This window comes from Microcebus murinus, chromosome 12, assembly GCF_040939455.1.
Source record: "Microcebus murinus isolate Inina chromosome 12, M.murinus_Inina_mat1.0, whole genome shotgun sequence".
In the NCBI taxonomy this organism is placed as follows: Eukaryota; Metazoa; Chordata; class Mammalia; order Primates; family Cheirogaleidae; genus Microcebus; species Microcebus murinus.
Window position 1 is genome coordinate 19,750,554 of NC_134115.1, and position 144,179 is coordinate 19,894,732.

The following is a 144,179-nucleotide window of genomic DNA, read 5'->3' on the forward strand; positions in this document are numbered from 1 at the left end:
AGGGACTTTAAAGAGATGATTAAGTGAAAAAAAAAAATAGATGATTAAGTTATGGTGGACTCTAATTCAATATTACTGGTGTCTTATTAAGGAGAGGAAATTTGTACATACAAAGAGACACCAGGAATGCCTGAGCACAGGAGAAAGTCCATGCAAAGACATGACAAGAAAGTGGCCATCTGCAAGCCAAGAAGAGAGTCCTCAGGAGAAACCAAACCCAGTACCACCTTGGTCTTGGACTTCCAGCTTCCAGAACTGTGAGAATATAAATTTCTGTCATTTAAGCCACCCAGGCTGTAACATTTTGTTTCAGCAGCCTTTGGGAAGCTAACCTATGACTTTTCTTGCTTCATTGACTCCTTTCCTTCAACCCATACCTCTAGTCTTGTGGGAATTCCCCACCATTGATTGCCTGTGAAATATCAACCACAGCAATAACAACAGCAAGAGATTCTGGTACTTCCTAAAAGGGGATGGTTGCAGCATGGCATCTCCCTTTAGGAATTGCATTAGTTTTCAATTGCCATTTAACAAATCATCACAAACTTAGCTGCTTAAATACCACCTATTTATTTTCTCACAGTTCTGTATGTCAGAAGTGCACGTAGGCTCGACTGGGGTCTCTGCTTAGGATCTCACAAGACAAAGGCCAATTTGCCAGCTGGGCTGGGTTGTTGTCTGGCAGCCGTTAGGAAGAGTCCCCTTGTAAGCTCCGCCCATTTGTAGGCAGAATCCAGTTCCTGGCAGTAGGTCTGAAGCTCACCTTCTTCTCTGGCCGTCAGCAAGGGGGCCTTTTTCTGTTAGCAGCCAATGACATTCCTTCTCACATGGTCCCTTATATCTTCAAAGCCAGCAATGACACAGATCACTCTCAGCCCTGGGATCTCTCTGACTTCCTCTTCTGACCACCAAATGGAGAAAAGTCTCTGCATTTAAAGGGCTCATGTGATTAAATCAGGCCACCTGGATATCATTCCCTTTTGTCATGGAAGGTACCATCATCATGAGAGTGATAGCTCATCACGTCACAAGTGCCACCCACACTCAAAAGAGAGGGGACTACAAGTGGGTAGGAGTCATGACAGCTCATTCTCAGCATTCTGTCTCCCACAGGAGTGGCCCTGCAGCACGCTGGGAAGGGAAATCCTTTTAATGAGCAGCACATCTTATGGTCGTTCACTCTGTCTGGAAAAGATATGGCACAAGTATGGGTCTCTCTACCAGTTAATGGAGAGTCTAATGGTTTGGCTTGGTGATTGGGTATTTGAAAGGAATAAGAAAGTCTGGGGAAGAGGTTTGTGGCCTGAACTCTGAAATGAGCACACAGTTTGAGGTTTTATGTGTCCCGTGTAAATGCTGGACAAAGGAAAACCATCCAGACCAGACTCAATAATCAGGTGGTCAAGATGACCTCTTCTATGGATATCAGGTGACCTCTTTGCCCCACCACCCAATCCTCGCTCAGTGGGATGACGAAGGAATTGGCCACAGCAGTAGGAAATAGAGTTAATGCTACAAATGTTCAAAATTACAGGTTTCCTCTCACCAAGACTAATCCAGCTATATTTTCTTCTGGGTATCTCACCAGGAAACAAACTACAAGTCCCATTTATGGCATCTTTCCCTGAGGAAGCTAGTCAGCCGCCTGGTGTCAGGTAGATCACTTTGAACTTTTTCCATCATGGAAAGTGCTTTGATTTTTCTGGAATGTACTTTGTATTTGCCTTGCTTACCTGCAGTGCTCTTCTAGAACCACTACATGGAGTTTATTTATTGTCATAGTATTTTACACTACGTTGTTTCTGACCGGGTACTCATTTTAAGGGAAGTACTGTAGCAATCACCTCAGCCCATGGAATTCACTGGTTTTGCCATATATTTTGTCATCCAAAGCAGTTGGCCTTGTGAAATATTGGAATGGACAATGGGAGACTTGGGTGTAGCACTGGCTGAGTCAAAACTTGTTGTGGTTAGTGGACGGTGTCCTCTAAAATACAATATATGCTATAAACCCGTGACCAGTCTGTGGTGTCATTTGTCTCATAGCTGGAACACAGATCAGAGAACAAAAGTGTGGAGATGGGAGTGGCTCCTGTCTATGCTTTGTAGGCAACATTTTTGCTTCTGTTTACAGCAACTCTGAGCTTTGCTGGTTTGGAAGTCTTATTCCCAAAGGATGCATTCTTGCACCAGGGGACAGAAGTCTCATTGAGTTGAAAGCTGGAACTGCCGCCTAGGCATTTGCAGCTTCTCACGCCATTGAACCAATACAGAGGGGTTATTATACTGGCTAGGGTGATTTTCCCTGATTATCAATGAGAATTTTAGATTGCTTATATACAACAGAAGGATGACTATGTCTGAATCCAAGATATTTTTCTAGGAAGTTTCTGGTTAATTTCACGTCTAGTAGAAATGTTAGTGGAAAACTGTAGAACTCAGCAGCAGCAGGACTATCCACAGTTCACCCTTTTGGAATGAAGGTTTGGGTCACCAGCCAGGTCAAGAGTAGAAGCTTGAATGAGAGGATATTTCAATGTCAATCCTTTGTTTTATAGAAATGTCATTTCTTCCCTGCACAAGATATTGAGACATCAAGGCCCATGGATGATGCTAATGTCAATCTACATGTTAAATATTAGGAAAACGTCATTTCTTTCTTACTTTTTAAAATAAATATAAATAAAGGATCCAATGTTTCCTTCCTGCTTCCTAGCAGGATGTCTTGTACAATCCTGGGAGTGAACACACCCCACTTTGAAGATCACTGACCTGGGCTGTGGACTATTTTACACATCACCTGGGTAGAGAAATGATTTCAGGGATACCAGAAAGGTCTCCCTGTCCAAAATAATGTCTGATCTTCTGAATATCTGACCCAAGATTACATAATTTCAGACCCAGATCTTTGTGAAAATTAAAATCATTAAGCATCACTGACAGCTGACTAAATTCAGCATTCGTTTAGTTTATCACACTATTTCCTCTTATAGATTTTGTTGAGGATAGGAGAAAAAGAAGAGTATATATCCAGTGAAGCAGTGGAAAGGGCTCCAGGGAGAAAAAACCAGATGAATGGATCTACTCAGCACCTTCTTTGTTTTGCTAGCAAATTTCGCATATTTATCTCATTAAGTCTTCTGAATAATCCTGTGAATTAGCATTCTCTACACTTTACAGATTAGAACTCTAAGTTTCAAAAATTAAGTTGCTTGCCCAAATTCATACAGCTTGTCAGTGGAAAAGCTGTTTCAAACCCAGATCTGTCTGATCTCAAAACAGATGTTCTTTGTACTACGCTATTTGAAAACAAAGATAAACTTTATCCACTTCATTGACTTTGTTTCTGATTATTATTTTTTCTTTATTAGGGTCTCCAGATTCACGTAAATAAGTTTGCAAATAGAAACATGTCTTTTGTTGTTTTGTTTTATTTTTGTAAATAGCTTGCTTTTCAATCTCAGAATAAGCTGTAATTAAATTGTTACAGAAGCACAGAAGAGGAAGAGAGAGGGATATTTTTGTCTCAAAGCTGAATGATTCATTGACTCAAGATTTTGGGAGAACCAGACCTGGCCTTCTGCCTTACTTAGCTGGGATTCTTCTGCTCTGGTAAAAAAGTAAACTTCTACCTTTTCATCCATCGCAGGCCTGGTCCTGCTTATCCTGTCCTCCTTCCTTTCCCCTGGAAGGTGTGGTGGGGACAGAGATTGTCCTGTGAGGATTCCTTCCAGCAGGAGGTTGTCCAGGCTCACCTTGCAGGCCAGAGGGCAGCTCTCCCTTCCTAATCTGTAAATTTAGTGGTTCTAATATCTGGTGGTAGCCAGAAGTCTGGGGGATTAGCTGTCACCTCTGTCATGGCCCAATTTGTTCCCACCTCAGTTCCCCTCAACTATAACATCAAGTTTGGATGGACACTGAAGCTGTTTGACCCTGCTCATCTTGGTTTTCCCATCCCAACAAATGCTTGTCTTCTTGATCATAAATATAACATTCCAACTATCAGAAAAGTTTGAAACCATCATAATATGCATTTATCACAATGTGTTCCCAGGTTATTTACAATTATTTACAATGCTATGATTTAGGCACAGGCCAAGCAGGTATGCAAAAGAACTGCTTGGTATTTAATTAAGTAGGTTGCATATCCATATGGTAGCATGCTCGCTTAAGCCAGTGCACACAAGCCTGAATGAAAAAAATAAAAAAGGGGCGGCGGGGGGGGGAGGGAACAGTGCAAATTTTCTATCTTCCCAACCAATAGCATATTTAATAGATATTTGAATATGTGCCAAAGACATCCAGGGTAACTTTATTCTAAAGTCTATATACAATAAAATGCATTCAGATACCCTCAAATGACAAGTTCATGGTGTTCCTTACTATGTTAAATGTTAGAATGTAGCATATTTTGGAGTATGGACTTTTACTACAGTCTTTTAAATAGATAAATATAAGACAACTATTTTAATCAAATACTTGTAGATCTTCTGATACCCTTATACAGAAGCTTCTCATTTGGGCAATATAGTTAAAATAAAATCATGGCGTGATGTGCAGATCAAACTGTAGCTCCACTACTTGCTGACTGTAAGATCTGGGGCAACTTACTTAAGCTTTGGGGACTTTAGTGTCGTCATCTATAAATTGGTGCTAACCAAACCTCCTCACGGTGTGAGATATTATCAAAAGTAGCAAAGAGATAGCGTAGTGCCAGGCCAATAGCAGCACCCAGTAAACGTTAGTTCTCTCCCTACTGCTTGCATCGTGTACACAAAAACATTTACGTGTACACGTATTCCAGCATGAGAACCTACTGCTTCCCAAGACATTCTGTTGCCTCTGGAGCCTCTCAGCTTTTCCAGCCCTAAAGATAAGAAACTGTGCCACTCTATGTTAATAAAGCTATTTTACATTCAGGACTGACAGCTTTTTCCACTATAGGAGAATTAACATCCAAGGAATGGGATACTGGGTGTTATCGCCTGTCTACCCAACAGGCTTGTGCTTCCCCCGTAACAGAAATGGATCCGCTAGGCTGGAGATCCTGAGGAAGAGAAACCTTGTGTACACTGCAGAAGCCCCGGGGAACTCCTAGCTGCAGCGTGCTTGGAGGCCACTGGAGCTGCTAAGGAGGCAGGTGCGATTCAGAGGAAGAAATATATATCAGGTAATTGAGGCTGGAGGCAGGATGGAACATTCAGAAGCTCCCCCCAGCCCCACCTCATCACCTTTTTTTTAAAAAAAAAATTATTTCTGTCCCTTTTAAGGTGATTTTTGTCATTCTCAAAAATATCAGGTGCATGAGGGACTTTTGCTATGTAACCAACCACCCCTAAATTTATTGGCTTAAAATAGTAAACATTAGGTTTATGATTCTAGGGGCTGGCAGTTTGGGCTGGGGTTACTTCTTATCTCAGCTGGGCTCATTCAAATTGTCTGAAGTTAGCTGTTGGTTAGCTGGGAGCTGTCTGGTCTAGGGCAGGCTCAGCTGTGATGGCATGGCTTTGTTCCACATGGTCTTTTATCTTCCAACAGGCCAGCTTGTTCACATGGCAATTGGGGGAGAGAGAGAAAGAGAGAGAGAGAGAGAGAGAGAGAGACAGAGAGAGAGACAGAGAGAGAGACAGAGAGAGAGACAGAGAGAGAGACAGAGAGAGAGAGACAGAGAGAGGGAGAGAAAGAGAGAGAATCTTTTGAGGCCAAAAGTCCGGAAATGGAGCACTGACACGTCCATGGCATTCTACGTACTGGCCAAAACAAGCACAAGGCAAGTTCAGATTCAAGGGGAGGGGAAAGAGATGCTTCCTCTTCATAGGACAAACTATCAAGTCACAGTGCACAGTGATTTGACAGAGTGGAAAAGTGAAGGATTATAGCCATTTCTGCAATCTACCACACCCTGGGAGTTCCAAATTGCAACCTGCTTGGGGGTGGCTGGAATGACTAATATGAGAGGCGAGATTCAGCATAAGAAGTAAATGTGCCAGGCAATTGAGACTGATGGAAGACTGAGCATTCAGAAGTCATTCTTAAATATTCCTCTCTTCGCTCTAAGGTGATTGTGTCATTTTGGCAAACAGCAGAAAGATGTCTGCACAAGAGGCGCTTTGGGGAAGGAACACTTCCTGGGCTGGCATGATTGCATGGACAGTGGCCAGACCACCTCATTCCTTCCAGCCACCTTAGCCATCTTTGCTGACCACTATAGGATTCCTGCAGCCACAGCAATCAGAATCGATCCCGGAGAAGGGCGGCTTGCGTGGCTTGGCTGGGGTGCAGCACAGCTGGCCTCAATCATGCTTCTTGAACGTTTCCTCTCAAGCTTTTAAGGGTCTAAGAGAGCTGAGTGCACAGGAATCCAAACACGCCTTAGGACTGGCTTGTTCAAAATTGGCGCGGGACCAGGAAAAGAAGAAATAAAAGACAGGGTGAGGATCATGACCCGCTTGGAACAGCATGTAGGAGACTTTTCTTCTTGTCCTGCCCAGATGGCTCAAACTCCAAAGTGCTTCCCCCCTTGGTGGGGACCTTGTGGCCAAGTCGGCTCTTTGGCTGCCTGAGCTGCAAGGCACGGACTGTGACTGGACTGGGGACAATTGCTATCCTTAGAGGATATTTTATCCATCATTTTTTATCTGTGGTCAGTCAAGGAGAGAAGAGGCTTTGAATTTTATTCACAGGGCCCGAGGAAAGGAAAAGAACAACAGCTTCTTTCTAAGCGCCTTTTCTTTCTTAAAGGTTTTCTATTTTTCCTTCGTGACCCAGACCAAGACTGCAGTGAGGCTAAAACAAATGTGGCATTTCCTCTCCCTCAACACCTTGCTTTTTCCTCTCCCCCCTCTCCCGGGAACACAGAGTTAGATGTATTCAGTCTGGGAATATGTGAATTAGTGCCAACAGCTGGATCCTGGGCATTGGCGCTAAATGAGATAACCTGGCTGCTTTGAACATTTATTTTGTCCCACTTGACAGCAGCCAGAAAGGCGCAGGGACAAACTGCAGGGCGGCCGAGATGGCATCGCCCTCTGCCTTCTGGGTCCAAGGTGAAGGACTATTATAGCGGGGCCTGGATGATGCTAGACGGTTTAAAGAAACGCCGTTGAACTCCTCTCAGGCGATCGATCGGGATATTAGGGTTTTCGGTTTTCCAATACTTGGCTCTTTACAATCCAATTCTATAAAGATTTATGTAGCATTGGGGGATGGTGCAGGATGCAGCACATACGTTTTTGAAGCTGTCAGTCAAGAAATGAGGCTGACTGATTCCTTTCAAGTGCTGGTACCTCTCTGCTAGAGTACTTCCAGGAAGATAAAGGTCCGCCAAATGTCATTGCTCTAAGACTGGCAGAGAAGATTGGACTCCAGCTCACAAGTGCTTATCCGGCACTTACTGCGGGGCCGGGCACCAAGCACGTTCCAGACGCCGGCTCAGTTCATCTCCATAATGCAGGTCTTATTCCCCCTGTTTTACAGATGGGAGGCTGAGCTCGGGGTCAGTTCAGTGGTTTGTCTAAGAGGACATACAGCTCGCAGTGGTCAGAGTCGGGCTGGGAGTCCTGGCACTCTGGCTCCAGAGTCCGTGCTCTTAACCATTGTGCAGCACTGCCTACTATGAGCTCTTTTTTGGCCTAATCAGACCCTCCATTTCCCCTCAGGGTTATTACTTTTTGAGAAGCTAGGGCCAAGAAGAGAAAGGAAGATAGGGGATAACATCTACTGTGCTCTGCCGTTTATACTTAGCTCATTTTATTCCCAGAACAATGTTACAAGGAATCCTTTTCCACAAGTCAGATACAACACCGCAGAGGCTCAGAGAGGTTAAGTGGCTTCGCTGATGACACACAGCGAGGAGGAAGGTGCTGTGCTGGAATGTGTGCTCAGCTTTTGTGGATCCCACATCCCTTAACTCCCCCTATACCTGCTGGTTATCTGCTTTAGTTAGCTAACCTCGCAGCAGCTTCCAAGAGCTAAGAATCTGCTTCCTGTCTTCTGATCGCTCAGTCACTCCCAGTCCTGGATTGTCTTTCTGATTCATCCTACGTTGTAGTCAGGAAATTAGAAGGTTTGACGTTTTGAAGCTATATATGAAACCCAGCCAAAAAACCAAAAACCTTTCAAATCCTCTCAGTTTTCTATCAAAATGTGGCCTCATCAGTGTCTAAGTATGTATAATGTGCTTTTCCTTTGGCCGTTGGAAGGCCAACATGAGCTATTCATGGATTCACCTGTTAGGTGGCAATAAAGTCATCTTTAAATTCTTTCCTTTTCATGATGATGGGAAGACCAGAAAATAGAGATTTCAGTATGCATCTCAGGTCTAAGATATTCATGCATGTGTCGGAGTAACAAACCAATCAACCTCACTCTGTCCCTGTAATCTCACTTTGCAGCTACACCTGAATGGACATCTTGCATATTCCTTAACTGGAGACCCTGGGGTGCTTGTAAGAGCCTCCGTCACCACTACCAGAAAGCACATTGGAGACACCCGTGGCAGCATTGTCACATGCAAAGGAGAGCCTAGAATGCTTTGGAGGTCCTCTGGCAACCAGCAGGTCCTGCAGTGCACATTCCTTAACAGAGCAGGCCTCTGGAAGGGCTGAAATGAATGTCTTACATCAACATTTTAAATCCCTCCCAAAGTAAAATAAAGCGTATAACACAGAGAAAATGGCAAACATTTTTATCTACGTTGCACTTTGCAGTTTATGAGTGTGTTCAGAGACCTTATTTTAATTTTGACCCCATCTGTAAAGTGAAGGCACCAAGCATTATCATCCTGTTTTACAGATAAGGGAGCTCTGAGGCTCAGAGAGGTTAAGTGACTTGCTTGAGATCAAACAGCCAGTGAGAGATGAAGCTGAGGCCTGGGTCCAGTTCTTCTTACTCCAAATTCAGTAATCTTTCCAAGATAGCTTAACTTTCTTTTTATATGATCTACAAAATAATGCTAGCAATAAGGAATTATGGTGCGATTATAGTTTGTTGAATAGCTATGGGTTATTATAAAATACAAAAGCAATAATCATTGCCGACTGTTTTTTTGCGCTCTTAGTATATACTAAATGCCTTATGCATATACTTGTTTCATTCACTGGAGCTCCATGGTTGCCTACTATGATCCAGATATTGTTCAAGGAGGCAGAAATTATTTGCTTCATTTTGTAGTTGTATAATCTGAGACTTAACAGGGGGTGAAGTGACATCCCCAAAGTTATACAGCCAGTAAACAACAGAACCAGGACCCAAACCCATGTCTCATGACTCCAAAATACCTAACCTAAGCCATTTCACATATACACAAAGCATCTAGCATCACCAACTATTTTAAAATGAGGAGGCAATATCCAGCTTTGCACCATCATTTCTTATGCATATAGCGTAGTCCTAGTGGAAAACAATAGAGAGATATACATTTTGCCCACACACAGCCTGTTGCTGGTTGGCCACTGCATGTTCCTCCTGTTATTGGCAATAATTTCTACTACATTTGGACCTGTTTCAAGAAATAAATTCTAGTAATTGCATTTTTACAACGTTAATTATTTTACACAACATTTTCTATGTGAACCCTGTCAGTGCTCAATAAATAATCATAATAGTAATTATCATGACATATTTGACACCTATGGAAATGAAGTGCTCTTGTCTCAGCAGGCAGGGCGTTTTCATGGAGACACAGCGAGGGAGGTTTCCTCCCCAGGGACTCTGTCACTTTCCTTGGGTCTAACTCACAGATCCTGCTGACACCTCGGGCATGTGTAAATTTCCATAGAGAAATGCTGGAAGATCTGGAAATGCTGGAAGAGAGATGCTGGAAGATCTGATGTGGTGCATTGAAGGGACTTGTCCTAGTCCTTTAGGGCTGCTATGCCAAAGTACTGTAGACTGGGTAGCTTATAGACAACAGAAATTTATTTATTTTCCACGGTACCAGAGGCTGGAAAGTTCAGGATCAAGGTGCCAGCAGATGCAGTGTCTGGTGAGGGCCCCCTATGTCCTGGTTTACAGATGGCGCCTTCTCGCCGTGTCCTCACATGGCGGCAGGGGTAAGCTAGCTCTCTGGGATTTCTTTTATAAGGGCACTAATCCTATTCATGAGAGTTCCGTTCGCATCATCTAACACCTCCCAAAGCCCTCCCTCCTAATACCATGATATTGTAGGTTAGGATCCCAATGAATTTTTTTGGGGGGGATACAAACATTCAGACCATAGCAGGACTTCATACCATTGGCTAAATATAGAGAGTGAAGACAAGGATGAGAACAGGCATCACAATTTGCGGCAGGGGCATAGCCTTGAGTGCTGTGATCCCCTTCTCAATCAATAGCACCAGAAGCTGCACAGTTTCCTAGGGCAGGTGTTTGCCTTGTCTACTTCCTTTTCATCACTCGCTGACCAACTGCCACCTTTTCCAACTCCAAACCAGATGCGGTCATTTATAGCCACTTGACCTGCCCTGAAAATTCCTCTGCAGCTTCCATGGACCAGTCCTCTAGAGACTTCCTACCTCATCTTGCTGGCAGAGATTTCCTTCTGGCAGGAGAATAACCAGGGAGTGAACCAATTGGTTGGTGAATACACAGTCTGGTTTTCTATGTGTGTTCTACACAGCCAATTGGCCATAGCAGGGACTTGATTATTAATATTCCATTCCTTGTTTCTCTTCCATACTTCCTCATTGTACTTCAAGAATCACCTCCTAAATAAACCACTTGCATGCAAATCTTTTTCTCAGGTTATGCAGGAGGCATGGGAGAGAAAATCCAAACTAGGATGACCTCCTTTCTCACAGGTGGTTTTCTTTTATTCTCATTACTCCTGTTTGGGCCACCCATGGTTTTTCTCCACTCTGCAGTGACAGTGAACTTTCTCAAATGCAAATATGTTCTTGACATTCTCAGCCTTAAAACCATTCATTGACTGTTAACTGTTTCCAGGAGAAAGTCCCAGTGCTTTGGACTTAGTAGGGTGTCAGAGGGCCTCCATGATCTGTCTACTGTGTCTCCCCCCAGCCTCCCTTCTCCCTGTCTTGGTTCCAGCCTTCTTGAACCACCAGCTCTACTATTTTTCTTCAGGGCCTTTACATAGAATGTTCCCTGTGTTCCAGGTGATGTTTTTGCTTTCTCTTTCTCTGATACCTCCTCTCCACCTTCACTATCTAACCCTCCCTTATTCCATTGGCAAATGAAGTTCTCCATTCCCCCCAAATCTGGATGAGGTGTCCTATGACATCTCATAGCACCTGTGCCAACCTGTCTCACATATGTATGACTCTGTGCAATTATAGTCTGTTAGCTTGTCTTTTTCACCAGAGTATAAGCCTCTTGGGGGCTAGACCTGCCTTTTTATCTTAGAATTCCTAGGATTTAATATCTGCTATGTAGTAGGTGCTTATGAAATGTTTGTCAAAAAAACTGCTGTTGGAATTTATGTTTTCTCAATGACTGGTATGGTTGTATGGTTGAATCCTTTTCCCTGATTATTTCTTAGGTGTGCATATATATATTTTCTGAGACTGGCTTACCATGCCATTTTATTATTTGTTTTCTATTTTGTTGTGGTGATGAGACATCACATAGTAGAAATGCTTCCCATTGGATCAGATGTGGTTCAGTCCTTAGTAGTAGACACCTGTGTGCAGCCCTAAGGTAAATAACTACTCACTCAACTCTTCCTATGTGAACCAGGAAGAGTGGATCACCATGCTGCCCACCATCAACTGGCCAGGGCAGTCCCACCTCAGCCAGCAACTGAGGCAAACTAAGACAGTCTTTCCTACACGATGCCTCTGGCAGTAACATCCCTGGAAGGAGAGGTTCACAGAATTATTAAATCTCTGACCCACTCTGCCAGTTGCCTGTACATGTGGTCCAACTCCTTGGCTTTGGGTTCTTGCTCTAAAATTCATTACCGGCTCTTGAATGGAGCACCAATCTAATGTGCAAGTTTGGCCAAAATGGCAGGCTTTGAAGGAGGAGTGAATAGCCATTCTCATCAGGCAAGATTTCCCAGTTCTCACAGCTTTAAAGTGGGCCTGCCTCACAGGCTCAGGACACAAACGCTCCTGGAGAAGGTGTCACTGCACGTCTTCTGCGCTTTGTCCCTCCTCCCTGTCATCGCAAGTGGGCTCTGAAGAGCTCTTATAGGTCTTGGCTGCAGAAAGAGGAAAGCTTTCCCAGGCAGCCTCTACAGAGCAGTAACTTCCCAGTTCTCAAGATTTCAGTGTTAAGGTTTCCAGCGCATTCTTTGAGTTTTCCACTTGTCTGGGAATCTGCTGAGGGAAGGCCCCAGGGCGTGTCCTTGGCCCTAGCTCTTTTGAATATTAAATGGCAAAAACATACGTAAAGTCCTCAGAATTATGCCTGACACTTAGTATGTTCTCCATGAATGTTACCTTCCTCCACTGCTCTTGCCGCTGACTGAGTCAGGGAAGAAATCCCTATGTCAAGGGACAGTCACTGCCATGGCTGCCAGGTACATGCTCACAGAATTCAGCTAAAGAGGGGGTCTTCTAGAAACTTCTACTTACCCAGAGTTTCAGTATCATTCAGGAAAGGATGACTGGGTGAAGGGAACCAAAGTGAGGTGCTGCACCATTAGCATACAATTTCAAAAATAACATTGAATAACAACAATATGCCATTAATAACAATAGCGGTTATACTAGACATAGGAAACATGCTGGAAACTACTTGTATTATCACTATCCTTCATACCTTTGTAAAACTCGTATGTATCAACCTCATTTTACACATATGAACTGAACATACATTTGAACTGAAGGGGGTACAGTCAGTAAATAGTGGTATTTCCCTCCTGCCCTACAACTGCTAGTCAAACCCCCTCTGTCAAAGCTCGCTTTCTCACCTCAAGAAACATCTTGGCCCATGCCATGGTTTTCCAAGTTCTTTTCAGATAGATATTCAAGAAGCCTCATTGTCAAGTCTTAAGAAGTCCAGTTAAATCTAAATCAAACTCCATCTCTCATCTGAGTAGCCGTTTCTTGTCTTGATTGAAACCCAGGCAAAGCCCAGGCTCTGAAGAGTACAGTGGGGAGGGAACGCTGGGTGCCTTGTTCTTATAGCACTTGTCACTTCCATCCCTCTTTTCTGGGGCCAAAACAGTGAGAAGGAATGAGAAGTAGAATGTGAGTGCCATTGCCCAGGGCTGGTGTTTGTGAGTCTCTCTTGGCTGTTGAGTGTCTTCTGTTCAGGCACATGGGCAAATGTGAACTACATATAGAAGGCCATGTATATGGCCTCCTCCCTGGCACCCCCAATTCTTCTCCTTCCTTCCACTTCACCTCCCAGCCTCAGCCAGCTCTGTCCTAACCTTCCCCTGTTCCTCTCCTTTGCCCTGGGCACTTCTGCCCTGTGCTCTCTGACTTAGGAGATGGAGCCTGCAGCTGTCCACTTATGACTCTCCTCTGAGCCTATCTCTGTTGGGGTTGAAAGCCACTCCTAACGTTTGTGTGGCCCTAGGAAAGAGTATAAACAAATGCCCACGACTTTCAAATATCTTATTTTATATGCCTAAATATTTAAAAGTTGTAAGTCAAGCTAAAAATGGTTTAATAAAATGTGTTCTATGCTCATTCCCTAACAACCACACCTTTTTAATAACATGGAAGGCCAGGCAGGAGTGTATTTAGAATTCTCTTACTCTTTGCAATTCCAGGCTAGATGTGGGCTCCAAGCCTTAACATCCAGCCCACTGTCACTCTCCCTTCTCTCCCTTCTCTCTCAGTCTCCTGGGCTATCCCAAGGGGTCTTGTTCATATGCATGTGGGCACCTTTGTCCTCACATCTGCCAGCAAAAAACAGGCCCTTGAACATCCCCTGGGCAACTGTCTTGACTTGATTGAGGCCATTTAGGAATGGAATTCTGAAGTTCTGGTTATCAAAGTCACAATCTAGAAGAGGGCATGGTGTCCAGGTGGGCATGTTCCTGAGATGGCCATGTCCCCTTGGACTCATGAACCATTTCTTTAAAACAGAAGAGGGTTGTGGCTGAAGGAAGGCCAGAAAAGTGCCCCCAGAGTGCAGGGTCCAGGGCAGGAATCCTTCTTGCCCTGGTTTAAGGGAGCCACGACTCTTGAGTATGGGCCTTTCCAGGCAATTCACGCCCCTCTACATTCCAAACACTCACTTAGCCTGTAGAGAAACCTCAAACACTATTTCCCTGCTAAACTCCAGAGGGGTCGGCTGTTCCCAAGAAGATTGTTGGTCCTGTACTCCTGTAGCTGCACGGGCAGGCCTACCACCGCAATGGCATCTCAGTCTCTCTTCTCACTAACAACCTGGGTTTTCCTAAGTACATTTTATGGGGAGCCCTTCTCACTTGTTGTGAAAATAAGCAATTTACCTTCACTGCTGTATCCTGTACCCTTGGTGCCTTGAACTGTGCTTAAAACATGATCGGAGCTCGGTCTAAATTTGTTAAATAATTGAAGACGTGGAAAGCATCCTGCTCTCCTTCTTGTAGGGAATTTCCTCTAGGACAATTATGTTCTTCAAAGACTCCACCCACCCTCACTGCACTCTCATCAGTCTCCTCAATGCATCCTTCGGCTTCTCTTATTTCGAAGATGGCCATTTACGCCATCTCTTAGTTCTGCATAGGTGGGCAGTGCGAGGGACTGGTCCCCTCTTTGGGCTTTCGCTGAAATTCCAAAACAACGGGAAAAGTTCCATTTAACGAGCTCCACGTAACTTGCCTGGTTCGTGCAGCTATCGCGGCGGCAAAGAGCAGACTGGAACCCACGCTAAGTGGGTCCACGAGACATCCATTCTCGGTTATGCCGGGTGCACCGCCCGGACCCCGTTTTAACAGCCTGAGCCTGACTGCCCGGAGCCGCATCCCGGCCGCTCATGACACGCAACCAACCGCCCCTGCGTCGCATCTGGCGGCTGCTTCCCGCCCGCGGTCAGCCGCCAGCCTCGGAGAGCGCGGGCCGCGCCCCAGCCGGTTCCCGGGTTCAGCCGCGCGGCCGCGCAGACGACTGGGGACTGTTCCTGCGATCCAGCTGCGCAGCCATTCGCACAATTAGAACAGCTTTCTCGCCTGCGGCCTTCGAAGAACAACTGCAGCAGTAGCAGCAGTCATCACAGCAGAGGGGGAAAAGGGCGCCAAACAAGACAAAGGCCTCCCCCCTCTCCCCCTGCCCCGTGCGCCCTGTGGCTGCGCACGTCTTTCAGCGGAAGGCGACGACGCTTGCTTTTCATCCGAGACCTCAAAGAGTCAGCTTCATCAAGAAAAATAGCAGTTAGCTTCCCATGTAATTAGCACAACAGATACCAACCCATTATTTCATCATTCTTTAGAAACGGGATGCGCCAATAAGAATTCTCTCCCTGGAAATTTCAGGCGTTGCCGCCGGTTGGCTGGCCAGCCCGGCTGGTTGGGACGTGGTGGCATCTGGGCTGCTCCTCTGTGTTCTGCCTCACTGGGGTGGCTGCCACCTTCAGGCACTGACATTTCCCCCTGCTCTAAGCATGCCTGACGGTATCTGCTCAGACGTCGACACCTTCCCTTCCTTTTGGTTTTCAGAGCATGTTGCTTTATTGTCCTACTATGCCCCAGTGAAGCCCATTCCCAGAGAATTTGATAAAAACACTCAAGACTGGTGCGGTGCCCTGTCATTTACCCAGCCCCCGTGAGATCTCCTCTCTCCCATTTCGAAGATGCAAGAGATGGGGTCTGGGTGGTCAGGGGCCAAGACACAAAACTGACAAGTGGCCGAACCAAGTCGGGGATTCAAGTTCCCTTAATACCAACATCCTCTTTACTATTGTTTTATCAGTGGTGGGGTGGGGAGGAGATTCCCTGATTTCTCATGCTGCAGTATATTTTACGTCTTGTTGGAGGGAAACACAAATACACACACATACACACACACACACACACACACGGAATGCATGTTTATGGGAGAAAAATTAAAACACACAAAGAGAAAATAGAGCAAAAATCACCCAGAATCTAAGCAGGCAGTGATAACCTCTGCTAATATTTTGTTTTATATGCCTGGCACTCTTTTTGTCTATGTACACATAATTTCAAAATTGGTGTCATACCAGAAATACTGTTTTTAACTTGCTTTCCACTTAGTGGTGTTTTATACACATTTTACTCATGCCCATAAATACAGAAGTTTCCCTGCAATAAACTTGTGATTTACAAAGTTCAAAGAACAAACAAAGCTCAGTATTGGAGCTAAAGCCTATCATCTCCACCCACCACCACGAGAAGGTATTAGGAGTCACTTTGACAGTGTTTATCTGAGTTTGTAAACAAGTCTGTTTCCGAGCAGGCTTTTGGACATGTAGAGAAGGGTCTCTACAGTGACCCCCATCCTCTGTGGGCTGCATTTTACCCCATCGTTTGGGTGTGTTGTAGTTTAAGTGATCCCCTGTAGTCACACATTTTGTGATCACAAATAGCTGTAGGATGGATGTCTGGCTTCATACACTTTTGCTCACTTTCTGATTATTCAAGGTCAGGATTGTTGAACTGCAGTCAACAGTAGAGATTAGAAGCTTCTCATGCCAAAGGTGAGTGGCGCAAGGAGTGTTGCTCTCCTCAGAGTCACTGCGCACCTCTGGGGTGCCCACTGAGGTCCTTCTGGCCCCCCAATGCCCCATCGCTGCCACCAGTTCTGGGGGCTCCATTATTAGGCACACGGCCCTTTGGATTAAGTCTTTGTCCTCTACTGAAATGCAATTACTTCATGAAGACAGTATTTCCTGAGAGTACATTCTGATGCAAGAATGATGCCAGTCCTTTCATGTTGTCTCATATTGTTCTTTGTAATGGTTCATGAGTTATAGAAGCAGTGGAGAAAAGTTGTTACAAATGTGGGTGCTAGAGCCAGCCTATCTGGATTGGACACCAGCTTCACCACTAACTAGCTGGGATGGCCTTGGTGTAGTTGTCAGATGCTTCTGTGCCTTCTGTTTCCTTATCTATATAACAGATATAACAATGTTACCTAATGGCCTAGACTTGTGAAGATAAAAATGGAAACTGCCTCACATGGTTCCTTGAGTATAGATATTCGCATGATAAATGTTACTTACTATTATCTTCCTAACTGGACAACAATCTCCCAAAGTCAGTGACCATTCATTGGCTCGGAGGCCACGGTTGCTCTCCCAGATTCCCTCAGCACTCACGCTCCCCTGCGTGTTGCCAGCTTCTTAGGGCAAGCATCACCAGCTTTCTCTGGCTTCGAGAATATGCCCAGACCACATGCGCAAGGCAGGTCGGGGAGTCCATGCCCTGGGAGCAAACCTTTACGAAAGGACAGTGGGGAGTGGCAGACACGTGGCTTATCTTCCTTGCCACCCAGGGAGGACAAATCTGTGGCATGTTCTATACCACACCCCAGAGGTCTCCAGCAAGACCGAGCCCTGGCTGTCCTGGCAGCCTGCTCATGACACTGGCTGCATTGGCATCCTTCATTCACTGTCTCCTTTCAACTCTTCCTCACCCAATGGGAGAAGCAGTGACACCTCTCAAGAAAGCTTGGGAAACCCAAGCTAAGCCATGCATTAGAATTCTTCAAATATAATGCAATAAAAGAAAACCAAACCAAAACAAAACACAGTACTGATCACCCAGTGGCCTACCAATAAGAATTTGTTTAATAAATTGCCTCCAAGAAAGTGCCACCTGAACATGCACCTCTCTTCTTTTTTTTTTTTATTTCGGCATATTATGGGGGTACAAATTTTAAGGTTTCAATAAATACCCTCTCCCCCCCATCCCCCCACAAGTCCGAGTTTCCAGCATGACCATCCTCCAGATGCACCTCTCTTCTTGTTCATAGGACTTCATTAGTGAGCACTAAGCTCTTTCATCTCTATTACTTGGAAAGCACAAGTTTCATCTTGGGGAGAATAAGAATTCCTTTGGTAACTATCCTTTCTCTTTTTGTGAGCCAAGGGTGAATTAGAATTAGAGATTCTAATTCAAGGGTTGCAAACTCACCTGCCTGTGGGGTGACAGGCAGACAAGCCAGATGAGTGGAGTGGGCAGTATTGAAACTGTGATGAAGGGAGTGGCCGCTCAGCTCCGCCCACTGGCAGAGATGCAGGATGAAGGCCCCTTTGCTCCCAGATCTTCAGTCTCTTTTTATTTCTTAATGAATACTTTTGCGTTAATCAGCCTTATTTGAAATCATTGATAACTAATTCAGTGCTTTTATAAACACATCATGCATAGGCACAAAGTCCACTCATCAGTGGCCTTCCAACAAGTTATCTCTGCTTTAAACAATGACCCAAGCTCACCTTTGTAGCCATAAGAACTCATTAAAATGATACAGCCAGCCACAGCACCCGGCCCTGCTTTCCACAGGGCTCAGAGAAGCTGCATTGCCTGGGGATGAGCCCTGGTTTTGAGCCTCTACCCCCTTCACGGTAAGTGTGGCTGAGTTCATTTGCCTCCCCACACAGACACTGATCTAGAATTAGATTTCATTTCCAGATCTTATGTAAAATTAATTTTCATAATTCTCTCAGTTCCTGCCTGTCTATACATATCTTTCTTCATTAACCACTGTATTTCCACATCTGAACTGCTCCTGTCCCACACCTGGGAGGCAAAGATTGCAGATTGCAAGGCAACTCTTAACTATGAGCTGGCAAAATGAGTTCTGGAGGCCTGAGTTACTGGTCTTGATGTCTGCCTTGGTCCTGCACCCTTTAAAGACATTGGTGTAGCACCAGAAACAACACAACAAAAAAAAGCACGAACTTCCATTATGAATAATTAAATCAAATAAAATCATACAGCATATTGCTCTAGTGCGAGATATTTAGGTGTCTTTGAACCCACAGCGGTTCTTTGCTCACATTTAATAAGTTTTTTTTTTATTGTGTAGAGGATGCTTTAAATTTTCTTGAAAGGCTTTGCATAGGCACCCTGCTCTGAAGTGACCCTTCTCTGGGAACAGTTCTATTCTGCTTGGATTTTGAAACATTCCCTAATTAAGTTGGGCCCCATCCACCTACAGCTCACATCTTGCCAGTTGTTCCCTCGTGAAATTAGCCCTAGGTGCCAGCCTATTGAACATCTGTTCTGTTCCTGTTTACGGAGGTCAAGTGGAAGGTTCTATAAATGAAAGTCATCATTTAGTTGGGGTCTACCAGGCTATCCTCTGTGGGGACTCCTCTTTTGTTGTTCTGTGTGTCGCAGAGAGGTTTATTTTCTCCTTTCTTTTTAAATTTAACTACAGGGTCGGCGTTGCAGCCACAGGGTTCATGCCATGTCACGTCAAAAAGCAGGTGCTGAGACACTGGGAGTCTCAGGCTAGGACAATGTCCTGCGCCAGCCTGAAGGGAGCACCTGTGTGTGGCGGGAGAGTTTGCGAGAAGCTATGTGTCATGCTTCAACAGAACTATTTGTTTATATATGGGTGCATGATTTTTAATGCCGTGGCTTGCTTTCTTTTCTTTTCTTTTTTTAAAGCACTAGAATGCATTTGTAAATAAGCTTTATTTGGTACTTCCATATAAATAAAGAAAGATGCTCCTGTTGAAAAAGGGTGGAGGAATAAAAGGTACAGCTATCCTTTTGTCCTCCCCTGAGCCTCACACAAAGCACCTCTGAGAATCCCTGAGCCTCACTACACAGAGTGTGGTCTGTACACCACCTGGATCACTCTGGAGCTTGTTAGAGATTCAGAATCTTAGGCCACACCCCTACCCTCTTGCATCATAGTCTGTATTTCTACAGTATTGCCCCTCCCCCTGTGATTCCATTTGGAAACAACAGTCTCAGGCTCTGCAAAGCACTGTCCGAAAAAAACCCCACCGATCTTGGGTTTATCTCACTGGTCTAAAGAAAGAGAGTCCCGATGACTCGTTTCAAATGCTGTTTATTTGGTTTCTCCAATACACGTTCCAGAATGTGATATTGCATATGCTCCTTATGAAAGTTGAAGTTAATTAAATTTTATTGTCTTTGGTATACCTTGAGACAGCTGGAAATAATATTGCATCCAAACTTGGGAGTTGGTGGCCATGGCTGGCAATATGAGAGAGATCATTCGTGGTTCTTTCAGAGTAGCACCAGCCTTCGACAAGCCTAGGTCCTCTCAGTGGACAGCGCTGTGCTTCCTGGAGGCACTCTCAAGTGATGGAATTACATGCCTTTTTGGCTGGTCTTTGGTTCTAGAATGACATTTGGCAAACTGGGCCATTACATCTTACAGTGCCACAACTTGCTCAAGTGAATACGCATTAAATATCTGTGTGGAAACTTCCACCAGTAAGTGAAGGGCCTGGGATATCATTCAGCCTCACATTGTCTTAAGTTGCATGTCTGTAATAAAGTGATCAATTTGTCCCAGTCTTTCCTGGAATTCCTTGGTTTTGGCACTGGAATTCCCTCATCCCAGCAAGTCCCTCAGTCTTTGAAAAACTGGGACAACTGGTCAGCCCAGCCCGAAAGCAGGAACAGAAATGCTTAATTATCCAAAGTCCTAGGTACTATGTTGGTGAAAATGAGGCTGCAAGCTCCAAGTTTGGCTATTTTCTTCAATGCCTAAATACATGAATTTTAAAAAGTGGCTTAATGATATTGTTTCAACACTTATTTCTTAGATAGCAGTTGCAAATGATTCCAAGATATGAAACAGGTGTTTCTGCATGGTCCACTGGATAGAATGAAGAAAAATGTCCTCCCAGATTACCCTACAGATGACGTACCCAATGGTTTCTACTTTCAAATGAAAAATACGCTCAATCACATAGTCGACAGGATTCCATCTGGCCTGTCTGTAATATCCAGAGCCGAAACGGAAGCCTCTGTGTTGTTTCTAGGTTCAGGCAAAAACCTCACAATGTTTCATGAAGCAATTAAAACAGGTGTGTGTCATCCACACCTGCTGCCTCCGCAAACAGTCAGCACCCCATACTCACGGTCCGGAAAATTACTTTTAGTGTGGGTCTGTGCAAGAGCAAACATGCTTTGGCAAGGCATGCTTTTGTGGCCACCAGCATCTTAATATGGAATCCAGGGTTCCCTTTATAGAAGGGAACTTTTTGCATTGTCAAGGAGGAATTTTCCACCCGAAGTTCCTCTAATTCTGTGTCTTTGAGTCTGGTTCTCATCTTCTTACAGCTTTGATATAGTCTTGGGTTCTAGGAACATGGTAACGTTCGAACATTCTTGCCTCATATAGACAAGGGTGATTGCTAGAATGTGTGAGGCCAGCCTTTGGGAAACTCAAAAAGATCAAGAAAAGAAAGTGTCATTCACAATTCTAACTATAAAAAATACTATTAATGAAAGCTTAAGATCTTTTAGGCCAGTGGATATGAAACTTATTTAGGACCCAAGAAATACCTGGGAAGCTTGAACAAATACCGATGCCTAGATCTTACACCGCAGATTCTGATTTAATTAATTTAGAGTGAGGCCTCAGCATGAAATTTTTAAAAGCTTCATGGTTGTTTCTAATGTGCTCTAGGCTCTTACATAATAAACTTTAGTCTTTTCTGTTCTCTAATTTAGTTTTATTTATTATGTTTGCTCCTTTTTTTCCTTTGTGCATTCATTTCTGCTTATTAACTCTCTATAAATTAATTGGTTCATTGATCCATTTATTTATTTCCTCTTGCTTATTTTAGGCATTGTGTAATAAAACTTACAATAAAAGGGGGAAAACCTGGGGCAAGATTTACAAAAGAGAGAGAGAGAGAGAAAACCCTGGGTTTTTAAAAAAAATTATCAGATTCAATGATATGATCTCAGGGTAAATCATAATCAGAAATATTCCTTGAGCTTAAACATAACTGATAAAATATTTTACTTCTTCCTTTTCTACCTCAAATATACCTAAGAGATATATAATTTAAAAAAACATAAGTAGTTTCTAAAAAATTTGAAAACCAACAGGTTGGGGTCAACTTGACTTCTGAATATAGGATGGTGCTAATTCTTTACTCGTATTCACTACATGTGTAGTTCAATTACTAACACTTAAAGGCATCATCAAACACAGGGTAATTCATGCTATTTGTAATCATAAAGATGATCCTAGACGTGTGGGGGACAATTTATTCTACATTAACAACTCTGTCATTTTGAAATCTCAGAATATTCTTGGATCTAAAATATTGTAATTTGAAATCTGTGCACAGTTTTTCAGGGTTGTAATGGGAAGGGCTCTGGACAGTGGGTGGGGCCAGTGATGTCTACCTGAGTCATCTCCCTGTAAAGGGAATCTGGTCATGTTATTTTTGTAGTTTGGTGGTGCTCAAATTTTAGTGTGTGTCAACATCACCCAGAGGAGTTGGGCAGACAGGGCCCCACCCAGAGTTTCTCATTCCCTAGATTGGTGCAGGAGGCTAAAAAATATGAGGACCACACTTTGAGAACCACTGCTCTACATCTGCAGTTCTGTGGGTGTCCTGCTTTCTTACCCCTTTTTCCTTAAGGTAGGGTCTTGTTAGAGAGTCAGAATCTCAGTGCCACCCCCGCCCCCCGCCCCCCGCCAGACCTGCTGAGTCAGAATCTGCATTTTAAGAGGAACCCTGTACAATTGCTCTGCTCATTAAAATTTGCAGAACACTGGTCTAAGTTCAAACCCTTAACACGATGGACAGAGCTTTTCAATATCTGACCCTAAACCTTCTCTCATCGAGCCATCTTCTGCCAGTTTCCTTATGTTGCTCACATGAAAGTCCATTGTTCCTTGATCTTTCTATGCTCAGTGTAGCTCAAAAATTTTATAAATTTCCCTCTCCCTCTGCCTGGACCAACTTTCCCATTTCTTTGATTGACAAAGTCGATTAATTCTTTACGATCTGGCTAGATTTCCTCTTCCGTAGTACTGCTCATCAGGCACAGAGTATGTGCTCAATAAATGCTTTGAACAAATTGGTCAACTAATTGTGACACTTTGTTTAGGTCACTTAACTTCTTTGACTCTCTGTTTAGTCATATGTAAAAAGAGCTACCCCCCTCCATCAAATTGACTGCTCTCTATGTAATTCCAAATCATTTAAACTTTTCTACAAATATTTATTGAGCAAATATAGAGTGCTGGGCACCTGGCTGCAGATAGCACGGTAGTCATGGACTATGCCGTGTGGCCTTTACAGATTGCTCAGGGAGACGGATCACAGACAACACTTTAAACAAAAACAACTTATTTTCAATTGATTAAGTGTTTATTAAAGGATATGAAAGGTATTATGGCTCACATAAGAAGAGAAGTTAACCTAGTTGAAAAATCAAGTTCTCTTTGCATTATTTGCTCTAAAGCTTTATTAGCCCAAAACAAAGAAGACAGTTCCTTAACTTTCGGATTATAGTTCTTAGAATATGTCATGGTAGTTCTGGGAAAACTACAAGCTTAGGAAAACAGCTAAATTGATAGGTTTTAGACATGGGCTAGACTGGAATCTTTTCTGTGATTCTTTTCCCCAAAATGCCTTTCTAAGTGAAAGGGCCTTGAATGCAGCAAGCAATCCAGAAACTATGCTGAGTAAATGTGACAATGACAGAGCTGTTGTACATGATTCCAGGGGATGGGGATGGGGCCTGCCTCTGAGATGTACAGTGGCTTTGTGAAGGGGACCCTGAATCAGGCAGGAGGAGTGCAGGGTTCTAGTCCTGAGTCTGCCATGAAAAACTGTTGGCCCTGGGCCTCTGTTTTCTCAATTGTGGAATAATGAAGATGAATCGGTACCCTGTAAATGCAAATATCTTCCCAGGGACTTAGAGAGCTGCCAGCCCCTATGTCAGACGGCGATGATTTCCAGAGAACACAACTGGGTGTTTCCTTGGCAGTACAACTATTCACTCCTGAATCACTTGAGTAAATTAAATTGTCTTTTCCCATTCCCCCACAACTGTCCCTTTCGGCTGATGGGATTGGAAGGGTCTGAACACATAAATTGGGGGTTGAGCCTTGGTGGCAGCTCCACTGGCACGGACTGTGGCAGTCCAGAGCAGGAAGAGTCCCTCCTTCCCCCACTATGTTCTTCATTTTCAGTACAAGCTCGGCTAAGCTGCCATTCAGCAGTTGCAGGAAGAGATATATCATCCGAAGAAGCTGAGCCAAATATTTGATTTGGATGATTATGCTGCAGGTGTCTCATCAGAACTGCAGTGCCTAGATTACTAATTATTTTTTCTCAGCCTAGTGCCTCTTGCAGGGAACACGGAGCATGGCAGGAAACATGAGGGATGGCTCTAATAAATGAGGCCCCGGACAGCTGATGCCAGGGGCTGGCTGGAGAAGCAGAAACTGCCGAGACAATGTAATAGGTGGGCAGAGGGGAAGACGGGCCCCATCCAACAGTTAGACTGGGACAGGCGGTCATAGGGACTGTCCATGGCCACCTTGCTTGGCTCAAAGGAAAACAACTATCATTTACAGAGTTCAGCCAGAAATGGCCGCTTGTGACCACAGACTGCTTCGGGCAGGTGCTCCCATGGCACTCAGAATACTTCTGTTTTCCTGCCTTTTAGTGTCTGGTGGCATGAAAGAGTTAATGCATACTGCCAAACTGCCCAGCTCTCCTGCAATAATAATATAGTTCCACATCTGTAGTAATTTTACAGCCTATAAAGGGCATTTATGTTCACTATTTTGTTTCAGCCTCCCAGCAAAGTGGGAGGTATGTAATTTGCTTGATTTTGACAAAGGAAAATTACAAAGGCTTAGTGAAGGTGAGTGATGTGTTCAAGGTCACATGGCTAGGGAATATTAGGACCTCGGCCAACCAAGACCTTCTGATTTCAAGACCAGAACCCTCCCCACTCTGCTATCTTGCTTCACTTAAGCTGTAAGAGAGTCTCCTTAATTCACAGGCTCAGCATGTGGTGTAAACGAGATTACAGTGAGGAAGTTCATTCCCGTGACAGCCTGTTTGGCTTCCAGCTTCTAGGTCCATAGATCACATTGGTCTTTCTAGAGCTCTGTCTTTATAAAATAGCTGTGGATGAGCACAAATCTGTTGCTACTTCTAGAACAAATGGTTAAAATATAATCTATACACTGATGATGTCCAGTTTTATATCTTTAGCCCAAATTCCTTTTTTGAGCTTCAAATGTGTGTATCCAGCCACCTACCGGGCTTGTCTCCTGTACAGTTAATGGACGCAAAGCTGCAGGCATCCTCTTCCCCCAGAGTCCCAAACCTGTCCCTCTCCTTTTCTCTCTGTGACTGGTACTGCATTCTCCAGTTTTCCCAGGACAGAAACCTCATATGATCCTTATTCTTCCCCTTCCCTCAGTTTACCCTTAATATCGTACCAAATGGGACAGCTTCACAGGTGTGTGTCCAACGTAGTGTGCTCAGAAGGGCCTTGTTTTTAATTTAACGCTCTTGTGGTTGCTGTCCTAAAATTCTTAATAATTTTTTCTTTCAATTTGTGTTTCGCAAGTGAAGTCCCATAAGGCAATGGAGTAGCACCTGCTGGGGTTTGGGGCCTCGGCGCAGGCATGGTCCCACATCCCCTGCCTTCCTGCCTCCCCAGATGGATTCTCTGCTGCCCACTCTCTGCATCTGCCCAGGGACAGCAGCCCCCTCCACTCCAGGTGGGGTCGTGGGTGGGCACCCTCCCTGCTGAGTAGTGGGGCCGAGTCCTGGGTGCTCCATGACTGTGCTTATGCTGGACTGAGCACGACATTAAACAGTCAGTAAAATATGTTGTGATAGGTTGTGAGAGACTACGGAAAAAACAAAAATGCTTTTGAACAAGAGTGCTTCATTTTTTGTTTGTGCTGGGCCCTGAAAATTATGAAGCTTACCTTGCTAACCTTTTATAACCTTAAGTTTTAATATCTTAACAATTCTACCTCCCCCCGCCTCTGCCAATTAAAAAAACACAACCCAATCTTGAATCTTCCTATTTCCCTCCATTTTTGTTGACACTTCTCCAGTTCAGAAATTTTTTCCTTTCACCAGGGTGATTACAACAGAGGCCTCCTTCCTGGTCTTCTGATGTTAAGTCTATGCCTTCTCCTCTAGCGTTCTCTTTTGTATGATGTGGCTACAGTCATCTTCTTAATTCCTCTTATTTTATTACCACCATGAAATGATGGTGGTACCCCAATACCAATTGGTGGTACCCCAATACCAATTGATTGGTACCCCAATACCAATCCCAAATAGCTATCTATTGCTCTTGGGATAAATGTCATACTCTTTAACGATCTTAACAAGGCCCTTTACAAGTTGTTTACTACCTGTTGATGGTTAATTTTATCTATCCACTTGACCAGGCCATGGTACTCAGATATTTGGTCAAACATGAGTCTAGATGTTGCTGTGAAGGTATATTTTTAAGATGAGATTAACCTTCAAATCAGTAGACTGGAGTAAAACAGATTACCCTCCATAATGTGGGTAGGCCATAAAATGAGGTTCTTAAAAGACTGAGATCCTCCAAGGAAGACAGAACTGTGCCTTTGAATTCAAGTTGCAACATCAACTCTTTCCTGGGTCTCTAGCCTGCTGGCCAGCCCTATGGAAATTGGACTTGCCAACCCCCATGACCACAACATGAACAAATTCCTTAAATTAAATCTCTCTTTCTCTTTTCCTATGTTTCTGCTATGTCTCAGTGCTCCCATGTTCATCCTTTAGCTATTTTGAACTGTCTTAAATTCTTTGAAAGTACCCTGTCTCTCTCATCTGGGACATTTGCCATTCGTTTTTTTGTGAACAGAATACTCTTCTCCATTATTCTCCATCTTATACATATTTGCTTCCAAATCTGGGCTACAGGCCCCTCTTAGTTTCTCATAATCACTACATATTACCCCCTTCTTAAACATTGTTTGACATTTTTCTTGACTACTGCCTGCACTAGACTCTAAGCTCTATAAAGAGGGGTCCATGTCTATTTCATTCAGACTTTTATCCCCAACACAACATAGTGAGTATTTGGCTCATAGAAACAACACTTGGATGAGTGAACAAACTAAGGAATCAGTTAAAAGGGGCATAGTTTTATATTGTTAGAGAGAATGACAAGTTCCCATAACCCATGACATTAATATGGCCCTGGTTCTATGATTTCTTATACATTTCTTAGAAGGTTTTGTTTTGAGGAAATATTGGCAGGCTGATGAGGCTAGTTTAAATTTCACCCTGATAAAGAAAAAAAAATAAATAAATGGATCCTACACTAATTGCCTCATCTCTTTTAAGGCCTGAAGGTAGATGTGAGTCAACATTAAATAATTAGGTTGTGTGATGGTGTGTGAATGATATCATTAATGAGTAAAAATCGAATCTCCAATATTTTCTTTATACCTGAAGTACTCCTTTATGGATCAAAGAAAATTCACGAAACACAAACACAAATGTCCATATCTTCTGGGGCAATAAACATAGTAGGAATAGCAAAATCTGAAGTTCTAGGTTTAGTTCCTGTGGTACAACCTCGACAAGCCTGAGACTCAATCACTTATTCCTTTACAATAAAAGAAACATCAATACAGATAGGGGACAATGTCAATCACCAACATGCCAATGAGGGCTACTTCAAGTTATTTCACAACCATTCCCAGAAGGTGAAGTGTGGGATGGTGCCACAAATTGTTCTTGATCTAAAGAAGGGGCTGTTTCCCAAGAATTATTCTGGAGCCATTTTCCTAAGAATTTTTGACACATGGGAATAGGTTATTGCTGAACTTCATCAGTCTTTTTAGAAATAAAGCTTCCTTCTAAAAGATAATGCTCAGCCTGAGGAAGTGGGTCCTGAGCCTCCCTGAGTTTGTCCCTGAACTTGCCTTGTGGTTGTGGGGTAGTGGGAGAGACGTGGTCAGTGGCTCATGGGAAGTGAGGTGACCTTGCATTCAGTGGCAATACCTTTCCTCCTCCTCGCACGCTGCTGTTCTGCGACTGCCCAGCTCTCTTCTGCTGATGGAGCTGCAAAGGCAATCACCCCCTCTCTGAGACCCGAGCCTCCCTCCCTACCCATACGTCACCCCACAGGCCGCCTGGCAGAGGCAGGGGGCAGGATGCGCCGTGTAATAAATTCTATCCACCGCTGAGCCGAGGGATAACAGATGGATAGGTTTCCTCGTGCAATTTCCACTTCACTTGGTTTGGGTATAAAATAACAGAAGAGTGGTTTCTTCTTGTGCAATTTTCAAACAGATGAAACCAGAGGGAGGGTTTGTTAGGCTGGGAGGAAAGTGAGGGACTCGACTGTCCTTCAGAGAGTCGAGCCAAATGAACAGGACGCCCTGAAAACCCTGTGAAAGATTCGGGCTTGTTTTTCCTGCTAGCTGGCAGTCAGTTCCTGCATCCGAAGCCGCCTGCTCATCCCCACCAGGCAAAGCAAAGGAAACGATCACAGGGAGGCCAGACAGTCTGTTGTTCATGTTGTTATAGTGTTATGGTGATTGCAGTACAAATTCTCAGGGTGGAAAAAAAGGTATAATGACAGATTGTGTGATTATACCCATACTTATAATTAAGCTGTTACAATACAGACAAGCGCCTGCTCTCTAATGTCACCAACAGAAACCTCTTTGCTTGGAAAGGAAAGTGACTCACTGGCAATTAGAAGGAGTTCCCTACAGGACTTCGTTTTCAAACCTTATGAACGCTCCAGTAGGAAGATGTGTGGCTCGCCTGAATTACAGGGAAAAGTACAGGCATCCAGGAGCAGCCACCTGATCTCCAGGTATGGGATGTGGTACTGGTTAGAGCAGAAATTATTACTGTCACAAACAACCTCTTTGCAATGCACAAAAGGCTTGGCTCCCACAAAGCGCTTTATCATAGTGTTTGCATGTGACTCTTTGGTGCCAGTTGGATTTCTGGTTTCCATTTTAGGGCTGAGAGAGGAGGGGGGGGGCGGGGAGGGAACATACCCAGCAGGCAACAGAACAAGTTGGTGTCCAGCTGGGACTCCTGGCCACCCGCCAACATGGTCATTTCCACTGGCTGTCACTTGCCTGGTGGCACAGTGGGTGGTGTGTGCTTGGCTAGTCCTCAAAACCCCAGAAGGGGCTGTGTTGGGTCTTCCCACTAACATTGAACCTTTTTCACATTAAAGGAAATCAAAGGAGCTCACTTTTCTTTTCTTCCTTTTTTCTTTCCCACTTTTTACTCACTTCTGTTTGACTACTAGGTCTCATTCCCTTTTCTCTGGCACCATCTTTGCCATCAGACATTGCCACAAAGGAATCTACCATACCTACCTGCAAATATGTGTTGTGGACTTCCATTTATGTAACACACAATGCCATTGGTGTAAACTGCAGTGTAATTCTGCAGTGATGAACACATTCCTCTGTATAGCAGGCAGCTCTTAGGGAATTTGCACACAGAGCTCCTCCTTTCCTGGTACGGTGTGCACTTGGGGTTTCTCTTGGAGAGGACTTTTATATGAGGGACGAATCTTTATGATGAAAATATTTGGGGTCCAAATAGTGGCTTGGGAGTTGTGATAATCTCTGTATGTACCATTTCCTTATCTGCAACTCCAGGCAATACATATCTACCTCCAGAGAGCATCTTGAAGACTAATTAGTTAATGATGCTTGCAAAGTGTCTTGAAGATGCAAAGTGCAACACAAGTGGTAAGGATTAATGCTGTCATATTCACATAAAATTCATTCTTGGGTGCCAATGCTTGAGGTGCTCACCTTGAATTATTTCCATAAACACATAGAACATATGATTACTATTGAGTATTTCTGAATTTTTTAAAGTGACCATTTGCTTAATGATTGAAAGAAATGATGTACATCAAGCCAGGTATTAGCTCGTGTCACATCTCTGTCATTGTGTGTCTGGCCGGTAGCTTTGCACTCGTGGGCATGCTGTATGGCTTCCGTGCATCCTGGCCTAAGTGATGGGACATATCATTTTGTCATCCTCCTCGTGAAATGTTGGGGGAAAATGATGGAAGAATTATCCCAAGGGGGAGAGAGCTGGTGGGGAAAATATCGAAGTGAGAAGGAGCAAACAGGGGTCCCTAGGATAGCAGTTTCCCTAAGTTCCTGGAGAGGACATTTTAAGTTTTCCTCCCTGGCATTCTCTCCCTCTTCTATGGTGCTTTGCACCTTGGATGGGGAGCCACCTCTCCCACCCTCAGTCTCGTTTGTGACACCTAACCCACTCAATAATTCTGCCTCTTTGGACAGAGTGATTCATTCAGGAACTGCTGTGTGATACAAGTAGTCCCGATCAGAGGCTCCCAGCACTGTGCTGGCAGCAGAAAGTCACTTAAGGTAGAAGGCACAGGTGAGAACTGTGCTGTCAGAAAGGGAAGAGTTCCATAAGAGTGAGACCGACCCATAACAAAGGATGTCATAAAGCACTGAGCCCCGGCATAAGCCCATCTGCATTTAGTCACATATGGACATTTAATCACACAAGTCAATGTTTTCCCTTCTTAAAAACAAAATTTAAGCTAGCATTGAGTTTAGGAGTTGGTTGCTGGCAACTGAAAATGGGTCTTAACTAATATAATTCTCACCCACCTTTTATTTGGAAGCTTACTTCCCAATTAAGAGTAGCGGAAGCAGTTTGATCCACTGAGCTGCCTTTCCGCACTGGCTCGTTGCCCTGGGAAATTCTGATCCCACGGATCGTCCATCCAGGGAGCAAGTCCTTGCTGCTTGTCCCCCGAGTGAGCTGTGCTGGGAGAAGTGCAAAGGTAAAGAAGACGTGGTTCCCATTCTCAAAACGCTCTCATCTAATTTGGATTTTGTGAAACCCATGTCTGAATATATGTATTTCAGACACAATAATATGTATTAAAAGGGATCTCAATAATTTTTAGGGTTTTCAGAGGTGAGAATGATTGCAAATATTTGTGAGGAAGGAGATGGAAAGCAATAGAATCTGAGCAGAGACTGGTACGCTTTGGGAAGATAGTAGAGCCCAAGACCGGGGGAGAGACTTTCAGCTGGGAGGTACAGTGTGAAAACAGATGGCCGAGGGCTCATGGACAGGGAGTGGTGGGAGAGTGGGCAGAACATAAGCTTCCTAAAAGCCACCTGGGGGAAATATGGTTGGAAAAATTAATTTAGCCCTGACTGTGGAGGACCTTTGTTGCCAGGCTTGGGAGTTGGATTTTATCTCTGAACAGGGGGGATCTATAGAATCTTATTGGAATAATGAAAAGACAATCATAGCTGTGCATGGATTGAAGAGGGGAAGAGATAATAGGGACAGTGCTTTTTCTGGAGACTACTGCAATGGTCCAGGCAAGAGGTGGTGAGAGCCTCAGTTACTTGCCAAGGATGATAGATAGAGACTAAAGAAGATGCTGGGACTAATGGAAAAGATACTGTGAGAGTAGAGTGCACTGGTTTTAGCAGCTGATTGGATGTTAGAACAAGGGAAGTTTATGGTTTTTAACCTGGATAATGGGAAGCTGTCATGCCATGAGCAGAATTAGGAAATACAGGAGGAGGAACAGTCTATGGGTGAGGTAGCTTTGTCTTCTTAACTCTCCCAGAATTCCATTCCCTGTATGATTTCTCATTAGTGTTGGCCACAGGAAACATGTCGCACAAACTCTGGAGGCAGAAGTGAGGCAGAACCATATACGTGATGCTCTGAAGCTTGATACAGGCGGCCAGGAGCTGTGGCAGCTCATGCACATTGTCACTGATCTGCCAGCTCACTTTGCCCCTGGGGCCCCTGTGTGAACACACGCCTTCCCCTGCTCTGGTCAAATCTCTTCCTATGGCTTCTTCAAGTCCTGGGCCAAGTGCAAAGGCAGTTCTGCAGAGAAGGGCACTGACTTCTGCTGCAAATGACACATGGTGGAGGCTGCGAGGGACTGATGTGGGCTCTAGTCCATCCTCATGGTTGGCCTTTTCCTTGCCTGCACCTAGCATTCCCTTCCAACGGCGCACCTGGCTGACTGCTAGTGACTTCAGGCCAACGCCAGAAACAACAGCACGGCAGAGACTGTTCCATCAGCTCCTGTGACTGCGGAAGGTCTTACCCCTGTGTAACATCCTTTCTTCCACATACACTCATGGTGGTTCTGCTTCTCTGATTAAACTCCTGCTGATTCCACGGGGTCAGGAAAAGTGAGTCCATTCTCTTCTATACCTGTGGGACTTGAGGTGTTGGTGGCACATTCAGGTGGAAGTGTATATCGCTGGCGGTTGGACTGATGGGTAGCGATTTGAGAAGGCCGTCAGCACTAGAGAGAGACCAGAGGGTCTTCCACGCAGGGATGATAACGGGAACTGGAGTCACAGATGAAGCCACAGAGGCAGAGAGTATAGACAGAGAAGAAGAGAAGGCCACGGACAGGACTGGCGACAGTGCCTGCACTACCAGATAGGAGGAGGGAAAAGAGACAAGGGAGGCAGCTTGACATTAACAAAGGGGCCAAAGGGGACCGAGGAGAGCACGTTTATGTAACCCAGATGAAAAGAGTCTCTGGAGAAGGCGGTTGTGCAAAATTATACCATGAGGGACAGGCACTTCCCTTTTTTCTATTGTTGAACTCATCATTACAGAAGAAACCTTGGACATCACTTAGTTCAACTCTCTCATTTTACAGGTGAAAGAACAGAGGTCCTTGAGAGCTTTTTTGAGTTTAGTTCAGAGCGGGTTTGGGGCAGAACTAGAAAGAAAACCCAGTTCTCCTGCCTTGTGTTTGAGTAATCTTGCTGCTATACTGTTCTTCCTCTTCATGTTTATGATGCCGCTAGAATCAATGAGACAATATTGAAAAATATTGAGTTCCCAGGAGGAAAGATTTAATGATAATGCGGACATAAATTTCAATATTTCCTTGTCTCTGAGGTGCACAAAGCACTTTACATAGATTATTCTTTCTCCTCAGAGTCATCTGTCACAGGAAAGTAACAGATACTTTTATTATTCTTCTGTTACAAAGAGAGAAACTGAGTCATTTGTGCAATAACAAACAAATAAGCCTTTTGAAGACAGGTGTGCCTTAAAAGCTTTTGACTATGAAGTTATATGGGTGTCGTCTAAGTGTCTACATTTGACAGTTATTTTTTTTTGAAAGAACAAACTCCCCAGCTCGCCCTTCTACAATGACAGCAATAACTGCGTGGCTTGTGAAAACCGTTTCCTCGCCTTATACTTACAATTCATGGGCAGTCCTCATAATTTTATACACCGGGAGCCTAGTAGGTAAGCCCCAAATGTTCTTGACCTAAGTATTCTCAGGGGTGTTCTTTCAGTTATGTCACCTTCAGAAATGAGGAACATGAATGAACCCCGCATGCTTTTTACCAGAAGCTTCGACACGCTTCCACGTAAATGCACTGGAATGTTGGCAGAGCAGCAACTGATCCAACCGAGTTGCATCTCGACAGGGATTTGGACGTTCGGCTACCATTTGCGCACTCATCCGTGGCGGCGTGTCAGGGCGGAGTGAACAGAGGATGAGGGCCGAAGCCGCCAAGGGGGAACAGAGCGCCTCCTGCATACCGGCCTGGGAAGAAGAGTGGACTGTGAGGGTTACTGTGTGCCCAAGGGTCACATCCACTTCCCTCCGGTGGCTTTTATGTTTATGTCTGGATCAGGCTGCTATGACAAAATGCCCCAAGCTGGGTGTCTCATAAAACAAGAGGCATTTATTTCCCGCAGTTCTGCAGGCTGGAACTCTGAGATTAGGGCGTCAGTACAGTTGGGTTCTGGTGAGGACCCTCTTCCGGATCCCGGACTGCCAACAGCCGGTATCTTTTGCTGGAAAGGGGGCTGGGAGCTCCCGGGGGTGGGGGTGGGGGCCCTGATAAAGGCACTAATCCCATTAATGAGTGCTCTGCCCTGGTGACCTAGTCACCTCCCAGAGGCCCCACATCCTAATACCATCACATTAGGGGGAAGAATTTCAACCTGTGAATTTTGGGGGAGACTTAAACATTCAGTTCATGACAAAGGAGTTTAAAAGAAATAACATGTTTGAAATTCCTACCAGGTGCCAGGTAAGTCGGTTATACTTGGCAGGTCCTGTGTGTACAACACTTAGTATTTCCTTCCCTACTTTCTCTCTGCGGGTCTGTTATCTAACTGTCTATCTATGCAGCGAACTTGGAAAAGACAGAAGGCAGTTCACAGAATGCAAACATTTAGCAAGAAACCTATGCCGAAGGTCGGTCCAAAGGTGGAGGTGTGGACACAGGAGGCGTTTCTGTCCCAAGAAGGTCTCCCCCTCAGCCAGCACGAACTGGAAGCCCATGGACAGAGGCGGGCCACCCCTTCGCGGCTGTATCGATTTCCTTTCTGGCTCGCAGGCGGTTTACTGCTGTTACATATCCTCGCAGCACAGCCCCGGGCGAGCCTTGCCTCTGTCCCCCCCGCGGTGTGTGTTGCTGGCAGGGGGAGGACGGAAATCACCCCTGACCGGTCCCATCCTTTCCTCTCTCTTCCCCTCCTTTGTGTCTGCAGTGCAGACTGCCTTTTGTTACTCTCGCCGGTGGAGTTTTCAAAAGGGAGAATCCTGCTTCCTTTGGCCACTCGGAGAGTATACAGTATATTTGATGTCTGGGACATCAAACAAATGCTTGTGCTCACAGTGCAGAAATAATCCCAGACAAAAGAAGACCATGGCCATGTGGAGAATACGAAACAGACGGGGTCGGGAAATTACCAGTCAAGTCAAAGAAGAGGCTGTTTCAAAAAAAAAAAAACTCAATTCACCTTTGAGAAGAAGTAGGAAGCATGAGCTGCCAAGAATCTGCTAGGAGCACTCTGCCCCCGGGCCACCCTGGAGGGTGCCCCTGCCAGGGGTGGCTGTCTCTTCTGCTGAATCGTTAGCTGTCCCCCCTTTAGCCTCTCTGCAAGCAGGGTCTGAGGCAGTCCCAAAAACATTCCTAAACGTGGGTGCAGATGTTTAGTTTGAAAACACGTATGTGCACCCCTCCAAAGAAGAAACTGCTCGCGGTCTAGCTTTGTCAGGGAAAGGCCAGGCTGCTCAGTGTCTGGGAAGCAGAGCTCAATGTCCTCAGTCCCCTCCCCTCCCCGTATTGCTGGGCTCTCAGAGGGAACACGGGGGCTGACAGGAATCCGTGGGATTTCCTCTGCAGCACCTGGCGCCCGGCCACTCTCTCCCTCCCGCCTCTGCTTGTCCTTCCCTCCCTCCGCGTGGCAGCAGGATCAGCAAGGCCCTGAGAGCCGGGGAATGAATGAAGTGGAAGAGGAGGGAGGAAAAGCAAGGGCAGGGGGAAAGTCCGCAAATCTAAGGGGTTTATCTCCTCGGAGGGCTGGTGGGACCCAGCCACGCTCACAATAGCCATTCAAGTTCACCTTGTGTGAAGGGAAAGAGGTGTTTTAATGGCTCTGTAGAAAGAGGGGAGGAGAGAGGGGAAGAGGGATAGAAAATCAAAAGAGAGAGAGAAAGAAAGAGAGAGAGGTGCAAATCCAAATGTCGATGTGTAGACACAGTGAGGAGAGCCTGCTGGCTGACAGGGTGATTTATTGGATTCTTCCAGTTAATCACTGCCGGCCTGTGGCCAAACGGATCTCCAGCAAAGCTGAAAGGCAGCCGAGGGAAACAGGCTTATAAGCATAAAGCCGCATAATGGTGTTCAATGAAGTGTGAGACTTTTAGTTCAGTCTCGCTGAGCCGGCCGCACCGCCGGAATGTCAAAGAGGGATTGTGGGTGGAAAAATTATGGATTTAAACTGCTAGCTGTAAATGAGGTCAATATGTCTGGTTCATAAACAGTCCGAGCCTATTCCAAGAATGCAGTGAGGGGGAAAATTAGCGTGAAGCCAACACTGTAGACAAACCTCATTGAGATATAATTGCAGCTATAAATACAAGCGAAAAGCTTACCGAGTGCAATAAAATACAGACACGCTTTTTTATTCCCCTTCTTCTTCCTTCTTTGAATCTATGCATTTGTTAAGGGTTGTGCATCCCTAATGCTCCCTTCCTCTCGCCCTCCCCCTCCTAGTGACACCCAGTGTTGCAATTAATTGAGTGTTCTTGATCTCACATTCCATTTTATTCAGGCGAGATTGGAAAAAATCAAAAGAGCACATCTAAAGCATTTTCTTCCCTTTTGCTTTTCTATTTGAATCAGGTTGAAATGTGTGGAAAAAAAAAGCAGCACTTGTTTTTTATGAAGGGGGAAAAAAATCCAAGTAAAAAGCCTTTTTAAACTAATACATCTGTTAGATCACTGGAATCTCAATTTAATGAAGGGACATCACCGGCACCCACAGGATCCTCTAGTGGGGCTTCTTTAGACGGCTACCTGATCTTGGTTTATGAAACACCGACTCAAATTAATTATTTTTCTTTTCTTTCACTTTTTCTTCTGTCTCTCTGTTTTTAAACTCCAAAGACTCTCATTACTGCATTTTGTACCCCAGCTCAAAGGACAGAGGACAGACATTAGCAAACTTGCTTTGCCCAGTTTAAAAGCCGATACAGTAATAAATTGAAGTCTAATAGCTCTGGTCAGGCTGTCTTTCCCCCTAAACCAATTGATTTAAATGGCAGTAATTTGGCCAGCGAGGCTAGTCCTGTTTAAATTAAACCCATTAATATAATAGCACAAGTCCTGAATGAAACCCATCTGCAGGAAAGGCTCCACTGGTCAGTAGTTTCATAACTGGCCGGGGATGTCCTAAAACGCCCACAATCTTGCAGACAGGAATTACAGATTAAGGCCGAGACCCTGAAAGGCTCCCAATGAGAGAGAGAGAGAGAGAGAGAGAGAGAGAGAGAGAGAGAGAGAGAGAGAGACGTATGCAGTAAATAGTGTGAGCACACACATTCAAAGCAAGTGAGAAACTGACTTGAAGATGTCAAGGGAAATGACCTTGGTTATTAGTAACAGTGAAAGGTTAATTGTATTAATAATAACAAGCAGTGTTCCTTTGGGAAAAGCTCTCATTATCCTTCCTTCCTCCCGCCTGCCCCACTAAAGAGGCATTTTTCCTCTATAACTGTACTGCCTAGACCTCACGACCTAAAGGACAAAAATAATTCCTTGAGAGCAAGGAATTTGGTCTTTGCAGCTGAAGGTATACGTGTGCGTGTGTTTCAGCTTTGGCTTTCAAAGACGTTGTCTCTGCCACGTCCACGCTTGGTTCAGAGTGCATACTCTTCACTACTTTACGTCAAGGTGGCCAAGCGAGTGGGATTTGTATTTGAGCACCAGGAATGCAGCTGCCCTTGTCATCACCAAGTCCGAGTCAGTGTTTAAACCCGAGCAAATTGTCTGCCATCTGTTCAAAGGGAAGAGATGCTGCCTAAACAGACCAGAGAGAGCTTGAACTAAGGAGCTATAGCATTGTGGGGACACCAGCGTTTATGTGGATTTGAAGGGTGACCGTAAAATAATGCCGCACAGGTTCACAAGTGGCTCGTGGAAGGAGTTTAATTGCTTATGGCCGCGCTCTGAATCCAGCTCTTCAGAAGCCAGTAGGAGGCGGCAGGGGTCTGACAGCGACGCTAGGATCAGAGAGCAGGACCTCTGGGTTCCAGCCCACCTCTGCCATTTACCGGCTGTACGGCCACAGACAAGCTGCTTACTCTGAGTTTGTGTCCTCATTATAAAGAAAAAAGAAAGGCAGAATACTTGTTTTTCATTCCTCACAAATTGTGCTGGAATCAAATGAGCAAGTGATTGGAAAAGTCCTTGGCAATCTATAAAGCAGCAAGCATATTTAAGGCAATAGTACCATCATTAGGCTCACTAAAAAGGCAGTAACTAATAACTATTATATAACTTTATTATATATGCATAATTATAAGAGAAAATTGCATAGATTTATCTAGTCTTTATCAGATGCTCACCATAGTTGGGACACTGAGATAGGGTCTCTCACATGAAATACTATTTTATTTACTCGTCATACAACCCTGAGAGGTAAATAGTATCCTCTATTTTATAGGCAAGTATATAAGCTTCAGTATATAAGCTTTCTTGCATACTGAATTTTAATATTCTTTGAAGACACAGGAGGTCCCCCTTCCTCAGAATGGCCACCGTATTGCTTTACCCAACTATGCTTAATTTAGCCCAGTGGATCTACGTGTTGAAGGCACATGAAAAACACAAATACATTGTTTCTGTTTGTTTTTAATAATGATGTTCAGGACCTACCCTGGAGTTTCTGATTGGATAGTCCTGTGTTAGTCCTGGGGTGCGAAACAGTCTTTTACCCTATCAGTAGAGGAAGAATTTGAATGAGGATGCCATTGCTCCTTTCAAACTTTCTGTGTTGTTCTGCATCACACGCACACACACGCGCACAGTTTACAAACAAAGGAAAGAGAAGATTTTTGAGACTGCTTCCATAATTCAGTCCTGAAACAGTGAAACAACAGAATAACAACCATAGACCTCCCTGCAAAATGCCTTTCTTCCTGGCAAGCAGAAAGCACCGCTTAACCTTTTAATCTGAAGCACATGAGGCTCTATGAAGGTCAGCTGTCTGAATGACAGTCCCATTCACAGCCACCACACTCAGGTGATGCTAAGCAACTGGTGGTGAACGGGGCACTCAACAGGCAAGAGGTCACCAGCAAGAGCGGGGAGCTCACCCATGTCCACGCCAAGGTGCTATTTAGGGAAATTACTTCTCTGTCTCTTTAATGAAGTTTTGAGATCATGTGATACCCAAGTGAGTTGATCTTATCTCAACATACACAAATAATTAGATATATTAAATAGGAGGTAAATAAATCATTTTTCATGTAGCACGATAGTCTGTGAGTCCTATTGTAGCTTATATGTAACCAAGTACAGCTAATACAAATATCTCGTGAACTAGACGGCAGAGCTGGACCCCAAAAGAGGGAAATAAGAATCAGAGAGCTTCAAATTCTTCAATATCTTGCATCTTTTTGAGATTTGAAGTAAATTTGGGGATATAAGAAATTGTTTTAGATTCGTGGTGGAAAAATGGACTATAGGAGCTGTGTGATGAATTGAGGCTCGATGTCATTTGCAGCCGAACACCACTGATCTCTTCATTGTCCTAAGATATGAAGCCGTGAGAGCTCATTTCTTTCTCTCTGACTGTGCCTTCCTCCCATCTAAACTATGGGAGCCAGGAGAAAGGGACTGTCCTCAATAAACATTATACCACTAAATTGTCATTTCCTTTAAGCCTCACTATTGGTGAACTGGTATATCACTGGCATTTCACTGGCATTCCTGACAGCAAAGAGAAGAATGCAGTCTCTGCAAGCTTATGAGTCTAGTTACATTCCTCAGTGAGCTGCCCAGAATTAACGCATATGCAGACTATGCAAAGGAGAATAACAAGAAAAAAAAAACAACCCTGAAAAACAACAACAATAACAAAACCAAAAAGACACAAACACCACCCCAAACAAACTTTCTCTTTCACATCCCTGTCTCTGTTCCTAAATGCGCTGCATTTCCAATATGTGCTTGTGGATCTCACAGTCTCAGTGCATTTGAGCGAGAAGGGATCTGGTCCAGGTCCTTCATTTCCTGTGTATAGAGAGTGCAGCTGGCAGGGCCAAACCAGTGAGGATGTGAGAATTAACTCTCAGATCGGGGCTCTGCCACTCCCCATCTCTAGCACTCAGCAGGCCTTACAGTTGATTAATCACCGATTCTCCACTGAGATCATCCACATTAGGCCAACTCTGGAATGTGAGAAACACAGTTCCTGCTTTACCTGGTTAGCATTGTGCATTTCCCAACATTATTATACCAGGATTGATCCTTCACTGAGAGTCAAAGAATGGCTGAAATCTAAATGGTTGACCTCTCAATTTATAGTGTGCTTTATAAAGATTCTAGGGGTAGGCAGAACACATATTTTTAATCCAGATTCCACTAGTAATGAAATAGGAGATGGGCAAGTTGCTCGTAATTACAGAGCTAAAGTACATTACAGGTGGGACATGTTCACTGCTAAACAAATATATACCGAGTGTCTGCTATAACCCACGCACTGTTCCCAGCACTGGGAAATCCACTCTCGGGGATCTCACATTTATGTTGGGGGAAGAGAGATAATAAGGCAATAATAAACAAATATGTAATATATGAGAGGTTAAAAGTGTTATGAAGAAAATGAAGTAGGGTCTGGAGAGAGAGAATGATGAATGATGCAACAGGGTGGTCAGGAATGTACTTTCTGATGAGGTGGCATTTGAGCAGACCCGAATGAAGTGAGGGAGCTAGCCCAGGGATAGCATTTTAGATGGAAGGATCGGCAAGTGCATAAGCCCCGAGGCATGGCTGTGCTTGTCTGTTAGGGCTTTCAAATCCTGTTTCATAATCTAAGTCCCGGATTCTTATAATTATTCAGTAGAGTCAATATGGACATTGTATATCCTAGCACATGGCATCCCTAATCCCAGGTAGGTAAGCAAATCTAAGGGAAAAGGCAGCTAAAACACACATTACTCTCCCTAGCCTTGAAAGTTTTCTGAGAAGGAAAAAAGATGGCAGGACTTAACATCCTGGAATAGCCATAGGTTGGGGGGAAAGGAGCCCCTTCCTCTGTCCCTCCCTCCTTCCCTCCCTTCCCCTCTCCCTCCCATCCTTTCTTCCTTCCTTCCTCCCTTCCATCTCCGCAGCTAGTTACATGCAGCTTGTTATGAAACCAGAAGATTTTGCTTCCTTTTATGAGCTTTTCTCATGGGTGGGTTGATTTACTCTGGAGCCAGTATGGGGGGTACAAAAGCCACAGAGAGCCTTAGTTCACAGCCAAGCCTTGGCCACTGCCAAGATCTGAGCTGTGCCATTGAAGTGCCATGGAAATGTCATCTAAATAGCACGGGGAATTTAGAAAGTTTCACAATGCTTTTGGGTCAGTTCCCTCTGCCCACGAATCACCATCTCCATGAAAGAAGTCTTCTTATTTTAGGAACCACTGCCCTAACTCTAGTTTTTTCTCTCCCCAACCTCAACCACCATTTAAGCCAAAATGCTAAACCAAAGAGTTAGGGAAGGAAGAGCATGTGGGATGACTAAAATAGCAAGATGTAGTTGGATTATGGATTGACTTTCTCTTTCCAATTAACAGAAGTATAGAGATATCCTTATGCCCCCTAGTGAGACTTTCTTTAAATGTTTGTCATACCCTACCTTAAACATCTAACGTTAGGGTCAGAATCAATATTTGTAAATATTTGCTTGGAAAATCATGTTTACCAATAGAGAGGAGCCCACAAATGCCTACCAATAAATGATAGCTTAAGACTTTAGGCTCCTTGTGCTACTGCATGGGAGTTTTTTGTTATTGTTGTTTTTTTTAAGTTGTGGCAAAAATACTTAACATGAGATCTACTATCTTAATATATATTAAAGCGCACAATACTGAATTGTTATTCTTAGGCACAATGTTGTACATCAGATCTCTAGAACGTAATTGTCTTGCATACACTTCGATGAGCCACTTCCTATTTGCCCCTCCCTTGGCCCCTGGCAACCACCATGTCCTGATAGTGTCCCCCTAAATTCATGTGTTGGAAACTTAATCCCCAATGCAACAGCGTTGGGAGGGGGTGCCTTTTAGGAGGTGCTTAGGTCATGAGGGCTCTGCCTTCATGAATGGATGAATGCCATTTTAATAGGGCTTCATAGAGGGAGTTTGTCTCTTTTTTGCCCTTCTACTTTTTGTCATGTGAGGATAGAGTATTCGTTCCCTCCCAAGGACACAGCATGCACGGTGCCATCCTGGAAACAGAGAACAGCTCTCACCAGATGCCAGAACTTTGACCTTAGACTTCCTAGTGTCCAAAGCTGTGAGAAATAAATTTTGTTATTTATAAATTAGTCTGTGGTATTCTGTTATAGCAGCACAAACAGGCTAAAACATATGAGTTTGACCGTTCTAGATACCTCATGTAAATGGAATTATGCAGTATTTGTACTTCTGTGACTGGCTTATTTCACTTAGCATAATGTCCTCCAGCTCCATCCACGTCATTGCACAGTGCAGGATTTCCTTCCTTTTAAGGCTTAAAAATATGCCATTGTATGTGTATGCCACATTTTTTTTTTATCCATTCATCAGTCAATGGACATTTAAGTTGTTTCTGTATCTTGGCTATTATAAATCACACTGCAATGAACATGAAAGTGCTGATATCTATTCAAGATTGATTTCAATTCTTTTGGATAAATACTCAGAAGTGAGATTACGGGGTCATACAGTAGTTCTATTTTTAATTTTTTGAAGGACTTGCATACCAGCTTGGCTTTGGAGAACATACAAATACCTTGTCCTGTCACCCAGGTACTTTCTTACTTGGCTAGCAGAAACTTGCAAAATTGTTGTTGGTTTTCCAGTTTTTAAGAACTCATTCGTTAAAATGAATCACCCTAAAAATATGAATTGTAACATGCCACACAGGCTTCTGCTGTTTTTAAACTCTATCTGCTGACAAGGGAAGAAAATGATAGGAAAGAGCATTGCTTGATTCATAAACTTCTTCTATAGTCTATTCTTATATTCCACAACTTCAGTCATTTAAGCCAATAATAACCTCTAAGCCACACAGTCAGGATTTGTAATTCCTCAACGTACATTTATTTTATTCCACCTCATAGACAGAGACTACTCTCATGACTTGTGCATGGTCTCCTTGTTCTTTTCCTTTTTTTCATTTCCTCTTACCAATAGTCCATATCCTTTCTGTTTCCTTTCCTCATTAAGCAACAATTTACATCAGTTTAACACGTATCATTTTGTTTGTGAGGTTTTTTTTATAAGAAATATATTATTTTTGTACACATTTCAAATTTATGTAAATAATATTGCCTGATATATCATAACCTATTTCCTTTTTAAACTCAGTACCATAGTTTTTTAAATTAATAGACTATTTTTAGAGCACTTTTATGTTTGCAGAAAAATTAAGTGGAAAGTACAAAGAACTCCTATATATCCCCTCTTCAACCCTCCCCATCCCACATTTACAGATTCCCCAATTATTAACAACTTCAAATAGTGTAGTACATTTTTTATAATTGATAAACCAATTTTGATACATTATTATTAATTAAAGTCCATAGTTACATTAGGGTTCACTCTTTGAGTTGTACATTCTTTGGGTTTTGACAAATGCATAGAGTGACATGTATTCACTATTACAGTATCATGTAGAATGTTTCACTGCTATATAAATCTTGTGTTCTGCCTATTCACCGCTCCTTTCCCTCCAAACACCTGGAAACTCCTGATATTTTTACTGTCTCATGATCTTGCCTTTTCCAGAATATCATATAGTTGGAATCATATATAGTATGTAACCTTTTCATACTGGCTTCTTTCACTTAGCAAAATGCATTTAAGATTCCTCCATGTCATTTAGTGGCTTGATAGCTTATTTCTTTTCTGTCTTCCCCAGTTTTACTAAAGTATAATTAACAAATAAAATTACATATATTTAAGGTATACAATGTAATGTTTTGAAATATGTATATGTAATGAAATGATTACTCAAGCTAATTAACATATCCATCACCTCACATACTACCATTTTCTTGTGGTGAAAACATTTAAGATCTACCCTCTCAGCAATTCTGAAGTATACAATGCATTGTTATTAATTCTGGTCACCATGCAACATGTTAAATACTAGGAACCTATTCACCCTGTCTAACAAGAACTTTGTATCCTTTGACCAACATTGCCCCATTTTCTTTACCCTCCAGCTCCTGGATATGACCATTTTACTTTGCTTCTATTAATTCAACTTTTTTAGATTCCACATGAGTAAGATCATACAGTACTTACTTATGTTTATACATCTGGCTTATTTCACTTTACATAATGTCTTCCAGGACCCACGCTGTTGCAAATGGCAAAATTTCCTTCTTTTTTAGGGCTGAATAATATTCCATATATAATCACATTTTCTTTATTCATTCATCCATCAATGGACACCTAGGTTGTTTCCACATGTTGTCTATTGTGAATAATGCTGCCATAGATATGGGAGTGCAGATATTTATTCAAGATACTGATTTCATCTCCTTTGGATATATATCTAAAAGTGAGTTTGCTAGATCATGTAGTAGTTCTATTTTTAATTTTTTGAGGGACCTTCATACTATTTTCCATAATAGCTGTACCAATTTATGTTCAGCATATAGGGGTTCCCTTTTCTCCACACCCTTGCCAAAGCTTCTTATCATTTGTCTTTTTTATAATAGCCATTGTAAAAGGTGTGCGGTGATAGCTCACTGGGGCTTTGATTTGCATTTCCCTGATGATTAGTGATGTTGAGCATCTTTTTATATACTTGTTGGCCATTTGTATGTGTTCTTTTGAGATATGTCTATTCAAATCCTTTGCCCATTTTTTAAATCAAGTTATCTGTTTTATTGCTATTGAGTTGTTTGAGTTCTGTATAGATTTTGGATATTAATCCCTTATTAGCTCTATGATTTCCTAATATTTTCTCTCAGTCTGTAGACTTTTAGTTTGGTGCAAGCCCATTTGCCTATTTTTGTTTTGCTGTCTGTGCTTTTGGGTCATATCCGAAAAAAATCATTGCCAAAATCAATGTTAAGAAGATTTTCCCTTTTGTTTTCTACTAAAAATTTTATAGTTTCAGGTCTTACATTTAAATATTAAGTCTCTTTAGAGTTAAATTGTGTTGTATAATGTAAGAGAGGGGTCCAATTTAATTTTTTTGCACGTGTATATCCAGTTTTCCCAACATCATTTATTGAAGAAATTTTACTTTCTCCATTGTATAGTCTTGGTACTCTTGTCAAAGATTAATTGACAGAATTTTTTAAAGATAATAAGAATCCTGGATGATTATCTGGGGGCAGAGATGTGACATTATGGCATAAAAGAGTCTTTTTGTGTAAAAAACATCTTTTGAGTTTTTTTTCTAATTCCAGAGGATAAAGGCTTACTTGGTGTAATTGGGATCTCTATTTTAATGTCCTCTCTGGAACCCATACTGTGTTCTTAAGGTGCTATTTACATCTGCAGAAGTTTGCTCCTTACCAACAATTTGAACAAGGTGTGGGGTCCATTCACAGGGTCTCTAAAATGTGTGTTGAGTGAATAAATGAACGGATGTGGTAAAGTTTTAAGTTTGTATTTTATCTCCTCAGGAAGATCTGAATTTTAAAAGCAGTATCTTGAAAAAAATATCAAGCAAACAAACAACAAATAAAGCCTTAAAAACCCAAAGCCACTAACCTTTAAAAGAGTTTTAGTGTGACCAGAGGTAATGGGGATATCTTGAGCAAGTAGAATTAAGCAGACACCATTAAAATGACACCTCATAGGCAATGACCAAATGTACCCATTCACAACTCGATTTTATTTCCTTAGGAAAGGTCATCAAGGGCCACTATGTCTGGTCTTGGCCTGTGATAGTCAGATAAGTACCCACTCTCACAGTTTAACAAGGAAAACAGACAAAATTGATATGTTATGATACAGCGTTGCAGGTTGTGTTTATATGAAGTGTGTACAGTGTTACCAAAAGCCAGAGGTAGGAAATTACTCAGCCTGAGAAAATCCAGAAGGCTTTCCAGAGGAGGTGGTATTGGTGCTAGAACACAGCTAAGAGGAGTTCGACAAATAGACAAGTAATAAGAGCATAGGAGAATAAAAATACCATGGACCTATCTCAATATTATATATTACCAATAGAGACAGAAATGATCTGTCAAATCCCCCAAAAGCCACGTGTTTTAGACACAAGGGAAAATAAAGACACGATGGGGACATAGCATCCAACTATGCATATTCCCTCTCATGTCACCTTTCACAAGGTCAGAGCATTTCCTCTTTCATTCTTACGTTGCCTTGGTACATGTCTGTGTTGTGACAATCAAGGTTGATTGTCTTGGATTAGTTATACTGTTGAGCTTAATTTTCCTTTTGAGCTGTTAACCATTCCAAATGTGCTTGAGTCTGTGATTAGTTTTGCTGAGGAGATTTTGCTGAGGAGATTTTCTGTTTGGGAACGTGGGTAGCTTTTCAACCCTGCTTTTCTGGCAGCATTATGCAGATTTAATAAGAACTCTGGTTATGGGGAATTTGGGGAGACAAAGAGATGTTAAACCAATATTATGTTAGTATTTATCACCTTCTATGCATATTCTGAGCAATGAAGGAGAAATGGTTTCTGTCAAAGAGGTCTGAGTTAACAAAAAAAAAAATCACCAAGTATGTTTAATTATGAAGCCTGGTTTTCCCTTACACAATCCCTCCCCACTTAATCTTCTTTAAGAAAAGCAAGTAGCTATGGGAAAAGGCCATTCTCTGCCTTCCATGTCTTATCTGAGATGGCTATACCATCTCATTCTCATGGATAAATGAATGCTACATGCCAAACACTTGTCGACATTTCCAATAGCAAGGGTGATACTTCCAATAATTGGATTCTAAAAAAAGGATTTAGGCAGAAGCACAATAGATTGCTATATATTTATTGCAAGTACATCAATGTGCATCTGAAAAGAAACATAACAAAATAATAAGGCAGGAGGGAAGGCTTTTAAGCATTGTTGCCAGGAAAAGTGACTCTTAGTCTTGGGTAGATAACCACTTTTGAGAGAAAACTTCCCAAGACCTCAGCTTTCTTGTCTACAAACTGAAAGTGGACTAGATTACTCTAAGGCTCTTTCTTTTTTCTGAAACCTCAAGTGACAATTTAATGTGAGCAGTGTTGTGTAATCTGCATTTTTAAGGATTTAGATGGAATTCTTACCTGTGACACTATTATTTGACCAATAAGCTTTCCCCCTTCTTTCTTGCTAAAAAAAAAAAAAAAAAAAGTATCTAATATTTGCTTTTTGGAGTAGGGCAGTATTGCACCCAGCACTTAGAGAAAATCATTTTCCCAACATTCTTTGCAAGTAGATTTGGCCACATGATGTCATGTACTTAGGCCCAAAGGGACCTAAGAAGAAGCTTCTGGGAACTCCAGAAAGATTTGATTTTCTGATAAAAATGATTGGCTAACTGGTGTCACAATTCTCTTCCCTCTCTCCTTAAATAAGGACATAAACTGAGGTAGCCATCTTGTGACTATGAGGTAGAATCATGTGCAGAATAAAACTGAGCAGCTATGAATACGTAGCTCCAGAATTATTATATGGCATAAATGAATCCCAGCTTCTTTAAGCCATTACAGCTGTCTTGCAACACTACTCTTTCCCTTGGAGCCTTGAAGGCCAATCTATGCAATCCCAGTAAATTGAAATTAACCTCTTTAGAATCAAGATGTTCATGTAAAAGGTTAAATATTTAGATTTTAATCTTGCTTGCTCTATAATCTTTCAAGTGGCAGTTTTTCTAAATATGTGTGAAAAAAATCAGAATATTTCATGACATTGACATGTATTTCAAGGCATCTACACTGTACACCTATTGGTCGTATGGCCAAGAGCAACTTAGTGTATAGGGTGATATTGATATGTCGCAAATTTCATGCAGAAAGGTTATCTTGATAGAGTTTCAGATCTCTTTTTTCCACCACTAGCATATGGAGGTCTTATTTTTCCATAGGAGGATAATATACTAAATCACAAGATGCTAGATATCCAATAATTACTCCCCAGAAAATGCTTAACTCACGGGAGCACATAGATAATGATGGAATCATATGTCTATGTAGAAGGGCCTTTAGTTTTTTTGATGGCAGAGGGAGAGTTTTATTTAAGATCTCTTTATTTATTTTTCTTTTTAAATTAATTTTTAAAATTCACCAATAAAAATTGTATATATTTATTGTGTACAACATGTTGTTTTGAAATATGTATATGTTGTGGAGTGGCTAAGTCGAGCTAATTGACATATACAGTACCTCACATACTCATTTCTTTTTGTGGTAAGAGCACTTAAAATCTACTCTCAGCAATTTTCAAGAATGCAATACGTTATTTTTAACTACAATCCTTATACACTAGATCTTTTGACTTTATTCCTCCTATCCAACTGAAATTTGATATCTTTGACCAACAAGTCCCCAAATCAGCCCCTGGTAACCACTATTCTACTCTCTACTTCTATGAGTTCTTTAAGACCTCCTTAAATAATAAAGTAATATCCTGCAGGTGAAAATATATTCTACTTATACAGAAGCCAGCTTGGCATCTATAGTATAAGTTGATAAAGACCTATTTATAGGTTTTATTTTCACTGACAGAGGGAAAACTGAGAATATAGAATTATAGATAACACTAAATCATTTATACACATTTTTTGGAAGCAGTTAAGAATAAACATTTAGATACACACCCACACACATGCTGACATGCCTTTCGCACGCACACACATTATACATTCATTTACTCATAAATCTCTTTTCAGTTTATTTTTATCGACGCTGACACATGGAAGGTGGCACCAGAGAGGGACAGATAACTGCTCCTTCACTGTAAACAAAATATAGCAAGTAGCTAGCTTCTTGTCGATGAAACAAGTACACAAAGAATGTACCCACATAGGAAGCTATGGCACATTGCCTCATGCTTCATCATAGCCCCTGCTAGGTTGTCAGAAAGCCACACCCTGGATCTAGAGTAGCAAAGCGTGAGGAAAACGCTGTGCTTCTGCGCAGACGCACTCCACGCCTCAGATGAACATCCGGGCTTTCCCAAGCACGCAGTCGCGTATATGGAAACCGTTGATGTATGGGCTATCAATACTCAATGTGTTTACAGAGAGATCCCCAACTGGGACCTCCTGCTGGAGGAAATGCTAGATATGATCCAGGGCACAATGCATTTCAATTAAAGTAGAAAGGAGTTGCTATATCATGGAAAACAACAACAAGCTACAAGATGTGTCTAGAATGTAAAATTGGAAGACAAAATTATTGGTAATATTAGATGGTAGCTTTCTAGGTATAGGGTAACTTGGAACAGATCACGCTTCATTCCCTTTCTTACACTCAACATTTTAGTTCAAACGTAAATGAGATCAGGTTAAAATAATAAAATAGTTAGCTGCTTTGTCAGGACAGAGGGAAAGAAAGAAGGGCTCAGCTTAAGGAGGTAGCACATAGCGTGGAGGGGCAAGGTGGAGGGAGGAGAGTAGCTCACCCATTTTGCCCTGGTGATATCCAAGGAGAGTGCCTAGGTGGTCGTGAATGAATGTTATGGGCATTTTAAGTGCATGGCCTCTCTTGACAAACATAGTTTAAAACCATCTCTGGATTTTAACTCAAGAAGGAGATTCTACAAGTAGGGAATAGGGATTTGATTAGACCCCATTTCTTGACTGCCTCTAAATTGCAATTGACTCTTTGAGAGTTTGTAAAGCCATATCATTCTTTCTGTCATCACCATGTTTAGCTGCCATGGCTCTGTGACTTCTCTTTCAGCATTCTAGTCTAGCATAAACCTAAACCCTTCTTTTGTTTTTCCTCAACGTAGTTCACAGTTTCAAGAGAAGATAAAATAATGGGATGAGAATATTGTTGCCTAAAGCAGATAAAAATAATGACATAATTAAAGAACATATCTTAAAAACTCCATGGAAATAGGAAAAACTTATAAGGTGTCTATGGGAAAAACCCAAACTCTGTAAAATAATTTAAAGAGGTTTTCTTCGGAGCCAAATATGTGTGACCATGGCCCAGAGAGCCACACCCAAGAAACCTTGAGCAGGTGGTCTCTTCCTGGTTGGTTTACAGTTGGGTTTTATACATTTTAGGGAGAAAGGAATTACACAGAATCATAAATCAATATAAGGAAGGCATACATTGGTTTGGCCCCAAAAGGCAGGACATTTCAAAGTGGGGCATTACAGGTTATAGGTAGGTTTAAAGATTCTTTGATTTGCAATTGGTTAAAGAAATGAAGCTTCATCCAAAGGCTTGGAATGTTTTAAGTTAAGATTAGGAAGACTGTTAATCAGAGACAAGCCACTGGACATTTACCAAAACTCAAGTGATTTGTTAAGTAAATTGATGACCTGCAGGTGCAACTTAAGCTTTGCCTTATATAGCTTTCAGCCAGTTAGTGAATTACAAAGGATATCTCCAAGCAGGGAAAGGGGTGAGAGGAGGCATGTCTGACTTCCCTTCTCATGGCCAGCAACTAAGCTTTAGGGTATTTTCCAGGTCCTCTTGGACAAGAGGAAGTCCGTTCAGTCAGTGGGGGCCTTAAGATTATATTTGAGTTCACAAAGATATGAGGGGTTGTATTTTTGTTTGTTTTTTATCTTAAAATTACTATGTCATGACCTCTAAATAGCTAGATCTAGATCTACTCCACTGGTTTTGAATTCTTGGTCTCCTGATTCCTGATCTCCATAGAGTATGTAAATTTTCACTTGTCATTATTGGAATTGTGAACTCAAATAAAATCTTAAGTCACCCAGCTGACTGAATGGATCCCCTCTTGACCAAGGGGACCCAAGAAAAACCTTAAAGCTGAGTTGCCAGCCATAAGAAGGGAGGTCAGACATGCCTAGTTATGCCCTGCCTCTTTTGGAGTTATTCCAGGTAACAATAAGATACTAAATCATTAACAGGCCTATGGCCATGCAAGACAAAGGTTAAACCACAACTGCAGGTCATCAATGTACTTAACAGATCACTCAAGTCTTGGTAAATGTCCAGTAGCTTGTCTCTGATTAACAGACTTCCTTATCTCAACTTAAAACATTCCAAGCCTTTAGACAAAACTTCATTTATTTAACAAATTGCAAATCAAACCATCTTTAAATCTACCTGTAACCTGTAATGCCCTGCTTGGACATGTCCTGCCTTTTTGGGCCAAACCAATGTACACCTTCCATGTACTGATTTATTAATATGACTGTATGTGTAATTCCTGTGTCCCTAAAATGTATAAAACCAACCTGTAACCCAACCACAGCAGGACCACTTGCTCAAGGCTTCTTGGGTGTGAATCTCCAGGACATGATAACACACATTTGGCTCAGAATAAACCTCTTTAAATTATTTTACAGAGTTTGAAGTCTTTTCCACTGACAGAATTATCTCCTAGCCATTTGCTCCTATTTTAGCGAAAACCCAAATATCTTATTTCGGTGCTCTAGTCCCCTTTGGGCATCCTCATTAAATTCCTTTTCATGGTGTTTTCATTGCTATTGACTGGTTTGTTTTCTTGGAAACCCTAATGCCATAACATCTACATCATGGAAAATAAGGGACAAATATCTCGACCATAACATACGTGTGATCTTATTGGATTTTGATCCAGTTGGTTCAGTTGTGAAATATGTTTATCAAATAAACTGAGATCATCAAAGAAAAGTAATTTAAAATTAATTCATTTTCTTATCTTGCTTGCATTTCTTGAAAACAGTGGAGGTCATTTATAGTATACGGCTTACCATTTTTACATTTTTTCTTCTCTAAAACCTCCTGCACATCACTCAGGTCTATTGACCTTTAAAAAAGTCTTGCCTGCCCCCACCTCTCTACCCCACCAAAATGCTTTTTCTTACTGCAAGTCCAAGCAGCTCTTCTCTTTCTGCTCCTCTCCCTCCTTTTATTCTGCATCACAAAGGCCTGAATGACCACTCTGGCAAAAGTGACAGAAGCCTCCTCAGCAAGCTGGCCATGGAGGGTAAGAAACAGAGAAGGTGAAACAACCAGGGTCTTTTTTAGTGGGCAGAAGAAGAGGGAAGTTTGAGAACTCTCAGATGTTAATAATTGTTGTTCTTCCCCATTTAGAATAAGAGAATAGATACTCAGCCTGGAAAGTTCAGTGTGTCTAGTCTTTTTTAAAGGGTAAATTGGCCAGGCCCCCTCCTTCAGTCCTTCGCTACCCACTAGCCCTGTCACTTACCTATGTCCCTCAATCCAGAGGCTAGGGCCTGGGTCCATCTCTGATCCTGGGATGGCCTAGTTTTAATTCTCTGAGCTGTTGGTATAGCAAAGCCATGGCCCTCATCTATGGAGTCATATCAATTAAAAGCCTAGAAAGTATCAACGGTAACCACAATTCCTTCAAGTTCATTATTAAACCCCTTTTTCTCCATTATAAAAGAGAAAAATTCCATGTTGCCAATATGTTTTTGAGATGGTAGCTGGGTTTTTCAGGTGCTTTCTCTCCTAGGCATACTTAACACTGGCCTCAGATATGTGAATTTTACTTTAACGTGGCTTTTAAGAAAGAACTATAGAGCTCAAAATAGCAAAAGCACATTTGAAATAGTTGCGGGAATTGAGAAGATATGATATTGGGAATGTTGGAAGTAAATTCTTTTTTGAAATTTTCAATACACTTTCTGGATCAACAAACCCCTTCCCCCCTTGACAAGAAACTCTATGGTTTGCAGGAATACACTGGTTTAATAAAATTGGCCTTCTTCCTTCTACTAAAAGTTTACCTGCGAGAGCCCCGAACATAATAAAATCAGATTATGAAGGCAATCATATTTACTTGTAATAAATCAAATCTTGCAGACATCAGTTAAGTCTCCCTACTGCACTGGGACAATATCATGCGTGCATACATCAATACCTGAGGTGTCAGAAATATATTTCATAAGTTCAGAAAAATTGCACATACACTTGCAGCACCATTATGAGCAGTGAATTTGTAATGTGAACATTATGATGTATAAAGTGGCTTTGTTCCTACATTTAATAAGCACCGCATGTCAAGCCCACAAACATAATGGAATTTGCTGGTGATTTCTTACCATTAAATGTAGGTTATTGTTTTCAGAAAGAAAAAAAAAAAGAATTTTTCCATGCTTTGCTAACATTATCCATTTCTAAGCACATAACTTCCCTCAATATAGTAGCAACCTCTTTAAATTAGTAAAAAAAATAAATAAATAAAACCAGACCCACCGCTGTGACATTAAATTAGGTTTGACTAAAATAACTGCTGGCCCCACTCTTTGTCTAGAATTAGCTACTACGAAAAGCGATGCCTTTTCTTTTCAAAGACATCTTTTTAAATGACAGCAGTCCCAAAACTCGCTGTCTTCCATACAGAGGTCCCAAAATAATACGGCATTTTTGGGGTAGCTTCATTGAACTTTCATGGCTCTTACCCCAACCCAGTACTCCAAGTTGTTAACTTATGTATACAGGTTACACAATGGAATTTGAAATTAAAACGTTAGATAATTTTGCAGCAGTAATTTGAAGAAGCTGGCACTTGAGGGTATTTAAGTGGTTTTAAATGATTTTGTAGGTTTATTATAAGAATGAATATATGCCCTGCTGTTGAAAATCTCTAAAAAAAAAAAAAATTATTAGGGAGTGATAAAAATATGTGTGGAATATCCTTCCCTTCATTTATTTTTTTCAAAACTATTTCCTCAGCTACCTGTGCTTGGGAGGTGGTGCTGGATTATGTTCTCTTAGTGGAGGAGGACGGTTAGAAATGTTGCAGGGACAAGAAGGGGCAACAGTAACATAGATAAATAAATCCTTGAGGGATCAATGTCTGAGGCAGGAGACAAGAACATTTCAGGCATATCTGATGATGCTTGGAAATGTGGGTTCTTCTAGGCAATAGGATCCCCCGTCAGCCAAGTTCATTGCTTATTACCTGTCTCAAGCACTGGCATCTGGAAAGATTTCACATATGCCTCATGAGCTTCTTTTTCTTTCTTTCCCCTTCTATTCCACATCTTCCCATCTGTTCTATTCTTTTCCATCCCACTTTATTTTTATTGGAGTACATGCTAGGTGCCTTGATTGTTTTAAGAACGATGTAAATTGTAATGATCCAGGAAGTCTCTATTTACACAGGGCTTAAGAGATAAAGAGGTAAGACGGTGATAGCACACAAAGGGGTCGTTGATAACACAAGCTCCTGGTAAGTGCTGAGTGAGTGTTTACTGACAACAGATGTGATTTATGAAAGGAGAGAGAATGTGGAACTGAGTGGTGGGTTTGAGTGGGGACTGTGAAGAGGGGTAGGTTTTATATTTGAACAGAAGACAGGGGGGTTGGAGAAAAGCCTAGAAATATACTTTCCACTTTCTGGGAGGAAAGAAATTCATAACTGTTTAATTTTGCTCTTTAAATTTCGCCCAAAGAAATTTCAAGCACCTCTCTACAAAAGTTCTGAACTTTTTTACTTATCACAGAGCATTTTTAAATGGAACATTTCCCCCCTTTTGATGTCTTAGAAATAAGCATTTCCATTCACAGCTGGTCTTAAAGATTCTACTTCAAACACCACACAGTCTGGATCTCCGAAACAGGTTGGTATTTAAAGAGCCCCATGTTTTCTTGTTCATAACACTTAGGTCAGATACATATACAGTGGAAAAACAAAGTTCAGTGCTGCAAGGAACTGAAAAAAACCAGTTTCATTGCTCTTAAAGCTTAAGGAAAAGGAAAAGGAAGAGGAGAGACAGACAGAACACAGAGAGAAAAAAGATAAGCCAACATGGCATTAACACTAAACTGCATGCCAGCTTTGTGCCGAGTTTCTCATGTCTTTCGAACACACGACTCTCTGAGGCAACTATTACGATGACCTCTGTAGCTATGGGCTGGGATGCAATATATAAAATAGAAAGAGGTCGCATGCTTCTAAGGGGCAGGACTGTGTTTCAAACTTGGGTCTGTCTGTTCCAAAGCCTGCATGATTAGCCACTGCATTCACTCCCTTGCTAATGAGACTATCAAGAATGGCAAGTGTATAATTTTTTTTCCATTTCCAAATTTATCTAATTTAATAAAATCTCAAGGATGGATGAGCTTCCAATCCTTTCCTTATTGCTAAATAGTTGATGGCACAAAAGCAGATTTTACTGGTGGATTTAATTTTCAATTAACCAATGAAAACTTTTTGGGTGACTGATAATTTTTTATTAGTAGCAAAGAATAAAATATCTTTAGCAAGCGGAATGTCTTCCTCATGTGAGTCAGGGAGCTGCTATGAGAATGTTTAAGCCCTCCCCAAATACCTATGTTAAAATCCTTACCCCCAAGGTAATGGTATTAGGAGGTGGCACCTTTGGCAGGTGATTAGGTCATGGAGACAGAGCCCTCATGAAGAGAATTAGTGCCATTATAAAAGAAACCCAATAGAAACCCCTGGACCCTTCTGCCATGTGAGGATAGAGTGAGAAGATGGCTGTCTGTGAAGAAACAGGGCCTTCACCAGACACTGACTCTCCTGGCACCTTGATCCTGGAGCTCCCAGCCTCTAGATCTGTGAGAAATTAAGTTTCTATTGTTTACCAGCCAGCTTGTCTATAAGACAGGAGCTGAGAATGACTAGGTTGGTTTCTTAATTATCTTCATGCGTATTATCAAATATTGAACACCGAGTATGGGATTTGGCGAGCAGAAGCAAGGCGATGCCATGTTGCAGCTTGCACATTACTATTTATCTGCTGTCGCCCCTCCTTGGTGTGGAGACAGGCTGGTGACTGCCCCATCGTTCCCTGGGTCCTCCTGCAGCTTCTCTGACTCCTGTACCAGGTGAGTACTTAGCTCCATGATAAGGTGTATCATCGTCTCCTGCAGGATTCCCACAATATCAAGGTCAGAAGCAATGAGGACTGACATGGCTTCAGTCCATGCCTGTGGGTTCCAGCTTCTGCTTGTGTGTTGCAGCTTGTCCTTGCTCTCTTCTACTATTAGAGTAGAATTGTGTCCCTTAAGAAAGATGTGCTGAGATCCTTACTCCTGGTATCACAGAATGTGACGTTATTTGGAAATAAAATCTTTACAGGAGTAATCAAGTTAACATGAGGTCATATGACCTCATCCAATTGGATGGGGTCTAATCAAATATGACTGGTGTCCTTATGAAAAGGGAAAGTTTGGACATAAAGATGTGCACAGAGGGAAGACAATGTGAAGAGACACAGGGAGAATGCCCTGTGAGGTGGAGGACCGGAATGCATCTACAAGCCAAGGGCTGCCAAAGATCGCTGGTGGGGTGCGTGGAACTGATCTCTCATAGCCCTCGGAAGGAACCAATTCTGCCAGCCGACACCTTGATTTTGGACTTCGAGCCTCCACACTTGTGAGACAATACATTTTTGTTATTTGAAACCACCTAGTTTGTGATACTTTGTTTTGGCAGCCCTTTGGATTTCGAGCTTCTGTACCAGATGCCATGACAACAGCGTTATAAAGATTACTTAATCAACCTCCACAAATTGTATAAGATCAAGTCCCTGCAGTAATTCTCTAGTGGCTCTACTTCTCTGATTGAGCCCCGACTGATAGGCAGAAAAGAAATTAGTTTAAAAGGAACCACAAAGCTCCAAGCACAGTTGCACAGTAGGTAATTTAAGGGTAACAAGAAGAGGAACACTATTATGACGTTAGCAAACAGAATAAACCTAAATCTTAATCAGTGCAAAACACTGACAGCTTACAACAAAAGTTCTTCTTTTTCTTCTAAACACCCTGGCTATGCTATTAAAACTTGTTAGTTTATTGATGTTGCCTGTGTTTTCACTGTTCAAAAGCAATAATTTTTGTTTTCACCAAGTCACCAAACAAGCCCTGAATAATTTGTGCTCTTTCAAAGAAGTCGAATACAAATTCAGGGAGTATTGTCTCATGTATTGCTGTGTACGACATAATCATCATTTATTAACATTGCAACTTTCTTCTTTTAAAAAAAATCTCAATACTTGGCAGATATTACTTTATTACAATCCTACCAGTGTCCTTCCGAGTTAAGAGATAGCACGATTAATTATCACTGCTTTCTATACAAGCTGGGGCCAGCAGCTGGTCAGCTGGAAAGCTGGCAGCAACTCCCTGGTGACTGTTCCCTAATATGTGACTTCCTCGTGGAGAATAGCAACTCTCCATGGAGGTTGTTGATTTCCTGTTTTTTTTTTTTTTTATTAAAATTATTACAAAATACTTGTTTTTTTTAAGATTGATATAAACTATACAACCTAGCAATATGGAAATGTATCTAAGTTCATTTTCTCCATGAATGAAAGCATTTTAACATCTCAAAATCTGCCTTTGAATTACCAGCATATTTTTATACGGCAAGGTATCATCTTGTAAATTATCATTTACCATTGCTTAGTCCTTTCTTTTAAAGACTTTAATCAGATATTCAGAAAGCTATCTGAGACTCAACCATTTGTAATGCATTTTATAAGTAGTCTTAGCAAAACAAAGATTTAATGGTCATCCTTAACACACTGCTTTTTTTACTTTAATCGGGTCATCAGTTCAGCTATAAACTCTTAGAAGTATACCAACCTATCCCCAAATAGATTTGTGAATTTAATATCTTTTCCAAGGTAGAACAAGAAAACAAATCTAATCGGTACAAGCTCACGGTATCTAATGACTTTAAGCTTGGTTCTGGTGTTGCTTCTTTGCTTGATACCATATAACTTATTTATATTAGTATGGAGAACTTTCATATAGAATATTCATCATTGTGTCAAGTCCCATTTCTCCTCTTTATCCTGTTCTGCATGCTGCAACCAATATAATTATGTAGTACATCCACTTAAAACACATGACAACTCTCCTGTAAAGAGGCCCGTATGTAAGAGGTGTTTTTTTCTATTTAATAGCCTGCTCTGTTTCAGTTGTCTTTTTTAAAATGTTAAGATAAGGTAAAAAAGTAATTAGCTATATTTTACCAGAGATCTTTGACAGAGTAACAATTAGTTACTGGATTATTTTAACTCCCCTATGCAAATTCACTTATTTGCTTGGATAGTCAAAATAGTGAGTTTAAAGTTAGCTGCAGGGGGTGACATAATTATGGTTGTTAAGAATAAAATATTTCTGGTTAAGGGGAATCACAGACAGTTTTGCAGAGGGAGGAAGCAGGAAAAGAAGAACTGTGAACACATCAATCAGAGAGCTGTTGGGAGTAGTCTGTCAGTTACCTCCAGAAAAAGAAAAGGCAGGAGAAGAGAGAATAGTAGAATCAAGTGAGAAGGAATCGTATACTGGTAAACCAACAAATATTAAAGAGACAATGCTTTACTTCTATGAATCATCAAGCTGCAGTGTTGGTAACCAAGTAATTAATTACTTTATTCAACAAAGCAGCTCACAGAGTAGAAGGAACAGGCAGAACTGCCATATAGCATAAAAAGGAATAAAACCTAATTAGTAAATTAAGAGTTAAAATGGGAATTAGATGTTGGATAGGGTTTAATACAGTTAAATTTGGGGTGCTTGTATATGTATTCATATTTCTTTTAATTATGTGCTAATTTGCATATCTTCTTAAGAAACAAATTTAACAAAGTAATAATTAACATTATCAGTTAATAAAATATATTTACTTTAACAGAAAGGCAACATTGCCAGGATCACTGGTTTGAGAGAAAGCAAATTAATTAGCTTTCAGGAGGCCTGGCTTTGCTTCTTGCTCTGCCATCAAAATTTTTTTCACTCGAATAAGTGATTAATTAAAAAGCCTCCACTTCTACACCTGTAAAGTAAAGAATTTGGGGTAGACAAGTAGTTTTCAAAGTTAGTTTTCAGCCATGAAACAATCTGTTCAAGCAGAAATCTTATTTGAAAACCCAGTGTGCAAACCTAGAGCTGTTCTGCTTGAAGCTGAGGTGGGGTGAGTGCCTTGGAAGCCATCTAAACTCCACCTTCTCTTGCCCCCTCACGTCCCTAAACTGAAATGGCATGGAGCAGCTGCTTCCAGAACTGCAAGCATTGGGGAAGTCAGCCACCCTCCAGAGGCTATTTTTAGTTGTGCTTATTGCTCCTCTCATATCAGTCTGAGATTTCTGGTTCAAGAGGATGTGCTTTAGGGACCATAGGTAATGATTCCACTCTCCCTTTCTTTTAGTTTATTTCAGACATGTTTTGAATTAATTTGTTTTTGTCACTGGCTGTCTCCAATTATTGTTAAAACTGTCTCCTATGCCACTTTAGGGCATCAGCTCCCCTTTGCTAATCTATTTTCTCTGGGAATTTTGTGATTTACATTTCTACAGCACCGAGGAAGTCTTCCTCACCAATTTATTAATGCATCAATCTGTCACTCCTTCAACATCCCAAAATGTTCCAGCCACCCTTCATTTTGAGTATACTATGTGCTGATGTTTTACAATTCCAAATGTTTTATATATAGTTGTATTAAAGTTTTGTTTACAAAATGAAATAATTCAGGTTGAATTGTTCAGTTGCAGTGTTTTTGCTTATACTGCTAACTAGAACAATTTATTCTTTTTCTTGAGCTTGCTATTATTTTAGTCATTACTATTGGGGGACTAAAGAAGAATTATAATAAAATTTTGCAAGTGCATGTCAATTGCAGATTTGTGTTTTTATTTTTTTGAATCAGAGAATATTTGTGCATGGTTTTAAATGTCTTGTAGCTTTACAAGGCTCATAACAAAAAATAGCATTTCAGACTCCACTTCTCCCTATTCCTGATTCTTGTCTCTGGCAGGTGACCATTACTTATATTTTATTCTAGTATTTGCTTCAATATATCTAAACAATACTTTTACTTTTTAATTTTTTTTTTAGATGTTGCCTATTGACCAAACCCACAACCCTGAAAGACACTCTTCCATTTTTTCCAAACTCCTAATTCAATTACATCATAGTTTACATAAATCAGTAGTGCTTACATGGTTATGCCTCTATGAATTTTATTTATACACTTGATCTTAGCCAAAAGCCTGAGAAGCAATTAATTTTATTTACAGTTGAGCTACATAAAGCATAATTATTATATTTTCAGATACACTACTTTTTGTTTTTCCTGGAGTTAGCAATCGCCTTGCTTTTTTATTTTCTCAGTTTTTTAAGTACTTATTATTCACAAACTCTCTTAAGAAGTATAAGTCTTCACTTAATATCCCAAAGCATCAGGTAATCTGTTAGTTTTATTATTTTTTTTTTCTTAAGAGATATCATATTCTTGCTACTGTTTTGTCTAGTTGTCTTTTGTCCTGGTGCACAGTTGCAGTTCTAGGATTATACTTAATTGTCTTGTAATGTACCTTCTGTTCCCTGGATCATGTTTTCCTCTTTAATGATTTTTTATCTCATTTTGGTGTAGCACATTCTTTAGTGGGTTTCTGATAAGTAGTGCATAGGAACTACATTTCTTAAGAATATACATGTCTGAAAAATGTCTCTTTTCTGTCCTTATATTTGGTTTATAGTTTGACTGTGAGGATTGATTCTAGGCTAAAACCCATTTTCCTTCAGAATTTCAAAGGCATCTATCTCTCAATTTTGCCCTTGAGAAATCCAAAGCCATATTAATTTCTAATCTTCTGTGAAGTGTTTTATGTTTCTCTTCTTTGGACATATTTGCCATCTTCTTTTTAGTGATGATTCTGAAATTTCATAATAATGTGCCAGTGAATGGTCACTTTCGATTTGAGGATTCCTGGCTTTTCTTTCTATAATTTTTGGTTCAGGTATGTTTTATTTGATTATTTCTTCCCTCCTGTTTTTTGCTTGTTTTTTCCTTCTTGAAATTCTATTATTTAGTTATTGAACCTTTTGCACAGATCCTTTACTTTACTTATATTTTATCTCTCATTTCTCATCTGTTTTGTTTGATTTTGTTCTGCTTTCTTATTGAAAAACAACCCAGAAATCACCTCATCTTCCATAATTCTTAATGAACTTTTGATTTATCCTATCTATGTTTAATTTCATTAGTTCTTTTAAAAATTTTCTCAATGTTTCTCTTTAAAAGAGCTAGTATTATTTGTATTATTGCAGTAGTTTATCTTAATCTCTCTAAAAATAGTGATGATATTTTATAACATAGTTTTCTTTTCTACCATTTGTGTCCTGATTTCTCAGAATTCTGTTTTACTCTTGCTTTAATCCTTGTGTTTCTGGCTGAGACTGTCCTCAAATCTCTCATTCACATTTGAGTCACTGAAGAGTTGATTAGACTCTTGGTGTCTATGATCGAACTTGTCAGGTGATCCAACAGGAACTGATTGTTTCAGGCTGGTCAATTTTCTAGAAGAATTGGGCAATCTTCTGCCTGGGAGTACAGCTTGGCTGCCAACATTATTCGTTCTGGTGGAGAAAAGGAGCTGGTCACCTCACTGTTCTCCATGTGACATTCATTATGTCTCCTGATTTCAGCTGTACCTGATGTCCTCAAATTTATACTCCTTGTGGTTCAACCTTCCCAGACAGGGTAGCTCTGATCTTTTAGTCTTCTGCTGGAGTGAAGGAGGGATAGATGCCTAGTTATGTAGGTACGAGGAGGGGAGGTAAAATGGACTGGCCACATCATTTGCAGGTCCAGCGCAAAATGAAGATATCAAGCCACTTGTTCAAAACATGTGAAGAATTTAAAGATGGCAGTAGCATGTCATTAAACTGCGTGGGGACCTTCTAAGCCCAGGGCTCTGTGCAAATGCACAGGTTGCATGCCTATAAAGGCAGCCTTGGATTTTGGTATCTAACTACTTTTGAAATAAACTTTAAAGTAATTCTTTTACTTACAGCTTTATTTGCACCCCCAGTTCCTCAAAGGGACCTAGTGTCTCTAACATTTGAGTTTCTAATGCTTCTGTAGCAAAGATGAACTTGCCTCTTGGCTTTCCTCTTCTTCCCCAAGGCTCCCTCTTCAGAGCACTTGATTTTCATGTTGCTTTAGTCATCCTTCTGTCTTTGAGCCTGCACAACTATGTTGATATCTTTTGTATGTTGTCTGTCCTCTCTTCCACTGCTTTCTTTGCCTTTATGAGTTTTTTTTTTAATCTTCTTTTCACAAGTCTATTTTCTCTTGTTTTACTAGTGTTTTACCTAAGCACTTATCTTGCATTGCAATGTTTAATAGGAAATCTAATTTTAATTATATATCTCTCCCAAAAACGTATTCATTGATTTTTTTAATATGTTTATACTTTCTGTGAGGATCAGAGTCTTTATTAGGTTAATAAATTATTATATTTAACAATATTTTAACAGAAAATCATAATCTTAATAATCAGTAATAAAAACAATAATAACTGTTCACTTAATTTGGTCATTAAAGTTCTTAAGAGTACTTTATATTTTAAAGTCATCAGTAGTATTTAATCATTCAACATTCAACAACTATTTACTGAATACTTCTTATGGACCAGGTACTACTCTGAAATGCTTGATTATATAACATATTTATAAAGCATGACTGTATTTGATAGTCTTAAAACTACCCTTGGGAGGATCTTAGAGAAAATTGAGTTCAATTTCCTCATTTTAAAAATGAGGAAAATGGAGCCCAGGGAGATTACTATATTATGAGAGAGACTTAAAGTCTCTTTAGCCTCTTTGTTGTTAAGTTGCCTGTCATCAATAAATTGATGAGTCATAGGATTCGGTTTTTAAGCATTTTAAAAGATAAAGCATAATTTAAAACATTAAAGTGTAGATACCAATAACATATATCTTATTTGTTATAAATACTCTGATACAGTAAAATGTATGAAAATATACACAGTGCTCAGATATCTGTATTTTGAACAAAAAGCAAATAATTTTAAAAGTCTAAAACTGAGTAGAAAAATTTTAATTTATTCTATACAAATGAACCAATGAAGCCTGTTCACCAAGAATCCAAGAGCTTTTGCCTTAGGGAAGAGCACCCCATTGACAACATCTCCAACGTAAATCTTTTGGTGCAGCAATGATACTCTGAATGCGACCTTGTTTGGAAGGCCCACGAAGGCCATATGAGCAAGAGGAAGACCAGGAAGAAACCAGAGCAAATTCCATGCTGATGAATGTTAGGGGCATTCAAAGCACCCCCATAATCTTTCACTGGATGCTTAGAATTGTGATGACCACGGCAGGCAGCTCGAGTTCACATGAGCAAGAGGTGTTCAGCTGCAGCGCTTCCTACTGGGGTGGCCTCGGAAAGAAAGCTATGAATAGAAATAAACTTTCAATTTGTCTCTTGTCAATGCCTTCTTGATAACAGATAAAGTTGTCCTTTCCAAAAGGCAAAAATTAGGACAAAGTCTCCTGAAATCGAAAAGCAATTAAAAATTTGCAGGGTCATTTGCTATTCTTTTTACCCCACTAAACAATGATGGACATAGAATGGGTGGAATGTCTACGTTGCACCAGGAATTGTGCTAAGTGCTTTAGCTACGTTGTTCTCTTTGAAACTTACAGTAACAATTTTGCAAGGTAGGTGTTTATAGATGGATAAATTAAGGCTTGACCATATAGAATAACATGTTCAAAATCAAAGTATAAGCCAGATTTTTGAATCCATTTTTGTCCAAATCTAAAGCCCCTGTTCCCAACAAATAATATGGAGACCATATTTACAGTACAATTTACTAAATTATTTTGGTGCTTATTTGTTCATGATATTTTTTGCTGGCTATATTGATGGCTGATTACTTGATTATGAAAAAGAGTAGGATGAGAAAATTAGTATTATCGGTAATAGTGGTTATATCAAACAGATCTGCATGAAAACAACTGAGAACTTTATGTAAAGACATTCCCAGAGTCTTCTGATTTCAGTGACTTACATATGACCTCTGATAGCAGATCATCAAACATGATATGATGAAGTGTAACATATCATGTAATGACAACTGTCTCTCAGACCACTCTTATTTTTCTCCATATATTAGTTGTCCTCCAAAAAAACTAAACTAAACTACACTCTGGATTCTTACTGCAGGATGTAGCATTATCCTTGGAAAAACATCACATATTCACTAAAACACAACTACTAAGAAAAAAGACTAAAGATGCATTTTAAGACTTCCATGTTTATTTAAATGTATTAACATTTCCCAAAGATTAAAAACATGTTCATTCTAGTAGAAACCTCTGATAAGAAACCTGTATCCTTCAAACTAGCAGCAGTTATAAAATTTATTGAGGAAACTGCTAGAAAATAAGATGCTCACTGATAAAAAGGAGAAATTAGGTACAAATTAGTGTTTTTCTTTTCTTTTCTTTTTTCTTTTAAATCTCCAGTAGAATGTGCTGTTGTTTAAAAAAATTAAGAGTCACAAGGGAACCTAGCTTGTTAGAGCTCATGAGTGTGAGTGTGTGCACACATTTCTGACTCAATGATTTATTTTTCTACACTAACAACAAGGAATAATAATATATGGATTTATACCAAAGAAAATACATATGGACAATAGGTAGTGTTTTACCTAGGAGAAGGAGGAGGAAAGGAGGGATGGAAGGACAGAGCAGAAAGAGAGGGAGGAAGGGAGGGAAAGATTTTGGCTCACTGGCATTAGAAAGATAAGCATAGCTAAGGCTGTAACTAAGTGAACATCAGGAAAACCAGATCACCTAGTACTGGCAGAGGAAAAATATTCTCTGGGCCTTAAAACCAGTTGCCCAGTTATCAGAGCTATTCATTGCTTAAGATTTATAAAATATGTCTTATAACTCAGGTAAAGTAGAATTCAAATTTTTAAATACATGGCTTATAAAGAATTATCAAAATCTCTGATAGACTTATTTCTTATCTTGCAAGTGAAGTAAAATGTCAGGTCTTTCACAGTTCTTGACATGCCAGAAGAAGACATGAGAGTCCTGGGTCAGAGACAAAGGACTTTATTACTCACTACACAGCAAGCATGGGTCCCCTTTGTCTCCCAAGTCCTGCTGGGGTGACATGGATGTTTTCCCGTAGATACTGCACACATCATGATTTTGTGTCACAATGCAGGAACCCTCAGCTTAGAGAACCCAAATCCTTTATAATATGCAGTTAGCAAATCTACATGCCTGTGGCTTCTGAAGGAGACATTTTATTTATTATGCTTGGAAGTATGCATGCTTGCCCTCTGCTTCAGAAGGGGACACTGTCTTCCAAGATTCTCAGGCATCCTTTAAAAGAAAGTCTAGAGGCCGGGCACGGTGGCTCACGCCTGTAATCCTAGCACTTTGGGAGGGTGAGGTGGGTGGATTGCTTGAGGTCAGGAGTTCAAGATCAGCCCGAGCAAGAGCGAGACCCCGTCCCTACTATAAATAGCAAGAAATTAATCGGCCAACTAATATATATAGAAAAAATTAGCCGGGCATGGTGGCACATGCCTGTAGTCCCAGCTACTCGGGAGGCTGAGGCAGCAGGATTGCTTGAGCCCAGGAGTTTGAGGTTGCTGTGAGCTAGGCTGACGCCATGGCACTCACTCTAGCCTGGGCAACAAAGTGAGACTCTGTCTCAAAAATAAATAAATAAATAAATAAAAGAAAGTCTATAACAAAAGGCATAGAGGGCATGCGGAAACATGAGAGATCTATGGAAAATCTTCTGACAGAAACATTGACTGAATAGTACAGTGACGTCATCATTGTTCACACATGCGCATTCCATCCACTATCCTTGCCTGCCAGGTTATGTGGATTTTGCGTAGACCCATTCTCGTTATATTAATATTAACAATGGCTGGATACTTTCTGGACAGACCTTGTATATGTCTTTTCTGCTTTATTTCTGGAGTATGACTGTGAGGGTCAGATATTTGAGAGTTTTCGGTAACCTCTGCCTCAACCACATCCAACATGGGAACACAAAATTTCACGTCTGCGCATGCCTGGGGCAGGTCATTTTTGAATATTGGCCAGTAGGAAAGAGAGTGGTGTAGGGTATTGGGAGTGTACAAGGCTGCTTGGAATAATGGGGAAAAGGAGTCAATCAGAGGAAGAACGAGGTTAAAAGAAACACAAAAACATTTTTCCTTTGAGGTTAGAATGTGTTGTTATCCCTTATGGACTCTCTCTAGTTGTCCTTTTATTTGTCTTGGCTGCCCAAGGGCTGCACCTGCATGTAGCAAGTTGGTGGAATTTTTACAGAGGTATTGTTAAGGGGCTTCCCTACCACGTCCTGGCTCTCCTAGAGAAAATGACACTCATAAGAGGAAGCAGTGTTATCATAGCTCTTTTATCAACCATATGTGCCATTTGCTGGTTTATCTACCTAGGATATTAGGCACACAATCCACTGGAAATAAACATCTTTATAAAACCAGCAGTTCTTAAAACATTTTATTCATTTGTACGAAGACTTCTGCTCACTCTCTTATATGCTATGAAATAAATGTCTGAGTCAATTCTCCAAAAATAATACTTTTTTATAAAAAAACTATAATAATAGTACTGTATTTATGGAACACAAAGCAATAGAAAAGCAATCAATTCTTAGGATGATATTCTCCATTTGTTAGTTGAGAAACATTCTAAAATGTGTCAAATCTACCAAGAATATAGTAATTAAGAATTACAGTTATTTTCATCATGTATTAAGTAACTAATTATACTATCTTAGTTACAAAGAATAATTTTTTTTCTGAAACAAATTTTTTTTTTCTGAAACAAAATTTTTTTTAAGAAACAAAATTCAGAGTGATTGAAAGGAAATAATACTAATATTGCAATGTGCCTGGGGGGAAAAAAGAAAAGAAAAGAAGAAGAAAAAGAAAGCCCTGGTCAGAGGAATGTGACTGCTCACCAAAATCAAACTTTCCCCTGTCATTCATAGAGCCATTTATTCCAAAACTCATTCTGCTGACTTGGAATGCCTAAAGTCCAGTTTTGACAAGAATCACTCTCTAAAGTGTGAGAAGATAGTGATAGCAGAGTCTAGCAGTTTAAAAGTTCTATGCTCGGGAAATATTTCAAAGGGTGTTAGACTGACTAAAGAAGTCTACCGTCTTTAAGATGCCAAAGAATCTAAACTTCACAACATGATATCTTCGGTTGCCAAGGTGTGTACTTTGTAATTCAGTGACCAAAAATGGTTTCTGTAAGCTTCCCTCTCACAATTCTCCTTAGAAACAGATGGAGTTCTAAGCTCGCTGTGGGGTAGAGGAAGGTTTGTTTAGCTTCTCCAGCCCAGCATTTGTCTTTCTGTCACCTACTGTACTTCTTATTTTATGGTTGGTCATCTCACATTTAATCCCAAATCCATTCTTAGAAAATGATCTGATATTTACAATTTAGAGTGTGTTTGAGTCAACGTGTGGATGTATCCTTACCTAATCCTTACCTCTGGCTATGGAATAAATGAGCATTTCTTGTTACAGAAATTTCAAGCATCAGCTGTCAGATGAAGAAAAACCTATCATGTAAGAAATTCTTCTTTGGCCCTTGTAATCACAACGTATGGATGGCATGAAAAAGTCCTTAATGCCAAAAAAAGATTTAGGATCTATTATGATTATATCTATGCCAAACTCTTATAGCCTGGCTCGGCCTAAAATGCATTCTGAATTTCTCAGTACTATCAGTTTTATCTGAAACCTTGGATCTGAATGAAAGGATGTGGATACATGAAGCCAAGATCAAGTTGGAGCACCTCAGAGGGCATTTAGGCATGTGGCCAGTGGTTCATGGAAACTTTGAGTCATATTGGCTTGCTACCACACTTCATTCATTCCTCTTCCTCCCCCTGATCTAATGTCCTCAAGGACATCATGAAAAATTTCACCAGTGTTGAAAGTCTTTCCAAACCTCTGCAGGAAAAGAGGTGGGGTACAGTTTCCCTGTTATATTTGGAGAAACTGGAAACATTTTTTTCTCCTTCCAAAGCTGATGCACACCTGGTCATTGTGGATATTAAATGACTCAAAACATCATCTGCCATGTGTACCTGGAGTGAGCCCAACTCATGCAAGGTAATCCTCATGCAACTTTTATTTGACCCCACTGTCTCCCTCCCTCTGCTCTGTTGGGTTTGGTCTCACTCATGGATGAAAACGCAGTCCCTAACTGGTCACTCTTGGGTAACACGGAGAATTCTCTAGTCACTTTCTGTCATCAAACATGGTCTCCATTGAGTAATCATAAAGTCCGTCTTGATTTAAAGTTAACACATCAATCATGATTTAAAGCTAAAACCTTGTCTTCCCTTCTCCTCTCCTACCTGCTTCATACTGGAAGCCTCTATTTAGCAAAGAGAGTGACAGTGGGCAACTTTGCCTCTCCCGCCAAAGGGCAGTGATTTCCTCCCCCATTCTAAGTTGCTATAGGGCTGGCTCATAGAATGGGAAAAGATATAATAAGTCAGGAATGTGACTTATGGGACTGTCATTAAAATTCAGGGTTGGTATTTTCTGGGCTCAACAGCCATTAAAGTGTGACTCTTTCTCCAATGTAAGATTGTGTTAGTTTTTCAGAGACCATCCCCATCATTCCCCACATTGCTGAGGGTCTCTTATCTCAGATTCATTTGGTAAGGACAAAAACATCTCTCCTCTGGCTTACTCCTTCCTCCACTGCTAAGAACACAGTGGCCCCTCCAGCACCTTCTTCTGAGGTCTGGTGGCCCTCTTGGACAGGTTCTACAGCATGCAATGCCAGCCCTCTGTCATGCATGGCCCACATCAGGTGTGAAGGAAACACTCACTTCTTGCCCCGAGAAACTCTAGGCGTGTGGATCATCTGCCACAGGCCTGCCCCTTTGCTCAAGGTCAAGTTCGGAGACTATGGTTAAAACCCCTGCAATGCTCACCTGATAGGTCACATTTTAGCACTATATTCCCGTCTATCCCGATTAACCAAATAGTCAACTGTTGGAGCTACGAGGCTTGAGATGACACTGTAGTCTTCAAATAATTACCTTGGACCGCAATTCATGTGGCCCCTCTTTGCACACTCTGTCAATGACAGTGTGCTGGGAGTTTACAGGAATAAGGTCCATGATTACTGGAGGGTGAACACGGCATATCTCAATGCCTTTGTTTTACAGTTATCTGCTTCCAAAACTGAGAACAACTGTTGTGTGATGCTCCCATTCCAAGCATTAGTCTCTGGGAGAACCTCTCCCTAAGTCTCTTCTATTTTTTTTTTTTTTTTTTGAGACAGAGTCTCACTTTGTTGCCCAGGCTAGAGTGAGTGCCGTGGCGTCAGCCTAGCTCACAGCAACCTCAATCTCCTGGGCTCAAGCAATCTTTCTGCCTCAGCCTCCCGAGTAGCTGACACTACAGGCATTCGCCACCATGCCCAGCTAATTTTTTCTATATATATTAGTTGGCCAATTAATTTCTTTCTATTTATAGTAGAGACGGGGTCTCGCTCTTGCTCAGGCTGGTTTCAAACTCCTGACCTCGAGCAATCCGCCCGCCTCGGCCTCCCACAGTGCCTAACTCTCTTCCAATAAAAACATTCCTCAATGATCTAGTGTCACCAGAATTTGCTCAGGTTAGGGATAAATTATATTCCAAAAACACTACCTATAAGATATAAGGAATTTCCTTTGAGTACAGGGGCAATTTTTATGTAGCTTCGGGCATTTACAAAATCATTTTTAATCTTCACTTTTCACTGGTTATTGCCTGAAGAGCATGTCTAGTCCAGAGAATCCTGACAGACTATCATCAAGGCCAGAAGTTAGCTAGGAAGTAAAGCCTTCCTTTTGTGTATATTTAAGACCACCAAATAGCACAACTCCAAGGTCACTGTTCACATGATAGTCGATGTGCACGGCCTTATGTGGCAGCCTTGCACATATTTTGGATGACATGGATTTTATTTTATTTTTTTTTGCAAGAGCAACAGAAAAGAAATTGTACAACAATTGCAAAGCATTTGTGTGTGTGTGTGTGTGTGTGTGTTGTATTGAGTGTTGTATGGAGATGGGCTTTGAGAAAAGACAAAAAAAAAGCATCTGGATGCTCACTTAAAATATAAGCTCCACAATGGCAAGGGATTTTGTGTGTTTTATTGACTGATGAATCTTAAGCACTTAGATGAATGCCAGTGCATAGTAGACCCTCAATAAATATTGTTAAATGAATAAACTATTTATGTTTTATTTTTCTCCATAACAGAGGACTGAAATTGATACCCCACAGTTCTTTTGTGAGTCATGAAAAAATATAATTTTATTTTACTTTATCCCAATAACAAAAAACATTTTGAAAACAAGAAATTTCATTTTGATAATTTGCGAGGCTTCTAATACATTCCAGCTATAGTCTTAGGTGCTTTCTTCTAAGTTATTTAATTCTATCTTTCCAATAACTTTGCAAAGAAAGCATCGCTATGCATGTTTTTACAGATAAAGAAACAATACTACAGAGAGTTGTCTAAGGTAGTGTATAATAAATAGTAAAATAAAAATTAAAATATTGGTCTTTTGACTTCTACTCTACAGAAACATGCATTTTAATTTTCATGTAGGAATTAATTCATTTAATTTTATGGCATGCTTTGTTACATTATATATTTCAAGTTTGTTTGTTGTGTTGTAGTGAGAGAAACTCTATACCAAAGGAGAGGAAACCCTTAGAATACCTTTAGTCTTGGCTCTAAACTTTTCTTTCTAATCCTTCTTCCATTCACTTGAAATACTGGATTAGGCTGGATTGAGTCCCAGCCCAGATCTGCAATACCTAGATCTAAAACTATTTGAAGCAAATCTGTTTTTTTTTTTTTTTTTTTTTTGAGACAGAGTCTCACTTTGTTGCCCAGGCTAGAGTGAGTGCCGTGGCGTCAGCCTAGCTCACAGCAACCTCAAACTCCTGGGCTCAAGCGATCCTCCTGCCTCAGCCTCCCCAGGTAGCTGGGACTACAGGCATGCGCCACCATGCCCGGCTAATTTTTTATATATATATATATCAGTTGGCCAATTAATTTCTTTCTATTTATAGTAGAGACGGGGTCTCGCTCTTGCTCAGGCTGGTTTTGAACTCCTGACCTTGAGCAATCCACCCGCCTCGGCCTCCCAAGAGCTAGGATTACAGGCGTGAGTCACCGCGCAAATCTGTTTTAATAACAATAGGTAGGTGTTAAAGATTTCCTTATGATCAGGCTATTTTGAAGCCTACTTTCTCCATTACAGCAGGTATCTCCTTGGCTTGGTTCTTGATTACATTAAAAGAGGACCCATAATAAGGAGCAGACCAATTCCTGAGATGGAAGAGGGAGAAGCAACACTGAATTTGAAACATAATTATCCATTTACTCTCAATTCAAGATTTCAAAGGTTTGGAGTCATTTGTCAAATTATAGAAAAGCACAGTTAACATTGGAAAGCTAGGCTTTATTTCTAATAACCTTAGATAATATTTCTTAAGAAAAAATAGATAAGGAATATCTATATTTGTTAATTTTCTGATTCTGAAAAAATTAGAAAATAAATTTGAGCATTGGGCCTCAGATCAAAAGTTCCTCCCCTGTGAAGGATTTCTTGAAATACAAAGGCAAACTTAGATGTTTATCACCCATACTTGCTCTGTATTTCCTTTAATCACTTATATTATTGATCTGAAATTATTAGTTTATTTTCTTGTCTTCTGTTATCAAATGTGTTTTAGATGAATCGGTAAATTAGCACAAAGCAGTGATGTGGCTGGAATAGGTTGTTTCCATAGAGAACTTCTGTGGTCTGAATGTTTGTCCTCTCTGAAACTCATGTTGAAACTTCATGGCCAATGTGGCAGTATGGACAGGTAGGGCCTACAAGAGTTGTTTGGGTTAGCAGGGTTCTGCCTTTATGAATGGATTAATCCACTCATTCATTAGTGGATTAATGGGTTATCATGGGAGTGACAGTGGTGGCTTTATAAGACGAGGAAGAGAGACCTGAGTTAGCAAGCTCAGCCCCCCTGCAGGTTGGGACTCTGCAGACAGTCCTCACCAACAAGAAGGCTGTCACCATATGTGATCGTGAACTTCTCAGCCTCCATAACCATAAGAAATAGATTTCTATATAAATTGCCTAGTCTCGGGCATTCTGTTATAAGCAACAGAAAATGGATAAAGACAAAAACTTTTGATTTAATCTTGCTTAAGCCACGCTGTGTCAATTTGTTTGCACCATGAATACGTGTCATGATTGTTCTTTAGCTTTCTTCCATTTCTAAGCCTTAACAGTGGCAATGTTTATTCTTTCCCCAGACTAAATCAAAGGGCATAGAATGCATTTTGTAATAATAACAAAAAAGGACAAGTAACAATAACTCTTTTCTCCTACATAAGTGACTCTCAAACTTCAGTGTGTATAAGAATCATCTGGAAAGATGACAAAGAACACAGAAGATCAGGCTGGTTGGAGGAGGAGAGGGTCTGGCCTTAGTTTTGCCAACTTCTCATGTGAGTCTGGTAACTAGCCAAAGTTTGAGAACAATTTGTCTGTGGAAAACAATCGAACTATTACACAAATTTTCTCTTCACTCCTGAAGCCCCGAACCAATAGAAATTCACAAAGAAATAAAAGGAAAATAAAAGAAATAAATAGTGCTAACACATGACAGTACTCCCTAATGCAATTATTACACAGGACCTGGGCAATCAATAGTTAATCAAAAATCCTTTGAGTTTGAAGGGAAATACACATTGTTTAGAGGGTTTTCATGTTCAGTTTGTGTGCGCATGTGTATGTGTTTTCACAGAATCTTCTCTTCAAATGAAATTTTATGTGGACTCCGGATACGTAAAACCAGAGTGTCTTCGTGCGAAGTAACTGTGGTCAAGGGCGAGAGGTCCTGGCCCCAGGACCACTGAGTGGCCCATTGACACCAGCAGTGGCTGTTAAGGGCTCCACGGATTCCTAGGGTTTCCTGGAGCACAGTTTGAAGACCACCAATGTACATTAACACCTTCTCCCCATCATATCCGCCCATATTCTTTTTGGTGGACATAATCAATGCTGATGTGTGTGACAAATCGTTAAAATCCAATTTATACCTGATTCTCACATCTAGGAAGGCACCTGTGAGCCAGGATATTCATGCCAGATCCACCGAAAGGAAAGGCGAGATGAAATTCTTGGCTTATGCTTCCCTCTGGACAGAAAGAAAAACCCGAAGAACAACAACACTGAATGTGCCAGGCAGACGCGTTTTTATCCCGTGGTTGCCAGATTGGCTTCTTATTTCCTTCTTCCTCTTTCAGGAAACATGTGTCTTTTCAAGGGGAGAGAGAACGAGAAAAGGTTCCTTCTGCTATTCCATGTGGGTTAATTTGCTCTCTTACCCTCAAAAAACGGTAACATGATTTTCTAACTTATATTCAGATTGGGTCATTATTGCCTTATTTAATGCAATAATTTTAACCAGAAGTTAATTTTTTCTATTTATATGGACCTTGAGGAGACTTTTGCCCTTTAATTTTCATTTAATAGTTTAAACTCCTTAGCAAACTGACCTGCAACTTTTAGAGAAACAAGGGAACACCTGATATCGATTATCAGTCAGGCTATGTAATCTCCAAAGACAGGAAACAAGTATACGTTTCGTAGAGTTCCGTCTACTTTATTTCATTAGGAACATGTCTGACATGATAAATGGACAGATGATTAAAAAATTTTTACTCTTAATGTAAAAACTAATATTCACCCTTGTTGCAAAGGAACCCAGGTGAGAAGTACAAGCATCAAAACAAGAGAGAATGCTTTTTCGGGAAACCTGCAAATACTCCATTCATATCTAACATGACAATCTCCCTTCTACAATTATCTCACAGGATTAAGTCACTAGAGGATAAGCTCCTTAAATCTACTTTCCAGAAAACAATTTTTAGGAGGTTCTAAAACTGATCCTTAATTCTTTCAATATGGCAGCAGGAAGAAATTGTACTTTTCCTTTAAAATCTCAGAATCTTTCAGGGAGAAAGACACAGGGATGATGTATTAGGATTTTTACTCTAGCTCTATGCTTCTTTATTGTCATTCTGAAAGAAAAAAATTTGCTCAACTGTTTGAATTTAGAGATATTTGTGGAAGAAAATTATTTCTAGCTCCAAGAAGAACAGACAAAGGCAAATGTCTTATTTGTAGTAAAATCTGCATCTGTAATTGTAAAGTAAAACCAAGTTTTTTGTATATTTAAAAATTGGTGGAAACGTGCAGCAAAATGTGCAGTGAGCTCTTCTCTGACCCTCATATCTTTGTTTATGCACGAGGACCATGCGCTTGCACGCATGTGCTCATGGCAATGTGCAGTCTATTGTCCATTCACAGACAGGTTTTATGCTGGCAAGTGTAGGTACCAGCCAGTATCTGGTTTGCACTTTCAGAACAGCACCAGAAATGTAGTCTTTAAATTCATAAGTGTCATACACTTCCAGAAATTTCGTCTTCTCTGGTTGCTACACCTAGACTCACACATTTAAAAGGAGCTTAGAATTGAAATTGGCTTTTCCACCATGCCACAGATTTTTCTCCATTTTAATTTTTGTCTTTAAAAAGGGAGTACAAACTGGGCATGGTGGTGTGTGCCTGCCTGTAGTCCCAGCCACGCAAGAGGTTGAGGCAGGTGAATCACTTGATTCTATGAGTTCAAGCTCAGCCTGGGCAACATAGCCAGGCCTTATCTCTATTAAAAAAAAAAAAAAAAAGGCAGACATAATATGGATACAGAAAGCAGTGGGCAAGATACACAAAGTAATTGTAATTCAGTTCAATATTAGACCAAATGACCTTTTATATAAAAATAAATTTAAAATGGATTCCACAAAGTTGAAAATTTTACTTTTGGCATTAAGATGTTGATGTTTAGGCATGTAAAAAAAAAAAGATCAAAAGACCCCTTTCTTTGATACAACTGTAGGATATTAATGATCTAGGCATACTTCATACAAAAGAAATCTTCATAATTCACTATAGGTTGAATTTTGACCAATCTAGAATGTTAAATATAACTGAGTATCTTGGTGGTGATGGAAAAATAGAATTATTGTGTCTAAAATTCTTGGAACATGGTCTAAAAATCATTTGAGAAAACCTCACGTCATCTATAGTAGTCAGTGCTTACTGCCTTCTGACGTGGAAGAAAATGAAGTCAATTCTATTAAAGTCTCAGTGCTTGTACCAATTTCTCTTCAAGATGGGAATGTTAAACTATCATTTATTTATTGCTCTACTACAGGGCCTCAGAAATCTGAAAATATTTCCACTTCCACCACAGTAGGTTATAGGCTTTTCCTAAAGGCCATTTTTCTTTTGGAAGCAGCACTGGGAGAGAGTGCCATGTTCTGATGAAAATGACCTATCCCTATAGGGATTAGAGAAAGATCTCTTTTGAGGGAACTGATATGAATCTCTGGGCTTGGAACATTCGGGAACCTGATGCTGGCTAAGTCCTCACTGCTGAGTCACTCATGTGGTGGCAGCCCAGGCCAAGTCCCAAATGATGATGACTATATTGTTTTCTCTCTCTCTCTGTCTCTCTCTGTCTTTCTCCTGGCAAAGATAAGTTTGGGGGTTTAGAGGACAGTGATGGTTAATTTTATGTGCCAACCATGCTGGGCTGTGGGATGCCCAGGCACTTGGTCAAACATATTCTGGGTGTTTCTGTGAGGGGATTTTTGGATGAGATTAACTTTTAAATTCGTGGACGTTGAGTAAAGCAGGTTGCCCTCCATCATGTGGGTGGGCCTTGTTCAATCAGTTGAGGTATGAACAGAACAAAAAGACCAGCCTCCCCTGAGCAAGAGAGAATTCTCCAGCAGGTGGCCATTAGATGTCACATACATGCAGTATCAGCTCTCCTGGGTCTCCAGCACACTGGCCCACTCTGCAGATTCTAGACATTCCAGTTTCCTTAATGGTATAAACCAATTCCTTATAATAAGTCTCTTTCTCTCTATATATGTACATGTCCCTGTCATTCTTGTTTCTCTGGAGAAGTCTGACTAATATAGTGGGCAAAATTGAGATTTCATTTCTGGGGACTTAAGAACTAGCTGTATTTGGCTCAGAGGTGGTCACCAAACTCCCTGGTTGTTTGACGGCTTCTTTGTTGGACATAACCCGAGTGGGGATGGTGTTTCATCAGGAGACACTGAAATGCTAGTGAGCAAGAGAGCCAATATGCAGGAGTTAGGAATCCCTTAATTTTCCCATTCATTCATCTTTTTATCCATTTATTGAACATTCAGTGAATATGTACTGATAGATTCCAAAGTGTCAGGCACTGTTCTTGGCAATCAACATTTTCAGATTGTCATAACCAGGAGATAGAAACCATGCAGTAGGTTTTACGGAGGAAGTTGAATACAAGGATTATTAACTATAATATGTAAAGAAACTCTATATAGCACCCTATGTCTGAAGCAGAGTAACCAAGAAAGGAGAAACGTGGAGGTCTCACTGGAGAAGGTGTAGTTTAGTCACTGGGTAGCAGAGATAGTCACCAGTCTAGCCAGTCTGGAGTGAGTCTGGCATTGCTGGGCAAACAACAGGCAGAATGCAGGTGGGGGTCACGGGATTGGCAACTTGTCACATGGCCATTCAGGCTGCCCTGTGGCTGGTGGGGTGTGTGTATGGAAGGGATAAGGTTTGGTTCTGCATAGAGAGGGTCACAGCCAGGTGACTACCAGGCCCAGGCCATGGGGGTGGAGTAGTCCCCGTTCTCTGTGTGGCTTTGTCAGGCAACCACGGATAACTCTGGACAGCCTCATCTCTGCCCTCCCCTGACCAGAAATCACAGGAAGCCCCTTCCTCCTGCAGCACCCCTTCAGTGCCTTCTACTAAGAAGATTTATTGTCACGCAATTTCAAGGAGAAATGCTTATAGGAATTCTGTGGTTGATTATAGCACATATTGAGGGATGTGTTTGGGGTTGAGGGGCAGTAAGTTGCTATCTGACACGCATGCGAATAAGATGTCTCTGGCCTCAAGCTGCTCACTGTTTAATATGGGGCATGGGGCACAGGGTTCTCTAGAGCAGGAGTCCTCAAACTTTTTAAACAGGGGGCCAGTTCACTGACCCTCAGACCATTGGAGGGCCAGACTACAGTTTTTTTTAAAAAAAAACTATGAATAAATTCCTATGCACACTGCACGTATCTTATTTTGAAGTAAAAAAACAAACGGGCAAAAACACCCGCATGTGGCCCACGGGCTGTAGTTTGAGGACGCCTGCTCTACAGGGACAGAACCAATAGGATATACATAAAAGGGGAGTTATTAGGGGAATTGGCTCACACAAGCACAGAGGTAAATTTCCACCATAGCTCATCTGCAAGCTGGAGAACCAGAGAGGCTGGTGGCCTGTCTTCCAGAGAAGCCAGTAGCATGGCTCAGCCCAAGTCCAACAGCCTCAGAACCAGGGAAGCTGACAGCACAGTGTAGCCCTCAGTCTGGAAGCCTCTGATTCAAACCCCACAGTCCTAAAGCTGAAGAGCCTGGAGTCCAACATCCAAAGGCAGAGGAGAAAAAGGCTTCCCATTCCAGAGGAAACACAGAGAGAGAGAGAGAGTTCCATATTCCCCTCGGCCTGCTTTGTCCAAGCTGGGCCCCCTGCCTACTGGATGGGATCCTTGAGGGTGGGTGCTCCTCTCAGTCCACTGACTGACATATGAGACTCCCCTGCAAACACCCTCACAGACACCCCCAGACACACTGCCTCACCAGCTCGCTATCTGGGCATCGCTCAGCCTGGTCAAGTTGACACCTAAAACTAACTGTCACAGAGCACTAAACAGGCAGTTGTTCAAGGGCGTGACAAAGGATGTGACTGAGTGTAGCTAAAGGAAGACCCCCACAGGGACACCTCATCCAATCTTGCCGTGGTGGAGGATGGGGCTCAGGATCCGCCACAGACGCCTCCTTCAATATTACTACTCATCAAGAGTCTGGAATCCCCATAGCAGGTCTCCTTAACTTAGGCACAATGGAGCCTGATTCACCCTCCAATAGCACTGTCTACAAATTGTTCACAACTCCCTCAAGATAACTTCACTTCTTCCTCACCGAATGCAGTGTTGGCAGTCATTAAGTATGTTCATCACCTGATCTGAATCAGATTTCTTACGAGGGATTTATTGTTCCTGATTTTTAGAGTTAACAAAACAAAAGAATAGAAAGACATTTTTAATCATGATTCCTCTTCAGTGAGGAGAGGGCTAAGAACCTCCCCCCGCTGCACACGACCAGTACAAGAAGAACACGAATAGTTCCGTGGGACAGTGACCACACGGTGAACATGTGCTCTGGCGGTGGAAAAGCGATTTGTTTCTCTCATCTGTGCTGAAAGAACCAGGTTCCTGTAAAGGCTCCTGTAGTCAGTGAACACTCAGCATTCTCTTGACATGGAGCTTATCCTAGGCATTATTATAGCAAACGACGTAACATTCTAGAAGTCATAAGGAACCATCTAAATGTTGTTATTATGTAGGATCATTGACCTGCAGGTTGGGAGATGTTGCTGAAACAAGTAATTTTCTGTGTTCAAGTACAACAAAGAGACCAACAGGGACCACGGTCATGTTAGACCTTTGCTTTTATTCCGGCTGTGTCTCCTTCCCAGACTTGTTGCTGGCTTTTTCTCTTTTTACTTTATGGCTCTCAAAGTTTGTTCTCTCTGCCAGTCCTAGAATAGCTGGCAGCTGTCCAGCTGTAAGCACTGGGTCAGAGCACTTTTTTGATTCAGCCCTGATGGACTGAGGGAATTCTAGGACTTGTGGGTTGAATGAATCATTCTTTGCCCTTTATGAGTCATAGATGCCAGAGAGAAAGAAAGCACAGGGGGAAACATATCCGGAATAGGAACTCAAAATCACCATGACAAAAATAATATAGAATATTAGAATAAAATTTGGCTTGCTTTGTCCTTCAAATAAGCGTATTTTTCCATGCTTCTTTCATACAGAAGTGATAAAATGAAGATGACACTTTTTCTAGAGTGATTGTTTAGTTCATAAAGAATCGAGTGGTCTCACATTGTCTGGGTTACTCCTTAGGAGGGATTTGGCAGCCAACTGTGAAAATGCATCCTTAGCATAGGGTTGAAGTGACAGCCCACCCCTGCCTTAGCCTCAGCCAGAATTGTATTAATATTTGCCCATACTGCAGGGGAGACGTTTTCAGATTTGAAGGCAAACCTCTTTCCATAAATCCTAGTGAGCCTGCAAAAGTAGAGCTTGCTCTTCATTACTCTCCTAACATTAACTATGAGAAGTATTTCATGTTACTATTAAAAGTTTCTAAAAGAGAAAGAAAACAGCTCAAATTTTTCTGCATCCGTTGGTAGAATGATGAGCTAGAAAATACGTATAAAATATTTAACTATAAAATAAGTTCCTCAGTAATCTGCTTTAGGGAAAGCTACATTCATCAATGCTATAAAACAGCTTTAGCTTTATATCATATTGCCTTAACTTGTTTCTTCTTTCTTTCTTTCTTTCTTTCTTTCTTTCTTTCTTTCTTTCTTTCTTTCTTTCTTTCTTTCTTTCTTTCTTTCTTTCTTTCTCTCTCTCTCTCTCTCTCTCTCTCTCTCTCTCTCTCTCTCTCTCTCTTTCTTTCTTTCTTTCTTTTCTCTCTCTCTCTCTCTCTCTCTCTCTCTCTCTCTCTCTCTCTCTCTCTCTCTTTCTGGCTTTGAAGGGAAAAGAAGCTATTTAATTCTGAATAGGACAAAGAAGTTCATTTTGTATCTCTCACATGTTTTAATGAAACCCTCATAAGTGAATGCTCAATGAACCAATTATTTGAGTCCAGCCTTTACATTAAAATATAGATAAAATATAAGGTGTTCGTTACACAAAAGGGAATTTGCTGGATTTCTCAATAAAAAAGCCCCCTATGTCATAAAAATGTCCTTTCACTAATCAAAATATCACCTGAATGAAGTCATCATGTTTAGCCTGATTGCATTTCCCTCATATATGTGCAGCTGCATTTGCCTCTCCATAAATGTCATTTGATTATGAGAAAATAAACAGGAAGGGACTCAAAGGGAGTCAGTACAGGGCCTGCTTGTTTACCTGCGGCAGCTTTCTTAGCTGAAGAACAAATGTCATGCAAATGGTGCACCAGCAATGAGCTGCCAATCACCCTGGCTTGGCATTCATGATGATTTGCTAAATCATTTAAAGAGACATGCTTTACTAAATGAAAAAATATCAGCGGCAAGGGCCTGTGTTTAAACACGAGGCTAAGTTATTATCCCAGTAGGCTGGAATGAAATGAAGACATCTTCCAATTAAAGCTTGCAGATGAACCCAGACAAACCCCCCTTTTTTTCATAAAGACAGGCAGATTATGATTGGGAAGGAACAGCGACAGAGGCTTTCATTACACGCTGATTATGGTGATAAAATTCCCAGTGCTGTGTGTCTGCGGGCCCAACTTCACATTTGAAGGTTTTTAATATAATTTCCTTAGGGTGAAATGCTGAAGATTTATTAAACTTTATGAAGGGCTTACAGATCCAATTTAAGAGGACATATCATAGGGCAAAACTGACAGACGATAAAATACATTCCAACTATAAGGGGGAAAAAAAAAAAAGCAAGGAGAAAGTTGAGCCGTGAAACTGTTTTTAAACATTTTTTGTTGGTGGTGGTGTTTAAGTGAAATCAATCATTTCCCCCAGTGTTACAGCCTTGTTGCTCCACTGAAGTTTTCTTCATGCTTTTTCCAGAAGGTACGTATTCAGCCCACGGAAGGGATGCTTGGAGAGCTTACCTAATATTTTTGAAAGAAAAATAAAAGCACCAAAATAATTTTGAAGTTGTTGGTTCATAAAAATTCTCAACATTTATAGTTTTTGTGCAATGAAACATGCATAATTCTCTGTCTTTCAGCATGCCACCATGAAGAGATTATGCTGACATGTGTACAGTTCTGTTTCCTCCAACCAATCTCAGACAGACACTTGTGAGAAAGACAAGTTTAACAACTTCCATTGGCTCATTTTTTTCTTCAAAAGTTCCAAAATGGTTGTGGAGACTACTTCTTTTAAATTTTTACCATGATTTCATGAGACTGTGCTCCTGGTTTGGACCGAGGTAGGATTTTTACAAAAGAAAACAAATAGTACATGATCACTCTTCCTCTTGGCAGTGAAGAGAGGTTTTCTAGGTACCAACACAGTTTAGATAACTCTGAAGCTTTGCTCATCACTTGGAATAGGCCCTAGGTAAGAAAGCAGCCTCAGGCAACTTCTTAAGTCTTCTATTGCTTTTTTCTGAAATTTGCCTAAATTGATCTATGGATAAGATGTCTCTGATCAGATTTTTTTTTGCCCTGGGTTTTCCTCTCTCCCTTCCTCTGTCCTTCCCACCCTCCCCTCCCTCCTTCCTTTCTTCCACCCACAGCTTTTGATGGAGTATAATTTAAATAGACTAACATTTACCTACTTAAAGCATACACTCTGACAATTTTTAGCAAATTTACAGAGTTGCGCAACCTTCACCACAATGCAGGTTTTGAACATTTTTATCACTCCAGAAAGATCCCCCCACACCTATTTGCAATCAATACCCATTTCCACTCCCCAGCCCCAGACAAACTCTAATTTACATTTTGTCTCTGTATAGATTTGCAGTTTCTAGGCACTTCATATAAATGGAACCATACAATATGTACTTCTGCCCAGACTGTTTTAACCATTTCAGGGCTACACCCAGATCTGTCATGTAGTAAGGACTCAATTTATATTCAAACCATTGTGGAAAATAGGTCAAGTCAACATAGGATCAGCCTTGTGGCTTTTTCATCATAAAACACTTTCTTAAGTAGCCTTAGTCAAAGTGACTACAAAGGTGAGAATAAAGCCCTTCTGATTTTTTTTTTTTTTTTATTTTTGGTAGAATGAGAGAAAGTTAATATTATTTGTAAAGAATCTATTATATTTTACTATTCACTAGAAAAAATGATTCTGTCTTCAGTGAATTTTGCACTGCACACTCACAAAGCTCCCGGAACAAGGACCTAAACCCTAGTGAGAGGACAAATGAAACAGGAAAGTAAATGTGACACAGAAGCCTAGCTTAGGTACTGGATCAGGAAAAATAAACACTATAAAGATATATTAAGGAATAATTGGTGAATTTTAATATGGATAGTATATAGAAAATAGCATATTGATCCTAGATTTGATAGTTGTTCTGAGAATTCTTTGTTCTTAAGAAAAACATGCAAAGCATTTTGTGTAAAGGAATGTGATGAGAAAAAATATATATGTATATATGTAAAGAGAGAGGGAGAAAGAGAGAGACAGAGAAGTAAAATGTGAACAATTGGTGAGTCTGAGTCAAGGGTATACTGAGATATTTTTTGTACCATTCTTGCAGCTCCTCTGTAAACTTTAAATTATTTCAAGAAAAATGGTAAAACAATGGTAATGGTGTAATAGTTGTGCTAATGGTAGTTATAAAATAAAGCCTACCTATGCCTGTGTCTGCTCTTTTCTCAAGATTGAGCTTTATAGTTTAGAGCTCAGGCCACCAAAGGGGAGGATGATAATATTTCTTAAGAGCTCTTTACAAGCCAGGCATTGCTAAGTGTTTTTCCCCCCTTTAAAACAAAAGATAAGGAATTGGCCTGATAGTCAAATGGTTTGTTTAAATACAGTGAAAAGAGCAAGGATGTCCCATAACTTTCTTGACAACATCCTGACCACAATGGCAGCACATATAGAGCTCACGAAGGGCTGAAGATAGATCACAGTCCAGTATTCCATGACAGACTGGAGGGTGTTAGAGCCCAATAAATGACTCCAGGCATCTAGAAAGATGTATTGAACAGTGTAGTTGGATCTTTAAAAAGATAAGAAAAATTAGTTGCTTTCATAATAATAAAAACTACTAGGCACATTCAATATGGCAGCTATTCCACGATGTATACATGTGTAGTGGATGTTGTGTGTATGTGTGTATGTTTGTGCCTATGTATGTAGATATATATATTCTAATTGATTCCTCATAATAACCTTCTGAGATAGGTACTAAATGTCCAGAATGAAGAAACTTGAACTTGCCCAAGGTTTCATGGCTAATCAGTGACAATGGGAGCCTCAGAGCCAGGTCTGCTTGTCATCAGAAATGTCTCACCACCTCTAATCAGCAGTGCCTTGGTTAGCCTATCTATCCAGGTACAAAAATAAAAATATGTGTCTCCTATTTGCTTTGTAAGTATGGTAAGAGGATTTATGAAACAAATATATTATGATATGCTTCATGGAAGAAATAAAATTAAGTTCCTTTTTTGTAGAGCAACTGAAACACTGGGAATATGACTATATATCAAAGAAAACCCAGGTTCCAGTCTCTTGGCTGTGTCGTTGTCATGTACACTAATTGCATATCTCTATGGATTAATAATAGGACAGAGGTATGAAGAAAGGAGCTATTTCTTGTTACCTACATTATTGTTAAAAGATTTATTTACCAATACTGCTACTCATGACTCATATTATAATAGATTCCTGAGAGCAGAGTAATTCAACTAATAATAGTGATATAAAATAAGTATACATTATATTATACAATATAAATAATAGTTATGATTTTGATATATAATAATGATTGATAGCAATGCAGATATGTTCTATTATTTCTTCAACTATTTATTTTCATCACATGGTAAACATTTCACATGTATGGAGTTTTCTTTTTTGTTTTGTTTGTATTTTTACCTTAGTTGCTGCCACATATTTTCTGTGGGGGAATATGGCTCAAATCACTGTTGCTTCTCTCAGTCCCTTACTCATTTTTAATTATATCTGGAAAGTGCTTCAAAAAGATCCCCCTGGGGATCCAAAGTGTCTTACTCCATTCAAACTGCTATAACAAAATGACATAACTGGGTAGCTTATAAATAACAGAAATTTATTTCTCACAGTTCTAGAGGCTGAGAAGTACAAGATCAAGGTGCTGGTAGATTTTGTGTTTGGCGAGGGCCCACTTTTCTGGTTCAGAGATGGTGTCTTCTCACTGTGTCCTTATCTGGTGGAAGGTATGAGCTAGCTCTCTGGGGTCTTTTCTTTTTTCAAAAGGGCACTAATTCCATTCATGAGGGCCCTCATGACCTAACCACATCCCCAAAAACCCCACCTCCTAATATCATCACCTTAGGGGTTAGGATTTCAACATAGGAATTTTGGGAGGGCATGAACATTCAGACCATACCAAGCATTAACTTCATTTCCATCTGTCCCTTACACACACTTTCCCCATTCCTTTATCATCTTTTAGAACTAAAGACTAAGCAAAAGTTAAATTTTGCAATACACAGTTCTTTCAAAATTGTCTCACTTAATTCATATTCCTATGGCATCACATTGACATACAATCCCTTATGATAACTTGGGAACTGCAATATTGGTATTATAAAATATGACAAAAATTAAAAAAATTCCTCCAAAAGTCATGCTGGAAACAAGGAGATGGACAGGACAGCATTCCTCCTTCAAGCATTCAGGAAATGGAGCTTCCCAGCCTGCAATTTTGCTGTGCAGCTATAAATGCATCCTGCTCCCAATGCTTCACTTGGACCCCTCCCCAGGGATTGCTTTACTGGCTAATGAATTACTGCACTCTCTCTTTTCAGTGCCCCAAAGACTCCTACATTACTTTAAAATAATAGTGAAGTTAAAAATAAAAAAAAAAAGACTAATAGGAAGACAAGTACTGAGTTTATAATGACAGATTTTCAAGTTGTGAAACTTGGTTAAAGTATTAACTAATGGGAATTAAAATAAATTTTTGCAATCGTCTGATCAGATGTCAAATATTGTGGAGTGATGTACTAATTTGATTGGAGTTATGAACAAAACTGAAGGAAAGGAAAGAGTGAAAGAGAAGTAAAAGGAAATTAAAAATGACAGAGAAAGTACATGAAGATATAGAGCAAAGGTACAAAAAAAAATGAAAGGAGCTAGTTTTCTTTGGGGAATTATAAAGTGACATTTAAGTTCTGAGAGTGAGAAATAAAATGGAATTGAAAAATGATACTGAGAATTGGAGAAGTACCAAATAGAGTCTTTTTCCCTTTACAGATGCATATGAATAAATTTTAAGTGACTCAATTCAAACAAATATTTATTGAAACCTATTATGTGCAAGGCATTCTTCCAGATGCTATAGGTTATATCAAGATGAATCTGACATGATTCCTGATTTTAAAATAATTCAAATGACAGAGAGACAGAGAAATTCTCAACAAAGGAAAGATCATGTCATTTAGGGGATGAGAGAAAAATATGGAAAGATTTAAAGGAAGATTGTGTCTTTGGGCTGGGGCTAGAAAAACAAGTGAGACTACAATAGTTGCAGGTGGCTGTCTAGAGATGTGACCATTGGCAGAAGGGCTTAGGTGTCTTTGAGAACTAACAATTAGACTAGTGTGTGGGTTTTATGTCAACCAGTAGTGGGAAATAAGGCTGCCATATCTTGGAAGAGTTTTGTCATTTGGTAGATAATGAAGAACATTGGACCTTGACTCTGGGTATGTTTGCTTATTTTTAATTTATTTTATACAGAAGACTGTACATGCAGGAAGGCTGAAGCGGTGAGTAGAAAGGAAGTAGTAAAAGGCAGAGTGAAGACTAAAAAGAGACTAGTGGTAGAAAGCTATCATGTGAGAACCAAATTGAGAGCTTAACCTAGGACAATGTCCGAGAAGGCATGATAGATTCAAGAAACATTAGAAAGGAAGACTGAAAATTAGCGGGTAGGGGAAGGGAAGATTGGGAAAAGTTTTCATTTGCAGATTTTCCTGCAGGAAAACATAAATTTGGAAATCAACATTTCCTTTGATTCATTTAACAGAGAGATTTTTAGCTTCAACAGTGGACCAGATCTTATGCTAAGTGTTCTGTGGGTGAAATAGATGAATTAGGTGTGATCTGCCCTTAAGGGACTTACAGCCTGTAGTCAAGGTAAAACAAGACAGAAATAAGCATTGCACAAAATGGAATATGACAGATTTTGCTAAAGAGGTAAAAATCAAGTTCTCTGGGTTTTATGGAGAGAAGAGATCGTTTCTTAAGTGGAAAGGCAGCACCAAGAAAGAGTTTGGGAAGGAAGGGCCTCTGGTCAGGGGCAGGGAGGAAAAAACCAAATTGACAGACTAAAATACTAAAGCAAGCAGCAGGAGGAAGAGGCAGAGAAAGAGATACAGGTTTACCTGGAAAATTTTCAGGAAGGGCCGGGCGCTGTGGCTCACGCCTGTAATCCTAGCTCTTGGGAGGCCGAGGCGGGCGGATTGCTCAAGGTCAGGAGTTCAAAACCAGCCTGAGCAAGAGCGAGACCCCGTCTCTACTATAAATAGAAAGAAATTAATTGGCCAACTGATATATATATATAAAATTAGCCGGGCATGGTGGCGCATGCCTGTAATCCCAGCTACTCGGGAGGCTGAGGCAGAAGGATCACTCAAGCCCAGGAGTTTGAGGTTGCTGTGAGCTAGGCTGACGCCACGGCACTCACTCTAGCCTGGACAACAAAGTGAGACTCTGTCTCAAAAAAAAAAAAAAAAAAAAAAAAAAAAAAATTTTCAGGAAGGATTTAGATTGGGAATTTTTTCTCTCTTTCTCTGTCTCTCTGTCTCTGTCTCTCTCTTCCACACACAAGCCTTCCTCCAGGTTTTGTCTGTAGTTACAAGCAGAGAGGCACCTTCCCCATCATCTTAATCTTTACCCACGTATCTTATATGAATAGTGTTAGGATTAGCTAAAATATGTAAAGATCTTCCATAAATTCAGAGCAAAAGCACCAGAGAAATATGTGTAAAATATAAATATAAATGAATGAGGCTGGCTTTCATTATCAGCTTACAAATACTTTGAATATAGCTACACAGCTGCTCCTTCCAGATAGTCACTATCAGAAGACTTCTCTTATGCTCCCAAAAGGGAGAGGGAGAGAGAGAGAGAGATATTTATTCCAATTTCTTTTAGACAAAATTTCCCCAAACTCATTCAGCTATAGATATTGTTTTATTATTTAGGATCTGTAGAAAAGTTGAAAATCTGATAGGTAATGCCTGGTGCTTAGCCTCTGAAACAAAACAAAATAAAACTATACAGTGGGCTTTTTAAGTAAAGCTTGTTCCTGAGGTCATGAATTGAAAAGCGGCAATTCTAAGTTCAAATCAGGACCAGCTCAGGTTTAAGGCTAGCGTTGTAATGAATCTGAGTCATCTGGAAGACCAAATTATCAAGAAGCTACTTTCAGCCCTGGGCAAAGATTTCAGAACTAAATAAAACAATATCACATACATCATATAACAAAGTATTATGAGGTTTTTGTACTGTTTTGACCTAGTTTCTCAATGAACCAACTCAAAGAAAGGAAAAATAACCACTAAGGAAAAAAGGCTGGAGTTAGGCAACGTTTACTTATTTTCCTTCCAAGGAATTTGAATGGTTCTTCATGAAGCTGTGGAAGCCTCAGCAGAGAGTTGGGCACTGATGTTGTCTGCATTGAGAACAACTCAAGATGGCCCTCCTGCAGGATGGGCTGCAGAAGCCCAGGTACTCAGGGTTTCAATCTGCATTCCCCAGTAGTGATTTCTGTGATCTGGGGAATATTCTCTCTCTAGTTTTCCCTTCGGCCATGAAAAATAGCAGCTGCTTTTTTTGCACCTCTTTCAAGGATTACTGGAGTCTTTAAAGAGTAGTGTCTTCATTTGCAATGTGGGTGAAGAAACAGAATATATAGCAATCTTGTTCCTAGTGCAGAAATTTTTAAAGGAACAATGGCTAGGAGAAGATACCATCAAAGTTATTGTCCAAGTCTTTTGTTAACCCCCTGGAGTTGGGGGAGCACTGCTCTCTGTGTAGAGAACTGAGTCACCTGCCTGGGTTCCAGGATGTCCACCTGAGTTGTGTCTTCTGATAGAGGAAAGTACTTTTAGCTGTATACACAAGGACAGAGTGCTATCAGATGGTATCAACTATTAATGCGCATCCTTGTTTTTATTGTATTTTAAACTGCTGGACAGGCTCCTCACCGTTGATCTAGACATTTTTTTGGTAGTATCCAGTCACAAAAGGTGACAGAATAAATGATTAGGACAAGCAGAATAATAATTACTTTCTAATATATTGTCCAATATCATCTTGGCTTGTACATCTTTGATCACCACACGAAGTTGGTTTCTCTATCGAGTAAATTCACTAGGCATTCCCTAGTATGTAATTCCTATTGCAGGGAGATGCAGGAGACTCTAGATCCAAACAAACCCCACAACTAAGTTGACACTACGAGGTTCATAATTTTTCGCCATGGCTGTGCCATATGATGAACTGAATCTCTTTTATTGGGTATTGCAACTATATCTCCAAGGACCAGGGAACAATAAGCCAACTTCTAGCTAATAGCTAATGATAACAGACAAACCTGTGACATTCCAAACAAGAAAAACTAAGAGTTGCCATAATTTACAAGTTATTTCTTACTTCTGTGAGCAGCTATTGTTAAAGTGAGCCTTATCCTGATATCACTCCCTATCCCTCCTGCCCACATTCCACATTTTTCGTTCCTTCGTCTTTGGCCTTGGCCATGTTGTCTGCTGTGCGTTAGACCTTGATTGACTGCCCTCTGCACTTTCCGTCTCCTGTTCTGTGCTAGCGAGTATTGATTCTCAGTATTGGATCTCTCCCTCTATCTGCCATACCAAGCACTGTTAAGTCTGTTATAAATTTTTTCTGCAATGCAACACTTTCAGTTGCCGAAGTATAAGTAGAAGCACAGAATCACAGAATCTCAGAGCTAAAAGGAATGTTAGAATTTATGCAATTTCACATCATCATTTTACAAACGATGACACTGAAGCCTAGAGAGGTAAGAGCCTTGCATAAGATCACTCTGGTACAAAGTGAAGAATCTAGGACCCAAACCTAAGGGTTCTCTTTGCCAGCCCAGTCCTGGACTTTATTATCTTGTGACTTTATCCCCTAGAATTCCGATGCTTACTCATGAAATGAACCCATCATCCTATGGGTCTGGCTATCAAAAAGTAACATATTAAGTAGGAAATCTGGAATAGAGGAAGCCCTCTAAATTAGAGAAAATTTAATTGCTTAAGATTTCTAAATGCCAGTAAGTTATACAAAATTCAGAATATTTTACTCTGTTACCCAAGATACTTCTCTATGGCACCGTAGGAGAAGGTAGGGAATTAAAAAGAGATGTTTTGAAAATTTCAAGCAAGTAGGTTTCTCAGGGCTGGCCGATCATTCTCCTGAATTTGTCTAATGGCTTAGAAAATCCAACTGCTTACAGATTTGTTCTATTTTACTTGGAGAGTATAAAAGCATGCAGAAGAGAGTATACAGTTGGTTGAATATAAGGGACAAGGAGGACACCGGCAATTGTTTACATGTAGGCTTATGCTTTGGTCCTCTTCCATTAGTCCATTCTTCTCCATCCAATCTCTGCCTTCTCTGCATTATTTGCCTGGGGCCGGGAGAGAGGGAGGCCCTCTGTTGCATCTACCCACTGTGTGAGCTAGGTTTCCTTGAGCTCTGGCTTCTGGCTAGAATCAATCAATGGGCCAATGGGAAGCCCGTCTGGCAAGAGATCAAAGGACAGGAGAACAGAGAGGATCAGGTACTTCTTACAACTACTTTCATCCTGTTTGATGCTGCAGTTTTGGGCTGAGATGCCTCAGTCCCTCGATGACAGCATCTGCAAAGTGGCTCTTCTCCTCGGCTCCAGCTCTCACTAGAATCCTCTGAGACTATTCTCTCCCCTTTCCTCCATAGGTCTAGGGGTGTTAATAGCTTCTCCTTGTTGCCAGTCTCTGGCTGCCTCGATGTCCCCCCGATCTTCCTTAACGCTGCTCTGTAAATAGCTTCTTCACACTGTAAATTGTCTTCTCATACTTTCATCTGAGCAGGCTTTCTTTGCTTGCCTGGGCACTGACTAAAACAGTTCATTTGGGGTTAATCATAGTCTGAAGTCACCATTTATCTTCTTTGCTGCAGCAGCAAAGCCATCATCATAAAGGATAGGATCAATTCTTGTTCATTTTGTATCTCATAGATCTGCTAATCCATGAGAAATGCAGCTAATCTGAGCAGAGGGCTGGCTCTCACCTCCAATTGCATTTTTTGCCTTTTGGGTTTTGTTGACACTAAATATGAAAAAAGATTATTAGCAGACAGGAGGACACAGGAACAAAAGTTATATTTGGTTTATGTTGATGTATTCGAACACTTCCTCCTGAATTATACAGATCGATATAAGAACTTTGATGTTTACATAGAACCTGATAATATTCAGTGGACAAAAACATGCCTAGTTTGGTTGAAATATTGCTGAATGAGCATCTATGCCTGAAAAATTATCAGGAACTTTATCTATAAAAAGGCATGATTAGTGGGTAAGTATGAAACCAGTCCCAATTTCCCTCCCAAGCAGAATTCTTATTGGTTTGTTTTAAATTTTTCTTCTTTTTTTTTTATTAGTCATTGTGAAATTATCAGTGTTAATTAATGAGAATTCATTTACTAATTCTTCTTATAAGTATTAATTTCTCTTTAGGTTAGATATATAATTTCTACCAGTGGGAAAATACTGCTTACCTGTACTTTTTCAAAAAGGATGTTGTATGTTTACTCTTTTCAATTAGTCTGTGTGAGCTCAGGGAGCACTTCAGGAGGACAAAGATGCTTTTTCAATAGATTAGAAGTGGGAGAAGAGGAGGACAGGATGGGGCTTTCATGTTCTGTTGTGGATGTTGATTGGACTTAGGTGGTAGGTCATTCAATCTTCTAATCCATTAACATTTATTAATTTATAAAGTCTTATCAAGTGCCAGAGGCTGCTGGTGGAAAAAGGAATAGACATGCTTATGTCATGGGAGGTTCAGTCCAACAGAAGAGGAGTTACCTGAGGGAGTAACTGTCCTTAACCAAGTAGGGAGATGGTGCTAGTCACACATTCTCACTCATCTACTAGTCTGGTTTAAGAGAAAGGGAGATTCAAATCCTTGGCCTCGTTACTTTGAAGCTGAATTCCAGGATAAGCTTCTGGCTCCACTTTGGGGAGCACTGTGTGGTAGGAGGGTCTTGAGGGGGGGAGCACCAGTTTTCTATAATGATTATTTTGAAGGAAAGATTAATTGCTAAAAGAAAGAAAGGAAGAAGAAAGGAAGGAGGGAAGGGAGGTAGGAAGAAGAGAAAGAGAGAGAGAGAAAAGACAGAGGGAGGGAAAAGGGGAGAGAGGGAGAGAGAGGGAGAGTGGGAGGCAGAGAGAAAGAGAGAGAAGAAGGAGGAGAAGGAAGAAGTGGAGGAGGAAGGGAGAGGAGGAGGAGGGAGAGGGAAGGAAGGAAAGAAGGAAGGTTGAAAACCCATTGATCTCGAGCAAAATCTGCAAATATTTTCTATAAAGGGCCATATAATAACTACTTTAGGTTTTATGGGCCATACAATCTCCGTTATAACTGCTCCGATCTGCTCTGTAACACAAAACCAGCCAGCGACAATAAGTAAAGGGGCAATAAGTTTATTTATGGAACACTGAAATTTGAATTTCCTATAGTTTTTTTTTTTTAATTTCCTATAGTTTTTACATATCATAAAATAATACTCTTCTCTTGATTTTTTTAACCATTTAAAAATGTAAAAATGACTTTTAAGTCATGAGACATGTAAAAAACTATATGTAAAAAACATGTAAAAGACATGTAAAGGACATGTAAAAAACTATGGTCCATGGGCCATAGTTTGCCAAATCCCAGGCTAGAGTGAGAAGCCTAAAGGAGGAGAAGCACCACATGCCATTGCTCTGCTAGAATAACACACTGTCCAACACCCTCCATGGTCATTTGCATGTTCATTGATGAGAAGCCATCATTAATTACGGACAGTGTCTTCCCTGCCACCATGGGCGCTCAGTTGACCTTTATGAAGCTCTCGTCTTTGCCTGTAAAATAGACAAGTTTGCCTGGCCTTTTTAAACTCACAGGTTTTGATGAGGATGGATGAAATAAAACCCATCGAAAGTACTTTATGCTCTTAGGAAGTAATGCATTATACAAACCCGATGTATTATTAAAGAAAAAGCAAATTTGTCAGAAGGGATTGGAAAGCCCCAAAGCATAGTGCCACATGACTGAAAAATGCTGCCCAAGATGGAGCTCTTCCCGAAAAGATAAATGATGTGGCTTTCACTCCTTAACATGTTCTTCCCATATTTCATCATCTGCAAATGGGATGACTTTCCTGCCTGTTCTTTTTCTTTCTTTTCTTTCTTTTCCCCCTACCTCATTAATACATTGAGAGAGCCAAATTGTTTCTCAAATGGATTGTTCTGTGGCACTTTGGCTGCTCTCTCTGTGTGCAGCTCACATGGCTGTACTTACATGGCCAAGGCCTGTGCTTGCCTCCCAAGTTTAATAATTATTTGACAGGTTACCCCTTGTATAGTATAGTATCAAAAGCTTTCTTGTTAAATTCAGTTCAAATATGTCTATGGTTTTTCTAGAGCCAACTAGTTTAGAAACTTAATCAAGTTGTCTTTTCAAGGGTGGCAGAATGGGATCATTTTTGTGAACCAGACCTTCCTTAATCTTGGTATGGTGAGGCATTTTTTAGTATTTGATAATGTTTTCTTTCAGGATGAATTCTTCTGTCATCTTCCCCTATAAAAGCAATTCTAAAAGTCTGTGTTTCTCTGATTATTCCTATTTTTTTTCTTCCCAGGTAAAGCGGACCAATTATATTTGACTATATTTTGTTCACCTTAGATTGGTCCAATTTTCTCTCTGAAAGTTCTGAGCTTTCTGTCTTTAAATGTTATAGTTTCCAGATTTTGCTCTATCAAATGCAGCTGTGATTTTTAAGAATGACTAAAACAAGATTTCATAATATCTTCTTTGCCATGAGGGAATTTCTTCTTCCCACCGGAGGCTGCCTTGGCCTCAAGTTCTTCGTATATTTGTCTTAGAAATTATTTATTCTCATTTTCTTCTCATCACTTTTTCATTTTATTTTTTAACATTTCAAAGCTTGCTTTTCAGACTAGAATTAGACATAGAAACACTCAAGTAGGAGACATTGAAGAAGATTTTGTATAGTAAAAAGAGATTATCCTTGTCTTTGGTTGAAGTTAAAATCTAGTTACATAGATTTTAGAGATGGAATGATTAGACCACATCTTTTCTGTAAAATCATCATTCATGTGACATACCTTTTTTCTCTAACCTTTAGGGTTCCCTTCCTTGTCCTGGCATTCTTTCTCTGTTTTGGTCATTATTACACCGGTAATATTTCTTTACGTATAAATGATATGAATTATCCCCATATTACTTTATAGCAGGCTTCCATTTATTTCTTCCAAACCTTCCTTTGTACAGTATAACGCTTTTATTATATAACAACCATCCTCATCATAGTTTGACAAAAACTTACAATGTCAGTGCCGACAGAGTAAAAGATATCTTTCTAGAGTCTTGTCTCGTGAAACTTGAACCATAATTTATATCAGATGGAAAAAAAATTGCTCCTAGTGGAGGGGTAGAGAATAGAAGCACTTCTTGCTTTTAAAAGGAATTTTGAGTAGTTTTAATAACAAACCATTCTGGGCCATTGCTATTGTGTCTAAGAGGTACCAATGTCCCTCGCTTCTGCAGCTTGTGCTTAAAACAGTGTCACTTGAATTCAATCAAGTATAGTCCTCTGATTACTTATATTTCTGGGACAGATTTTCAAGAGCAAGTTCTAATTTTAGGTATTGTAGCTGAGATTCTGCCCGTCCCCTGCACTCCACTATGTGCATTAGCTTCCTTTTAAAGGCGACAATCACAGGTAATCCATAGAGGAAGCAGAAAGCTGTGTGGGTGGAGGTGAGGGAGGGCAGAGAGGGAGGTAGATTTGTATGTGTGTGTGTTTGTCTCTGTGTTTAATTCTATCCAACCTTTTTCACAAACAAGCAACTTTTCAGGATCTATTTTGATTATTGTAATCTGAGTGACTAGAATACACTGTGAAGCTATTCTAATTATTTAAAATAAGACATAATGTCTCTTGTGAATAAAAAAACCCAGTTTGCATGCTTGATGTGCATGTGATACATGTAACACAGACAGCATCCTCCAGAATATTTTAAACGTGCACATTACAACCCACAATTTTTGCTCTCTGCTATTATTGCAAAAACCAGGACAGCTGAGCCAAAGAAGAGTGAGTATGGGTGCATACATTAGGAAGTTTTGAAGTTTAATTCTGAGTACCTAGTAGATTGGGATGCTCACCCAGATAAATACAACTTGTCCTGAAACAAAGTCCTCTCAAGTGAATGTCCTCATGATTCTGAGTTGCCTAGAGCTCTAGGTTCTTACCTGTTTGCATGCAAAGACCCAAGTGTGGGCAGGAACCAGGTCCAAGGCTGGAGCACCAGAGATACTGGTTGGCTAGACTGTGAGTGTCATAAGGACCGAAGAGGAGTGCCAGCGTGGAAAAGTGGAAGAATCCATCATCGTTCTGTTCTGCTAACGTGGAGACTACATCGTTTGTATTTCCCACTTCAGAACTGGGCTATCCACTATATAACTCAGCATGGTTTCCCTTATGTCCTTTAATCATCACTCTCCTTGAAATTGAACATGGGTACTTGCAACTTCCCTGGGAGTCAGGATCCCAGACAAAATTAGGTGGAATGTTTAGCGAAGTGACTGCTTACAAAGGGGTGAGCAGAGTTAAGGGGGAACGATGCAGGCTGTTGCCACACACCCCTGGGCTGGCGGTAGAGGGAGCCATTCCCAACCACGGGCTCAGGTTCAAGGGCAGGGGGCGTGTCCCAGCGGGAACCGCTGAGGGCTGTAGCCTCTGCAAGAAGGCCGCTGTCACCACGCCACCCAGCGTGCAGGAGCTGGGGGAGAAATAAACCTTTCTAGGCTTCTCCGCTGGTGGCTGAAAGCAACCGGCTGCAGAGGGCACGGGAGCCCCTGGAGATTCAGCTTTCTGGGCGAAGTTTCAGACCAAGGAGGCTGGGCAGAGCCAGAGGGGAGACAGGGGATGCCCGCACATTCTCCTTACATAACCCCGCTTCTACAGGCTCCTGGAGTTCTTGGCTTTCCTTCTTGATTTTCTCCTCCCGGCCTTATGCTCTCAGTTTCCCTGCGTAGCAGTATTTCCTCACTCCGTGCTCGCTGTCTGTGCCATCCCATCGTGCGCTTGGCAGCGCAGGCCTTCTCCATATGCCGGCTCTGCGCAGCGTCGAGGCGACATCCAGGGTGCCGGTCGCCGTCGCCCTCACCTGCGGGGGCTGTGCTCGCTGTGTCTCACCCGCCAGCCTTCCGGAACTGGAAACCTTTCCGGCACCAATATTTTGAAGTCACGCTTTGAGGTTGCAAATCTGTCACTGATACATCCTTTCACATAGCGCCGTTTGTATTTTGAGTGTTGCGTAGTAAATCGTAATTGCCACCAGCTAAAATAGATTTAGGAAATAGGAAGTGTGGGCATTTCTTATCATTTACCATCCGCGATGAATCTTCCCCTCGGTGTGACTGCAATAACAGCTCTTGCATAAAACACCAAGTAGCATGTTGGCCTGAACTGAACAAAACTGCTTATTCTCTTCAAATTGCATTAAGCTTATAGTTTCAGGCCTGGCAGGTTTTTTCTCCACAGGAATTTTGAAGATGCTGGTTGATAATACGTCTGCTTGCCAAAGCCCAGTTGAGTAATTTAAATGGTTGGTAGTGTGGTCACTGGGAGTGCATGCATCAGGGTTGCGATTTACATGACAGTCACTCTTTTCTAGAAGCCAGAGGAAAAACTTTGCAGATCTCAGTGCTAAGAATTCCTACATTGCTTCTGACACTGCCTGAGGTGCGTTTGTATCCTCTGGGCATCTTGTGTATGTGAGTCATGCTTTCCTTGTGGCTCTTCAGTTACGTATTTCAGTGGAATTTGAGATTCACCCCAAGAGTGCTGCTAGGATCTGAATGTTCCTATACCCGCTGTCCCTTAGGGTAATGGTGCTTGCAGGTAGGGCCTTTTGGGCAGAGCCCTCATGAATGGGACCGATGCCCTTATAAAAGACCAAAGAGAGTCTCCCCTCACTCCTTCTGACATATACGAGGACACAGTGAGAAGGCATTGTCTATGAGCCAGAAAGCAGCCCTCACCAGACCCCTAATCTGCTTTGATCTTGGACTTCTCAGCCTCCAGAACTGTGAGAGAGAAATGCCTGTCATTTGTAAGCCACCCAGTCTGTGGTATTTTGGTATAGCAGCCTGAACAGATTAAGACTGATGAATTTGGCGGACTATATCATCCGTCATTAATTTATTTTTTCACTTTCATTTTCTCACAGTCGGTCTATGAAAAAGCTGTTGATTCCACGTCCAAAATATATTTGAATCCACCTCCAACTTTACTCTTAAACGTCCACTGCAGTGACTGAGGGAAAGCCATGAGCATTTCTTCTGACCACTGCCATATCCACCCCAGCTCTTTTGCATTCCCAATCACCTCTCCCCAATTTCTTCCCCACACAGCATCTTGAGTAACTTTTTAAAAAACATGAAGCCAATTACTTCCCCCGATGCTTGCAATAATAATACAAGAACTTTCATGTACCCATCACCTATGGTCATATTTTATCCTGAGTACTTCATAGATTCCCTAACAGGGATGTCCTATATAATCACAACACTCTTTCACACTCAGGAAATTTCACTTCAATTCAATACTATTAAAATATATAGTTATATTCAGACTTCCACAATTTCCTCAATAAGGTCCTTCATAGCTGTTTTGTTTTTGCTGCTATTGTCATCTCTCTCTCTCTCTCTCTTTCTCTCTCTCTCTCTCTCTCTCTCTCTGTGTGTGTGTGTGTGGGTTTAATCCATAATTTGATTTTGGATGATACATTGAATTTAGGTGTCATGTCTTTTTAGTCTCCCCAGTTTGAAGGGTCCAGATCCACAGTATTGGATATATATATATATATCAGTTTGGATTTGTCTGATTGTTTTCTAAGATTCACTTCAGGCTAAAATATTTAATGATAATTTTTGCAAGAACACTGTAGAGCTGATGGTATGTCCATAGTGCATTACAGCAAGGGAGTAGGCTGTCGATTTATTCCATTACAGGTGATGTGATGTTTGATCATTGGTCAAGATATTGTCCACCAGATTTTTCCGTCATAAATATTCTTTTCCTTTTTTATGTGCAATCTGTAGGGCAATGAATCTAATTATTTTAAAGACAAAAATCAAATCTGTAGAAAAATTATGTAGTTTGAGCCCCTCCAACTCTTTTTTCTCTTAAATGTCTTTGTATATGTTGTTCTCACCACTGTGGTCATTGCATAGTTTTGGCTTCTGATGTTTCATGTGTAGCATTAAATGTCTGTCTTCAGAGGGGTTTTCTCCCTCCAGCCAAAGCAGGCCTCTCATCAGTCACTCAGCATCTTAGCACCCTGTTTGTTTCCTTTCTAGCATTTTCCTAAGGTGTAATTATTTGCCTGGCTACGTATTTATTATCTATATCTATAACTAAACTACAAGCCCTTAAGGGTAGAAATACCAAGACTTTATTTTTCACTATTGTAACCCCAACGCTAGAATATATAGAACTATACACATGGTAGACTATCAAATAAACATTTGTTGAATAAGAAAATCAATGCATGTAAGAATAAACATTATATCCTCATGGATTCTTTTTTACATACTCATATATTTTAAAATAATTTTTACAGCAAGAAGGCCAAGGAAGTGGGGCAGAGTCATGGGTTCTACATCAAGATTTTTGCCCCATTTTCCATGGTGTGGAGTTGTCCCTGGGAAGCAGTTGCACAAGCAGGGACACATTTCTAGCATCCCTAGCACACGGCCACGAGATCAATTCTTGCCAATATAATGTGGGTAGTGTTGTGTGTTTCACTTTCTGGCCCTGCTTTTAAGGAGGGAGTGGGAATTCTCCATTATCTCTTTCTCTCCGCCAGCTAGAAGCTGTTAGGGCTTGGCACGGCCAGTATATTAATAGAAGGATCCGAGATCCTCGAGTCGTGACGAGGAAGAAAGCTACCTGTCAGACTATTATGGGAATAAGAAATAAGTTTCCATTGTATATACTCAATTACAATTTGACATTTATTTGTAACAGCATCCAGAATTACTCTGAATAATATCAAAATGAAATCTGGAAGACTGGTAGCCAGAAAAGTAAACGAATAAAAGTGAAAAGAAAGTTGTGATTACTTAAGATTCTCTGTCATATTACTATTTTGGGGAGTGTATATTTTCCAGATTTTTCAAGCCATACAGAGTAGGATTAGATGTAGAAACACTCAAACAGGAGACTTTGAAGAGAATTTCACTATAGAGGAAAAAAATGAGGGGCCGCCTTTGTCTTCAGAAAGGTGAAAATGCAGTCACTTAGCTTTTAGAGATGGAATGATTAAACCCTATTGTCTTGGAGATCCCATACTCTACTGCCAAGCTAATCTGGGGGTAATTCCAGTACAATTTAACAGACAATCCATCAAATCTTTTCTTCGTTGCCTCCAGTAAATTTTGTCTGTTGTAGGTAGCATTACTAATGGAACAACAATCTAAGGAGCAATTATTTATTATCAAGACAGTGAACAAAAGGATTCATTACACTTTAGAGAGGAGGGGATCTTCAGTTCATTTTTATAGGGGGCCCAGATAATGTAAGCTTGTGCCTCCCCAAGTGTGATGCAGAGCTAGTTACTGGCCAACCCAACCCCGGAAACTAGGGCTCTGGGCCGTAGCAGTTAGGCACCTACTGCATCCAAAGTTCTACAACACTCTGGCCATGACTCAATAGGAATGATTTTGAAGGTCTTCAGTGAATATTATCTATGCATCCAATTTGTTTCAGTCGTAGCGGGGAAAAGTTGGCAGTGCATTTACAAATGTGTATCATGTATTTGTATATTTCTATCTTAAATTAATGTCACTGTTTCTAAACAAACTTAACCAAAACACATTCAAATACTTGTGACACCTTCAAGGATATGTATTTATTCTGGTGATGATGCCCTTACTTAAAACATTTTAAAATTTGTATTTAGAATTATCTTTAAGAGCTCATGGCACATTATTCTTTTAATTTTTTTTTCATTTTAATTATGAAAGTAATGGTATATGCTCTGGGAATTAGAAAAAATTAAAGCCACCCTAAATTATTTGCTCAGAGGTAACTATTATAAACATGGTAAAGTGATTCCTTATATTTAAATGTATATAGGGGTATGTTTATGTGTGTGTTTTTATAATCCTACATGAATAGTTCTGCTTTTAATGTTTTATTCTGTATATTTGCTTATAAAATGAATTTCTTGATTTAAGCTATCATATTGAATTAGACAGCATACATAGATCTTTGTTCAATATCACAGCTATTGCAAGTTACTGAATAAAAGTTTAAAGGCTTCTGATCCTTAAGTGGGTGCATTCTCTTGAATTAATTGATCAAATTAATTGAATTCCTTTGTGTTGGTAAACATTTATCCTTTGAGTTGTCATTTGAAAACAAGCAAAAGGTATTGGATCCAAGTCTGGTGAATTAAGTAGATGATTAATTTAAGGAATGCCATTGTGAGTCAAATAGAAGGTGGTTAAGATATAGTGAGATATTCTGAAACTGTCACACAAGGTAGGTTCTGCAGAAGAGATTCAAAAATATTTGAATGATGAAGCCACTTACCAAATATGTATTCTCATATAATGGCTACTTTGAAGAGAAAGTCACTTCAGTGCTTAAGTTCTGGTGTGGATCTTAACAATCAGCCCCTTGACATTATTGCTGTTTCTCAACATTTATGCACACCATGGCATAAGGGTGGAGGGCAAGGAATCAGAATCTACTATCGTGTGTGTGTACGAGAAAGCTCACTTTTGTCATTCCCTATATCCTGTCATATTACAAAGAAAGGAGAGAAATAAGACAGAAAAAGAAAGGAGAAAGCCAGGTAAAAGGAAAGAAAAAAAGGAGATATGAAGCAAGAAAAGGAAAGAGAGACAGAAAGAGTCAGAGAGAGAGGAAGAAAGGGAGGTAGGGAGGAAGAAAGGAAGGAAGGAAGTTTGCTATTCAAATAGTGCCATACAGTAATGATAAAGCCAATACTTAAAGATGAATTTATGAAGCCAATCTTAAACTCAGTGCAGACCAATGGTTTTAAAAATAATAGTAGATGATAGTACTCAGATGTAATAGTTCCACTACTCTGGAACTCCAATTACAGCACAATTTGAGAATGAATTGGAGAAGATGGACAGAAACGCACAGATAGACGTTAAATACTTCTTCCATAATCACAGTTTGCAGGGAACAACTTTTGAAAACCAGTTTTAGGCTGATGAGGCCCATTAGCGTGGTTAGCCTCTATCCAGGCCCTCCAAAGAGAAGCTCATGATAACCAGATCAAGATAGCTGAACTACGTTTTCAGAATCCAAGATCTTTAAAGATAAAGCCCTCTGACCAGAAATGGAATGTTAGTTCCTTTATCAACTCATTATCCTGCTTGTCCTTTCAAAGGCGTTGTGCTACAGGTGCCTATTAAAATCCACCACCTTCCAGAATAAAATGCTCCCCAGAATCACAGCCTATCTTTAATCATATTTTATTATAAAGCTGGAAAGAAAAATTGATTTTAGAGATGCATTATTTTCAGATCTGGGAATCTAGTCAATACTTGCAATAAATTTAAATTCACTCTCACTTGAGTGTATATCTTTTTTTTTTTTTTTGACAGGGTCTCATTCTGTCTCCCAGGCTAGAGTGCAGTGGCTTGATCATAGCTTACTATAAGTTTGAACTCCTGGGCTCAAGTGATCCTAATGCCTCAGCCTCCTGAGTAGCTAGGATTACAGGTGTGCAGCCACTGTACCTGGCTAATTTTTTTTTGTTTTTTGTTGAGATGGAGCCTCTTTATGTTGCCCATGCTGGTCCCAAACTCCTGGCCTCGAGCTATCTTCCCACCTTGGCCTCCTAAAGTGCTGGGATTATAGGCATGAGCCATGGTATCAAGCCACTTTTTAAAAATAACCCACACAAATATACACACACAGGTCAGAAACAAAAATTGCTTTTTTGTTTCCGTCTGATTGTAATATATAATTCTGGAATTAAGCCATAGTTTCTAAAATCCTTACAATAGTGATTAGATTGTTACATAATGACTCCTACACATATAATAGTTAGAATGGTAGATGTTGGAAGGAATATCTTACTTCTCATTTTACACAGTGAAATATTTTTCATCAATATAAAAATATGGAAATAATAGATTGATCTTCAGTTCTCTCCAAGTTGCTGCGAAAGACATTATCTCATTCCTTTTTATTAATATTTGGAAATAAAAAAGAAATAGTAGATTGAATACTGAAAAAAAAACAACTTCAAATTTACTGTTTACCTCATTTTTTCTGTCAATAAGAATTCATGGAGGGAAGGTAAATAATATAATTATTCAAGTGCATTTTAAAGGATCTTGAGAGAGGGAAATTATATTATATTGTCTGGGTGAGCTTAGTGTACTTGTAAGAGGGTCCTTGTAAGAAAAATAGAGAGGCAGGAGAGTGAGAGTCAGAGAAGGAGATGTGATGATTGAAGCAGAGGTGGGAGTGATGTGGGGCCACGAGCCAAAGTATGTGGGCAGCCTCTAGAAACTGGAAACAGGTGGTTCCCCGAGAGCCTTGTGAAAGGGTACAGCCCTGCCAATCCATTTTGGCCTTCTGACCACCAGAACTGTAAAATAGTAATGTGGGCTGTATTAAGCCACCAAATATGTGGTTATTTGTTGCAGCAGCAATAGGAAAGCAATACATTAGCTCTAGAGGAAGAAAATTTTTTAAAGAATGACATATAATCAGACTCAGTTGCTCAGCAAATGGATGATTCGTCAATGAGAAAGGGTTATGCCAGATGAATCAGTGATTCTCCTTCTTTTTCTTTTTTTCTAATAGCTTTTTGGATATGAGATGAACTATACTTTCTTGTACCTCTATTAGGTTCCAGTCAGGGTGATGGTATTTTTTCATATTATTACATTTAATGAACATAGCAACCCTAAAATGGAAGCGTCGGCTCCCATTCACAAAACAATCAACTGATTCTCAGAGAAAATAACGGGACACATTTCAAGTTGGTGATAGAATGGGAAGAACTCAATAATGGGACAGAAATTAGAATGTGGTTAAATTTGTATTGCCTTTAGAGACCACATAGACAAGGGATAGGTGAGATAGATAGACAGGGGGAAGCAGGCAGGCTGATAGAAGAGGATTGGAGAAAAACACAGAGAATTTTTCAAAAAGAATTTAGTGAGGCCAAAAGTTTCCAGAGCAAAGTTTTGGCCTAGATAGTTATTAGAAAAAAAAGTCTTTTGGACACTCCATCTAACTTCTTGGTTTCCTCTTCTATAAAAGAGAGATAACAATAGACATCGCTCTCATAAAGAATCCCAAGGAATAGGACTGAATACTCTGACATTGAAGAGCTCTTTAGATGTTGATTCAACACTCTGTGGTCTACTTAGGATCCCCAAACCAATTTGTGACTCATTCAACACTAAGAGGTTATCTGTTCTGAAGGAGAAAAAGAGACATTGTAAATCAGGTGGCAATCAATGGTTCCAAAGGGAATTGAACATACTCTTTGTCCAAATGAACAGAAGATGTTGATATGAGTTGTCTGCTCTCAGGGAGGAGTAGACGCAGCAGAAGCTGCTTACCAGAGGGTGAGCACAATGCGAGAGAATCTTCGAGAACAGCAGCTCCCAAGCCATCTTGGATAAGTGTCTCAACATAGGTCACTGAGATAAATGAGGTCACCTAGATTTAGTTTAGACAACTGCAAAGCAGAACAATATGACTAAAGAGTTGCTTAAGACCTCAACACAACTGTAGAGCCAACAGCAGCTGGAAACTCTTAAGAACTAAATGCAAAGGAGAGAGTAATTCTGACATCAAAGGGATCAGTTTGACAAATGAAAATAAAATTGGATGGACTTTAATGCAAACAGCTGGGTGTGATGCAACCTAAAGAGGCAGATTTCCTGGAGTCAGCCAAAGAGATTTATTAGCATCCTACATACCTCCCAAGGAGAATGTAAATATGGATTTTTTAATTTTCAAGTTTTTTCCATCCCAAACAATGGAGAGGAGAGTGTGGTAAGATAAATAGACTGCATGACAATCCTTGGCATTATTGGATGGCTATGCTTGCTCTGTCTGCATTGAGACATTTTCTTTTCCTTTCACATTTTTCTCTCTTCCTGTCTCCCATCTCGCCTTTCCACGTGCAGAAAATTTTAACTTGAGATAATATATCTGAATGTGATGTGTTGGATCCAAAGAGTAAATATTTTCCTGCTGAAAGATTTTAGATATTGGAAGCTCATCTGAATGGACCAGGACTCCACAGTGCCTTGTCTGAGTGAGAATAATAGATACATTTGCTTCCCAACACGTGCTCGGCAACTGGCCTTTCTATGAAATACACCAAATGCTGTATGTATATCAGCGGTTCTGGGTGATACCAGAGGGTGGGTAGCTCATTTGCTGATGATGAGATCAGACTCAAGGTAAGCAGAAGAAAGAACAAAAGTTTATAGTCAGCCAGTAAGCCACAATATGGAGTGGCTTCAGGGCCTTTTGTGGGTTCTACTTTGTAACTAAGCCACCCTTGTTCTGTTATCAGTGGGGATCCATTTGAATCAGAATGTAAATACCCAGTACAAAGGATTAAGGTTGTTGGAAAAGGCAACACTCTCACATGTGCTACTGCTCTAATTTTTCTCTGCTATGAAATAGTGAAAACTTCTTAAAAACAGAAACACTTATTCAAGAAGCATGGAAGTTGCTTAACATTTAACATCATTGTATCCCCAGAAATTTAACAAACTATAGGACATCTAGTGGGCCCGCCGTACATATTTGATATGTTAATGAGTAACATGAGCAAGAAATCTGTAAATAGATCTAGACATGGTTCCGTGTAAAGGGAGAGAGAACACACCTCTGTTTCATTGTCATTGTTATCCATTGAAATGACCTCATGTTGCAGAATCTGCAGAGAAAGTTCAGAGCCACAAAATCTAAATTTAGGATCTATTTGGGGGTTCAAACAAAACAAAGGAGAAAAAAATTCCTCTAGTTTTGGTATCACTTAATAGGGTCTGTTTGCTTCATTTGTGAAACTGTGCAATAACGTCTAAGTAGCCTGTAGGAGATTTTAAGCTAATACACCACTTATCATGTTTTGCTGGTGGATCAGTGAATGATTTCATTGACCTGAAGCTTTGCTCTTGTTCTTGTGCCCTCCTAGTTTATTCCATTGATATGCTGAAGAAAGATGTGCAGGGGAGAGCTAATGGACTCAGCAGATATTAAGCCTTTTTTCTTTTTTTTCTACCTGCAACTCCTGCTGGTTTCAAGTGTTTGGTTTTTCATTCGAAGGTATGTTTTGTTGACATAATAAGCTATTTAGGGCTAGACCTTATCTGAGGTGAAGGTTTCCATGAGAACTCATGCTTGCAAATCAGCAAAATAGAAAATAGAGTGCCCAGAAAGTTCTGTGTGCAATTAGCTGAGGAATCTGCAACAAAGCCTCGGGCAGGGAAACGGAGGTGCATTTTGTTTATCATTATTTGGAGCAACAGATTTCAGATCTTTCTAGAGTTAACAGTCTTCTAAGCAGTTTAAGATATTAATAAACGACAATAGATGTGAAGCACTAGAAAGCTAACTTTTCAAACACGATTTTGCAACCCAGATGATGTATTTCTTTCTTAGGCTAGCTTGGAAAAAAACAATACTAATGTTATGAATGTGTGTGCAAGTGTGTGCATGTGCACATTAGGTATAAAGTCTAAACACTGCATTAGGATTACATCAGTTTACAAAAGCCAGCATGACTGGCAAAGAACTTCTAAACTGAAAACATAAAAATTTAAAATATATTTTGGATACAAGATAACTTTAGCATTAGGAAATGGTGAGATCAACTTTATTTGGCTAGGTAGTCACAGAATTTTTAAACACATTGGATATAAGTACATAGTAGCAGTTGATTTTGGCATTCACTGGATAAAACTAACATTCTTCAAACAAAAATGAGCTCACTATGTAATGTCAAGCAAGAATTGCTTGCCCCGGATTTAATTTTAAAATGATTCCCAGAATGTTTAAATCCATTAAAATTATTTTCAGTTCACAAAAGTTGCATTTTATTTCATTTATCAAAACCCTGTCTTTTTCTTCTTACCTTTTACTGCTAAGAGAGCAGAATAGACAGAAATTCAGCAGAATTCAATACTATAAACTTGGCACATTTCTAAGATTGGTCCAATTTTGGAAATCTCATGCGTTTGTGATGATCCAGACCTGTGCCATTGTCAGTCCCTATGAATATTTCTATTTTTGTCTCTCAACCATTGGGAAATGGACCCACTTACCCACATGATAAGGCTTTTAAGTAGCTAGTTCACCCTAGGACAAAATAGTTTTGAGTCAAAATAGTTTTGAGAATAACACTGGACTTTAGACTGTGTGGACAAAAAAAAAGATTAAATGAAAAAAAAAAGTGACTGTATAATAGCAGAAAAAAATACAGAGGAGAAGGAGCTCAAAAATCAGTTTCAGTCATTTGTGGGTCGTCCTGACTTTGCGGAAAGGGTTATCTCAGCAGTTAGGAGTTTTCTACGTAGTTAGCAATGGGAGCCAGGGAGGTTAAAACAGCTCATCACTTTATCAGGATTACTGAGGGTATGAGGGAGGCCTTAATGGTCTGGCAGTCCTTTTTGTCACAATTTAATGGCATATCGATCTTGCAGAGTGAACAATCATGACCTTCAACTGTTTACAGATGCTTTGGAGGGAAAAGGCTTAAGGAGCTTATTCCAGGGAAGCTGAGAAGGTTCAGCCCTGACCAGTCAAGTTGGGGAAGTCAAACAGCAATCAAAACATCCCAGTTTGGGGGCAACTTTCCACTGGGGGGTGGCACTTACAACTGGGAAGATCACAAGTACTTCAAGAAAAGCCAGTGGTGTTACAGGCAATCAATAAATCAACCAGGAGTGTCATTAACCCAGAGAGAGGGAGGGAATAAATAGTGTGTGTGTGTGTGTGTGTGTGTGTGTGTGTGTGTGTGTGTGTTTTCTTGCACTTACATACTCATACACACACACATCAGTGAAAGAGGAGTGCTTTGCATCGAGTTGTGCATTTCTGGTGGTGCAAGTTTTTAAGGAAAGGTTTCTTTTAGGTGCCTGCAAGGTTTGGGACCTTCACATCAGCAGACTGGAGACTCTAGGATGAGGTGCCGCATTTAGTAAGATAAACCTGAGCAAAGAGCAATACGAAACGGTGTTTTTCTACATACCATAATTAATTTGAGGGTTGTGGGAGGCATTTTCATGAATTCGCATGAAACTGCCCGCTCAGATGTGCAGAGCTGCTTTTTGAGGGAAGATGAATGCACTGAAATTAAATTCTTAGAAGGAGAGGACTTGCGAAGTTTATCTGCACCATCTAGTTCAGTGACTCTAATCTATACTGCTGTTGAATCCCAAAACAAAGGTGCCAGCCTTGGTTTTGTTGAACCTCCACAAACTTGTGACCTGCAACCTCCTGGTTTATAATAAAGGTATAGGCCGGGTGCGGTGGCTCACGCTTGTAATCCTAGCACTCTGGGAGGCCGAGGCGGGCGGATTGCTCGAGGTCAGGAGTTCAAAACCAGCCTGAGCGAGACCCCGTCTCTACTATAAAAAATAGAAAGAAATTAATTGGCCAACTAATATATATATATATATATATAAAATTAGCCGGGCATGGTGGCTCGTGCCTGTAGTCCCAGCAACTCGGGAGGCTGAGGCAGGAGGATCGCTTGAGCCCAGGAGTTTGAGGTTGCTGTGAGCTAGGCTGACGCCACGGCACTCACTCTAACCTAGGCAAGAAAGCGAGACTCTGTCTCAAAAAAATAAATAAATAAATAAATAAAGGTATAAAACATAGCTCCCGCCCTCAAAGCGCTTATAAGTACTCTAACCACAGTGTCCCATGTGATGTCTGGCCGTGAAGCTCCACCCCCTTGAACTCCAGTGGGTTGGATGGTGGCCTCCCAAAAGACACATTTACATTCTGTGCTCTGAACCTGTGAATGTTGTTTTCTTTGGAAAAAGGGTTTTGCAGATGTAGTTAAGGATACTGAGATGAAATTATCCTGGATTTTCTGGGTGAGCCCAGAATCCAGTGGCAAATGTCCTCATAAGAGACACACAGAGAGCAGGAGGTGATGTAAAGATGGAGGCAGAGCTTGCAGTGATGCAGTTACAAGCCGAGTGACACAAGCATTCCTGGAAGCCCCCAGAAACTAGGAGGCAGGCATGGAATACATTTCCCACTAGAACCTCCAGAGGGAGCCTGGCTCTGCCAACACTTTGATTTTGGACTCTGGCTTCCAGAACTGTGAAGGGATATATTTCTCTTGTTTTAAGCCACCAAACAGGTGATAATTTGTTACAGCAGCCCTACAAAACTAATACTGACTTTTACCTAGATTAGCTTTACCCTTGATGATAACACACAAAAATGAGAACCAAGATGTATAATATCTGCAAAAAGTTACTAAACTGTAATAACAAAATGCACCTTTATTGTCTTTCTTGCTCACTACCAACTGGTTTCTTTCCACTCAAATTTTAAGGGGGCTGTGCAGTGAGAGAGGGGATTTGCCCCTTAATATGTGAAATGGTGACAGAGAAAGAAGGAAGACAGTAGGTCTTTACAGCGTCGGCTCGGGGTGGCGGGCAACCTGGTGGCAATGCTGGATATCAGCCTTGGGTGCACAAAGTGTACAGCTGCAAACAAGACAACTAGCAATGGCCCGTATACATGTGTTAAAATGCTGTGAAATATGTGCCCAGTGTGTTGGACATCTCTTTAAAACTGTCTCAAATTTCTGTTGGAGGAAAAGAAACACAGTATCAGGTTCCATCACTTGTGGGTCAGTCATCCTGACTGTGTAGGGCAGATTACCTGAGCAGTTAGGTGTTTTCCAGTAGGTAGCAGTGGAGAAAGAATAAATGTTGGTTCTATGTCCTGTGCTCATTGAGTCTATTTGGCTGCCCAGGATGCAGGGTTGGTGACAGAACACCGTAGAGTTAGGCAGAGCCACATGGTGTCCCACTGCTCCTCACTCTGACAGTGTCATCAATGTCAAACAATGACAAATGTTTGTCATCAGCATCAAACAATGACAGTTTGATCCTGGTTCTCATCTACTCTGGCCTTGTCGAGACTTTGTGACCTGCCCCCACCTAATTCCATTTCCTCCTTCATATTCCCCCAGGCTCTACTCTGTGGAGCTACACTTCAGCCATTCTTTAGCTATTTGCACAGTCTCCGCAAAGGTGCTGTGCCCTCCCTGCTTACCCATTTGCAAAACTCATTTATTCTTCAAAACTCAGCTCAACAGTCTACTCTTGTGAGACTCACCCTGACTCTTAAAACAGAGTTAATTATTTTCTTGTTTTGGCTACCATTTGCCTACACTGAGCTCAAATCGGAAACTGCTCATCACATTAGAGGATAATGTGTTTATATAACCATCCCTCATAATAGACCGTGAGTGCAGAGAGTAGAAACCTTGCCTTCACTATGAGGGTAAAAGCATATCTTTATTTGTGTCATCATGTATCTTTTGTGTCTGGCCTAGGGCCGGACAAATATTAAATAATTGTTATTCAATAAATGTTTGATGAGTAAATGAAAGAATGACTACTAGTCCTCTCTGTGATTAGTAAGCTCTTAGAAGCTCTTAAGATGCCATCGTTTACTTCCAAGTCATTAACATACAATAAGCTTGTCTCCGCACTTAGATCTTTGAGGGAGGAGACTGCTTTTTCTGGTGTTTAAAAATTTAATAAGTTAATGTTTTTGATTGTGAAATTAATACAAGCTTCTTATAGAAAATCTGGAAAATAAGGATAAATATGAAAGCAGAATTCATCTTTAGTCTTGTCACCCAAAGATAAACACAATTAATTTTTATTTGCATATAATTAAAAATACATCCATATGGTCAGGGGAGCAAATAATTGTGATAAAGTATGGTATGTGTGAAAACTCAGGCAACCATATGCTAATATTCTCTTGCTCTTTCTCTCACACACACAGACACAAAAACAATTACAGTCATAATCTATATTAGTTAAGGTAACACGAGTTGCTATAAAACCTAGCTTCAAAAAGTACAATGGCTTACGCATCATAGAAATTGAGGTCTCACTATCGTAGCATCTAAAACAGGAATCCATGATCAGCAGCAGGAGGGAGGTAGACAATTTCCCCTCTGTGGATCTGCAATCCTCATCAGAGAGCTTCCAAGGTTTCCATGTTCCCACAGGTGAACAAGAAGCATGGGCGAGTGCATGTGGGAGGGTTTAGGGACAGGCCTAGAGGTGGCATGGATTACTTCCATTCTCAGTTCATTGGCCAGAACTCAATCCACATGGCCCAGCCAAGTGCAAAGCAGGCTGGGATATTGCTCATCAGTGTGTCCAGGAAGAAAAGAAAATGGGTTTCCTGAATCGTTAGCCAGTCTCTGCCATGCATTGAATATATTCTTTTGTATCCTCACATTTTTATGCACCGCGCTCACCAGCCACGAAACCTTGCCCATGGCCAGCACTCATGGTCCGCACGACAGTGTGTGCTGTGCATTGACGTCGAGTCCGTTTTGCTCTTGTGTGATGAGGAAAGCTTTAAAGCACTGAAAGCTTGTCTTACTTCACAGGCAGCTTTACTTGTAATGTAAATCAGAATAGGTAACATATACATATATGTTTTCATTACGTTATTTTTAAATGTTCACAATTTTATTTTGATAAATGAAAAATTAGAAAAGTCATATCGCGGCTGTCGGCTAAAGTCACTGTGCACGTTCATCTGTGGCTGTCGACTATAGTCGACGCTGGTACCGAAGTGGTTAAAAGATATTTCAATGTAATGATGTAATAAAACTAATGACTATTATAGAATGAATGAGGCAAATAGTATTGCTTGTTTTGCCAAACTGCCAACTTTTAAAAATGTTTAAAAACAATTGTTTCATGTATTATGATATATGTAATTAGCCACATACAAAGCCATGACAGGTGTATCTTCATTGTGAATTTTACTCTTGATCAACATAAATATGACTCTGATTATCAATGCCTTTTCCCTTGGTTCTATTTTGCTTTAAATAAATGTCATCCTTCATGCTTCCCTCTTGTTTGCATTTGCCTGGCCATGTTCCTAACATTTCTGAATCACTTTGTTTTATGTGTGTCTCTTGTAGATTACAGGCAATCAGATATTTGACCCAATCTTAGAGTCTTTGTTCTTAAATAGAGACTTTTAACCCTTTTCATGTTTATTTGTCAATAAAATGGTTAGCTAACGGCACATCCGTTATTATGTTTTAACATGTCTGAGGGTCATTGTCCTTAGGTGGAGACTTCGTAACAAATTTTATATTTATTCAATCAATATGCTCGTTTAGACTTCTCTTATTGTATTTTATGATTTGCTTCTCTAAAAGTAATTTTTCTCTAGTAAATTGGAAAATAGTTATTTTGTCATATATCCTGTGACTGCTTGTCTTTTTTTAAATGATGCTTTAGTAGATAACTCAGTTTTCCAAAGTTGTTGTTCCATCAATGAAGGGATAAATGGAATAAAGGAGGAAACAAATCGAATTAATCCTCGCTAAATATGAGTAGACGATTTGTATGCTTTTATTTCCTTCTACCCATTCCCACCCACTGCATAGTTTGTATAACTTGAACGACTACACCCAATTTAACATCAGTAATATTTCCCTCATATGTCTCTTTCATATACAAACAGCAACTTCGCTATAGAATTGCTGGGTTTTATCTTATTACCACAAAGCTTGTATTTCTGTGATGATCCCAGTCATATTTATTTAGCTTAACTCAAAACATTCCATCAAATCCTCAGCATAACTTAATTCTGCAGTAAGAGGTAATTTATTCTGATAATTTCACAACAGAGATAGTTAGATTACCGCAGTAATAAATGCTTGACAAATGCAATCCACATGGGCTCCATGCCTGGTATTCAACCTTATTTTTATCATGTAAGGTAAAATTCAAGTCCCAGTTCCACAAAGGGGCGTCCCCCTCCCCTGCAGTGCACATTCCTCTGTCTTCTACAATACTCGTGGTTTATGTTTCATAATTAAGACATTATTTTAAGCAGTTTCTCTCATTCCTTCATTTTTGTTTGCATGCTTGTCTTATCTCACCAACTAAATAGCAATTTCCTTGCTGGCAGGGGCCGTGTTCAATTTTTTTCTGTATACCCATAGTATCTAGCATGGCAATGAATGCTGTGGGTGCTGGCCACGTATTTATTGCTTGGCTTGATAATACTAAAGGTTAATTTCAGTTGCTAGTTTCAAATTTCTTCTCTCACCTAACTTTGCAAAAGTTAACAGAAAGAGTATAGTGGCTGTCTGAGTCTGTCTGTGCCTGCTATAACAGAATGCCTGGGACTGGGTAGTTGATAATGAACTGAGATTAATTTTCTCACAGTTCTGAAGGCTGGGAAGTCCAATATCAAGCGCTGGCCTCTGGTGAGGGCCTTGTTGCTGTGCCCTCACATGGCAGAAGGCAGAAGAGCGAAGAACGGCCAAGAGAGGCAAAAGGGGGCTGAATCCACCCTTTCATAACAACATTAACTCCATCCATGTGGGCGGAGCCCTCACTGCCTAATCACCTCTGAAATGCCCCAGCTCTTAACACTGTTACCATGCAAATTAAATTTCCACATGAGTTTTGGAGAGGACAAATATTCAAATCATAGCAGCCAAGTTCAGATCAATCAGTTATTTTTAATCTTCACCCTCTGTAAATAAATGACATAAAAAGATGAAATGGTTAAATGGTGAGCACCTAAGTAAAATGAGGTGGAAGGAAACGGAGAGACAAAAGCATCAATTTTATTTACTACCATAACAATAACAATACCAACAACTGTCAGCAGCAACAATAATAATAACTGCACACTTCAATGAGTGCAGACACAATGCTCAGTGCTCACATTAATTGAGATAATTCTTACTACAAACCTATAGTTATCTACTGTCCTCACTATTCATAAACATGAGAAATTCAAGACTTATAGAGATAGAGATGATATGATGATAGAGGTAGTTGAGAGAGATAGAGAGAGGGACACAGAGAGAGAGACAGAAAGAGGCTATATAACTATTAGGATTATATAATTTGGAATATTGGAACCAGAATTTAAACTGCACATCAGTTTGCTTCTTATTCTCCAAACTATGGTACCACACTCATTGGTTACTCACCATGAAAATACTTAATGTCAAACTTTGCTTTCAGATACAGCATCATATATTAAAAACAGGACAGGTTTTACACTAAACAGAAATGAGTTAGAATTTTGACTCTGCTAGTTCCTCTCTGTGTGAACTTGGGTATGTTTTTTAATCTTCTTGTCCCTGATTTTCTCTTCTATAAAACAGGCATTGTATTTACATGCCAAGGCTGTCAGGATAATGAGTTAACTAATGTATAGAACATATTGGCACATGGTGTTGTTCAATTGGTAGCTGTTATTGTTGTTAAAATAATTATCAGTCATTATCACTCTGCCCTCTCCATATTTCAGGCTATCAAAATCTGATTTTTCTAGTCAGAGCTCATCTTAAATGACATCTTTTCCCCTAATGTCCATAATTAGCAAGTGACTGAGGTCCCTTGCCTTTTAATATCTCTTTATTTGTTTCATAGGGCCCTTTTCATATTTCTCTTCTGTCAGTTATTTCCATATCTGCTTTCCCTCTCTTTCTTAGCTTGTTCCCTTTTCAAGCTAAACACTGCCTGTTACTTTTCTTCATACTCTCTGCAGCCCTGTGTGATAGCTCACTCAGAGCAGGTCTCCAAAAGAATTTGTCAACTTTGGTTGGGACGCCACTGTGTATTTGCTAGCTTCTATGGTTGCTGAATGATTTAGAAAAACACAGCTTCATTTCCTTTCTACTACTGACCTCGACATTCTGATGGTTCATTCTATTAATATTACAGAATTGTATCTGTAGGTACATAGTTGAGTAAAGTGGCTGAATGAACAACACGTTTTAAAATGTTTCTAAAAGGAAAGGCTGAATTTTTTAATATTCTTATGGTAGGGCTCCAATTCTCAGTCTTGGTTGATTGGGTTGACACTTGACATGGTTTTTAATAATCAACATTTCTTTGAGTGAAAATGAGTTCCAGTGAGCTAAGGAGAACTTTAATGACCTTTAAAATATTGTATTAAATAAAATACAGGGGAACTGGCATGGTAAGCTGACACTGTTTGAAAATGTTTTATAAGGGAAGAAAAAAGAAGAAAGACTATCCTGGAATCCTGTAAATAGCCAATAAAAATTCACCTTGTCTGTGTATTGTCCTAGGAGACACTATCTCATTTACATTTATTAGAAGTAATGATGTAGTGTCCTGCAGATAATTAACACAATAAAATGCTGCTAATTTCACAGTGTCATTATAAAATTTGCCAGTTCAAATTAGAAAGTGATTAACCCTCTGAGTGAGGCAATGACATTTCCATTCCCAGTTTGTGAATTAAATTTGAAAGGATGTTTCCCTGAGTTTGAAAATTCAGCTCTCTCTCCACACTTGTGTCTTCTTTTTTCTTTACCGTGCTTTTTCAAGAATGAAGGCTCTGGACTTATGTGAGTTAATTTGTGACAATTTTGTATTCCAGACTGTACTAGTTCTCAAAAAAAGAACCAAAGCCAATTTATTTAAAAGGAACTGTGGAATTAAGGAAGGAAGGGTTTGGGGAGGGAGGAAGAGAGGGAGAGAGGGAGGGAGAAGGTAATAGTAATCTCAGATGAGTGTAATTTCACCGAGTAATGAATTTCTTGTTGGTGCGTCTAAGTATGAAAATTCTCCATTAACAAGATGCCTTCAGAATGTATTTCATTTCATTTAATGGCAGTTTCTCCTTAACCTTTGCCTGGACACTACTTTATTCATTTACTGCATATCTCTCCTCCACAACTGATTTTAATTAATTCCTTAAGAAGGAATAAATTCATTAAAGAGGAAAGATTTATGGTGCCTCATTTTACTCATTTTAAATATTCCTACTCAACTGAAATCCTCTTAAAGAATATTTAATGTGGGAATGAGATTGTAAATGAATGAAACCTCCAGCTAATGATAAAATTGTCCAACCTGTTAAGACAACTATTAATTGAATAAATCTAATGCATACATTTATAAAGCTGCTAAAAATATGGTGCCATGCCCTTTCCCCCTCCTTCACTCCTCTTCCTCCTCTAATGATTCAGAGCTAAAGAATATATAACTGATGCATGTAGGACACTCTCTTAAAAAGTAGAAATTTCATTTCCAAAGCACTAGAGCTTGCTAGGTTATCTTCAAGGAATAAAAATAATGAGAAATGTTCAGATCATGATTAAAGATACCATTCTAAGAAATTTTTTTTCATAATTTCCTCCATATTTGCAAATGCATTTGTTACTGTCGATACCTTGTTCACAAAGCTGTGCAATTTTCACACTGAAATGGCCCAAGGATTTTTGTCTCAGGACTTACTAGGTTGCAAGTGATCAAAATCTAACCTGCACCTGTTTGAACACAGAGAGGGAATCTCCTGGCTGATGCTCCCGGACCCAGGGCTTCAGCAGATGGCATTCCGAGTCTGCCCCTTCATCCTTTAGCTCTGCTATCCTCTGTGGTTTCATTCTCTGGCAGATTCTCTTTACATATGATCCTCAGCTGCTGAGTCTCATATTTTCCTAGCTAAACAACTGTCACGGAGAGCGATCAGGACCCTGACCTGGTTCTCATGTGTGGAGAGTAGCTGGGGTATAACATGCTAACCACTTTCTGTCACTCTGACTAGCCAAGCCTGGGGCATGTGTCCACTCGGAGCAGAAAAATTAGTCTCACTCAAGCCAAGTGACTGAGATTGAGGGAGAGGAGATTCTCCCAGGGTTAATGGGATACTATTCCCAAAGGGAGGAAAAGGCAAAGACAGCTGATGTTAGGCTGTTATAATTAACTGATAACCAGAACAACTACCTCATACTAACCCATTTTCTAATTGAGAAGACCGAGACTGAGGAGGATATACCCACATACCTGGTTAGTGCAAGAATTCTGGAATTACGCTGACATTCAGGCATTCTTCCATCATTCGTCTGTGCTTGAGGAACCTCATGGGTTAGAAGGACTCGTGTCCCTTCTCACTCTGACATCTGGTGACTCTGTGATCCTGGGTATAGTGTGGGAGCAGCAACTCTGACAGAGCCAGACGCCAGCAGCCTTGGCCCTAGCGCCATCATTTAAAAGCCATGTAACTTTGAGACACTCACTTCTCTGCTCCCTGGCCTTTAGTTTCCTTATCCATAAAAAGAAGAAATTAGTATTAATCAATGGCATTTGGCCTTTTTATGGAGGTCAAATCTTTTTTTATAAACTAAATATTAATAACCCTCAATTAAGCAGTCCGAGGTTCATATATATTTAACTGATATATGCTTCCAACTGGGATGCCTTATGAATGTGTTCCTGTTCAAAAGAACTTGTTCGCCAATGAGGACAAAAGCTGCCATAAATTGTCACTGCGGCACTCAGTGGGATTGTTACTAGACAGTGTTGTAAGTAACACCGAGAGTCACTGGTGAGAAGTCCCACAGGGCACCCACCCTCACCCAAATACTCGCCACTCCCATTTGCAACGTGGAGTCCGCACACCTGCAATGAAAGGATTTCTGTTAGAGTGCTCATTTGTACTGTTGGGTTAACAATGTGTGGTTATCAAAAGAGTGTCCCTTAGTGGTTCAGAGGAAAGCCCTGGTACCGGAAATTACCAAAGACCTTCCCTGGAACCCCAAGGCGCAGAGGGGAGTGTGGTGAACACATGGGGAGCTTGACTGAGGAGGGGGCTGGAGCCGGTAGGGCTTGCTAGTTCCTATTTTCATTGACAGGAAACTCGTCATCTCTTACGTGAGTTCTTTGGGAGGTGACTACCTAGAACTGGCACAACGGAATCCTTTCGCTGTAATTATCTAGAAAGAAATACATTTTGACGCCTGGATCTTTAAGTCACAAGTGCTTTCTGAGAAGCGTCCCTCTTGTTTGTTAGCAGGTACCTGCCTACCATGCCCATCAAATGTGGGGAGGGTCGTCAACCTGCTAACTCCCTCTGTGGAACACGTGGGCTCTTGGGAACTTGGAAAGCCAGGGAATAAGAAAATCTTTCACAACCCTTCCCCAGCTCTAAAGTGAGAAACACAGCAAAAAGTCAGTGCTTCTCAAGTTCTTAAGGTTCATTTGTAACCGGCCCCTTATTGAACAAATTTCAAAGCCTCTTTCTTGACTAATTACGTGACCTTGTGAGTTGTTTCCTGGAAATGGTAGATTTTCGGCAAGACAAAGGAGCTGAGATTCTCAAGGCCCCTGGGCAGACTTCCTGAAGCCTGTTCATCCCCTACAACCTGCGCCCAATACACAGGACCTGCCCAATGCACAGGACCTGCCCAATGCACAGGACCTGCCCAATGCACAGGACCTGCCCAGTGCACAGGACCTGCCCAATGCACGTGACCTGCCCAGTGCACAGGACCTGCCCAATGCACAGGACCTGCCCAATGCACGTGACCTGCCCAATGCACGTGACCTGCCCAATGCACGTGACCTGCCCAATGCCCGCAGCCCCTTGTAAGTTACACCGTGACCTTCTTCAAGCCACGTGGCCCCTTGTTTAAAAGCCCAGGAGCTTCCTTTCTTCCCTTACTCAGAGAGACGAACATGAGGCAGCTTCTCTTGTTCTCTCATCCTCCCGACAAGATGTCTGTTGTATTAAAAATTCTTTTCTTCCTTGGCACTTCTCATTGTCTCAATAATTGGATCATTGTGTGAAAAGCAACTGAACCCTAGGCTGAAACCTCCTTGCCGTTTTGACAGCACATTGGTGGCCAAACTGAGAAAAGAATTTTCTCACATCTGAATCTTTATTTACTTAAGGCACATACAAACACCCCCCCCACACACACACACACCTTTTATAAACTTGCTAATAGCAGTCCTAATTTACAACCTAGGGGCATTATTCCATGTTTGCTATTACAAGTTTCTTCCCTTGGTAACTTTACAAGAAATTAAAAGTTTCTTTGCTGTGTCTTCTGCTGAAAAGGCAGATTGGGGAAAAGTACATATTTAAATTTGATTTGATTACAGCTCCCACAAAAACCCCATGTGGAGATTATGTCCTGTTGGCATGTGCTATTGCAGCAGAAGGCAGCAAAGCACATATTTAAAGCTAGTCCCTGATTTATGAGTGATGCCTTTAGGGTGGGAGTGCCTTGGAGCAGAGGGTGTAATTGTTGAGTGTGCTGATTTGCAAAGATAAGGGAAGAAAGAAGACAAACAACTAGGTTACACAATATCTTTTAGTGTACTTAAAATGGGACTATTTCATCCACTGTCAAGGAAACAAATTGCTTAACCTTAATCTATGCAACAATTTCTCCCACACATAGATGTCTTTTCACTATTAAATGAGGTCCCTCCTTACCTGCCAATGTCAGCCCACAGCCTTGCCTTGTCTGGGAGCCTGTGCCATTTTATCTTCCTGCACCTCCATCATGCCTTCTCCCTGAAGGACACTATTCTCTCTGGATTACTGTGCACTTAATTTTATGTAATTTTGTTAATGATATTATTTATAGTATAGTTATAGTTTAGGATGTATGTATTATTTTAACTAAAAACCTTAAAGCCATTTTTTATGGATATGTCATTCTAATTTTGGACCAATCCTTGGAGTAAGGAGGCTAGCTCTTCAATTTCAATTTTATATCAGTGAAAATCTAAAGGAAGGGAAAGTTAAATGATGTGCCTACCTCTTCATTGTTTTAGATGCCCCTCGAAGTCAAGAGCTTTGTGTTTCATTTTTTTTTCTCTTAGAGTTCAGAGAAAACCTGGTAAGTTTGTTAATTTATCTTCTTCATGATTACTGTTTACTTTCTTTGTTGAGTAAGAAAAACATATGCTATGCACAATGTTAAACATTTTGCATACATAATTTTATTTAACTCTCATCATTCCATGAGGTAGTTCATTTTATACCCATTTTACATATGGGAAAACTGGGCATTGAATTTAACTTGGCTGAACTAAAATCAAACAGCTAGCATTTAGGTTAGGTTGGTCTGACTCTAATGTCCATTCTTATCCACTGCATCATGGAACCTGTGCAATAGGGGGAATGGCCTGAAAAAGGGTAAAAATGTTTTCTGTCTCTCCAAAACCTTCCCCACTCATTGGGAATTAAAATCTGCATCCCTGCCCCAGGCCAGTGGTCAACAGGGGCAGGGGAGTGTCCTTTGTTCTTTGTAGCACAGGAGATGGCTCAAGGGAATCGTCCAGGTGGAGGTCAGAAATTGTCTTAGCTGAAGACAATTGGGATTGAAAATGGGATGAATCAGAACCATCAACTAAAGTCAAACAGCAGTAGCTTGAAGCTGAAAACCTCCCCTTTAAAAGCTCTGGATTCCTGCTCAGAGGCAAGATGGTGGTACTTTAAGACAGGAGCCTACCAACCTCCTCATTTGCTGGCAAATTAATAAACTTCTCTTTCCTTCTCCTCAAACCACTTGTCCTTGTTCTTCTGATGCAGCCTCAGGGACAAGTGCCTAGCTTTGAGTAACACTTCTGTGCAAACCAATTTATTTTTAGTGTGCCAAGTTTACACGAGTATTCAGAAAGGACATTGACTTAAGTAGGGTGAGGCTGACTCAAGCATTCTTTACGTGCTTACTGATATCCACCAGTCCTGTTGCCCTCACATCCATCGTTTCCATACTTGGAGCCTCATTTTTCTCAATAGTGAGTTAAACCAAGCTATCTACAAGATTTCTTCCACTTCTGACAATCCAATACTATGTAATTTGATTAAAAGTTACCTTAGACTCCTGCAACTATACAAGGATCTAACACTGAAAAAGAAAATATATGAATTCAAATTTCCATTAATTTATCAACCCAATCTACATGTAGATAATGAGAAGATTCCACTTAGAGAAACAAAAGCCAGAAGAAAAGGGTGGAGCTCCTTGTATACCTTACTTTGCTACTTTGATACAAAAACTACCCCACCACCACCCTGGGGCAAGTTTGGAAGTGAAGTATAAGATAGTATCATGGGCATTTGCAATGACTCAGGGAGCCAAAGATTTTTTCTTTATTATTTCACCTGGAGACAATTTTGTGCTACCATTGATTTAGCTATATTTATTCCTGCTTATTGTCTTCTTTTTTGATTGCATTAAAGCTTAGATAACATACATCTGAAACAAATCAAGAACAAAGGCTTTTTTATGTAACCACTTCAATTGAGGAGCATGGCTGAGTCAGTGTTGTGGGCTGCCAAGACACAGGGTGGCTTAGTAGCTACTGAGCCAGAGCTACTGTTCCAGGTCCTCCTGCCTCTGCCAGGTTTTGAGGAGGTAGTTGATATAAAAGCCAGCAAGTTTTGCAAGTTGACATGAAACATGGGAAAGTACCTACTTGATAGCTTGCAAGAGGGGAAAAGAGTTTGAATACGATACTCCTACTTTTTCCAGGATATGATTAGAAGGCAGTTTCCCAGGTGGGAGGAGTACAATAGATGCCCTGATAGTATTGTTAGGTAGTTAACAAGGGATTCTGGGTCTCCTAGGAATGAAAGTGGGTGCTTTGTCTTGATGCAATTGGCCCAGCTTGATCCTGCCCTGAGCTACCGCCATACCTGGGGGAGGAGGGAACACCCTACAAACCCACTAATCATAACTTAGCATGCAAGCTGCAAAAGAATGCAGAGGACGCTCTAGCCCATGGACCAAGCAGCACAGATACCATAGAGTCCAGAAATTGACCTAGAACACCCTGCATGCATAGTAAGACAGGTCATGCAACTCCCAACTGTCCAATCAAAGTGGTTCTATGGTGACCTCAGAACTGTAAGAGAGGTTTCAATCTAGGCACTATAAAACAAGATGCAGACCATAACCAAGTCCTTTTTTGTGCCCTTCCTTTTGCTCTCGCTTTGTTGTGACCATGGGTCCAGTCGTAATCTGTGGCGTATGTATCATGCTCTATAAACCTATATCTTGTTCTTGCCCTATAATCCGATCTTTCTCTCCTCAACAAACCTCATTTTCCTGCTTGCCTTACTTTGGTGTCTGGTCATTCTTCAGCCATGAGTGCACTAAGAACCGACATTTTCACACTGAAACCTGACAGGATGATGAGAAAGATGCAAGAAAATATTTAGGTGATTGCAGCAATGGTTCTAGAGAGAGATGGGCAGGATGAAAAATGGGGCAATGACAATGAGAATTGAAAGAAAAATAGCCAGAAAAGTCTGTGTTCTAAAGCTGAATTTCTGGATACGGAGGTCAATTATATAAAGAAAGTGAGAAAGGAGGCAGGATGAAAGATTTCTCTGAGGCTTTTATCTTGGACAGCTGGGTAGATTGTGGTGCCACTGAGTGAGACAGGGAAGCAGGAGGAACATGTACAAAAAGACATATAATGAGTTCAGTTTGGGGACGAGTTGAGTCTGTAGTAGCTGCAGGTTATCAAGGCAGAGCTGTCTAGTAGGAGAGAAGTCTGAACTGGCAATATAAAATTTGGGTGTGATCAACATATAGGTAGTAGCAGAAGCTATAGGCATGGAAGAGATCTTCCAGGAATATTGAGTATGATGAAGCAAGAGAAGGTTTTAGGAACACCGTTGTGCTAGGTGTGGGCAGAGAAAGGGGTATCTATAAAGAGAAACAAGGAATACCTAGGAGTTAGGTAGAAAAGTGTGATAGAAGGCAAAGTTCAAGAGAGCTTCAGAAAGGGGAAGAATATAAAGATAAAGAAAAGTACAGGACAGGAAACTGAGGGAAATAAGACAGTCTTCACCAATTTTGCAACTTTGCCTGTGGCCAATTTTATTCATGCATATAAAAATAACTTAATGTGTGGTGTAGTAGAAAGATTGACCTTTCCTACCCTCTATGGCCTGGGGCAGGTCCCTTAACTGCTTGAAGTCTCATATTCACATTCGTAAAATAGAAGCTAAATTAACTTTTTATGTTTAGAGGGCTGAGATAAGAGTATACAAATGACTATGCAGATATTTTAAATATTTTGTTAACTTGGCAATATAAAGCAAATGAAGTGGAGTTGTCTTGGTGATTATTGTTAGGGTGCACATGTGTATGCCTAACTTAGGACATTTTTGAGATATGCATCCTGCTGATATAAGGTATGAGCTCTTTGAAAAGAGATTTTTTTTTTTTTAGTAACATATCTATTGTCTGGTACATCCTGAATACTTAATAAAACCTTTCCACTGTGATAACCATTATTACAATGAATAAGCCAAACTCTCCTCTAAAGCAAAAGCGTAACTGTCAGGCTGTCCTAAAAGAAAAGTTAAATTTGCCTTTTCACATCTTAAGCAGGTATTCGGCAGCAAATATTTCCACTCAAAAAATGAGAATAATGTACACTGTGAAGACTTCTGAAAAAGCAGTGCTCCTCTGTTCAAAAAGAGTAAAATTTTTTTGCAGCTGTTTTTAGATTCTAGTCCAATTAAAGCTCTACTTAAGTTGTTCTCTTCTAATTCTTGATTGGTATGGAATGCAATGATGCCTGGCAATTGTCCGTAGTAGGCATTAAAAGTAATGAATTTCTTAGAATTCTATTTCTTGTCTATAATGAAAATATCACCCACCTATCTCATATAAGCAAGATGCTAAATAAGCCATGAAGATCTTGGCAGCATTTGCTGAAATGGATAATACCAGTGTTGGAAGCTGTGGTTTGTTAAGTGCTTTGAATTCTTCATCACGGGTGAGCATTAAATACACACATATTCCATAAATACTGGTTCCTGTACCTAAAGAAGATACAGCATCTTTCTTAGATTCCATGTCTTTACCAACAAAGTCATTATGTCTAAACTTAAAAAAAGTTAGAATTATTATTTTTCTAGCATCATTGGGGAGTTTTTTTTTATTCAAACAATCTGGCAAAAAATAATAATTCTGTGACTTTTTTTTTTACACCAAAACCTGACAGTAGATTACATATACATAGTCTCAGAAGGTGATGTTTCATTTGAGGGCTTAATTCTGGTCTCATAGTATTATATAACACTTCTTCTTTCCTGACTCGAATAATAGCCAAGATAGTCCCAAGAGGTAGTAATAGCTCACAAGAGAGAGCAAAGGGTGGGATATCTAGCATCAGGGATTTTGAATCTAGACTGTACTCCTAATCTATCAAAAAAGACGAAAGAGAAGGAGAAGAAGAAATAAAGAAAAAAGCTGAGATTAATTTGCAAATTTGCAAAATCAATACAACACACCACTAAAGAGAGACAGTAACTAAAAGCCACTGTTGTGGATTTTGGGGCAATAATGAATACTTATTGAGACCTTGTAATGTGCTGGGAATTAGACCATCACATCCTATGGTCATTTCTTAAGGAAATTCAACTGCTGCTTATAACCATTTTAAAGTAGTTGCTGAGAAGTTCCTTGGTGCTAGGCACTATGCCATGTGCTCTGCATACAGAAATCAACCAGACGTTTTATTCTCTTTCTCATCACTATGTAATTCGGCAGGATGTGCAGCAGAAGGGAGGGAAGGGTACATCAGGGATACGAAAGCCCTGTGATGGGTCACCTATAGCGCTCTAAAGAGTGAGGTGTGACTCATGCTAGGTTATCAACCATTTTAAATGAAAGAATAGTTCATTGAAGCAAAATAACTCCAAGAATGGGCCTTGTACTTTTCAAAATAGTAATAAAATGAGATTTAAGTAAGGAAAGGCAGATAGTTTACATGTATCATTTTAACTTCTGAAAAATCCTGAAAAAAAAAATGCATGTCTTCTTCTCTCATTTACAAATAAGCAAACTAATTCAGGGATTTTAAGTGACTTGTTCAAGTTCCCATGGTCACGTGTGGTTGTATCAACCATGACACATGTTTTGGTTTCAAGCAAGTGAAAGAAACTTGGCTTAAAACATATTAGGCAGAAAGATGACTATTGGTTTACTTGACCCAACTGTGGGAAGAGTAGAAATGCAGCTGGTCCTCAAGGATGACTGGAATCAAGGTCACATGCTGCCAGAAGTTCCTCCCTTCCCCCAGGTTCCATTATTTCTGGCTTCATGCTTTCAAACAGCTTTCTCCTTGGAGTTAGAAACATGGCTGTGTTTCAACATGGAGTTGAACATGTTTGCAACACGGAGCTGCAAACTGGAGGTTGCAACTCCAAAACAGTCCTGGGTGTCAAGTTAATAATAGTTTTTTGAGGAAATGCAGTTATTGGTTCAACCTGGACTTGGTTGAAACAATCAATGATCCAAGGTGTTGGGTGATGCTAAGTGAACCACTTGAGTCAGGAATCAGGGAATGGTGGTGCTGGTATGGGAGGTCTCTAAGAAAGTAGAAGCTTCCTTTTAAACCACTACTCTGGGCTGACAAAGACCAGATGTCAATTATAATTTTCATCGCCCATAGTTGTATTTAAAGAAAAAACCCAGATCAGTGTCAATCAAGGAATTTAATATTTCATTGAGACTATAGCAATGATAGTTGCCTGAGTTCAAATTCTGGCTGCACCATTTATTGTCCGTGTGACCTCGGAGAAATGACTTAATGCCTCCTGCCTAAGTTCCCCATCTACAAAATTGTAGTAATAATGTTACTTACTTCATAGAGATTTTGAAATTCAATAGCTCCAAAATTGAATTTAGCTTCTTTCCCCTGAAACTGACACCTGCTCACAGCTTCCCATTATCAGTTAATGGTACCTTCAATTCCTTAGGTTTCATGTTCAAAATCTTAGAGTTATCTTTAAGACTTTTCTTTCTTCCATGCCCTATTTTTAGATGATCTTCTAAACTTGTTATTTCTTCTTTCAAGATGTCTTATATAGCTATCTCCATTTCTCCCTTCCAACTGCCACCATGTCACAAGAGGCCCAATCAGTATTTATCTAGATTACGGTTAAAACCCCCTAATTGGTCTCTCTTCTTAGAAAAATCTAAACTTTGTGGTCCATTTTTGACAGCATTTCCAGGTGACTCATTCTCTTTAAAAATAGTCTCCAACTCATTAGCATGAATAGGAAAAAGTAAAAATTATGTTTTCTTCTATCCTAAATCATTTGATTTTTGGTTGCTTGAAATTCTTAACTTTAGAAAAAGAGCAAATGTTGGATTTAGAAGAACATAAATATATATATAAAATGCTTTCATAAACTAATACTCTTAATATAGTATCTATGGCTAATATTCTATGCTTCATAAACAAATTTGTGTTTACAAAATAATGTGTCATAACAAGATATTATTTTATAAACATGTTTATTATATTTAATTAGTAGATTATTGAGAGTATTATTTCATAAATAAATCACAAACATATTAATGTAAATGCACACAGTGTTAATATAGTTTATTATAAAATATTTATTAAAGGGCCAGATTGTACATTATTTTCCTTCTGTTTATTTGCAAATAACTTTATATTTCTTAAATTTTACTTTGTTTTAGTTAAGTGGAATTTGAAATATTGAATCGGAGGACGAAGTTATGAAATTTTTAAGACAGAGCACTTGTATCCAATCATGAATGTGCTTGTTAAGAAGAAGCTGATTATATTTAGATCGGTCTGTTGAATGAGATGAATGTTTGGATAAAGACTTAGGAGGTAAATGTCAGGTGAATCACCAAATGGAGAAAGACCATCAAACTATTTTTGTTTTCCATTGTGAGATTTTTTTAAAAAAGAATTTATATGCCAAAACTCTAGTTTTTTTTCTTAATTGATGGAAAATTAGAATGAAAGAAAAAAACGGAGAACTTAGAGTTTTGAATTTGGGAAGGCAGTAGACTGAGTTCCTTGAGTAATTAAAAAGGAGGAGGATAATTGTCTTTTGAGGTTGTGAGATCTCAAAACATGGTTAGAAATAGATTGCATAGATGTTTAAAAATCCCTAGCACTAATTTAGAAAATATAGCATGAGTACTTATTTATTCTCAAAATTATTTAAAGTGGCTTCTGTGTAGGTTTGTAAGTTTTAAACATAAGTAATTGGTACTTCTTGAAAGTTGTCAAAACACACACACACACACACACACACAAAACTCACCTATTGTTCCAAGACATTATATTTATTTAAATTTTGATATAAATTATATAACATTCTCTTAAATATGGAAGTGTTTTGTAAATAATTATGCTTTCCTGTGTTTATTAAGGTTTCCCTTTTTATAGTAAATGCTATTGAACTTAAGCCTGATTAATATTAAACGATGTGGTGCAAGTAACATGAAGTAAATACAAACAAGTTTTGAAAAGTATGCTATCTTTGCTCTTTGGTGCAGCTCATATGGCATGTTGAATGCCTTGTACTGTTGTAAAAGTACATAGCTTGTGACTGTCATTCAAACTTCCATTATCTAAAGTGTTGGCATATGATGGAGCTGCTAGTCATCCAAGAACCACCTTGTTGGTTTTACTTTTTATGAACCAGAGAGTGAAATCCAAACCAAGCTGTTTTGTATTCTGCAGAGACACACACAATATATATACATTCATACACATAGTGAACTGTACATCATCACTGCACATCGATAATGTAAATAACAGATGAAATGAAGTTAAGAATCATTTGCTGATTTTTAAATCAATTATTTCCATGAACACTCTTCCTGATCCTCATTTTCAAAATAAGTCTATAAATTCTCGAGTTGCTTTCCAATATCAGGCCAAGGTCTGATGGTTTCCAGTTATAGCAGACACACATCTTTTTATTCAGAAGAGCATCACTGTATGAGAAGACAGTTAATATATGAAAAACTTCATGCTGAATATGGTTTCTCATTTTACAAGGTTATTTTACAGTTTATCCACTCTGGTGTGATATGTGAATAGGCTGAACGAAGAGTTAAAAACTAATGGGTACAGCACATGAGTATGCTCTGTTTCTCATATTAAGTTAATATTTGTCTATAAAATACAGGTATGCTTTTTTTCGGAGACAAAGGGGATTGAGATAAAGCAAAGGTATACACAGGGCTTTTGCTATATTTGTAATATTTTATTTCTTTAAAAGATTTTTAGCAAGATATTAAGATTTGACAAAACTGGGTGATGAGTAGTACCTGAGTTTTTGTTATATTATTGTCCTATATTCTCTATTATTATACTTTACTTAAAATATTTTATTCTAAGAAATTAATAGAATTTTTAGCTCAGCAAAGGTATTCTAGGTGCTTAAAAACAAAATCCAAGCTTCAAGCTTGTTATTATTTGGTTTCTGCATGCTGCTCTGCCCTCATTATTGTCCTTTGGCCAACTTTTCACAGTTCCTGAAAGATACAAGGGACCACATTGCATCCCTCCATAGGCTCAAAAAGTGTTGCCACTCTACCTGAAATCTCCACCCAAGACTGTTTGGCAAACTCCTATTCCCACTGCAAAACCTTGTTTAGGTATCACCTCCTCTGTGAAGGTCTGTGTGACTCTTCCAGACAGAATGAAACACCCCTTCTCTCTTCATTGTCTTTGCGCCTTCAATAAAAACATCATTGCATTTTGCTTATGTATATTTATCTCCTCCAGACAATGAATCTATAGGCTAGAGTTATCCACTCCTAGCACTGTTTGGCACAACATATTTAAAATTTTTCTTTAGCTGCTATTCTTAATTTTTAAAGTAGTACATTCCCATTATTAAAATCCCAACAATTTAGAAGTATATAAGATAAAAGTATATCTTCTTCCAATTCCCAGCTTCCTACTCCTACCCCATTGTTAATAGTTTCTCATTTATATTTCTAGAAACATTCTTTTCATATACCAGGATATAAGTAGGTAAACTAAAATATGAATATGTAAAGTTTCATAATCACTTTTATCCACAAATGAGACAGTATTATACACAATGTTCTGCATCTTGATTTTTTAAAAAATGTACTAATAGCAACTTATCTTGTCTTCTATTCATATTTATATATATGGTTCCATATTATGCTTCTTAATCCTGCATTATATCCCATATTATGTATATAATTTAGGGAGACTTTGTAACTGGCTCCATGAACCCATATATGTTTTTTTAAAATCCTCTCCCTTGACTAACTACTTGACCCTATGAGTTGTTTCCCAAAGATGGTGAACTCCTGGCTTCAAGTGATCCTCCCACCTTGGCCTCCCAAAGTGCTGGGATTATAGGTGTGAGCCACTGCACCTGGCCCGAAATGATGGATTTTCTAGAAGACAAAGGAGCTAAAACTCTGAAGGCCTCAGGACAGACTTCCTGGCCAGGACTCACCCTCTCCCTACACCTGCCCCAAGGCACATGGCCCCTCCTTAAAAAGCCCAAGATCTCCCTTAGTCCAGGGAGATGAATTTGAGCCAGCTTCTTCTATTCCTTCACCCAGCAAGATATGTCTTATTAAAAATTCCTTTCTTCTTTGGCAGTACTTCTTGTCTCAATAATTTAATCTTTGCTCAATGAGCAACTGGACCTTTAATAGATCAAAATCCCTTTGTGGTTTCAATAGCAAGTGGTGAAGCAAGTAATATACAATCTGGTTGAAACTGTAAGGAGGGTGTAGAGATTCATTAATTGTGAAGAACACATGTTCTTTAGTTGGGAAGAATGACCTAAAGGTTGGCTTGATCCAACAATCAACAATGTCATCAAGAACTTTTCTCCATTGCTCTGCTTGGCATTCCCTGGTATGCTTCATCCTTGAATAGCTTCTCTCACGGTGGAAACAAATCGATGTATAAGGTTTAGTTTTCACATCTAAAACCACACCATTGAGAATAATAAAGTATGAGAAGGCATGGGTTTCTTCACCCTCACCACTGCCAGGTTAATCACTGAAAAACAGATATATTCCTATTATGTATTATTGATCATAACTCTTCGATACCTTTAGTGAAAGTCAGAAATTAGTGTGAAGAAATTAGGTTGATATGTGATTAAGATGATGGTTTTGATGACAGAAGTGAGGAAGTTGGGCCTAAGGAAAAATTATACAAGGAGATTGAGATGCCTTGTCAATTTGAGTTGAAGGTAGGAAGAAGATCAAGTTTCTGTTAATGTATATAGTGTTTTAAAGAGGAGAGACAAAAAGACTCAGATAAAAAAGATCTCCCTTCTCTTCTGGTTGATACTTAAAGCATGACTGTAAGAGATCTGGTCCTTCATCTTAAATCTGATTTTTATTAAAATCCTGATGTGTTTTGAAAAAGTAGCACATTGTATTATTGTGTATCAAGGATGGTGAATGAAGAACTAGACAACAGGGAGAGAAAAATGATGTCCTGAGAATTGCTATACAAGTGGGGTTGGGGAGGAAAATGTAGGGGACATGCAGTGGCCTGCCAGGGAAGGAAGGGTGTCTAGTCACAAACTGTCTTTTTTACAGTTTTTCCTAAAGCTGGAGCTGGAACATCTAGTCTATGAAATCTTCAATACAGAACTTACCAACTTAGTTCTACCCAAAGAGGAAAAGTACCATTCAAGATAGATGGTATTGGGGTCTGGGTGCTGGGGAAGTTTAGAGAAGATGGAAACTCTATGAATGAAAATATAAAAAAATTTCAGCTCAAGAAAAATTTCAGATTGGTTATATACATACACAAATTTAGGCCATCATGTTCAGATTAATTACACATACCACACACACACATACGCACATACATACAGAGGTGAATTTAGGACTCTAAATCATGGTAATTGGCTAATAATGTTAGTAATAATAAACAAACTTAAATTGTAATTGAGGGACTCCATTCTAGGGATGATAAAAGGCATTAAGGGCCCATAATTAAGCCAGAATAGATCTCACTTTGCTAGTATGTGCTAGGTGTGGTCCTGCCCTCAGGCAACGAAACAAACTCAAGTACCTACCTGTTAGCAGAGTTCCAATGCTTTCCTCTAAAATAAGGCATCTTTGGAGAATTAATAAGATGGTATCTATAAGGAATTTTAACTCTGAAGAAAGGCCAAAAACAACCTCCCTACTATGTTATTATCACCCTATAAATCACTCAACAACATTATAACCAGTCTTGCTCTGGTGAGATTCTGGAACCTCTACCACCACAACAATTGAAACTCTGGATTTGAATTTGATGGCCTGAAGTTAATCTTTCACTATAGTTCTCATCCTTTTCCCCAGAGTGTCCATGAAATCTGATTGTTTTGCCAAAGGCAAAGCTTCAAAATCTCTGCTTGCCTCTCTCCCCCACTGAACCCAGGAGCAAAGAAGATTTGGGTACAGAGAAAACCTATTCCCAAAGAAGAGGGAACTTTCTGAATGTAACTAATCACAACATAGCAGCCAAGTGGCTGGAAACATCACGACAATTACAGGAAAGCATATAGGATACACAAGGTCAACTGGAGGATGTGTTTGGCAGACGCGGTTTGCAATCAACCTCACAAAACTGCAGCTCTCTATTTCAACTAAGAATTTGCAAAGACTCCAACTACTGTTTCTTACCTGGTGGGATGAGGAGATAACTAGCTCCACACCTCTCAGAAATCTTTCCTTTCATTCCTCATCAAAAACATAGGTGTTCTCATAAAAATTAAATATATTAAACTCAATGTGTATTGTGTATAGTCAAAATGTGAGAATTCAATATTCATTCCTTCATGCATGTTTTTATTCATTCAGTGACATCTTATTGTGCACCTATTTAGTGCCAGACTCTGAATTAGATGTTGGGGATACGGAGATGTGTAAGATCCTCCTCACAATCTAACAGGGGTGACACATCAGCAAACAGTACAATGCAGAGTGGTCATGGCAATGATAGAGGCATGTCCAGGATGCTGTGGGAAGACAGGAAGGGCATTTGGGTTAGCGTGTGGCTCTGTGGTGTATATGTATGTTTGTATTTATATATGTCTGTATGGCATGTTTGTGGAAATGCAGAGAAGAGCAATTCAGAGAAGGTTCTTCTTACCTGGCAATCTTTTAATTATGCTGAAGAAAGTGAATAGAATTTATCCAATTAGAAGGTGCCTGAAAAATGTACAAGGCTGAGGAGCTGCATATGTACAGGCCCAATTGTGTAAGAGAATAGTTCCAGCACCCTGCAAGTGGTTCTGAATGATGAACACATTCAGTGCACGTGGACATATTCAAAGATAAAGGTGCAGAAGAAAGTATAGAACATAAAGTTTCTTGCATGCAAAATTAAACGGTTTGGATTTTATCCTGACAGTGATAAGGAGCCCAAAAGGGGCTTTTTAGTCATTTAAATATCATTCTGATGACATAAGACAAGTTTGAAATTGTCACTGGAGGCAGTAACCAATTAGGAAGCTACAATCTTAATTGAAGTGAGGAGAGAAAACTGCTCAAATTGGAGCAAGGGAGGCCTACAAGGGAGAAGAAAGAGTTGAGAAATAGAAAATAACGTACATAGGAAATATTAGAGGGCTGTTGGAAAAGAAGGGTCTAAAATGACTATTGTATTTCTGCTTTGGACAACAGAGTTAACATGTTGCCTTGGTAAGGAGTAAAATTTGTGGGATGAAAATAATAAAGTAAAAATGAAGAGTTGGTGGATGTATGGAACATGAGGGAGTTGAGTAGAGAAAGGGGCTAAGGAGGAAACAATGGAGAACATTAGAATTTAGTAAGTAAGCAGAGACGGAAGAATATCTGGTGAACATTAAGAGGCAAAGTCCAATAGGTAGAAGGAAAACCTGAATAGAGTAGTACTCTCCAAAACCAAGAGTAATTTCACGGAAGGAGTGGTTAATAATGCCCAATGTTGCCAAGGAGTCAAATAAAATCTCAAAAGAAAAGTATTCCTTGGACAATGTAGAGTTCCTTGGTGATTTTTACCATTTTAAGGTGGTAGTATGAGTTGAGATGTCAACTTGAGTATCTAATAGATGTGGTGGAGAGATAAAAGGAAATAAATTACAGGTACCTGCAATAAGCTCCTATTTGTGTGTCCACATACTTGTCACACATATGTAACTGACCGTGCACAGTTAGTTACAAAGCAAAAGAGAACAAATTAATATTGTTCTATTGATCTAGGAATTTTGATAAATAAGATGTAGGAGACCACCTCTAAGATCACCTCCAATGATCTCCACCTCCTGTTCTTCATGCCCTTGTGTAATCCCCTCCACAAGAGAGTGGATGGAATTACTGACTTAATCAACAGAATACAGCAAAGGTGATGGGATGCTATTTCTGAGATTTGGTAACAAAAAGAATGTGGGTTTCATCTTGGGGTACATTTATTCATTCGCTGTCTTTGTCGCTCTGCTCCAGTTCTGGGGGAAACAAGCTTTAATTTATAAAGAGTCCCACAGATGAGCTGGCATGGCAAGGAACTGATGTCTCCAGCCAATAGGCAGCAAAAACTCGAGGCCTGCCAACAGCTGCGTGACTGAGCTCAGGTGTGGATTGGAGGGCCGCCAACAGTTATGTGATTGAACATGGAAACTGGTACTCCCATAGTTGAACCTCGAGATGGCTATGACCTTAGCCAACCCCTTGACTATAGCACTGTGAGAGACCCTGAACCAGAGTCATTCAGGTAAGCTACATCTGGATTCCTGATGCACAGAAAAGTTGAAATAAAAAATGTTTTTTGTTTTAAGTCACTAAGCTATGGGGTAATTAGTTACACAGCAATAAGGAGCTAATACATAGGATAAACATCAGATACTTATGTGCATCAAAATAAAGTCTTCTATCTTAAAATGTGCCTCGAGCTATAATCTCAACTATAAGTGATTATAATACCAAGACTTTTTAGGAAACACTTTACCTCATCATTTTTTAAATAAAAAGTAACAAACATCTTGTACTTAACCAAAAATCAACAGCAATTATGGAGATTTTAGAATTTCTTAACATTACAGTCATGCATTTGCTCAATTCATAATTGAAGGTTAGAAACACAAGGGAGGGCATCATGGTTCATTCATTCCCTGCCAGCCTATAGAACAGCACCCGGCCATTATGTCATTGCCTTCCTAGTGATTAATTCATCACATCTGTCTTGCCTACCCTCTACTTTTGCTCAGCTGGCATCTTGTGCTTTCTGTTTACTAGACTCAGAAATGCCATGTCTCCTAATCCTCCAATCCTCATGTATAATCCTGTGCTCAACTCAAATGTTTCTTGATTGTATTGGATGTTATCACATCCTATTGACTGCCTGGAGTTTGCTGTTATCTCCAGAGGGTGTTCATCCTTTTGTAATTAACAGCTTATTTGATTCAATGGTAACAGAGGTTAGGCTGTGTGTATTTTACCATTCCGAGTTTGCAGGGGTATTTGCCCTCCCCTTTGATATCTTTATTTTAATTACTTCTGAGATTTGTGCCTGTATCTGTAGGATGTGGAGTGTCAGTTATTTTAAATACTTCTCTTCTTTTTAATATAGATTGTGAATACTTCATTCACTCCTGAAAGAAGCCATGCCAGGTTTATCAACTGTTTGGTTTCTTTCTTTCTTATTTTTTGAGCTCAGCTCCATTTTTCTCCAACCTTAACAACCAATTTTCAGTTTGCATATTTTGATGTAGACGTTACAAAGGTCTAGTTGAATCTCTCCTAAGTAGAAGTTAAAATAGATCTGGAGATTAAAAACAAAACGTGCTTTATGTGCAGTCTATATATTGTTTCTGTATGTTCTGAAACACAAAATGTAATATGGATAAATCTGATTGGCTTTTGTAATATTTTCCAAACTTTCTGCAATTATAATACCTAAAGAATCTTATAGAACAGTGAATATGAAAGACTTTAAGGAATAAATGATGAAAGTTGTTTGAAAATTTAAAAAGAAGAAATGATAGTTCCATGTTACCTGTTATTAGGATCAGTCATTTGGCTTCAGATAATATCCTTTATCAAAATTTTGTAAGGTAATATGAATATCAATGCAAACTCTGTACTAAAGAAACATTTGCAGCCATCCAAAGAACAACAACAAAAAATCCCCCCCCCCCAATATCCCAAGATAGAAAATTAAATATGCTTGTAGTTTATCGCAGTAAGCAGTGACATATTTTGTCTTCAATGTATTTGGGTTTTGTTTTCGGTAAGGACCAACCTGTACATTCAAAGATGGGTACAGTGGGGTAGGGAACCTGTGCCCTTAGGGCCACATGTGGCCTTCTGACTGAATCCAAATTTTACAGAACAAATCCTTTCAGTAAAGGGATTTGTTCTGTGAAGTTTGGATTTGGTTGTAGCCTTGAGGCCCTTAAATGGGGAAACCCAACCTGTTCAAATAGCCTGAAAGAAAAATCAATACTAAATTTCAAACATCAGAGTAGGCCATAGTCATCATTCCAGACAGTTGGACAAGTAATGAAAAGTTGGCTTTATAGCCCATAAGGATGATGACGATAAGGATATGCTGACTCAGTTTCCCCAATGTAACTGAGATGAGGACAGCACAATGAAATTTGCAGTGATATATTATTATGTAGTATCTTTCTGGGGAGCTGTAGCAATCTAGAGGACCATCCCATGATGTCTCCTTCTAAAATATCAACTAGGCAACAGTGGATACATTTTTATATTCAAATTATGCCATCAATAATACAAATACAAATGAACTGTATTTTCTACTCTCATTAGTTCCCTGGATGATGCTATCATTTTAAAGCAGTCAAATTACATGCAAAACATGTTAAAATGTCTTTTAATTAAATAGTGTGATTCTAGTGCATCATAATAATGGAACAAATTAGAAAATCCAGATATAGACCAAAGCTTATAAGGAAATTCAGTATATGATAAAGGAGACATCTTAAAGAAGAGATGAAACATTTTTTAAAATGGTTTTGGAAAAATTGGGTAAAATGATGAGTCTGTATGAAACATTTTCAGATGTTAAATTAAATGGGGGATCTCATAGCATACTTGAAGCCACTTGGAATTTCAGATTGTTTAAAAGGGAGAGCATTTGAGAGCAGCCAGGTTAAGGCTTCCATTTATAAACTAGAAAGCGTAGAGATAAAGTAGCTTGCCCAAGTAATGTCCCTGTCTCATGGATCTAGTGTCTAACTCTAGAATCTTGTTCCTAGACACATGGATCCCAAAGCCTGGTAAGGCTTTCCTTTGTACCACACTATTTTCAATGACAATTATATGGCAGGAAATGCTGGGTTCTCTGATTTGGCTACATAAGAGCAAAGAGGAGACAATATCCAGATTAGTATTTCCCAAAATGAGTTCCCTAAGGCATCAGTTGAGCAAAACACTTTGCCAAAAACAAACAAGAAGACAAAGCAAGACTTTCATGGTTAAATAGGTTTGGGCAAATGCTACATTCCTTTCCCAAAGGATCTGTACACATTAAAAACTTGCAGAAGTCCTGCAATAATGAAGCCTGCTTAACTTTATTTAATGGAGCGTCTTCCAAAGAACCTCTTTCCCATGTAATAATAACACTGCAGAGCAGAGCACACGTTAAGCAACTGCTCTAGAGTCAGGCTAAAAAAAAAAAAATAATAATAATTGCTGGAAATAGACAAAGAAAGAAAGTATGTGAGGAGGCTTAAGATCCTGTTCTTCTTCCCAAACTCTTTGGGTAATTGCTTTGGGTAATTCTTGATTTTACTTGGAAGTCCCAGGCCTATAATTAGGTGTGTTCTTGTGCCTCTCCCAGCAGCATGGGGCTGAGTCACTGATGCCTGCCACCTGCAGTCTGGGACCTGCCCAGGTTCTGAACTGAGCCCGCAAAGGACAGGGAGTGTGCTGCCATCCCCAGCCCTCCAGACATGGGATGTGGAGTTAGTCACACTGTCATAGATCTCACTGAGTCAGAGCTTGTTATACCTCCTTGCTATGTTGATTGAAGCCATTCGAGGGTTTTTAACCTCCCTTTGGAGTCTGGTATGAATTTTATCCAGAATCCCAGACCACATGTTCAGGCACCTCTTTTTTTAGGACTGCAATCTCCCACCAGATTCTGAACTTCCCTCCAGGCATTGGCTGGAGTCTGAATATGAATGAATAACTATTATTAGAGCTTATACTTATTGAGCATTTGCTACATGCCAGGCATGGTTCTAAGTGCTTTACATCATATACAGCATGTGAATTACACTCTTTCAACACATACTTTGTGCCAGGTACTGGGCTAAGCAATAGCAACCAAAATAGAAATGGCTCCTGCTCTCGTGGAGCTTAAAATGTAATGGGATAAAAAGATATTATGTTACTCAAATAGTTATACAAATACAAAATCATAAAACAAATGAAGAAATCATTACAGATAAGTGCCACGAAGACAAAATATAGGTTACAGTGAGGGTCCATAATGTTATGGATGATGGGATCTGAACTAGTTAGGAGCACAGGTATGGGTACTTTCATGAAAAAGTCAAGTTTGAACTGAAATCTCACAGTGAACATAGTGTGCAAAGGCTCAAGGTAGCTATAAATGTGGCACACCCTGAGGAAGGACAGAGAGGTCTTTTGGGTTAGAGCTCACAGAAGGAGGGAAAGGATGACTCCAGATGAGATCAGGGAGACAGCTGGGGTCAGATTTTATAGGGACTTCAAGACCATGTTTCGGATTTTATGCTGTGAGCAATTGGAAGCCATGCCAAGATAATCAGACATCGATTTTGAAAAATATCACTTGCCTAGTCCTGTGAAGAATGAATTGGAAGGGGATGGGAGGAGATGAGGGAAGATTATTATTAACAGAAAACTACTGCAAGGCCGTGTGACACTGATGCTAGCTTAGATCGAGTGGAGACTAAGAAATGCTCGTACTCAAGAGACATTTAGGAAGAAAAACCAACAGAACACAGTGATGGATGAAATTTGGGGAGTGAGGGAAGACAAGGTTCCAAGGATGACGCTAATGCTTCTGGCTTGTGTACTTGGGTGGATGTTGCCTTTCACTGAGTGTAGTAGTCAGGCTATTAAGCTCTAGCAGCTAGAAAGAAAATCCCAGAGATTTACTCATAATACACTATGGCATTCCTTACGTGGCCTGTCATGTGACAATTCATGAATGCCAGATCCTCCCACCTTCTAGGGTCTTGAGAGACTTCCACATTGGTCTTTGGCTTTTAGCTAGCTAACAAGTGCAGATCACATGGGAAGTTTTAAGGCCAATCCCGGAGCCCGAATGCTTCTATTTATATTCCATTCTCCATTATTATGTCCCCAAAGAGGTGGGAAATAAAGTCTTCCTCTGTGTCTTGGCATTGGTGAGCTAGCCAGTCTGCTACACTGAGATTGAAAGCAATGGAGCAGAATTGGGTTTGGGAAGGATGGTGGACATTAAGACTACTTACCAGTATTCTAGTTTTCCCCCTTGTGAGCCTATGGTGAGATTGTATTTTTCTGATCACTTGAATTTAGGCGTGCCATGGTTTGGCTAATGGGAGTGTGTAGGAGTAACATGTATTATTCATGAGATAAAAGTCTTTTAAGAACCGAGGTGTGGTTTGCTACAGTGCCTTCTCCTGCCACAGCAATGAGTGATGTTCCTGATGGTGGAAGCTCCATCAGTTTGGGTCCCTAAGTAAGGATGTCACGAAGCAGAGCCCTCTGTCTACCTAAGATGAACCTGTAGTATAAGAGAACATAACTTTTGCAGTTTTAAGCATTGAGATTTTAAGGTTGGTTGTTATTGCAGCATTACCTACCTGATGTATACTTACTGAGAAGGGGTAGAATTATGAGTTTTTTAAATATAAAAAAAATTGAGGTAATTTTAAAAAATCAAAGACAGGATTTTGAGAAGATTGTAAATATATCAGTCTAAAATTCATATTTGGGCTAAAAGTATACATTTGTATATCATCAGGGTATCAGTCTATAGCCATGACAATTTTATGGGGTGAGTACCATTATTATTATTCCTATTTTATGTATAAAAACTAAGGCTTAGATTATTGCCTAAATTCATTTTTGCCCAGCTACTAAGAGGCTGAGCCAGGATTGGTATTCAGATTGTACTGATCTAGATAGATGTGGGCACTGGCCGCCTTTCTTTGCAGCTTGCAATCTCTTTCTACTCAATTTCCTGGACAGACCTGGCTGCCTTCATTCCCAGAGTACTCTTTCTGACCATGACCCTGAGGGTGGGTGAGAAGCTGGGGAAAGCAGAGTAAAGCTGACCATTCATCACATAATCCACCTAGTTTCTTGTGTCATGGAGCACATGTGGATAGGACAGGAGAGGAGAAGGTAGGTAAAGGGCCAGTGAACAACAGGTGTCTAGTGGGAGCTTTCTGTGAATGAGAGTTTACAATGGGCTAGCTTGTGATATGAAGAGTAAAAACAGTGAATTGCCATTTATGAATTGGCTTTCTATAAAGTACCATAAACCCTACACTAGTGGTTTTATTTTTAACTACTATTATAAATGTTATTTTTTTTTTCCCTTTTCTCTGTGCAGTGTATGAGGTCAGGTCCATGAATAGCTCTGGCTTTTTTCCTAAGTTGTGGTGCTGATTACGTTGTCAGTGAAAGGTTTGTACTCAATAGTCACACTGAAGTAGGATTAACCTGGTCTTTCTCTGTCAAAGCAAAGTGACTCTGAGGTTACTGTACAGGAGTGAGACCTCCATATCCTGGGTAAAAAGTCAGCCCTCTTTTTCTGCTCGAACAGCCTATAGCCCTCCTTTCCTACATTAATTATTTTGAACTATAATGGCCTCTTCATTGATGACTAAAGCAACTGATGAATCAGGTGAACCAGAAAGATCTCAAAAATGGGAGAACACACACAAAGGAAACACACAAAGGAAATGTGACGTGTGAGTTTAAATTTGATCATCAGCAGGACCATTTGGATACTTGTATGCATTTTTATTCATTCATTCAATGTTTATTGAGAGATATCATGGGCAGGCTCTATTCTAGGTGCTTGGCTGGGATATGTTAGTGGACAAGATAGACAAAACCCCCTACCCATGTGGAGTGTCTATTCTAGTGGGAAGAGACAGGCAATAAACAATAGACTTATGGTATGTTGAAAATGATGAGTGCAGTTAAAATAAAAATAGAGTGAGGGGTAAGATTGATTGGGAATGCTGGTGCTGCTGTTGGGGCTTGAAGAAAGGAGAGGCAAAGAAGGAAAAGAATCAGTCAAGTGCACATCTGCTGGAAAAGTATTGCAGGAGAGAGGACAACCATAACATAGAAAGGGGTATACCTGACAAAGTTGAAGAACCAACTCTCCTGGACTTCATGACTTACTATAAAGCCACAACAATCAAGGCAGCGTGATTGGTGAAAGAATAGACAAAGAGATCAATGGAACAAAACTGAGAGCCCAGAAACAGATCCACATAAATATAGTCATATGATCTTTGACAAAAGAAAAAAAGGCAATACAATAGAGAAAAGATAGCTTTTGCAACAAATAATGCTGGAATATTGTACATCCACACATAAAAAAATGAATCTAAATACAGACTTTATACCCATGCTTCACAAAAATTAGTTCAAAATGGATCATAGGCCTAAATGTAAAATGAAAAGCTGTAAAGCTCTTAGAAGATAATATACAAGAAAATCTAAATGGGTTTAGTGATGACTTTTAGATACAACACCAAAGGCATAATCTATGAAAGACATAATTGATAAGTTGGAATTTATTAAAATTAAAAACTTCTACTCTATGAAAGAAAATGTCAGGAGAATGAGAAGATAAGCCATAGACTGGGAGGAAATATTTTCAAAAGTCCTATTAGATAAAGGACTGTTATCCCTAACATGCAAAGAATGCTTAAAGTTCAACAATAAGAAAATCAACAACCAGATCAAAAAATGGGCCCAAGACCATAATAGAAACTTCACTGAAGAAGATATACAGATGGCAAATAAGCATATACAAAGATATTCCACATCAAATTCATCAGAGACATGCAAATTAAAACAAAAATGCCATACCACCACACACCTATTAGAATGGCCAAAATTCCCAACATTGACAACATCAAATGCTGGCAAAGATGTGCAACAACAGGAACTCTCATTCATTGCTGGTGGGAATACAAAATAGTATAACCATTTCCAAAGACAGTTTGGCAATTTCTTACAAAACTAAACATATTCTTATCACATGACCCAGCAATCACTCCTCCTGGTATTTATCCAAATGAGTTGAAAACTTACGTCCACGTAAAAACCTGCACACAGATGTTTACAGCTTTATTCATAATTGCAAAAACTTGGAAGCAACTAAGATGTCCTTCAGGAGGTGAATGAACAAATAAACTCTGGTACATCCACGCAATGGACTATTATTCAGCTATAAAAAATAAATGAGCTATCAAACCAGGAAAAGACATGGAGGAACCTGAAACACATGTTAATAAGTGAAAGCAGCCAATCTGAAAAAGGCTATATGCTAGATGATTCCAAATATAGGAACACTCTGGAAGAGGTAAAACTATGGAGACTGTAAAAACATAATTAACTTGAAGGGGTTACAGGTGATAGAAGGATGATTAGGCAGAACATAGAGGATTTTAGGGCAATAAAACTATTCTCTATGGTACTATAATGATGGATTCATGTCATGATACATTTGTCAAAATTCACAGAATGTTCAACACTCAAGAGTGAACCCTAATGTAAACTATGGACTTTGGGTGATGATGTGTCAATGAAGGTTTGTTGGTTGTAACAAATGCACCACTCAGGTGGGGGACGTTGATAATGGAAGAGGTTATATGTGTGGCAGGGGAAGTCGGTATATAGGAAATCTCTGTATTTTCCATTCAATTTTGTTGTGAATCTAAAATTTCTCTAAGAAATAAAGTCTAATAAAAGAATGTTACTACATTCCCTTATAGCATTGCAGCAGCTTCTTTCTTCATTCATTTTCCTTGGTTGTTGAGTATTTGCCTAGATTCCAGAGTGCTGCAAAAATTGATTCTGACAGTTTTTGCTAGCTTATCACTTGCTTTTGTGGAGGGATGGAGGGCTGGAGTTCCCTACTCTTCCATTGCTGGTGGACTATAATGGCGTTTTACTTTGAATAAAGTAGGGAGCCCCTGGATAGTTTCAAGCAGAGGAATAATTTGATCTGACATTTTAAAAGGTTCATTAAAGCTTCTATGTCAAGGCTAGACAACATGAATACAAGGGTAGACACAGGGAGACCAGTTAGGAGGACATTGCATAATTCAAGGAAGAAATATTGATAGTTTCCAGCAGCATAATAGCCATAGTGTAGAAGGGAGGTGAGTGGATTTTATATATAAATGTGTAGATATAGCCAAAAGATTTGAATGTGAGGTGTGAAAGAAAAAGAAACATCAAAGGAGGACTTCTTAATTTATTTCACCTTTACCATATGCTAAAATTTTAAAAATTATGGTGCATTGAAAAACATATAAGCTTTGGAGCCAGGAACATCTGAATACATTCTTGTTACATTACTCACCTGTAATGCCACCTGTCTGAGTCCCAGTGACCTCATCTGACATGGTATAAGAACACCAATCTCTCAAGGGTCATGAGTGTTGAACAAGATAGCGATGTAATGCATCTAGCTTTGTGCCTGCGTTACAGTAAAAAAACGAACAAGTTAAATTCTTTTTACTTTTCACTATTTTCTAAACCTGATAACAATGGGCCCATTTTAAAGGTTCTTTGTAATTAAATCAAACTTCCACCCCATTTTTGGATTTCTAATTCTGTAAGCTTTCCTAACTAAAATTTTCAATTTACCCTCTTCTGTAGAACAGAGAGAGACCAAGAATCTACTTCTCTTGAGGATACGAAGTAAAAGTCAGGGTCTGACTCTTAGAATCACATACTATTCGAAATTTGAATTATCTCATTTAATTCTCTAACATTAGAGATCCCCATTAGATTATGTTGTGGAGACTCCTCCCACCCCCTGCCCTCACTTTCTTACTGAGGGGCTTTGGGGAAACTTTTCTGTTTTTCTAGATCTTTTCCAACCAGTAATATGAAAAAGATAATTGTGTAAACTGAGGTTCTTGGGTACTATCATAATAATTATAAAGATCTGGTTGATGTAAAGATATACAAAAAAAAACAGAGGAAAAATATATATGTCCCATTAATGTAGGTCAAGGCTTCAAGAACATACCTGAACAAATGTGCTACACTGAGAAGAAGACACTACAGCTCTCCCAACGAAAGAAGACATTTCTTTGACCCCGCAAAGATGCCCATTTACCCTTGACTTATAGAAAGATGCCAACACATTCTTCAAGTAGCTCCTGATTACCATTCACAAGGGTGGTCTTAAGTTCTTCTGGATCTTCCAAATTGTTTTGGATACTTCAATCATGTGTCTTTCTACCAACTAGGTACAAGAAAAAGGTAAAAAAACACAGGAAATTCCTGTTTCCTGAGAGACTGAGTAGATCCAAGTTCATTTTTCCAAGCACTCTACCACTCGCTAGCCAGCTTCAGGTCTAGTCTAAGATCTTCTCCTGCAGTAGTAGGTAGACTAACAAAATTATAATTATGACCCTGCGATACATCTACTGAGTATGAAATATAGAAGGTTCACAGTTCCTTCTTTCTTACTTTAATGCACAGCTTTCTCATGACACCCCTTCAACCAATATGTAGAGATAGGGACAAGAAATCCAGGCCCAGGGCCATGCCTGAGGTTTGAGTGGTTCGCCAAGATTTTTCTCTTGTAGCCTTTACAGCTTTGGATTACATCTGGTATGTGCAGGAGATGTACTGTATGGGTGGGAAGGGCTCCATGCCACCACCTGTCTATTCTACAGGTAGGAGACAGACATCCCTGGAGCTTGAAAAGGCCTGTAAGAATTTGGCCCACGGGAGTAGCACAGAGCTCCTTGGAAATTGATGGTATTAAAGAAAGATGTAAAAAGGCAAAAGGAGGAACATTTTTTGGCCTCAGGGGAAAATAAGAACTGTTTAACATGTGTGATGGCATCCCCAGAATGGATTTTTAATCAACAGAAGTTCTTATTTAGTGCAAGAGTCAGCCAATGAATAGACTAACACTACTGACTGACATCACGGCCCATTCGTCCGCTTAAGTTGTCTCAAATTTTCAGCTGCCAGCAAAGGATTAATATTGATTTTCAGGCTGTCTTCATTAAATACCTACTATAGAGTACCACTCTCTTATTCTCCTTGCCAACTCTTCCCCCAATTGTCACTAGCATTAAAATGAAACCTACCTATTATTAAATCAATCATGCCTGGCAAAACTATTCAAAGAGAAGGGGAGCATCCGTCATCTTTACTGTCAACATGAAGCCTGACTTTTCTTTTTTCTTTTAGTGGGTCGACCTGGATTTACTGGCACAATTAATTGAAACTTCTGTGCAGAACTAATGTAAGAAGCTGAAAGTGAGAGGTCCGTGGAAGGACTGTGAGTATAGTCAGCCCTCCGTATCAGTGGCTGAATCCATTCTTGGATTCAGCTAACCTCAGATGGAAAATATTTGAATAAAACATATGACAATACGATATAATACAAATTTTTAAAAACCAATATAACAATTATTTACATAGTATTCCATATTTTAAGCAATCTAGAGATGATTGGAAATATGCAGGAGGATGTGCATAGCTTATATCCAACTACAGTATTTCATATAAGGGACTCAAGCATCCACAGATTTTAGTATGGGGGGGCAGTCCTGCAACCAATTTCCCAGGAATCTCATGGGACAACTGTGCAAGAGGAGGCAAATGCTAACATTTTGATAGGTGTGTGACCATGTCTTTTTTTTTTTTTTTTTGCATTACTAACATTTTTTTTTAATTTCAGCATATTATGGGGGTACAAATGTTAAGGTTATGTATATTGCCCATGCTCCCCCTCTCCCCTCGAGTCAGAGCTTCAAGCGTGACCATCCACCAAACGTTGCACATCTCACTCATTGTGTTTGTGTATACCCATCCCCTCCTCCCTGCTCCCACCTGTGTTTTTACATTGAGCTGCTATCAGCTCAAGCCATGAGGCTAGGCTGACGATGTCTGACTAGGCAGCCTGGCTTTTTCAACTGAGCTACACAAACAGTATGTGTGAGCCCGGACGTAATGTTTTGGGTAAACTGATTACCCTTCTCTGCTCACCTTCTGTTTTTGTTATATCCTCTTTGTTATATCCACCTTCTGTTTTGTTATATCCTATTCCCCCAAACATGTCAGCCATGGTATTTCTCACCTCCACGTCTTTACACTGGCTGTTCATCACCTGGGACAGTCCCAGTCTCATGCACCTGGTAAAATTCCTGCTCACCCTCCCAGACGGTCCCTCAATTCAAGCATCCCCAGGCCAACCTGGGTAAGCTTGGGACCCCTTGAAGGTGCCCTCACTGTTCCTTGTTCAAACATGTAGCATAGTCCACACCATATTGAAGCACCACCCTAAAAGGCTGTGGACACTCTGAGGGCAGAATCTGTCCTCCTTTTCAGAAGCCCAGAAAGGGATTGTTGAAAAACTGGACAGAGTGGGTGCAGGGTAAATAGTTATTCATTGAATAAATGAATGAATGAATGAATGAATGGGTTTTGAAGCACATGATTCCCATCTGGTTTTCTTGTACAGAATATACACCTTCTGAGTCTATTTAAAAATCAGTAGGACATAATGGTTAAGACCTCAGGCCATAAAGCCAAATTTGCTGCTTTTTTTTTTCATCTTATTATGGGGGTACAAATATTGTTAAAGTTACATATATTGTCCTTGCCTTCCCCCCAGTCAGAGCTTCTAGCAGGTCCATCCTCCTGGTGGTGCGAGTCGCATTCATTACATAAGTATGCACCCATCTCCTCCTCCCCCCTCCCACCTGCCCGACACCCACTAAATGTTTCTGTTTTTTTTTTTTTTTGACATTTTGGTTATATTTTATATCTTTGCCTCTCCCTATGAAGGGTTAGAGGTATGCCCTTCCCCTTCACGATGCTCACCACATCCCTAAGATGTGGGTCTACCCTCCCCCCAATCCCTGGTGAACACTACCACCATTTGAGCACCATAGTTTTAATCAGTCAGTACCAATTTGATGGCAAGTACATGTGGAGCCCATTTTCCTGATCTTGTGTCGCCTCACTTTGTATAATAGGCTTAAGCTTAATCCAAGATAGTATAAGCTGTGCTAGCTTGTCGTCGTTTCTTAGAATTGAGTAATATTCCATTGTGAACATATAGCAAATTTTAATTATCCACTCATGAATTGACAGGCACTTGGGTTGTTTCTATGTCCTTGCAATAGTGAATTGTGCTGCCATAAACATTTGGGTGCAGATGTCTTTATAATAGAATGTCTTATACTCTTTTCGGTAGATGCCTAACAATGCTATTGCTGGGTCGAATGGTATTAAGAACCCCCTCCAGAAATGGGCAATGGAAATGAACAGAAACTTCTCCACAGAGGACAGAATAATGGCCTGCAAATATATAAAAAAATGCTCAACATCTCTAATAATTAGAGAAATGCAAATCAAAACCACAATGAGATACCACCTAACCCCAGTGAGAATGGCCTGTATCAAGAAATCCCAAAACGACAAATGCTGGCGAGGATGTGGAGAGACGGGAATAGTCTTACACTGCTGGTGGGACTGCAATTTAGTGCAACCTTTGTGGAAAAGAATTTGGAGATAC